The sequence below is a fragment of the Pongo abelii genome, chromosome 4 (assembly GCF_028885655.2).
Source record: "Pongo abelii isolate AG06213 chromosome 4, NHGRI_mPonAbe1-v2.0_pri, whole genome shotgun sequence".
Taxonomy (NCBI): domain Eukaryota; kingdom Metazoa; phylum Chordata; class Mammalia; order Primates; family Hominidae; genus Pongo; species Pongo abelii.
The window spans coordinates 95,163,394-95,307,572 of NC_071989.2; the positions used below are offsets into that span (position 1 = coordinate 95,163,394).

Sequence of the window (144,179 nt, forward strand, 5' to 3'; positions counted from 1 at the left end):
ATTCCATGCTCATGGATAGGAAGAATCAATATCATGAAAATGGCTATACTGCCCAAGGTAGTTTATAGATTCAATGCCATCCCCATGAAGCTACCAATGACTTTCTTTACAGAATTGGAAAAAACTACTTTAAAGTTCATATGGAACCAAAAAAAAGTTCATATGGCCCACATTGCCAAGACAATCCTAAGCCAAAAGAACAAAGCTGGAGGCATCACGCTACCTGACTTCAAACTATACTACAAGGCTACAGTAACCAAAACAGCATGGTACTGGTAGCAAAACAGAGATATAGACCAATGGAACAGAACAGAGCCCTCAGAAATAATACCGCACATCTACAACCATCTGATCTTTGACAAACCTGACAAAAACAAGAAATGGGGAAAGGATTCCCCATTTAACAAATGGTGCTGGGAAAACTGGCTAGCCATATGTAGAAAGCTGAAACTGGATCTCTTCCTTACACCTTATACAAAAGTTAATTCAAGATGGATTAAAGACTTAAGTGTTAGACCTAAAACCATAAAAACCCTAGAAGAAAACACAGGCAATACCATTCAGGACATAGGCATCATAGGCATGGGCAAGGACTTCATGTCTAAAACACCAAAAGCAATGGCAACAAAAGCCAAAATTGACAAATGGGATCTAATTAAACTAAAGAGCTCCTGCACAGCAAAAGAAACTACCATCAGAGTGAGCAGGCAACCTACAGAATGGGAGAAAATTTTTGCCATCTATTCATCTGACAAAGGGCTATATCCCGAATCTACAAAGAACTCAAACAAATTTACAAGAAAAAAACAAACAACCCCATCAAAAAGTGGGTGAAGGATATGAACAGACACTTCTCAAAAGAAGACATTTATGCAGCCAACAGACACATGAAAAAATGCTCATTATCACTGGCCATCAGAGAAATGCAAATCAAATCCACAATGAGATGCCATCTCACACCAGTTAGAATGGAGATCATTAAAAAGTCAGGAAACAACAGGTGCTGGAGAGGATGTGGAGAAATAAGAACACTTTTACACTGTTGGAGGTAGTGTAAACTAGTTCAACCATTGTGGAAGACAGTGTGGTGATTTCTCAAGGATCTAGAACCAGAAATACCATTTGACCCAGCCACCCCATTACTGGGTATACACCCAAAGGATTATAAATCATGCTGCTATAAAGACACATGCACACATATGTTTATTGCGGCACTATTCACAATAGCAGAGACTTGGAACCAACCCAAATGTCCATCAATGATAGACTGGATTAAGAAAATGTGGCACATATACACCATGGAATTCTATGCAGCCATAAAAAAAGGATGAGTTCATGTCCTTTGTAGGGACATGGTTGAAGTTGGAAACCATCATTCTCAGCAAACTATCATAAGGACAGAAAACCAAACACCGCATGTTCTCACTCATAGGTGGGAATTGAACAATGAGAACACTTGGACACAGGAAGGGGAACATCACACACCGGGGCCTGTTGTGGGGTGGGGGGAGTGGGGAGGGATAGCATTAGGAGATATACCTAATGTAAATGAGAAGTTAATGGGTGCAGCACACCAACATGGCACATGTATACATATGTAACAAACCTGCACATTGTACACATGTACCCTAGAATTTAAAGTATAATAATAAAAAACATAAAATAATCTGCTCCTATAATTGAGGCATACTGCTCTCAAAAACCTATTTGTAAACAAGATTGGACCCAGTTAGAAAAAATGAATGTACTTGTCTAGGAAGATTGCATTGCAGAACAGGCAGAGGTGCTGCACAACAATTCCTATGGAATCGTTATTAATTGGTCCCCTAAGGGGATGTTTAGTTTGAATTGCACCTCTCAGTCTGCATGCCACAGCCACACTATGTTCAGATGATCTGAACAAAATGGTCAGATGGTAGAAATGATAAGAAGTATGGCAAAAGTTCTTCTTATCTAGAACCATGGCAGTATAGTGGCACCTCAACCTCAAATGATATGGCCCACTCTAGGAGCTTAACATAAGGATTTAAAATTAAAAGAACAAATATTTAAAGCATCCCAGGCACACCTGGCCTTAATGCCAGGAACTGGATTATGTAAAGGAGCTGAAAATGGATAAAAACACTTGGAAGCTCTGTGATTTCAATGATGATTGTGCTTTTAATCTGTGTTGTTTGTCTTAGTATAGTCTACAGATGTGGATCCTGACTCCTGTGAGAAGTAGCTCACCATGACAAAGCTGCCTTTGCTATTATCAATTTGCAAATAAGAGAAGGGGGATATGTTGGGAGCAGGCCCCCCAAAATCTGGCCATAAACTGGCCATAAACAAAATCTCTGAAGCACTGTAACATGTTCATAATGGCCCTAACACCCAAGCTGGAAGGTTGTGGGTTTACAGGAATGAGGGCAAAGAACGCCTGGCCCCCACAGGGCAGAAAACCGCTTAAAGGCATTCTTAAGCCACGAACAATAGCATGAGTGATCTGTGCCTTAAGGACATGCTCCTGCTGCAGTTAACTAGCCCAAGCTATTCCTTTAATTCAGCCCATCCCTTTGTTTCCCATAAGGGATACTTTTAGTTAACTGAATGTCAATAGAAACAATGCTAATGACTGGCTTGCTGTTAATAAATATGTGGGTAAATCTCTGTTCAGGGCTCTGAGCTCTGAAGTCTGTGAGACCCCTGATTTCCCACTTCACACCTCTAAATTTCTGTGTGTGTGTCTTTAATTCCTCTAGCACCACTGGTTTAGGGTCTCCACAACCGAGCTGGTCTTGGTGGTAACCAAAACAGCATGGTGTTGCTATCAGAATAGATACATAGACCAATGGAACAGAATACAGAACCCAGAAATAAGACCTCACACCTACAACTCTCTGATCTTTGACAAACCTGACAAAAACAAGCAATGGGGTTAAGGATTCCCTATTCAATAAATGGTGCTGAGATCACTGGCTAGCCATATGCAGAAGATTAAAACTGAACCCCTTTCTTACATCATATACAAAATAATTAAGGTAGACTCCTACCTCACACCACATACAAAAATGAATTCAAAATAGACAAACAATCTAAATGTAGGGGTTAAAACCATAAAACTCTTAGGAAAAAACAAAGAAGTAAATCTTCATAACCTTGGATTTAGTAATGGATTCTTAGATATGTCACCAGAAGCTAAGCAACAAAAGAAAAAATAGAATAAGTTTGTCTCTACCAAAATTAAAAACTTTCATGCATCACAGGACAGTTTAAGTGAAAATACAACACACAGAATGAAAGACAATATTTGCAAACCATATATTTGATATTCATGACAGTAAAAATGTAGAAACAGTGTAAATGTCCATCAACCAATGAATGTGCAAATTTTGATATGTATTTAAAATGAGATGTCATTCAGTCATTAAAAAGAATAAAGTACTGATATATGCTGCAAGGTAGGTGAGCTTCAAAACATTAGGTTAAGTGAAAGATTCTGGCTCAAAAGATCACATATTGTATGATTCCATTTATATGAAGCATCTAGAATAGATAAATCCAGAGTTAGAATGCATTTTGGTCATTATTAGGAACTGAGGGGAGTTTTACTTTGGATTGATGGAAATGTTTTGAAACTACATAGAGGTGCTTATACAACACTGTAAATGTACTAATTGTCTATTGTTCACTATGAAATCTTTTACATGAATTTTACCTTGAAAAATTATTAAACAGACAAACATGATAAAAGCAGAGCTCTTAAGGAGATTCCAATATATCACAGTAATTTTATTTTCCCAAAATTGAAATTAAGAAAAAAGTTCAAAGATTTTTAAAATTATAAATTGGTAAATGAATTGACTGAGACAGTGGTTTCCATTAAGAGACTGATAGTGATCTTGAAGATGAAATGGAAATAATATCTCAAAACACAGAGTAGAAATTCCAAAGTACAGAAGTCATGAGGGGAAAAAAGGGGGACTATGAGGAACTATCAAGAAGACCCACTAGGAGGTCCAGAAGAAGAAAGAGAATCAATAATTAATAAATGCTAGAAAAAACTTAAACCAAAAAAGTCTAAATTTTCATTTTGAAAATTCAGTTTCCAGGCAGAACTTAAAGAAGACATATATAACTAAAATTTCCAACTCTAAAGATAAAGAGAAAATTATGCAAGTTTCCAAACAGAAATTTTATATAAGGAAAACCAAACTGATATTAAACCTCTTATTTGTGAGAGTGAATACTAGAAACATAAAGTATTACAGGGAGAAGAGAGCTGCCACCTGAGTATCCTATATACAGTCCACATATTGTTTACTTAAAGTAAATAGGTATTTGCAAATGTGCAAGGATTCAGAGAGTATGCTTTTAGTATACCCTCTCTAAAGAAAATATGCAGGTTCTAACCAACAAATGAATCAGAACAGACTTCAAAATAGGGGAAGATGAGATGAGAAAAAGTGATGAGCAAAATCTATATATGTATGTATGTGTGTGTATGTATATGTATATGGTATATACATACAACATAAATTATTATGTATAAAATTTTATATTATATATTTACATGTATGCTACATGAAATTATATTTAAGTGGTTAATGAGAGGATGACTGGCAATGTGTAATCTAAGTGTTAGAAACCAACTCTTAAAACAGAAGGCTGGGTGCAGTGGCTCACACATGTAATCCCAGCACTTTGGGAGGCTGAAATGGGTGGATCACCTGAAGTCAGGAGTTGAAGACCAGCCTGGCCAAGATGGAGAAACCCTGTCTCTACTAAAAATACAAAAATTAACTGGGCGTGGTGGTGCATGCCTGTAATCCTAGCTACTTGGGAGGGCGAGGCATGATAATGGCTTGAACTCAGGAGAGGTAGAGGTTGCAGTGAGCTGAGATTGTGCCGCTGTACTCTAGCCTGGGTGACAGAGTGAGACTCTATCTCAAAATAAAACAAAAAAAGAAAAGAAAAAGAGAAAGAAAAGAAAATATACATTGTATGAAAATAACTTTGTAATTTTTGGAAATTAAAATACTGAATTATCTCAGCAAAGTTTAACAGTTGAGATAAGGCTGGGAAAGAGGAAGAGGCTGAGAAGTAAAAGCCATCAAAGTTCTCAAAGGGAGTGAAGAGAGTGAGAAGTGAGAACACTGAATCTAAAATCATGCCATATTACACAGAAAAGGAAATAGAAACAATGGTGATGAAAATACGTTACATCTTGTTTTCTTACAATAGTAGAAAAATATGTGTTTGACTGTCAAGGAAAGACAAGTAACCACTTGTAGAGTAAGAAAATACAGTAGAACTTCCATATTAAAAGAGGGAAAAAAGGGAATGAATAGAAACTAGGGAAAAAACAGTAAAAATTAAGAACAAGAAGTAAAAAAAGTAATACAGTAATATACGTTATATGAAATATCAAGAATCTGTATAACATTATTTGAAGCAGAAACTATCAGACTGAGTTAAACATGAAATCCATTCCATACTGTTTAAAACAAACACACTTAAAATATGAAGAAAGGCTGAAAATAAAAGAATGGGTAAAAAAGACAAGGCTAACAATAATTTTCAGAAAGCATACTGGCAATATTAACATCAAAGAGGGTAGAATTTAACATTACAAGCATTAAGGAAGAGAAAGATACATAAGGAAGTGATTTTAAAAGTTCAGCTTAAGAGTCATCAAACTCTATGATTAGTCAATATAGCTATCATGTATAGTAAGGAAAAACTAAATTTAAAAAAGAGATAAATCAAAAGTGATAATTTGATTAAAATACCATTGTTGAGGAAAATAATGCACTTCAACATTTCTAAATAATAAGGTTCTAGTAGATATAGTAATTAAGATTACAGTGGAATGTATCAATATACTCAATAACTTGATTTTATGTGTGCATATAAATTTGTACTACTTGAATAGAGAATACACTGTTTTGTATGTCTCCTAAACATTCACAGAATTTGATCATGTTCTTGATCAGAAAGCAATACTTAAAGATGGTAGGAATATTATATATAGGTCTCAGTTGCTGATCAAAATAAAATAAAATTAGAAATCAATACACTTTAAAATGACCAAAAATCTTAACTACATGGAAAGTAGTTAATACTCTTACATAAAATCTTTGGATCCAAAAGGAAATCAAAAGTGATATTATAAATTATCTTGAAATTAAGAAGAGAAGAAGCCATATCAAAATCAATACAACCCAGTGAAAGGTGAACTTAAAGAAAACTTTTTAGCCTTAAATAGCTTAATTATTAAAGCACACATAATAAAATAATGGAAACTACTACTTATCATAAGGCATTAGGCAAAAAAGCAAAGTTTTCTAGGGGAAACTAATAAAAGCAAAAGTTGACTTTAAAGAATAGAAAACAACTATGAAATTAAAGCAAGGATGAATAAAAAATATTGTAAGATATAATACATATTTACAAGATATTAAAATGGTAAAAAAGTGTGCAATTCTATTGTAAAACATTTGAAATTCTAGTATGTATGTATGTATGTGTCTCTCTCTTTTTCTCTAAGACAGATCCAAACAGAAGTAACTAATAAATCAGTAACTGCAGAAGATCCTGGAAAAGTGATTAAGACCTGCCACTACAAAACATACCGGTACTAAATGCTCCACTGTTAGCAGTGGCAAATCCATATGGGTCTGCACAATCTCAATTCTTGCTTCCTCATGAGAAAGAATTTGACTGAGGAGCATAAGGCAGAAGGAGCCACCGAGGCAAGTTTTAGAGCAGGAGTGAAATTTATTACGTCAGCAAACTTCTGGGGTATTGCGTCACTTCTCTCTTGATTCTTGCCTTGGGGTGGGCTGTCGACACTCACATGGTTGAGCCCACTTACCCAGCTTTTGAGATCTTATCAGGAAGCTGCTGATCACCACTTTCAGGTGTTTTGTATCTATCAGGAGACAGCCTTTCTCTGGCACCAGCTGTGACCAATGATTCTTTTAGAGAGACAGTTAATAACCGTCTGACCATCACCTGATGGTCACCTGACATTCCTGATGTGTGTGTATGTAAAGCCCTCTTCTGCCCTGCTCATGCCTAACTAGCTACCCACTGTAACACTACCACTAAATCCTATCTTACCTTTAAATAATAGGTATCAAAATACTCTTTAAACTTTCTATTTCATTTTATAAATAAAGCATTAAATTTAATAATAAAACCTGAAAATGATGGTAAAGAAAAACTACAGAAAAAAAAATCATATCAGGAAAGTGTAACAAAATAAATTAATGCATGAAGAAATTAAAGGAAAAGGAATTAAGGGAAAAAATTTTCATAAGAGATGCTGGAAAGGCATTTGATAAAATTCAGCAGCTATACCTAATTTTAAAAAGCCCTAAGAAAAATAAAAATCTAAGTGTGAGAAATTGTGGTAAAACAAAGATTTGTTTTTGTGTTTAGATTCAGAAAAGCGACTGCATACTTTTAGTACTGGTTTGATATCAGCAGCTGCAGGGACACAAGCTAACATAAATGTTTTTATCTCAGCTCAGTTAAGGAATCACGAAAGGAAAAAAGGAAAAATTCCTCCAAAGTAAGGATGGCATGTACAATTCAAGTGACTATTTATATAATATGTTTCATGAACTAATGATACTCCTGAATAGCAGGTTTTAGGATTACATGGCATTCTTTAAAACACTTTTTTTCAAGTTTCAGATTTCATAAAAGACTTGATGTTAAGGTGATGATATTCTCTGTTGTAAAATAATTTGGTATCTCCGTGATCATGATATATCATTTTTTGTTTTTGAGATGGAGTCTGACTCTGCACCCAGGTTGGAGTGCAATGGTGCAATCTTGGCTCACTGCAGCTTCTACCTCCCAGACTCTAGTGATCCCTTCACCTTAGCCTCCGGAGTAACTGGAACCACTGGTACATGCCATCACACCAGGCTAATTTTTTGTTTTTTGCTTTTTTTTGGTAGAGATGGAGTTTCACCATGTTGCCCGGACTGGTCTCAAACTCCTGAACTCAGGCAACCCACCTGCCTCAGCCTCCCAGAGTGCTAGGATTTCAGGTGTGAGCCACCATGCCCAGTGGATATATCTATATCTATCTCTTTATATTTAGTGTTAAGGGCCATGCAGGGCCAGCTTCACGGGCAGAAGACTAGTTTAGTTATACAGGGTCCTGTGCTCAGAAGGGCCCCAAGCTTGAGGTTGAATGGTCTGCAGTCACTGTCTTGACAATCATAATAATTTTTCTTTGAATTTCTATTTTAAAAGTGAAGTCCAATGGGATAATGGAGTATGCATGGTGGTGAGAGGAAGAGGAGAACTTGGAGCCTGGAGTCACATGTAGTCCCTGCCTCCTGCCACCTCTCTGCCTCCTTGGATGGATTCTCAGCTGCCTGCCCTCTGACTCCCAGCTCTCCGACTCCCAGCTCTCCAGACCCTGCCTGTTTTCCAGCTCTCTGTTCTCCGTCAGAGACTGCTACAACCCTCTCCTTGGCATGGGTTTAGGAACCGGACAAGAAGGGCTGGGTCTGGATACCTGAGCCCCATGGCATCTTGGGGCAGGGCTTGGCAGCTGGTTGGCAATATCATAGTGCTTTGGGGCACATGACTCCTGGAAGAAAGCTTTTTTCCACCCCATCCAGTTTTGAGTTAGATCTGTTAGAGGCAAGCGTTGCAATCCTCAGGTTCATTCATCTGTGATTGATTAGAGCAGCAGCCTTATGGTAAAGGGAAATTCCTAGCTTTCCTTCCCTTCTCCTAAGGAAGGAGGATATGAAGCCTCTGTCTGGCTGCTGGCCAGCTGTTGGACTTGGCAGCCAGTGGGCTCCAAACAGGCCAAATCACAGTCCAGTTCCTGAGTGCCTGGTGAATGTCTATACTTGCTCAAGAACATTGCCATGCTCCAGAGAGTGTGAAATTAAAGAGCAAATTAAAAACTACAACAGGCCAAGAAAGAGAAAGTTGTAGAAGGAGAATGTTTTTATTTTAGTACCATTAATGGTACATTTTTCTCGCATTTTGAACAAAGGACCCCACATTTCCATTTTGCACTTGGCCCTACAAATTATGTGGCTGACGCTAGTGTTAGGAAACACAATATAGAAGATCTGTAATTTACAATTATGAACAGAGCATGGTCAATTTCTTTTCTCTTTTTTGTCTTTTTGGGACAGAGTCTCACTCTGTCATGCAGGTTGGGGTGCAGTGGCACGATCTCAGCTCACTGCAACCTCTGCCTCCTGGGTTCATGTGATTCTCATGCCTCATCCTCCCTCTCAGTTGGGATGGCACACACCACCACACCTGGCTAATTTTTTTTGTATTTTTTGTAGAGATGGGCTTTCACCATATTGGCCAGGCTGGTCTTGAACTCCTGGCCTCAAGTGATCTGCCTGCCTCAGCCTCCCAAAATGCTGGGATTACATGCATGAGCCACTATGCCAAGCCAGAGCATGGTCGAATCTCATCTTATTTGTTTTAGCGTGATTAGTCAGATGGTAAGGCTTTATTTTCAAGTTCACAGACTTGTAAAAAATTTATATCTGCCTTTTCAGGATAGAGAAAGACTATGGCAAAGCTTCTGAATAAACAAAAGTATCCTCAGGTTCATGAGATTGTTTCTTCCTTGTGCAAGGAATCCATATCAGATTGTGATTTATAGTTCTCTACTAATTGAGGCTGCACAAAAGTTTCAAAGGAGACTTTTTGAATCAGAAAACCAAAGGAACTATACCTAATATGGTAAAAATTATTTCACAAAATCAATAACCATCGCAGTCAAAATGCAGTCAAAACTTTGCAACATGCACAAAATTATTAAAAATATTGCATTAAATTACCTTCAGGTAATATGTATAAGGCATATGTAAAACATAAATGAATGTTATGTTTAGACTTGGTTTCATACCCAAGATATCTCATTATGTATATGCAAATATTCTAAAATAAAAAAAATTCTAAATCTGAAACACTTCTAACCCCAAGCATTTCAGATAAGGGAAACTCAGTCTGTACAATATATATACACACACATTATTTAATTATATGGACATATATTTACTGAGAAGCCAATTTTTAATAATATAATCCATTCTAAAAATTATAAATGTAACTATGAAATCTTATGAAATTTAGAAAAATACAAGATGTATATGTTAAAATGTGGAAGTTGTTTCTTCCCCATGTCACTGTTAAGAGCTTGATGTGTATTCTTCCCAAACTTTTTTCTGCACACACACACACACACACACTCACACACACAGTTTGTTTTTTCTTAAAGATAGGCTAGTATCCTATTCTTTGTAATTGACATTTAACTTTCTTGCTCTACCTTCCAACGTATACCTTAACAGTTCCCCATTATAATACTCAAGCATCTGCCTTACTTTTTTTTGGGTTGTTTCATAAAGTAAATGAGCCATAACAAATTTAATCATTTTCATATTTCTGAGCAAATTGGTGTCTCCAGTTTTTGTGATTATGAATATTGTTGTAAAAAAATTCTGCCTCTAATAACTGTTCTTGCCCTCTTGCCAAAGACCACCAGAAAGCAAGTTGAGCTTATTGCTTGTTGCAGTAATGGAGACCACACACATCATGAGGAGCCACAGGGCCATCTCACCTAAGAGTGTGTTAGGAAGGACTTATAAAATTTGCATTGTGGCTAGGTAATTCTGGATAAGGTTCAAAGAAGTGGTCTTTGTTTGCTAGTGTTGTTTTGCTTTGCTTTGATCTCATTTCTTCACAGTCACAAAGTGACCCTGTCTGATGTTGGTGTTCTAGGAGACCGTTATGTCCAACAGAACATCTCTATGGGCATCAGACAAGCAAGATCAAGGCCTAACTGTAAGTGTCAGGCCAGTTCTTGGATGTCAGGAGCTGATTTCTCTTTCTCAAAATCAATCCTACAGAAATATTAATACAAGTGTCAGGATCAAGGAGTATGTGTATTTTAAATTTTAAAGATATTCCCAAAAGGCTGTACCAAACGTGTATCCCACTACCAAGGGAGGGGTGATGAAAGGATAGCTGGGAAGCCCCAGTGGGAAATTTCTTTTAATGAATAACTTCGCTCAGAGCTGATACATATAGCCATAATCCTTTCATTTCTCTCAGTAAGGAGAAAGTAAGTAGGAGGAAAACAGGAGAGGTCTTTATTACCTAGAACCTTAATCAAAGCTTTTTATCTCTGTCTTTGGACTCAGGTCAGCATGTCACTAAAACATGCAAAAACAAGAGGAAAGTCTCATGATTTTTTCATATGTTTGTCTTTTATATTCTACAAAATGGGGAAGTAAATCTTCTGTTAAAAATAATCCTTTAGAAACATAGCATTCTATTCAAAGTGGAGCCTCTGCCATTTTTCTGAGGAAAGAGACTTGCTGCTTTTATAACTGACAGTTGGAAGTTTCTTACCATTTATCAGTTTTTAATTGATGATTTCTTCCTTGATATTTGGCAGAGATCAAGCAAGCAAGTGGAAAATTGTGTTGTTTTTTTCTGGCAAAGAACAATCAATGGAAAAAGAGCATGAGAATGGCACTTCACAGTAGCATAGAAAAGTATCACATGGCCATTAAAAATCCATGAATGTTAATTTAGCTGAATTAATTCCTATTTCATAATGTTTTTTGGTAGACAAATTTAACATATTGGCTTGCAATATATAAAGGGATACCTGGATTCTCAAAGCCCTGGATAGTCAATCAAAAGGAAAAAAAGGCTGGGGGCGGTGGCTTACGCCTGTAATCCTAACACTTTGGGAGGCTAAGGCAGGCAAATCATCTGAGGTCAGGAGTTCGTGACCAGCCTGGCCAACATGGTGAAATCCTGTCTCTACTAAAAATACAAAAATTAGCTGGGCTTGGTGGTGCATGCCTGTAATCCTAGCTACTCTGGAGGCTTAGGCCTCCAGAGGCCTGGAGGAGAATTGCTTGAACCCAGGAAGTGGAGGCTGCAGGGAGGTAAGATCGCACCAGACTCCATCTCAAAAAAAAAAAAAAAAAAAGAAAAAAGAAAAAGAAAAGAATATTTTATTAAATATCGTCCTGATGCTCTCTTGTCTCTTGAAAAATGCCATTTTCTTTAGAGGTGAGGAGATTTTAGTATGAAATTCATCCTAACCCTGCTTTTAATAATAGAAGCAGAGATTATTTTGCTTCATGTTTTGGTATGCCAACGATTTTTCTTTTCCTTTTCTTCTTTCTTTCTCTTTCCTTCTTTTTCTCTTTCTTTCTTTCTCTCTTTCTTTTCTTCCTTCCTTCCTTCTTTTCTTTCTCCTTCCTTCCTTCCTCCCTCCCTCCGTCCATCCGTCCCTCTTTCTTTCTTTCTTTTTCTTTTTCTTCCTTTCTTTCTTTACTTTTAAACTAATGAATAGTTCTCATATCTCTGCAGTCATAGCAAAGCAATCACTACACTCAAGTATTTCTGAATGTTTAAGAATTATTTTTTTCTGCTCTTAATTACCACCTGTCTACTCTTCTTTTTACTTGGTCATTTGTTTTATCTCTCTCTGTAATGGTAATAAAGACCTCAAAAAATAAATATGTGTTGAACCAAACTTGTTTGAATTAAAATGCCTTTCTAATATAATGTTAATGGACTCTCAAGGCCTCCTTTATGCTTGCCTTATCCTGCCTATTGGTTTTAGAACTAATTAGTTTTAGTTATTAGTTTTAGCTCAGAGGTTCTTCTTTTTCCATTCAGTCTTATGAGGGGCTATAAAAATGTCTCTCATCATAAACAAACTGTGAGAAAATAATCTGTTGACCATTTTCAAAGAGGGTGAGGGGACAGGATTCCCTCTCTTATGAATGTGAGGACTGAAAATGAGGCTATCAAACACAACTATTCTTACTTAAGGTACTGAGAAGTGGTTTTGATATCTAATAGAGATATTATCAAGTTGAAAGTATGCATACTTTCTACAGACAGACAGCGTGACTTGCAGAATATTTTATGCTTCTATCTGCTCCCATTATTATGTCTTGTGTACATTATCTTGTAGGAAAGGCCAAGGCCTTGTCGTCTCCTATTCTAAACTTAGTGAAAGTTTTAAAATCAGGTATAGAGAAGATTTTTTAAATGATAAATAGTACAAAATCCAGATTTTCCAAGTTTCTTGGCATAGTATTTAACCTATTTCCCATTAATTTCAATGCATAACCTCTACTGTGTACTCAAGACGATCTTTCTGTTCCACACTATACTTACTCATACATTTAATTTTTCACGTTTTCCCCCTCAAATTGATCTTTATTTCATTGAAAAAGCAAAAAAGATACTTGTAAGGTATATTAATTGAAGGGAGTTGGTGGTTAGAGTAGATGCCTGGGGCTGGAACAAGGGCTGAACCTGGAAAGATGATCTGAAAACACATCTAAGGACAGATCAGTCTCTTGGACTTATGTCAAATCTTCTCTTCCCTCTGTATATCTATTAATACATCATTTTCCACTCCCCACCAACTAGAATCATTTGTCTAAAAATTGATGCTTTTTCACGACCTTACTTGGTCCCTAGCCTAACTCATGGCATCCTTTTATGGACTGTAGGCTGCCAAATAGTTCGGTCTTTAATTTCAGCTTCTCAAGAACGAGTTACTTATTGGACTTGTTTATCTTTTCGCAAAAGACTATGTCACAGGTTGTTGACAGTGCTAAGAATCAGTAGCCCTTGAGTCAGATGCCAACTCCTAGTTGACACTGTTGTGGCTAGAAAGAAGTAAATCACCTGGTGGAAGGGCCTGATTATGACCTTTAGGAGTACAAAGAATCAGAAACTATAGTGTGAAATGATAAGCTTACGTGTGTGCTCTAATTAAAATAGATTGATTCAATAACTTCAAATCTTAAAACTCTGGATAGATTCATTAGAGTGAAATCTCTCTCCCTCCCTCTTACTCCCTCCCTTCCTCCTTCCTTCTCTCTTTTGTGTACCCACACTTTTTTGGTCACTTGAGCTGAGCAATTGTTTGGTCTGAGTACTGGGAATATGGCACTGTCTGGTAGAAAACACCACTATGTGGTCAACAATGGCTGTGTAAAGATTAACTCCTCCAGAAGAGGATATGGATGGCAGCAATATTAACCTCACCAATATGTTCAAATTGTCCTTTTCTCGTCCTATCAAAATGTGTTCTTCATAACAGGACCTGCTCAGGTACAACTTCTTCAATGAGGCTTTGCTTAGCAACCTTGGCCTTTATTGATCCCTTTTTCCCTCTGAACTCCTGGAACCCATATAATTAGAACCAAAAAATTTCAGCTTTTTATTTATATTTACTTTGTATTTTCTGTTTTTATTCACATTGTTAGTGTTTAGACTCGTTTTAATTTAAAGATGCATGAAGACAGGATGCATATTATATATTTGTTCTACATTCCTCCCAACTCCAGGTTTAGTGCTTTATACAGAGTATGGGCTTAAGATATTTTACTAATTAGCTAAAAACACATAAAATGTTCACATTTTATCTTTTCCCCTCTAAACTTCGGTCTGTTTATTTATAAGTACATTATGAGATTGTATACATGTAAACGTTTCTCATGCTACTCTCACATCTTCTAGGTCCACTTTTTGTTTTTGTCTGAATGTATCCTGCCAGAACCTCACCCCTTGCCTCTTGTTTTCTGTGTGATCCTTCTCTGCTACTGCCTTGTAGTATGCCTACAGCACTAATTCAGTTATTTTGGGGGCATGCAAAAGCCTGGAAATATGAGAGGGCTAACACCTGTTGGGGCAACTCTTGACCAATGGGAGGTGGTGGATAAATAAGTTTCTCTGTCACATCTTGGTCAGACAATCCCGAGGTTCACTCTATATACCTCTTCAGAATATTCTCAGTGAGATTGAGTCCTCATGACCTGCAACTGTAACCACAACTTTTTCAAGGTCTTTTCATTGGGCCCAAGGTCTTTTCTTTATTTCTTCCAGTTTTCCCCATTTTTTTTCCTTGGATCACTTCCCAAAATTAACTACCTGCATCAAACCTTTGTCTCAGGCTGTGCTTCTAGGGGGAAACCAGACTAAGAGAGCCTGTATCTTAAGTTTTCACAAGAATAATCTTAAAATGTTGAATAATTTAAAAGATTTCTTTACTCCCTCCCTAACTCTATTGTACATTCAAAATAATCATTAGACTAACAGTATCTTCTCATAATGTTCTCTCTCATTCAAGATCACTTTCTGCGACAATCCATGGTCTGTGTTGGTGCTGCTTTGAGTTTATAGTCAAATGTGTCTTGTGTCAAGGGGTTCCCAATTGAATATTCATCATGGTCAACAGAGGTGTGTGCAAAGTCACAAGTAAAGAAAGAAAATCATTATTTTTACTTTGACACATAGCCTGAGAGGTGATGTATCTTCTCAAATTTTCTGGGAACAAATCTACATATCCAGATCCAAAAGGTATAATTATTCATTCAGCAACATTTAGTAAATAATTCCTAGATGTCAGGCATTATGCTTTAGTAAAATGGTGATAGTAATAGTACCTGTCTTATAGGATTGTTGTGAAGATTAAATGTTGTAAAGTTACTATATGAGAAGTTTGGTACATATCAAGTACTCAATAAATGCAATGAATTATAACTGGGGCTAGAAAGAAACAAGTCACCTGTTATTGAGACTCCAGGGTGGGAATACAAAATTTATAAATAAATAATTCCTGCATTCAAGGAAATTAAATTCTTTTGGGAGGGTAGACATAAATAAATATTTTCTGTACAGAGTGATGCGTACCAAAAATGTGGTATGTCTAATGTTAAATGACGAGTTAATGGGTGCAACACACCAACATGGCACATGTATGCATATGTAACTAACCTGCACGTTGTGCACATGTACCCTAAAACTTAAAGTATAATTTAAAGAAATGTGGTATGTACCCATTATAGAAGTAGCACAAAATGTGGAATGATTAATTCTTTTTGAGAGTGCTTAGGGACAATGTAAACATTTTCAAGGCATTGGGAAAGGTAAAAATTCATGCATTCGTTAAAAATATTACAAATATTTGCTGAGAGTCTACTATGTAACAGTCATTGTTCTGTGGCACTAGGTATACAAGGATGTGACTGATAATCTTAGAGATGCAATGCTTTGTTCAAAAGATGACTGTCCAAGCATTCTGACATTTGAATCCCAAGCTATTCTCCTGATACATGAGCTATTTGACAGAGAAGAAATATGGGCTCCCCCGGTTGGGCATGAATGACCCAAAATATCTTTGTCTTACACAATTGATTTGATAGCCTTATTCTAGCTTTTCTCTGTGTGAGCTAATATGACCATTTTAATTTCTCAATCAGAATAGCCAGAAGTTATAATTTGGCACCACATGGCAAGTTCTGGCAATACTTGGCCCTGCATTTCTACATGGCAAAATAGCTGAGCTGGGTTAGCAGCTTCTTTCTACTTGGGCTTAACTGTTTATATAATGACTATATAAATATTATTTACAGTTATGCAGTATAATGAACTTTTGATCACTCTTTTTAAACTTTTAGAGTATAATTAAAAGGTGTACAACAAAAAAGTGTGATCAAGTTTATTTTCTTAGTTGTTTTCCATGTTCCTAGAATTAATTTGTCTCCAGACTCTGTGACCAAAGTGTAAATTTCCTTTCAGTTCCATTCATACAAATGAATGGAAGTCTACCAGTTTTCACTTGGTAGACTACTAAATGAAAGTCTACCAGTTTCATTTGGTTCTAAGATAACCCTTCTGTAGTCCTCCAGCCTTCTGGATTTCATCTGTACAGTTGTTCTCTGAGTCTCCTGTGCAATTATCTGCTAGGAATTCCCTTAACCTTTTTAATGCTATATTCCCATTTCCTTACTTTCATGCATTTCTCTTTCTTGGTAACTCTCTTTTCCTTGATGGTTCACATCCTCCAGTGGGTTCTTGAGAAAGAGTGTATAGAACCTAATTTTTGAGTTTTTGTATGCCTGAAGATTGATTTACCAAAACAATTGAATGTTAGTTTGGCTGGGTAAAACATTCAGTATTGGAGATGTTTTGTCCACAATGTTTTAAAGGTGTCAATCCATTGCTTCTCCAGATTCAGTTTCCTTTTAGGAAGTCTGATACCATTCTGAATGTTAAGCCTATTAATAAAACCTGTTACTTTTCTCTGGAGAAATTTTTGAATGTTTCTATTTTTGCCATGGGGGTGAAATTTCATGACTATGTATGTTAGTGTGGTCCATTTGTATTCATTGTGCTAGGTATTTGAAGAGGTCTTTCAATTTGAAGGTATTTGTTCTTCTTCTGTAAGCACTTTTTGTATCACTTCTTGATAATTTTCTTTCCTTTACTTTCTCTGTTATCGCTCTGAAACTCTTGTTTTATAATGTTGACCCTTTACCTGGTCTTCATTTTTTTTTCTATTAGTCATCTTCAGTAGCCTTTTTATTTCTCCATGATATTTGTATAGTCATAGTTGCTGCTGCTGCTGCTGTTTTAGTTCCTCTTTCTCCCCTTCCATTCTCTCTTTTCCTACTCCTCCTTCTTCATAGATCCAATATCTTCTCTTATTTTATGAGTTTTCTGAAGAAAGCATTTTAAAGTTTCTTTCAGTGCCTGGGTTTTCTCTGAATCCTTCCTTTCTCTGTCTCTCTCTTCCTCCTCTCTCTTCCCTTTCCTTCCTTCCTTCCTCCTTTTTCTTTTTCTTTCTTTCTTTCTTTCTTCTTTCTTTCTTTTCTTTCTCTTTCTTTCTTTTTCTCTTTCTTTCTCTCTTTCTTTCTTTCTTTCTTTCTCTGTCTTCTTTTATTTCTTCTCCCTTTTCTTTATTTATTTGAGCTGTTATGCTAGAGTCTTCAAATTTCTAGTGATCATTGATTGTCTGTTTATATTTAAAAGAACCACTAAATGACTGACTGAAAATTCTGATGAATAAGCAGGAATAGTAAATTATAAGCTTCATTATAGGGTGATTAGGCAGGGACTTGGCTGGCTGTTTCATGACTCCCAGCTGTCTTTATCTGTGGGTCTTTTCTATTGCACTGGTCAGCTTCCCTGAAGTGGGATCCTATGGCCTCCTGTCTGCCACTTAATTACTGACTGCCAGAGTATTTGGAGATTAGAAAGGGAAAGATTTTTTGGTGTTTCCAAGATATTGGTATCTTCAAGAGCTGAGTTACTCTTCCTTAACCTCTTCAGATGTTAAAACATTATTTTCATTTGCTTTAATGCATAATTTTTACAACCCTGTTTGTGTGTGTGTGTGTGTGTATGAGTAATACCAGCTTTGTCCCTGGCTGGTTCCATCATTTACCCTCATCGATCTGCTTTTAGAATAAAGACTGCTGAGATAATCAATGAAAAGGGATACTTTAGATAAAGCATCAGGAAAAGCCTTTCTGAGAAGTGACATTTAAACAGAGATGAAGAGGATAAAGAAGCAACCATTGTGAAGCACAGGGGAAAGTGCCTTCCAGTCTGAGGGAAGAGTGTGTACAGAAACATTCCTTGGGAAAGAGTTAGGCATATTTGAAAACTGACCTAAGGCCTATATAGCTAGAGTAGATATTGAAGGTCAGAGTAGTACGGGATGATTGAAGAGTTAGGCAGAGTCAGGTCAGGCAGGTCCTCATTGTCATGACAAAGGCTGGCCTCATCACCTGTTACAACTGGAAGCCACTAATAGTGTTTAGCCACGGAAGCGATGTGAAGTCTGGGAAATGACACTTCAAGGTGTGATACTGGGAGTGGGCTGTGAGGAGGGATGCAGGTTGAGAGCAGTAATTCCCTACCAAACAGGTACCAAACAGATGTGGCTGCTCCTTAAGGTCATCATTAGCTTTGGTACAACACAAACTCTCCACAGAGTCTTAATAGAAGTTCTTACATTTATGGATGATCATATCAATGTGAACAGAGAGATCGAGTTATTAGTCAATAACCACACAGAGAGCTAGAAGGAAGTAAATATTAGAACCATAATACATATCCTCCCATTGGAAAGTAGACGAGAAGATATTTCATTAAAATGCACATTGTTTTTTAAGAGAAATATGTTCACAGTCTATGAGCATTATTGATATGCTTTGAATAACCCTAAGATAATTTCTTCTGGGGATAAGACTATAATTGAGGTAAATCTATACTTCAATTTTAGCAGTTTAAATTTTTCTTCCAGAAGCTTGTTTGGGGTTAGGACTAACTTTAGAATTGCTTTCAATGATTTAGGTCCTTCTGCAACCCTGCCAGATAGTAGGAAACTCACTTGATTCCAGAGGTTTTCTTCCCTACTGACTTGTTCCAGAAGGTTCAACAGTCTCAGTATTAATGGTTTTAAGAGAGTTAATAAACAGTTTTGTTATTTTAAACAGTTTAAAAATTGTTAAAATGTGTTAACAGTCTTCAGAACAAGATATTTTCTTCTTTATATGTAAAAAAATCACAAGAAATTGGCTTTACTAAATAAGAGGAGGAAGGCTTTAAGTGGTGTGGTCTGACAGTAATTTGTATTAGAGTCTAGAGGAGCACATTTGTAATGTCTTGTGGTAGTACATTTATCTCTTGGTGACAGAAGGAATAATTGCTTTAGAGAGCATATCAGTGGCTGTTTAAAAATTTAACTCTTTATTTCCTCAAACCTAAGGTTACAAAAGTGAGAGGAGAAAAACATGAGAAATATAATTCAGGCAAAACCGGAAATATTTGTTAACTAAAAAAATATGCATTATCCATTGTCAAGGACTGGTGAAAGCCTGGAAGAGTAATGAAAATACTTTTCATTATACACAAGTAAATATCATTCATGTATTGCTATTACTGTTATGCACTATTATTATTTCTGGCTGTTATTTGCAATAGCTTGTGGAACATGGTTTTCAAATTAAAAACTCCTAGATAAAGTGGTTTTTCTTCAAAAATAAACTGTGTTTAATAAGTTGTTAATTATTAGGCTTGGCTGTCTTATGTTCTCAAATTTGACAGCCTTAATGGCTTCTCGAATACTATCCTTTTTTTAACCTATACTTTTGTATGAAGTTTGTTCTTCTTCAAGTCCTTGATTTCCCTTGAAAAGAGCTGTTGATATTTATGTCTCCCTCGGTTTCCAGTCAGCTCCCTGAGGGCTAGAATGGCATCTTGTTTGACCCCATCAAAAGGTGCAGTGCTTGGGTATAGTTGAAGTGGCACCTCAAGACACAGGGGTCACATAATTTATTGTTTAAATTGATCATTTCTGAAAGTGAAAGACAGATTAATAATTGTGCTGAGACAGCAGATGTAAACTGTTCAAATCAAACCAGGATGCATGATTACTCTTCTTTAAGGCAGCCAGGATGGAAACACAGGTAAGACTCTAGCAGAATCAGATTTTTAAAGATATCCTGATTATTCTTCAATTTAACATGGAAAGATTGAGCCATAAAAATATTTTAAATTACTTTTATTATAACCCTATAGAAACCCACAATTAAACACTACATATGACTTATTTTGTCCCCCCAAAGTGACTCACCTTTAAAAAAGAACGAGGAGACGTGTGTGTATCTATCTATAAATGTGTGTGTGTATGTGTGTGTATATATATATATAAAGTATATATATCTATATATGGTGTGATGTCATACTTTTTGACCTATTTGTATTTTTTCTCTTAAATCTATTGATTTTGAATAATGTGGGAGCACACAATTTTGAAAGGAACTGATTTCCTGAAAGGGTCCAGCCATGCATTGAAGGCAGGGGTAGATTGCCAAACTAAAAATGCATTTGTGTTAAACAATATTCAGCTTGTAGCTGGCACATAGTAGGCATTCAATTAATATTTTATGAATGAATGAAAAAATAAATAAATGATGAATACTACGTTAGATTTTTTTTCCCTGTAGGGCCTGTGGCTAGCCAGGTTCATGCTGTTTCTTCAGTTTATCGAGGTCACTTTGAATTCTGATCTTTTCTTCCGAGGTGTTAGCAATCCCTTCTAACTTGGTGTCATCTGAAAAATACTACCTGTATGAAATGTGTGACTGAGTTAAGCTAGGAGTGTCATGTTGGACATTTTCTTAAACTAGAACACAGCTGGAAATTATTACACAACCAAAAGCATACTTCATTTCGGTCTTATCAGGCCAGCCTTGTCCACATTTGACTGATTTTTCACTTATCATTCATAATCAATCACTCAATTTCTTCACTAAATAGAAAATAAGGTGCACAATGAAGCCTCATGAAAATTAGAGGACAGAAAATGTAATAGATTAGGGCACTATGGAAATACCTTGTAAATGTACTTTGTAAATTATACTCCAGTGCATACCTATTGCATATGCCTCAATAGGCAAATCTTGACACATAATGTATAGAAACAATCTATTATCGATTTTCCCATAAGGCAGATGTAAAATCTCGAATGCACTCATATTCCTCTTTCAAAAATTTTGTTAGAAAAATCTCTTACTGCTGAGAGCTTAATTCTCTTCAAGTTTCATAACCAATTCACTATTTAGTTATCAAGAAAGCTTTTTTAACATCAAGAAATAATAATAATCTTGTGTTAAATTAAAAATACTTAGTCTTCTAAAATGCACACAGCAAATTTTTAGATTTTTTAAAATACAAAGATGAATAGTAGGAGATAAGTCAATCAGTGATATGTATGCAACATGAAGGAAATAACTGAGATAATTATCCATGTAATTTAAAATAAAATTCTCTTTTGCATTTTTTTCTGATAAATGAAGTAAAAGTTGCCTCACTTGAATTTATATTTGTAGATTCATGTCACCATGGAAACTACTAAGCCATTGCTCAAAGATTAGTAGATTGTATCTACATTTTGTTCTTTTTCTTTCCTATTCTAAAATTTAAAGAAGACTTTATTGTGTTTCTATTATTTAAAAAATACGAAGTTCTGTTTTACTAACATAAAATAATTAAACATTTTTAATTTTTGTGCTATATGCCTTTTTCCTTTGGGGAAAATATGACAATGTAGGTAAAACATAAATATTTCCATGGAGTAAGTTTACATGACAAAGGGAAAAATAGCCTTCTAATGATAAAGTCCCCTCTTCTAAAACACCTTTAAAGTTCTGTAACATGTTTTAATAGCTCAGGACCACAGTCGCAACACTCCTTTTGATCCATAAGTGGCAGTATCTATTTGTATGAGGAGGTACAATTGGCAGTGTGCATTCCCAATGTTGATGATACTCTGTATGTCGCAGGCTTCATTTCCAACAATGCTATATGTAAATTAATTATACCTTCATGCCAGGATAGAACACCATTCACAGAGTAATTGCCAACATTTTTCCTGGCCGTTCTATAGATGGGATGAAAATAGCCATTTAGAGATCTATTTCTATGAATTAACAGGAAAAAAATACTATGTTGTACACATTCTTTACATTATTTTTATAACAGTTATGTTCCTTTTTGGTTACATATTTAATATTATATAAAATGGAATTTGAATGCTCCTTCAGTATTTAACCTACTCTCAACATTTTTTAAACACCTAGTGATTTTATATTGTTTAGAGTGTAAGAATTATATAAAAATAAATTATGTTGCAAATTATTTGAAAGTCTTTAAATGCCATGAACGAAATATATGTTGATTAGATATGTGAGAAATTACGCTCAGTTATTGTGGTAGTATGTAAAGCACAAATGTTTAAGTTAAATTTTTTGTTTTACTAAAAAGTGTTTGCTGTTTCTGAGGTTTTCTTTTGATTTCTAAGAGGAGCAGCACACATGGACCTAAGCACAAATAATGGCAAAGATAATTGTTTCAAATGACAAGGGCTTAAAATTCTTAGGGAGGGAAATTTAGCAAGCAGACTTTGAAAATCTATGAAGTGAGAAAAAGGTACTAATAGGTGAATTAGGAACATAGACAATTTTTATTATAGCATCTGTGGGCTTTTCTCATTCCATTTAAATTTTCTCTCATTTTAGAAATGTAGTGATATATACTCCTACTTTTCAGTTTCACAGCAAAAGTGAAACAACTGCTTTCCCCCCCACACAAAATGATTTGTAAATGTATTCTGTGAATAAAACACATTAAACGCCATTTGCATATAGTACGTTAACACATGAGAAAAATGGTTCACACGGTACATTAGGAAGGAAATAAACAGAAATGACTTTAAAATGCCTGCTATATTCATAACAGTTTAAAAGATAACAGAGCAATGTATTTCAGGTGCATTGGACTTAATTCAGTGACAATGTTTTCTTTGGAAGCCCTTATTTACTAATTTTTTTTTAAAAAAACACTCCTTTGCCAATTGCAGTGCTAAGCTGCCAAGATTTTCAGAGCTGACCAGGACGTGGAGATCTCATGCAAATGAACTCTTCCCCTTGGCTGGCAGCCCACAATGACTGATTCAAAAGAACACTTTAACCCAGAAGATGAGTCTGAGCTGATTATTGCTGGCCAGAAACCACTCCAGTGTTCCATGCTAGGTGGGAGGTTGCCTTCCAAATACTATATTGCCTTCCAAAATTTACTGGGTCTATTTCCGAAAAAGGAAGGGTTCAAGTTTTTTCTCTTTTTTAAAAGCAGAAATCCCCATATATTAAAAACCTTCCTATCTTTAAATTAAATTTCTAAGCTCCATTTTCTATGTCCCTCAACTTGTGTAACAACCGCTTACGGGAGTGTATGTGTACATCTTTATTCCTAGGCTGTCTGAATTTTACATGGCTAAGTTTCACTGTTTAATAATATATTGAATCTGAAAGAAATGTTGAAAAATATATAATATGTGTAAGTCTCAAAGTTTTATTAGTTTTTCTAGTGTGAACTGGCATATGATGTAATTTTGAAGAATAGTATAATGAAGGTACGTTGAATTGGCGAGATGCAAGTCCAGCACTATATTATAACATCGTCATTTTACTTCAGATTCTGGTTTCATATACACTTCCGCCTTTGGTAATTTACATAAACATGCATAGTCTATGAATAATGCATAAACCTTATTTTAAATGCAGAGCTTTCAACTCTCGCAGTGCACTAGTATACACACCCATTTGATTGGCTCTGCCCTGTTTTCATTACTTGCAATTTCTTGGAACACAAAAGAGGTTGAAAAGGCTGACAGGAATGGACAGTATTTTTTCTTGTGTGTGTGGGAAATATTTGTTTCCTTTTCAAAGCAATTGGTGTTGCAAAGTTTTGTCTGTGATTATTGTTCCTAGTTGTTGTTATTTTTTTCCAAGAAAGAATGCATTAAAATGTCTGAACCTACAAAACAGCAATCACAATCAGATACTTTATTTATTTTTTTATTTTTAAAGGATACTGCAGAAATTGTTTTCTATTTGCATAAATCTGAACACCAGGCTATAATAAGGAAGCAACCATTAGACTTTTGGGGCAATATCCCAATTACACTTGACCTAAGTGGGTAATCTTAAAGCATTGATTGAATAGTTATGCATCCAGAAAATATAAAAAGTTTAGCATTAAATTGTGTTTATTCAAGTAGAATTGAATATTCTGATTAATGTACACACGTAATGAGTCCTCTGCATTTGAGACATTGTGTGATTACTTTGTTTTCATATGAGCTTATCTATATGAAATAAACCATCATATAAGAGGATATAGATATTTTTATTAAAATGGCAGTAATCAATTAAATAAAAAGCAATACAGTGGTATGTAACAACTTTAAAAAATATTTTGTATTTGTTTACTAATCACCCTATGATTTAACATTTTTGATATTATTACTAAAATAATAATGGTTTGCTTTACAATAGTAAGACATTTCCAATCTCTTTAAAAAATTTACTTCTTATTGTCATTTTTTATTCCTTTTTTCAGTTTCTCCTTATATATCTTCAAGATTTTGTTCCTTTTTCTCTTCTCTGCTTTTTTCCCTTTTTGCATAAGTTTCCTTTCACTCTCTATTTTAACACATTGTTGGACATTAATCACCAAATTATACCTGATATTATCTTCCCTTTTATTAATTCTGTCTTTTACTTATTTCTTTTTAACATCAGATTAAGCTGTTACGAGAATTTATTTCATTTGATGAATTCTCTATTAGGCTACAGAAAATGGATATTTGGTTTAAGTGAAAAAGGAGGAGCTTTTGCTGCTAGATTTACTTTAGGGAGTACTCTCCCTTTGAGGATCATAAAGTCTTGATTTAATTATTTTGCAGGGAGTTACCAAATTCTTCCTTTGTAGGTTTACATTAGAGACACTTGGAGATTAATGAGCAAAAGAAGTCTTATGGGTCACTATGTTTGGATGTTATGCAGAGCTTTAAGACAATGAGCATCCATTGACAGTAAGACAGATTTAAATACTAGGAAAAGAGGTGTGAAGCTGAAAACTTAGGTTCACACTTAGTGACTGAAATTTAAAGGGGCTAGCAGCAAATTCAAAGTAGTGCACTTCGCCTACAAGAAGGTGAAGCAATTTTCTTCAGCATTCACTGTGAGAAAATGAAATTCCACCTAGCAGATGTTGTTCTAGTGATTTAGAAACAAAAGATACAAAAAGTTGGGGAAGCATATGCATAACTAGTCAACTATGTTACCTTGCTTCAAGAGAGATAGTCAACTGAAGTTAAAAATAAAACTAAGGTGGATTATCTATTTATCAATCCTATGATTATATTTGGTTGTAAGCAATATGTTTCCATTTAAATAATATATTTTTGCTTCCTTTTATCTAATTTTCTTTGGTTTTACATAATGAGTGTGAATGCTTCTAACCCAGACTATTAGTAGAAAAAAGCACATGGCACTTAGAGGACTAAGCACAGCCAAAACTTCTTTCATGATGTCCGGACTCCCTGGAACTTCATGTAAGTTTGAGTAAAATGCTCATATCCAGTCTGAAATAAGCCTCACTTCACAATGAGGATTCTGTAAGCTGGGGGCAGCTTTTGTACATTGGGCTCCTGAATCTTGCCAATAGTGGTCAGATGGCACACACTAGAACAGATATCTCTAGCAAAAACACCTGGAAGAAACTTAGGATTTTATGACAGCAATAAAAAAAGTTAAATGAGAATGATCAGATCTATATCATGAAATGAAACTATCTTCAGCCTAAGATACATCAAAGTCATCAACTTTTAATTTAATTATTGTGTTCCACATCATTACATTCAATTATACTTCATATTACAAATTGTAAACACAAAAATCTCATTCTCTAACAATTTTTCTTGTCCTCAATTTTAACCTCTTTCCTAGGAAATCTGCTCTTCACACTCTTAGACACACATCGTATCTTAATTCCTACATTTCCTAATTACTTATCCGTCTTTTGAATTTATTTACTTCTTCCTGCACAGAAACATATGGCTGACTATCTTATCTGTTCTCTCATCAATATCTTGGTTATCTGATATTCCTATTATTTATTGTACCTGCTCAGGAAAACCACAACTGAATCAATTCGTCAATCAGGTTTCTATGCTACTACTGGCATAGAAGTACTTCTAAGTGACATACACAACCATATATATGTCAGTTCAAATTTAGTTCAGTCCAAATTTATGATGTTTAAGCACATCTGGAGCCTTAGTGGAGCTCATCAGTCTTCACATTTTGTGCTTGTTTGTTTCTTTTCATGCTTTTCTGACCAGCTCTTTCTTGGATTCCATGAGTTCATCCCTCTCCTTCCATCTCTTACAAATTAGCCTCAGTAGGCTTCCATCATTGTCCTTGTTTTATTGTTCTTTCCACATGCTTTTTTGGAAGTTTCCATTAACCTTCATGGTTTTAACTTCTGTGTCTATTCTTAGGCCTGTTATTTCTACATCTTCTACCCTACATCCACCTACTCAGAGCTTCAGATTTATTTACTCTCAACACAAAGCAAGAATTATTCCATTAAACACAACTCAAATCATGACACAATTCTGTCAATATTCCCAAAGGCTCCCCATCTTTCTAAAAATTAAATTTAGAATTGTTGTCTGTGTCTACAAGGACCTGCACCTTCTGTATCATATCTCCTTGCCCCTATTACCTCTCTGAATTCACCTCTTACTGCTCTCTGCTCACTCTGCTCCAGGTACAGATGCCAGGAGGAGTCTGTCTCTGGGAATTTGCATTCTCTTTCTCCCCTTAGGAGTCCTCTTTTCAAGATATGCCAGTGACTCACTCTCTTATTTTGTGCAACGTTTAACATACTTATCAGTGAGAATTTTCCGGACCACTGTATTTAAAACTACACTCTTTCTTTAGTCTCCACAAATACACTCTCTACTCACATCTCCTGCTTTGTTTTTTCCATTGCATTTATAATCATCTCTATATTTACTTTTTTATCTTGTTTGTTATCTGCCTTCTTTCCCATTCCTCTCTTCCTCTGGTAGAGAACAAGCCCCTTGGAAGTAGGGATTCATGCCTATTTTTATCACTGTTGTATCTCCAGAGCCTATCTTGATGCCTGTGATATAGGTGGTTGTTCACTAAATAGTTGAATAAATGGAAAGATCATGGGCCTGGAATTGCAGAGTTTGCTAGTGGTAATCAGGAAATTAGACTCATAGAAAGGGAAAATTGGATTTCTTAAACCTCATAGGTACTTGTAAGAAGGTAATTGGGTAAAGGGAAGCTTATATGAACATTTCTCCTTTGGTGATTGCTGGCATAGAAGGAGGAATAAAAAGGAAAACATTGGAATTCACTTTATATGAAAGACTATGCATTAAGAAACATTAGTATCAAGGAAAAAAAGTAAAGTTTTTCGTATTTCATTAGCAAAACTTGATTTCTCTTCTCTGTTTGGGTCTTTTTCTTATTTCTCTCCTCTAGCTCTCATTCCCTCCCTCTTTTCTTTTTCTATTTTTTCTCTTCTTTCCTTTCTTTTCCATTCATACTCACATACGAATATATTTCTGTTACTATAAAAATTACTGCTTTTGCACATGATCCAGTTTTTTTGAGGTGATTAATTGTGCTAATGGTCTACTGATATAACCAATTCAAAGATAGCCAAGAAAAGATTATGGCTACATCCATAACCCCAGTGTTATTTGAAATAAGCCCAGCAGTCAAATAAAAGAACTAAGTAAATGAAGACTCCAAATTTAGAGATATTTTTATGTTAGCACATTTCCTAATTGTCAAGGAAATTTTACTAATCTAGAAAGTTGTTGCAGTCTCTTTTGACTCAAAAACAAAGCTTCTAAATTGATAGTCCATGTAGTGTTAACAGCCACAAATATTTTGTCCTTAAGCTATGAATGTATAATTCTTTCTTGAAAGCTGTTGGGTATTTGGCTCACTAAAATCCTGTGGAAATGAGTGCTGTAGATTTATTAGGCACTCTATAGAAATGCATTTCTTTTGTGTTTTAAATTAGTTGCATTTTAATGTCATTGAACATGCCCTTGTTCTTGTTTCCATTTGTGGTCTTGTATCCAGTGGGAATTTATAGGGCTCAGATTTATTTAAATTATGCTGATGTATTTGATCTTTCAACATAGAGTGCGTGGTAAAAATGGGTGGCTGTCCATATCCATAAATGAAATATGAGGGAAAAGGCATACTGATAAATTCTCTACTAAATCAGGTTTAATTAGATATCAAAAAGGGATAAAGCTGGGCAAAGTTTCCACTCTAAGTGTTACAGAGATCTAAGATCAGAAAAAGAACATAGATATTCAATGGTATATTATAAAACATTTCCTGAATATTATAGATGACAATGCTACAAAATACTTCTAATTCAGCCAATCCACTTGTTGAGCAAAAACTTACGCTTTATTAATTTGTGTAATTTCACTTTACAAATAGCTTAGGAAAATCTTTATACCCATGATAATTAGGCCTATAGAACTATGATCATTCTTGTCTACCTTAGACCCTTAGAACTGTAGATATATCACTATTGATCCATATTTGGCATAGTTATGTTTCTGCTTTTGGAATTGGGGCAGTATTTGATACATTTTAAAGCATTATGTGTAAATTGAATTTTATGTTTAGTGCCCTGGGATTGCTTTTTAATTAAAAGAAATTAGTGAATAATAATTTTCAGTATTAAATATTATTATATGGAGTTTACTTAAAATGAGGTAGTCTTACTAGTTTCAAGGATTCATGTACGTATGCATAAAAATATGTTTCCTTGTCAAAAAGGCATATATTATTACTTTTCACTTTCTCCATGTGCCTGTCCACTTTCTTCATCTGTCTTCTTCCAACACACTTGCCAAATAAGAAGTAGGTACCACTAGAATAATTTTAGGCGTGTGAAAGACAGGTCAGGACACGTGGAGGAATAAATGTCTTATGTCTCTCCCATTCCATTTGTTCCCCATGCTCACTCTTCACCCTGGCCTCGCCTTTCCTTATATGGCATTATCTTTTGACAAGGGATTTAAAACATGGTAAACATGAGTAATGTTAGCTGTAACTAAGGTTGCTGAAATTATGCTTTTGGGTTCTTCTCCATATCGATTTTCTAATTATAAAAACAAACTAGACTCTGAAAATTAGCAGTCAACAAATACATGTTTTAAGTTTATTTAAAAACAGTAGCAAATGCAGAGTGTTATGACTGAATATATTTAAATATGTTAAATACATGGTATTTAAAATGCTAGCAAAATGCTAAAAGAAATGATAGTACTAAAAAAATTGTGTCTCCATCCTTTAGAGATTTATGTAGCTAGTTCGTTTCACAAATTTCATTATTTCCTGTGCTAGAGAACAGTTTGAAAATTTTACTAAAACTTCAGAATTTTGTGAAACTGACTGATTTAGCAAACTCTTTAAGTTTCCACACATAGATTTAACTTTCTTTCATAAACCCACAAGTCCCTTAAACTTTTATCAATGGTTTTGAGCCTCTGCTCTTTGCTCCTGTCCTTCCAATGCCTAGTTAGTCATTCAGTATGATAGCCACAGTCATCTCTTTTTTTTTTTTTATTATACTTTAAGTTCTAGGGTACATATGCACAACATGCAGGTTTGTTACATATGTATACATATGCCATGTTGGTGTGCTGCACTCATTAACCCATCATTTACATTAGGTATATCTCCTAATGCTATCCCTCCCCACTCCCCCCACCCCATGTCACACCCCAGTATGTGATGTTCCCATTCGTGTGTCCAAGTGTTCTCATTGTTCAATTCCCACCTATGAGTGAGAACATGCGGTGTTTGGTTTTTTGTCCTTGCGATAGTTTGCTGAGAATGATGGTTTCCAGCTTCATCCATGTCCCTACAAAGGACATGAACTCATCCTTTTTTATGGCTGCACAGTATTCCATGGTGTATATGTGCCACATTTTCTTAATCCAGTCTATCATTGATGGATATTTGGGTTGGTTCCAAGTCTTTGCTATTGTGAATAGTGCTGCAAAAAACATACGTGTGCATGTGTCTTTATAGCAGCATGATTTATAATCCTTTGGGTATATACCCAGTAATGAGATGGCTGGGTCAAATGGTATTTCTAGTTCTAGATCCTTGAGAAATCACCACACTGTCTTCCACAATGGTTGAACTAGTTTACACTACCTCCAACAGTGTAAAAGTGTTCTTATTTCTCCACATCCTCTCCAGCACCTGTTGTTTCCTGACTTTTTAATGATCTCCATTCTAACTGGTGTGAGATGGCATCTCATTGTGGATTTGATTTGCATTTCTCTGATGGCCAGTGATAATGAGTATTTTTTCATGTGTCTGTTGGCTGCATAAATGTCTTCTTTTGAGAAGTGTCTGTTCATATCCTTCACCCACTTTTTGATGGGGTTGTTTGTTTTTTTCTTGTAAATTTGTTTGAGTTCTTTGTAGATTTGGGATATAGCCCTTTGTCAGATGAATAGATGGCAAAAATTTTCTCCCATTCTGTAGGTTGCCTGCTCACTCTGATGGTAGTTTCTTTTGCTGTGCAGAAGCTCTTTAGTTTAATTAGATCCCATTTGTCAATTTTGGTTTTTGTTGCCATTGCTTTTGGTGTTTTAGACATGAAGTCCTTGCCCATGCCTATGATGCCTATGTCCTGAATGGTATTGCCTAGGTTTTCTTCTAGGGTTTTTATGGTTTTAGGTCTCACACTTAAGTCTTTAATCCATCTTGAATTAATTTTTGTATAAGGTGTAAGGAAGGGATCCAGTTTCAGCTTTCTGCATATGGTTAGCCAGTGTTCCCAGCACCATTTATTAAATAGGGAATCCTTTCCCCATTTCTTGTTTTTGTCAGGTTTGTCAAAGATCAGATGGTTGTAGACGTGTGGTATTATTTCTGAGGGCTCTGTTCTGTTCCATTTGTCTATATCTCTGTTTTGGTACCAGTACCGTGCTGTTTTGGTTACTGTAGCCTTGTAGTATAGTTTGAAGTCAGGTAGCATGATGCCTCCAGGTTTGTTGTTTTGGCTTAGGATTTTCTTGGCAATGTGGGCTCTTTTTTGGTTCCACATGAACTTTAAAGTAGTTTTTTCCAATTCTGTGAAGAAAGTCATTGATAGCTTGATGGGGATGGCATTGAATCTATAAATTACCTTGGGCAGTATGGCCATTTTCATGATATTGACTCTTCCTATCCGTGAGCATGGAATGTTCTTCCATTTGTTTGTGTCCTCTTTTATTTTGTTGAGCAGTGGTTTGTAGTTCTCCATGAGGAGGTCCTTCACATCCCTTGTAAGTTGGATTCCTAGGTATTTTATTCTCTTTGAAGCAATTGTGAAAGGGAGTTCACTCATGATTTGGCTCTCTGTTTGTCTGTTATTGGTATATAAGAATGCTTGTGATTTTTGCATATTGATTTTGTATCCTGAGACTTAGCTGAAGTTGCTTATCAGCTTAAGGAGATTTTGGGCTGAGACAATGGGGTTTTCTAAATATACAATCATGTCATCTGCAAACAGGAACAATTTGACTTCCTCTTTTCCTAATTGAATACCATTTATTTCTTTCTCCTACCTGATTTCCCTGGCCAGAACTTCCAACACTATGTTGAATAGGAGTGATGAGAGAGGGCATCCCTGTGTTGTGCCAGTTTTCAAAGGGAATGCTTCCAGTTTTTGCCCATTTAGTATGATATTGGCTGTGGGTTTGTCATAAATAGCTCTTATTATTTTGAGATACGTCCCATCAATACCTAATTTATTGAGAATTTTTAGCATGAAGGATAGCCACAGTTATCTCTAAGCTGCCATGGCACCACTCCCTTCTTTCATATTGGCTATGTAAGTATTCTCAATATATCAAACTCTAGCGTTATAATTCTATGTTAGCTTTACTGTTTCAGAATGTCGGATCCATGTGTCTGTTCCTATTTGGAAATAACAATTCCTTGTCACCTTCTGCCATGCTACTAATTCCATCTCCCTCTATCCCCTCTAGGATCGTTTTCCATCAGTCACCTTCAGCCCTCGATACCCTTTCAGGCTTTTTTCCATGGACCATGGACTCATTTTTCCATTGTTACATACGTACTGAATTTTTTTTTTTCTGAAACAGAGTCTTGCTCTGTCACCCAAGCTGGGGTACAGTGGCATGGTCACAGCTCACTGCAGTCTCAGCTTCCTGGGCTCAGGTGATTCTCCCCCCTCAGCTTCCTGAGTAACTGGGACTACAGGCATGTGCCACCAAGACCGGCTAATTTTCATTTCTTTTGAGGAGATGAGGTTTCACCATATTGGCCAGACTGGTCTCAAACTTCTGAGCTCTAGTGATCCACACAACCTGGCCTCCCAAAGTGCTTGGATTATAGGTGTGAGCCACCATGCCCTGCCCATCCCAAACATTTTTATTCTAAAAACGTTTTTTTCAAGTTTGCTCCCACAAATTAATCAATAGTATAATCACTTCTTTCTTTTCTTGTGTATTTATTTAAGGCATTAGTACTTTGGTGCCCCAAGTTTTCATTTCTTACTCACTGAAGGACTCAACAGTCAACTATTCTTTTAATTTTTAGTCTTACCAAATGTGAAAATAACATCTCAGTTATTTCCCTTCATTTCTCATCCATTCCTAATGTTTCAGGACTTTTTCTTAGTTCAGCTAAAGACAGGGTCCTTTTCTTTCCCACAGCCATGAAAATTTAGGCTCGCATATGGTTCAAAGGGTGAGTGAAGCAGGGTTTTATTGGGTGAAAAGGAAAAAAGGTGAGAAACAGGGACTCTTGCTAGGTCAGGCTCCCTGCTAGAGTGCTTCCTGCCCACAGCTTGAATCTCAGGTTCCAAACAGGAAGTGGAAGGGCCAGGTTCCCCCTGCTGCAAATGTCATGAACTTCCTGAGGCTCCATCTCAGTGGGCAGGCTGGTTGGAGTTTCTTCTGGGAACTCTTCCTACCTGGCTGTCTCATTTCCCCCTGTAAAGAAATACAGCTAACTGCTGTTAGATTAAGGATAAGGAGAAAGACCGATCTTAACTGCTTCCTGCTGACAGGGGGCACTGTTTTGGAGAAACAGCTGTCAGAGCTTCCCTAGAGGCCTAAGGGTTCCCAGCAGAAGGTGCCATTGTCAGAGGCTCCAGTTGCATGACTGTTTGGAGTTTAATGGCCTGAAGGCAAGAACAGACAAACAAGGTTATTAGAAAACATGTATCATAACAAAACAAGGGGAGGGGTAAAGACAGCTCAAAATTCCAAGGCCCTTTACCAGTTTGTATGGGGAGAGGGAGGCCAAAAATCCAACTGGCAGAAAAACTTTACCCTTTTGCCAGCATGTTGGGCTTCTGGGTTCGTTTCCTCTGAGCCCAATCCTAAGCCGACCAGTTTAAGGTTTGAGAAATTAACTCTTTCCAGTTTGGAGGATGCATCTGAGGGGAGCATCCTGTAGTAAAGAGACAGAATTACCTATTAGTGAAGACAGAAATGAGGAGAAGAAAGGAAAAAGAAGACCTTTTTCCAAAGGAGTCCCAGGGTTTCAGGATGCATTTGAAAGGGCTACAGACTGCAGATGAATGGCTACCCATCTAGAAAGAGGAGAACAGGAATCCCTGGTTCTCTTCTCTTCCTGCAGATACTCAGGCATGTGAGGGAGAGAGGGAAGAGTGTCCTCTTTCCCTTCTTCCATCCTTGCATCCCTGAGTCCCAGTGACCTTGGCAGGCCCTGCCATGAGTGTCAAAGCAGCTTGCACCCATGAAGCAGGGAGGGCCTAGAGAATAGAAGTTATCTGCTCTCACCTATGCCTCTATCCCCGCTGCTGTCAGTAGTCTTGGAATTCCCTAGACTTTATTTATGCCATGGGTTTTAATGTGGCCTTCATCAATGAAACAGTAAGCTTGGGATTGGCTTAATCAGCAGGAATCAGCCATGCTTACCTGCACTGTGCCTTTTAATCTCTGTTGTTATTTGCCTCTGGATCCCTCGGATCCAGTTTTCTTTCCTAGAGCTTTGACCTGAAGCTTGGAATTGAGTGTGGGACAAACATGTGTCTCAGGGGGCATTGCATGAACTCCTTATCATAGGCCAAATGTTAAGGTAAAGCTGTGGAATTGAGTCCTGCTCCAAAAAAGGAGATAAAAGGATGTCTCATGACACACCCAGATAACTGGTGGCTATAGTTAAGCTTGCTAGGATTTAAGTGCATGATGCTTGGCTTTGGTTGGTTCCCTTGGTCTTACTTTCCCAAAAAGGAAACCTTCATGTGATAGGCATCCTATTTATTCCATTACCTGGCAGGATTTGCAGGATAATTGCTTAGAACTAGAATATTCATCCAGATATTTACATTACCCATCCCTCTTGTTCTTTCTGAGCTGCAGCCAGAGATTGCCAGTTGGTTCACAGGACCAAGCAGGGTTAGTCTAAAATGTCAGCAAAACTTAAAAACAAATAATGAGTTTAAAATTTAATGACAAATGTATGATAAGTTTTGGAACATAATTTCTCTCTCTCCAGTCCTCATTTTTGTTAAAAAAACAAATCATCATAGGACTGAGTGGTTTGCAAAATAAATTTTAGTCTTATACTTGGCCTGATTATTTGCATAATGTGCACCAAGAATAACTATTTCTGCTTAGGCCTTTTGGATTGGCTTTGATGGAACTCTGTTCCACAAGGAATCTCAGATAAGGCCTTTTAAAGCTGAGCCCAGCCACGGGTTTATCCTCAAATACCTGTGAGTTGGGTGATCCTCTCTTAAGGTCACAAGATAAACAGCTCCTGGACCTGTTAGAAAGTGACATTCTTTACTGACTACCAATCAGGAACCCTTTACAGGGACTGCATAGGCAAGGGTATGAGACCAGTTTCTCCCATGGGGCTTTTATCGGCTCTGCAAGTCAAGATTGAGTCCTTAAGGGAAGCGTACACTCCCAGTAAAACCCTTAGTAAAATAACAAATTTTTTCCAATTGTGTCCTGTTGCAAAAGAAACAATGGATTCTTATTGCACTGATGCAAACAACTGTATTGCCATAAGTTAAGAACACTCACAGATAGTTTCCAAATTCTAGAGGAATCAGGCAGAGAGAAACAAATATGCTCCAAATTTTGTTCATAGGAGTGTATATCTTAATTATTAAATACCATAAATAGTTCAAAATAAGTGTCTGACTCTGAAAAACAAAATGAGGATCAGCAATATTCCAAGCAAAAGTCAAGAAGATTTTTTTCAGCTTCCCGAGTTCAGTCCATTTAATTAACTCTTATTTTGCTTGATATTTGTGAACATTTCAGGTCTTTATGAGTCCTGTACATTTTCCTTTATTCCAATGTTACAGTCTCTAAAGTTATCAAGAGCCTGCATTTGAGAGCACCTGTTAAAGTTCTATAGCTCATTAGAAACCATTTTTGAAAAGGATTAAAACAAGACAACAATTACTTGTGAATAGCAAAATGTCCAGGGTAGTTACAGTTAGAAAAACAATTGAAAAAGAAGTTTGGTTATCTCTGTGGTTTACAATAACTTAATATAAAAACCATAGTTATGATTTGTAACATATACTCAGACATGAGAATATTAGAAATCCCATACAATTTTGGGATATATATGTATTAGTCCGTTTTTCCACTGCTGATAAAGACATACCTGAGACTGGGAAGAAAAAGGGGTTTAATTGGACTTCCAGTTCCACTTGGCTGGGGAGGCCTCAGAATCATGGCAGAAGGTAAAAGGCATTTCTTACATGGTGGTGTCAAGAGAAAATGAAGAAGATGCAAAAGTGAAAACCCCTGATAAAACCATCAGATCTTGTGAGACTACCAGTAGAACAGTATGGGAAAAACTTCCCCCGTGATTCAAATTATCTCCCACCGAGTTCCTTCCACAACATGTGGGAATTATAGCAGTATAATTCAAGATGAGATTTGGGTGGGCACAGAAAGCCAAACCATATCATTCCACCCCTGGCCCCTCCCAAATCTCATGTCCTCACATTTCAAAACCAATCATGCCTTTGCAACAGTCCCCCAAAGTCTTAACTCATTTCAGCATTAACCCAAAAGTCCACAGTCCAAAGTCTCATCTGAGAGAAGGCAAGTCCCATTCACCTTGGAGCATGTAAAATCAAAAGCAAACTAGTTACTGCCTAGATACAAGGGGGGTACAGGTATTAGGTAAATACAGCCATTCCAGATGGGAGAAATTGGCTAAAACAAAGTGGTTACAGGGCCCATGAAAGCCTGAAATCCATTGGGACAGTCAAATTTTAAAGCTCCAAAATGACGTCCTTTGACTCCATGTCTCACATCCAGGTCACGCTGATGCAAGAGGTGGGTTCCCATGGTCTTGCGCAGCTCTGCTCCTGTGGCTTTGCAGGGTACAGCCTCCTTCCCAGCTGCTTTCATGGGCTGGTGTTGAGTGTCTATAGCTTTTCCAGGTGAATGGTGCAAGCTGTCAGTGGATCTACCATTCTGGGATCTGGAGGATGGTGGCCCTCTTCTCACAGCTCCACTAGGCTGTGCCCCAGTAGGGACTCTGTGTGGGGGCTCTGACCCCACATTTCCCTTCTGAACTGCCCTAGAAGAGGTTCTCCATGAGCATCCCACACCTGCAGGAAACTTCTGCCTGGGCATCCAGGCATTTCTATACATCTTCTGAAATCTAGATGGAGGTTTCCAAACTCCAATTCTTGACTTCTGTGTACTCAACAGGCTCAACATCATGTGGAAGGTGCCAAGGCCTGGAGCTTGCCACCTTTGATGCCACAGCCTGACCTCTACATTGGCCCCTTTCAGCCATGGCTGGAGCTGCTGAGATGCAGAGCATGAAGTCCCTAGGATGCACACAGCACAGGGACCCTGAGTGAGGCCCACAAAACCATTTCTCCTAGGCCTCTGGGTCTGTGATGGGAGGGGCTGCCATAAAGACCTCTGACATGCCCTGGAGTTATTTTCTCCATTGTCTTGGGGACTAACATTCAGCTGTTTGTTACTTATGCAAGTTTCTGTAGCAGGCTTGAATTTCTCCTCAGAAAATGTTTTTCTTTTCTATCACATTGTTAGGCGCAAAATTTCCCAACTTTTATGCTCTGCTTCTCTTATAAAACTGAATGCCTTTAACAGCACCTAAGTCACATCTTAGAAATTTCTTCTGCCGGATACCCTAAATCATCTCTCTCAAGTTTAAAATGCCACAAATCTCTACAGCAGGTGCAAAATGCCACCAGTCTCTTTGCTAAAACATAACAGGAGTCACCTTTGCTCCAGTTCTCAACCAGTTCCTCATCTCCATCTGAGACCACCTCAGCCTAGACCTTATTGTCCATATTGCTGTTACCAGGGGGTCCTTGCTCCCAGAGCTCCCAAGATAGTGGTGGGCCACTTCCAAAATGGTGGTGGGCCACTTCCAAGATGGTGGCAAGCTTCGTGTTCTCTTACCTGAGGTTCTTGGCCTCATGGATTCCAAGGAATGGAATCTTGGGCCATGCGGTGAGTGTTATAGCTCTATTAGAAGCCATGGGCTATGGAAGAGAACCATGGAACCCAGTGATTAGCGTTCAGCTCAATTAGGATGAACCTAGGCACTTAGCCATGCAGGAACAATGGCAAGCCTTTAGCCTGATCAGGAGTGGCAATGGTTGCCTTGCTGGATCAGGAGCACAGTGGACACCCTGCCAGATCTGGAGGGATGGAAGTCAGTGGCAGGTCTGTGATGGCAGCAAACAGCAGAGGGGGATGGTGAGCAAAAGCTCAGCTTGAGCCATAACAAACATGGACCAGAAGAGTGCAGGTGCAAGATTTAATAGAGTGAAATAGAGTGAAAACAGAGCTCCCATACAAAGGGAGGGGACCCAAAAGGGGTTGCCATTGCCAGCTCGAATGCCTGGGTTTATATGCTGATCCTTGTCCCTTCCACTGTGCTTTCAGGCAATAGATGATTGGCTATTTCTTTACCTCCTGTTTTTGCCTAATTAGCATTTTAGTGAGCTCTCTGATTGGTCAGGTGTGAGCTAAGTTGTAAGCCCTTTGTTTAAAGGTGGATGCAGTCACCTTCCCAGCTAGGCTTAGGGATTTTTAATCAGCCTAGGAAATCCAGCTAGTCCTGTCTCTTATCACTATCAGGCTTTTGGTCAAAGCCATTCAACAAGTCTTTAGGCAGTTTCGAACTTTCCCACATTTTTCTGTCTTCTTCTGAGCCCCCCAAATGATTCCAACCTCTGCCTGTTACCCAGTTCCAAAGTTGCTTCCACATTTTTGGGTATCTTTTCAGCAATGCCGCACTCTACTGGTACCAATTTATTGTGTTAGTCCATTTTCACACTGCTGATAAAGAAATACCTGAGACTTGGAAGAAAAAGAGGTTTAATTGGACTTACAATTCCACATGGCTAGGGTGGCTTCAGAATCATGGCACGAGGCAAAAGGCACTTCTTATGTGGCAGCAGCAAGAGAAAATGAGGAAGATGTAAAAGCAGAAACCCCTGATAAAACTGATATAGGAGTTATTAAGAAACAATTTTTAGGCAGCTAGTGAGGGTAAAAGTTCTTGGTGGAAATTTTCTTGTAATAAGAAACAACCCCTGATCCATGTCTTTTATAACAGAAAAGGTGGCTTGAAGGGCTAGGCTAGCAAACTTTGATATGCAAATTCCAACCATTAGAAACTGGGTTCACTCAATATGACAATTCCCACCATTTCCTCCTTATCACCTGGTGTACCAAGTGTCAAGGCCACCTTCAGATAACACCATGTGTTCGGAACATCATGGTGACCCGCATTTGCATATTAAAGGGCTAAGGTGAGAGGGCCAGGTTTTTTTGCGGGCTATGTAAATGACACACCTGGTCAAATCAATCCCTGGACCCTATGGAAATCAGACACTGCCTCCTCCAGCCTCCCAGTATAAGCAGCCACTTTCTGCTGCACATGAGGCTTTTCTCTTTGTTCAAATCCTCCCTCCCTCTGTCTCTGTACAGGGGAGCTGTTTTCTTCTTCCTTACCTCTTTCTTGCCTATCAAACTTTTTGCTCCTAAAAACCACTCCACATGTGTCTGTGTCATTTTATCTAAACTAGTGAGAGACCAAGAACCCTGGTGTTCTTCCAGTCATCAGAGCCATATCAAAGCCATCAGATCTTGTGAGACTACCATGAGAACAGTATGGGGAAAACCACTCCTATGATTCAAATTTTCTTCCACTGGGTCCCTCCCACAACACTTGGGAATTATGGGAGTACAATTTAAGATGAGATTTGGGGTGGGTATACAGAGCCAAACCATATCAATATATTAGCATTACTTACCAAGATATAACCTAAAGAAGATTGAGCATCATTTTAGCAATCCCATGTACCTAAATATGTCAAATACAGGCCCTTTGAAGTATCTGATGTTGTAACCAAGCGAGTGATAGAGAGAACGCCACACTCTGAGACTAATTCAGGAGTCCTCTATTGCCAGTGACTGAGAGACAGCTAGAGCTCAAAATTCTCTCAGCCCCCAAGAAAGGGCTAGATTTCTTTTTATACCTTGGTCTAGATAGGGGAGGGGGAGCCTAGCTGGAGCAATTATTTTACAGAAGCAGAACAGGCAAAAAGTTAAAAAGATAAATGTTTACAGAGACAGTTACAGGAAAATAAACAGTTCCAGGTGCAGGGGCTTAAACTATCCAAAGTGATAAACGCAGGGGCTTTGGGTACCATCAACTGAGCCCATTCCCAGGAGCGGCTGGTACATCTGCCTCAGTATCTTATCAGTAAGCGCATTCCTGGGTATGCTTGGAGTCAGCTTGCACCGGTTATGTCCTTAAGGGAGGGAGGACAAGGGGCTGAAAATGAAGAAACTAAAATGGAGTCTGTCTGGCTGTCTCAGCTAAGAGAGAGTCAATCAGGATAAAACAAAGTAGAGTATCACATTTCCCACTCGCATTTTTGGGGAATCAAATCATTGATTCCTCAGTTATAACAAGGGGGTTATATTGGGTTTTAAGATACATAAGTTTGACAGAAGCTATGTTTTGCTTTACAAAGTTAAGAAACCAATTTAATATGCAAGGCTCAAGGACTAACCCTAACAAGAGGAGGAGAAGGGGTCTCGTCAACACAGTAATTAGAGTAGTTAGCCAGGGATTCCAGTTAAACATGCTTTGGTACCGGGGGTGTTACTTTCCCTTTCCTGCTGGCATCTATCTAGATTTTCTCAAACTCTTTGAAGAGTATTTTTTATGACTCCAGACTGATTGACACAGAAACAACAACTTTCTCCCAGAGCTGCGCATAAACCTCCTTGGGAGAGAAATAGCAGATCTAAGCCTCAGCGGTTTTAAAGAACTACTTCAACTAGAGACTCTACCTGGGTATGCAGTATATTTATGGCTGATTGGAGATTGCTTAAATAAGCATCTACTTGTTGAGATAGGGATATTAGTCCAGTTTCTCCTTGAATTAGGGCAGTCATGCCAATGGCTGCTGACCCAGCTATGCTAAGGCTAGCCAGAAGGGGTACAAGGAGTGGGGCAGCTCAGTGAAACCTGGAATGCAATTCAGGGGGAGCGATGAGAAGTTGTCTTCTGGCCCATTGTACACATAAACTTGTGGGAGTACATGAACCAACATGCATAGGAGAGGTCCAGGTTCAGTTCCATTGATGCAGCAAGTGAGGCCTGAATTGCAGGCAAACCAGGTATTGTTGGGTGCCTGGTAGGAGACTGGGGTGTTTAAGGAAGTAAGTAGAGACTGATTACAGGTAGCCTGAAAGGGAGAAGCAGGTAAGTAATACCCTGCACTAATTAGACAGGAGGCATTCCCTGACACGTCTCCTAGCGTAAGGGCATGGGGGTGTGTATGACAAGAAAGAGAGTCAATTTTGAGCATGGCTTCTACTCCCAATCCAACATAATATGAGGGTTTGGCCTTTAGGCACAACCAGCAATCTTGGGCTAGTTTAGGCTGGGTGAGATTACGGAGGTGATGTACCCTGTCCAGAATGGACATCAGGCTGGGTTGGAGGTGTTGTCCTTGGAGCTGAGGTCTAGGAACCAGGAATGGTGGCAGGACAGTTAAATCGACCATGTCTGGGTGTTTTTGGAACATAGGGTCACCTAAATCAGTTAAAGGTCCAATTGGCTTAGGAGGGCTCCATGGGACTAGGGTTTTTTTCTGGATGGTGAACATAGTTCCAACATCAAATCCCGAAATATAAAGCCTTAATCCCCATGACATGCCATAATACCATCGAGTTAAACTAGGGTTATGGACAGTTATAGTAAGAGGATTACAATTTCCCATAGTACACAGTTTAGGATGGAAAGCTTGAGCTATGGAAAGAGTTGAGGATTGGGTTGATCCTCCAGAGTAAGTGGCCAAGGTTACACACGTCCAGTAAGGGCAGAAAAACTGGTAAGAATCTTGACAACTAGAGTCAGGGTGATTTCCAGGACAAAGGTAAAAGTCAACACTCTGGAGTCCTTTTTCTGCATCCTTAGAGCTTCCACATCCAGTCTGGCTTCCTGTGTGTCCGAATCCTGCAGCCAGGTCAATGTTTCCTTCTCCTATGGCTGGCAGATGGCATTGTTCTTTGAGGGTATGGGCAGGTTGTGGGAACAAAGCACATAAATCAACTACAAAAGATACTTCCTTAGAGGTTTCCACCTTCCAGGTGGTGTTTGCAAACACATGTCCTGTCATGAAGGAAGTGAGGAGAAAAGAGTAGGAAGGAGCAGAGGACATAACAGGCAGAAACAGACAAAAGAGGTAAATAAAACGAATTAATTTGATGGCTTCACTTGACTTAGGCAAATTTTTAAGGGGCCTGGCCCCAAGGCACATTTTTAAGGGGCCTGGCCCAGGCTTGGGAACCCACGTTTCTTGCTGGGCTTTGTTGGCCTTCTTGATGTGAGAGTGATGATTCCAAGCAGGAATGCCATCCCCCTTCAGAGCCGTCAGCATGGTGAGGATGACAGTATGAGGTCCTTTCTAGGCAGGAGTGAGTCCTTCCTTCTGGAACTTTTTAACATATACCAGGTCACCTGGCTGGAAAGAGGGGCAGGGCCCAGTCTGGTCAGGAACTGGGTTGGGGTGTGCTCCCTGGACAAGTGGCTGAATGATGTCTCATACCTGTTGGAGAGACTGCAGGTACTGTAACAAGTTAGCTTGTGAGATTTCCGCTAAATAGGTATCCCTTAGCTTAGGCAAGATAGGCAGAGCCCTTCCATACATGATGTCAAAAGGTGAAAACCCAGCCTGGTAAGGGGCGCATCTTACTCTAAGAAGCGCTAAAGGAAGGAGCTTTACCCAATTTTCACCGGTTTGTGGGATTAATTTTGTAAGAGTACTTTTTAGGGTGCAGTTCATGCATTCTACTTGTCCAGAGCTCTGTGGTCAATAGACACAATGGAGTTTCCATTGAATGTTTAATGCCTTGCCGACTGACTGAGCTATGGACGAGGTGAAGGCTGGTCTATTATCAGACCCTATGGCAACAGGCAGTCCATGCCAAGGGATGATTTCATTGAGTAAAAGCTTAACTACCATGGTGGCAGTTTCCTTTTTGGTGGCAAATGCCTCAGTCCATCTGGAAAAGGTGTCTACTAGCACCAGGAGGTATATATACCCTGCCCAGTGTGGTTTTACCTCTGTAAAGTCAATTTCCCACCTCTCTCCTGGTAAGCCTCCCCAGAGGCGGTGGCCTGGGCTGGGCTTAGGACCTTGCTTGGCATTTACCTGAGCACAAGCCATGCACTGGAGAGTTGCTTGGTTAGTTAAGTCCTGAAGGTGGGGGATCTTGAAATGACTCCTTAGAAGCTGGGCCAGTTTTACTCCTCCCAAATGGGTGGTGGAATGCAGATGATTGATTAAAGTTTCCCCAAGGGCTCAGGGCATGAAGATTCTGGAATCAAGAAGAATCCACCAACCTCCCCGATTTTTACTGGCCTGAAGATCCGAAGCTTGTTTTTCTTCCTCTGGGGAGTATTCTGGGTGGTCTGGAAAGTCAGGTTGTGGAAAGGACACAAAAGACAGCAGGGTTAAAAGTGTGACCAGGAGCCGAGCTGCCTCTCGAGCTGCAGTCTGCTCTTTGGTTACCATGAGCAACAGCCATCTTCTCTTTGATGTCCTTTGCAGTGAATTACAGCTACCTGTTGAGGGAGCCAAACAGCTTCAAGCAGGACCAAAATTTCTTCTTTGTTTTTGACAGTCTTTCCTGCTGAGGTTAGTAGTCCTCGCTGTTGATAGATGGCTCTGTGTACATGTACAGTATCAAAAGCATACCTGCTGTCAGTGTAGATGTTAATAAGTTTGTCCTTACTTCATTGGAGGGCCTGAGTGAGGGCAGCTAATTCAGCCCTCTGTGTTGAGGTACCTGCCGGCAGTGCCTGGGCCCACAGTACATCTGTCTCCATAGTAATGGCCACACCAGCCTTTCATACTCCCTGTTCAAGGAAGCTGCTACCATTTGTAAACATAAGTGGTGTCTGCCCCCTTTAAAGGCACATCCTGGAGATCAGGTTGGCCAGTTTCAGTAGTTTCTAACAGTTCTTGGCAGTCATGGACGGGTGTGGTAAGGTCTGGATTAGGGAGCAAGGTAGCTGGGTTTAAACACCTTGTAGGAGAGAAAGTTAAACGAGGCTGATTTAACAGTAAACTCTGATACTGCAGGATGTGAGCATTTGACATCCATTTGCCAGAAGCACTTTGTAGCAAAGTCTCTATGGCATGAGGAGCTATAAGGGTTAAATTCTGGGCCAGGGTCAGTTTATCAGCCTCCTGGACCAGGCTTGCTGTTGACACTATGGCTTGCAGACAACTTGGCCACCTGGAGGCCACAGGGTCCAGTCTCTTAGACAAATAGGCCACTGGGCATCACCATGGCCCCAAAGTCTGAGTGAGCAGCCCTTTAGCAATTCCCTGGCTTTCATGTACAAAAAGGTGAAATTGTTTTGAGATATTTGGGAGGGCAAGAGCAGGGGCCTCAGTTAATGCCTTCTTCAGATTTTGAAAAGCCTGTTCTTGTCAGTCTAAACTGGCAGGCCATTCCCTCCAGTAGCAGTGTATAGGGGCTTGGTGATTTCTTCAAACGCCAATATCCATAGATGACAGTATCTCATGGCCCCCAGGAATTCACATACCTGTCTCTTAGTAGTGGGAGTGGAGATTTGCAGGATGGCTTCCTTTCGAGCATTGGTGAGTACCATTTTTCCCTAGTTTGTCTCATACCCCAGGTATGAAACACTGGGAAGACAAAGCTGTGCCTTCTTGGCTGAGACCTGATACCTGAATTCCTGAAGGAGGTAAAGTAGGTCCCTAGTATGTTGCAGGCAGCTGTCAGTAGTTTTAGTAGCCAATAACAGGTCATCTATGTACTGGAGAAGAGTGCAGTTAGGGTAACTGGCTTGAAATAGTATAAGATCCCTTTGGAGAACTTCCCCAAAAAGGGTGGAGAAATTTTTAAAACTCTGGGGTAACTGAGTCCAGGTTAATTGGGTGGTGTCTCCTGAGCTAGGATCTGTCCATTCAAAAGCAAAGATAGGTTGGCTTTTGGGGGCCAGAGGAATAGCAAAAAAAGCATCCTGTAAGTCAAGGACAGTGTACACCATATGTTCTGGCAGGAGCAGGATGAGTAAAGTATAAGGGTTAGGGACAGTTGGATGGATAGTGACTGTCCACTTGTTAACTTCCTGCAAGTCCTGTACAGGCCAGTAATCATTTGTTCCAGGTTTCTGGACCAGCAAAAATGTAGTATTCCAGGTGGACTGACATGGTGTGAGTATACCAGCTCATAAGAGTCACTGAATATGGGGATTGATTCCTTCTTTAGCCTGCTGACTCATAGGACATTGTTTTACCAGGACTGGCAGGGTGGTGGCCAGGAGTTCTACAACAACTGGCAGATGGTGCTTTGCCAGTCATGGGGGGTTTGGATTGGCCCAGACTTGAGGAAAGAGAGTCTGTAAACCCAGTAGGAGAGGATTAGTTTTATTCTCCAGTGGTTGTGAGGGTGCAACTAAGAGATATTCCTCTGACAGAGGGGTGGTTAGCTGGAGCTGAGCAGTAGGGGGTGTTGTGTCCCCTAACATGAGGTGAGCTTGTTGGGCCGAGAAGGAGATGGACGCCTGTAGCTTATGAAGCAGGTCTTGTCTGAGGAGGGGGAAAGGGCACTCTGGGACCACGAGGAACTAGTGGGTTACTCCTTTTTGTCCCAAACTCACCTCTCGTGAGTGGGTGACAAGGTATTCCTGAATAGCTCTGGTAACCCCTTGTACAGCCACCTTTTTATTAGCAACACTGCCCAAGGGTGTTTGCAGTACTGAGTATTCCACCCTGGTGTCAATTAGGAAGCATACAGGCTGGCCCCCCACTGTGGTAGTCACCATGGGCTCCCAGGGGCCAAGTGAGAAGGAGCCCTGGCCCCATCAATCATCAGATTCCTCCACTATGGGGAGGGTGAGGACTTTTTTCTTTTCTGGTTTCTCTTCTGGCTTTAGTGGGCATTCCTTTTTCCTTTGTCCAATCTGCTTGCAATTAATGCATTGGTTTTTTTGTAGGGGAGCCTGCTCACCTTTCTGGCATTTCTGGCAGGGGCTTGGGGTCCCCTGTCCAGTGATCTGTGATGTGGGCCCTTCCTTTTTGGCTCCTTGGATGGCAGCCGCTAAGATTTTTGCCTGTCTTTTTGATGCTTTGTCTGTGGCCTTTTCAGCTGCCTGAGCTGCCCTGTTTTTGCTTTTCAAATTCTCGATTGTTGAAAACTCTCTGGGCTATCTCTAAAAGCTGGCTAATGTTCATTCCAGCAAATCCCTCCAAATTTGTAATTTTTTCCTGATATCAGGGGCTGCCTGAGCCACAATGCCAAATTAATAGCACGGCTATTTTCGGGAACTGCCAGGATAAAAGTGGTGTAAGTCTGATGGGGCTCTTGGAGGCATTCTAAAAATGCTCCTGGTGACTCAGTAGGCCCCTGGACAATTTCAGTTGTCTTAGACAGATTCATGGGCTTTTGAGTGGCTCTCTTGATACCTGCAAGGAGATACCAGTGAAAATTATCCAAAGCTTTGTTCCCACCCAAAGAGTTTGGATCCCAATCAGGATGGGAAGAGGGAAAAACCTCCTCAAGGAAGTCTTGGGCTTCCTCCTCTGGTTTACTGGCTGATGTAAGGAAATACTTTCTGGCTTCTCTTCGGATATGGTCTCTCTCTTTAGAGGTGAAAAGGGTTAAAAGGAGTTGCTGACAGTCATCCCAGGGGGCCAGTGAGTCCAGAGCATGGACTCCATCAGTGAGGTTAAGACCTGGGGCTTTTCAGAAAAATGGGGATTATGAGCTTTCCAGTTGTACAAGTCAGAAGTAGAGAAGGGGACATAAACTAAAAATGGAGCAGAGTGCTTACTGCCCAGAGGGATTTGGGCCTCTCTCAGCGGGAGGAGGGGGGCCACCTCCTCCACCTGAGGCTGTAATCAGGAAGATATAGGCGGAGAGGCCACAGGGGATGTAGTTGAGGAGACAAGGGAAGATTCTGGGGGAGCAGGAGTGTTATAGGGTGGTGGAAATGGGTGAAGAAAACTTTCCACTTCTTCAGAAGGAGGCAGTACAGGAGGAGCCAAGGCAGCTGAGGGTCAGGGGCAAAGTGAGGTCTGGCTTAAAAGGACCTTGGAGGTAGGATCATGAATGTCATGGAGGAGAGCTTCGGACTAAATCTAGCCATTGATTAATGTAGGGAAACTGATCAGGGTGACCGGGATTTCCAGCAATGACCTGCCACACAGCCTGGACAGCTGTGAGGTTTAGTGACCCTTCTGGGGGCCACCCAGTTCTGAACTTTGGACATTCTACTTCACAGGGTGTCTGGAGTTTGCCTTTTTAAAGGTGGACTCCATAATCATCTGAGAAGCCTAGAGAGAAATTCTGCAACATACATTGGAGAGGGCTCCAATCTCTACAGGGCCAGGAAGAAGAGTTTCCCATTCTGGAGGCAATTAACAAGGTTTGAGTAAAAATATTAAATCCAGCATGGACAGAGATATTTACAGCCTGAGGGGCTATAGTGTCAGAAGAACAGAAGTATTATAGCTAGAAGAAGTAGGAAAACAACTATAGTCAACACTACTTGCCACATAAGTTCTGTCTCCCCAAGCTTCGAGATCTAGGGAGAGGACAAGAGGTGGGTCCAAGGGATCCTTAGCTAGTGGGACCTAGGTGATCCCCCACTCCTTCTTGACTTATAGCCCAAATATTTTTGGTGTCTCCACAACTCGAAGGCAAAAAGTTCAAACTCGGCCCTTTCCTTCAAGGGTTTAAGGAGGGAAACAGAGCCAATTCTTGGATGTGCTGGACTTGCTGTGACACAGGAAAGTGAGATGTGCAGGATAAGGGATGGGGATGAGGAAGAAAGGGGCCACTTAGATCTTCCCAAAGGTTGGAAAGTAGCCACAGAGGGGTAAAATAAGAGTCTAGATGGGGTAGAGCAGTATGGGTGTAGGTTTCTCTGCACAGTGCCTTATTTAAGGGCAAGGGGATAGTTACAGGATGACAGAAAAGGTGAGCAAGGAGGTCAGCAGGGTGGCTATTTTGGATTCACCACTGGTCTAAGGAGAAGGTGGACCAGTCATTGGGGTGTGGGGTATGGCCATCCAAATGCCAGCAATCTTTATGGTGCCAGAAATCCCAAATGGGTGAATTTCTTCCACACCCTTCCCCATTAACAACACCTGATTTGTTTCTGACAGAAAAGGCAGGACTGGGATGTCCAGCCTAACTGACTAATGGGGAATTTGACCTCCTGGGATAGAAAACCTGTACTGAGGACCTTGAAGAAATCCTTGCCCAGTTGTCTTGGGCAGTATTGATGACCCGACCTACGAAATTTAGACAGATACCAAGAAGGAAAACAGACATTAGGGTATATAAACAAGTATGGCAATTTTTATAGACAGACAAGGGGATGGGGTCCCATGATGGGATCAGTCAGATGCCCACCTGGCCACTCCCCTCATGGGGACTTAGGCTCATCTTGGCATGGGCAGGCTGGTATAAACCCCGGCTCGGATCGAGCTATGCCTGATGCTGCCCTAAGCCTTATGAGGTCGCCGTGGAACCACAGGTGAGAGCCCTCTTGAACTCCATAGCTTTCACCGTGGAGTTACAAACTGGAAATTTGAGCACAAGCCCTTGAACTCCACATTCACTCACTCACTCACACAGAGTTTATTATAATTTTTTATACCCGTTCTAAAACAAAGGTCTCCTGGGGACCTGAAAGAGAGAGAGAAGAGATAGAGAGAGGGAGAGACCAGACTTAACAGAGAAGCCTGACAGAAACCAGGACTCTGTCCTCCAGTGTCCTGGAGTGTGGACAGAGTCTGAGGGAGGACCCTCATCGGGGCCGTTTCCCTTCCAGAGAGACAGAGTCAGATCTGACTTACCTTCCTGGGACCAGAGACTGAGGACTCAGGAGTTGAATTTGGTGGGCACACTGGCAGTCGATCCACTCCCCTAGGGAAAATGGTGGCCTATGGGGCCCTGGAACATCTTCAGGTGGCACCTCCCCTATAAGCCCACCGTCTGTCCTGGGAAGCCTGGAACGAGTCTGGTCCTCAACCAGTGGTGAATCTCGCTGGGGCCTCCAAAATGTTGTAACCGAGTGAGTTATAGAGACAACGCTACACTCTGAAACTAATTCAGGAGTCCTTTATTGCTGGTGACCAAGAGACAGCTAGAGCTTGAAATTCTCTCAGCCCTGAAGAAGGGGCTAGATTTCTTTTTATACCTTGGTCTAAATAGGGGAGGGGAAGTCTAGCTGAAGCAATTTTTTTACAGAAGCAGAACAGGCAAAAAGTTAAAAAGATAAATGATTACAGAGACAGTTACAGGAAAATAAACAGTTCCAGGTGCAGGGGCTTAAACTATTACAAAGTGATAAATGCAGGGGCTTTGGGTACCATCAACTGAGTGCATTCCCAGGAGCAGCTGGTACAGCTTGCCTCAGTATCTTAACAGTAAGCGCATTCCTGGGTATGCTTGGAGTCAGCTTGCACCAGTTATGTCCTTAAGGGAGGGAGGACAAGGGGCTGCAAATGAAGAAACCAAAATGGAGTCTGTCTGGCTCTCTCAGCTAAGAGAGTCAATCAGTTTAAAACAAGGTAGGGTATCACACTGAAAAGCCAGGTGTCAGGAAAGACAATTTTGAAACTTAAGTTTGATTTTGGGAAGGCTATTAAATATGTTAAGTTTGAAACACTTGGTATTATGAAATAGAGTTCCAGATTACCATAAATTATTTATTTTGCCAAAATAATGACTCAGACATTTTAAAGAAGCAAAAACCTTTTATGACCTTTTACAAATTTTGTCAAAGAGCAGATTAGCACTTTAAGAAAACCTTGTTATAACATTTTACAAAAACCCCCCCTACATTTTACTGTTCTAATATGCCTTGCATATAAATCTATTTTCAGTAGTCTCAATTACATGTTATAGTGGTAACTCCTGGCAATTTTTAACTTTAAGGTAAAACTTGGTAAGTTGCTTTAATTGTGTGCTAACTGCAGTCAATGTTTGCCTTCTTAATTAAGGGTGAGATTAGTTCTTTTTTATTTTATTATTATTATACTTTAAGTTTTAGGGTACATGTGCACAATGTGCAGGTTTGTTACATATGTATACAGGTGCCATGTTGGTGTGCTGCACCCATTAACTCATCATTTAGCACTAGGTATATCTCCAAATGCTATCCCTCCCCACTACCCCCACCCCACAACAGTCCCCAGTGTGTGATGTTCCCCTTCCTGTGTCCATGTGTTCTCATTGTTCAATTCCCACCTATGAGTGAGAACATGTGGTGTTTGGTTTTTTGTCCTTGCGATAGTTTGCTGAGAATGATGGTTTCCAGTTTCATCCATGTCCCTACAAAGGACATGAACTCATCATTTTTCATGGCTGCATAGTATTCAATGGTGTATATGTGCTACATTTTCTTAATCCAGTCTATCATTGATGGACATTTGGGTTGGTTCCAAGTCTTTGCTATTGTGAATAGTGACACAATAAACATACGTGTGCATGTGTCTTTACAGTAGCATGATTTATAATCCTTTGGGTATATACCCAGTAATGGGAAGGCTGGGTCAAATGGTATTTCTAGTTCTAGATCCCTGAGGAATCACCACACTGACTTCTACAATGGTTTAACTGGTTTACAGTCCTACCAACAGTGTAAAAGTGTTGCTATTTATCCACATCCTCTACAGCACCTGTTGCTTCCTGACTTTTTAATGATTGCCATTCTAACTGGTGTTAGATGGTATCTCATAGTGGTTTTGATTTGCAGTTCTCTGATGGACAGTGATGACGAAAATTTTTTCATGTGTTTTTTGTCTGCATAAATGTCTTCTTTTGAGAAGTGTCTGTTCATATCCTTCACCAACTTTTTGATGGGGTTGTTTGTTTTTTTCTTGTCAATTTGTTTGAGTTCTTTGTAGATTCTGGATATTAGCCATTTGTCAGATGAGTAGGTTGTGAAAATTTTCTCCCATTCTGTAGGTTGCCTGTTCACTCTGATGGTAGTTTCTTTTGTTGTGCAGAAGCACTTTAGTTTAATTAGATCTCATTTGTCAATTTTGGTTTTTGTGGCCATTGCTTCTGGTGTTTTAGACATGAAGTCCTTGCCCATGCCTATGTCCTGAATGGTATTGCCTAGGTTTTCTTCTAGGGTTTTTATGGTTTTAGGTCTAACATTTAAGTCTTTAATCCATCTTGAATTAATTTTTGTATAAGGTGTAAAGAAAGGATCCAGTTTTGGCTTTCTACATATTGCTACCAGTTTTCCCAGCACCATTTATTAAATAGGGAATCCTTTCCCCATTTCTTGTTTTTGTCAGGTTTGTCAAAGATCAGATGGTTGTAGATAAGTGGCATTATTTCTGAGGGCTCTGTTTTGTTCTATTGATCTATATCTCTGTTTTGGTACCAGTACCATGCTGTTTTGGTACCAGTACCATGCTGTTTTGGTTACTGTAGCCTTGTAGTATAGTTTGAAGTCAGGTAGCATGATGCCTCCAGCTTTGTTCTTTTGGCTTAGGATTGACTTGGTGATGCGGGCTCTTTTTTGGTTCCATATGAACTTTAAAGTAGCTTTTTCCAATTCTGTGAAGAAAGTCATTGGTAGCTTGATGGGTATGGCATTGAATCTATAAATTACCTTCGGCAGTATGGCCATTTTCACGATATTGATTCTTCCTATCCGTGAGCATGGAATGTTCTTCCATTTGTTTGTATCCTCTTTTATTTCCTTGAGCAGTGGTTTGTAGTTCTCCATGAGGAGGTCCTTCACATCCCTTGTAAGTTGGATTCCTAGGTATTTTATTCTCTTTGAAGCAATTGTGAATGGGAGTTCACTCATGATTTGGCTGTCTGTCTGTTATTGATGTATAAGAATGCTTGTGATTTTTGCACATTGATTTTGTATCCTGAGACTTTGCTGAAGTTGCTTATCAGCTTAAGGAGATTTTGGGCTGAGACAATGGGGTTTTCTAGATATACAATCATGTCATCTGCAAACAGGGACAATTAGGCTTCCTCTTTTCCAATTGAAAACCATTTATTTCCTTCTCCTGCCTAATTGCCCCGGCCAGCACTTCCAACACTTCCTATTCATCACTCCTATGTTGAATAGGAGTGGTGAGAGAGGGAATCCCTGTCTTGTGCCAGTTTTCAAAGGAAATGCTTCCAGTTTTTGCCCATTCAGTATGATATCAGCTGTGGGTTTGTCACAGAAAGCTCTTACTATTTTGAGATACGTCCCATCAATACTTCATTTATTGAGAGTTTTTAGCATGATGGGTTGTGGAATTTTGTCAAAGGCCTTTTCTGCATCTACTAAGATAATCATGTGGTTTTTGTCTTTGGTTCTGTTTATATGCTGGATTACATTTATTGATTTGTACATGTTGAACCAGCCTTGCATCCCAGGGATGAAGCCAACTTGATCATGGTGGATAAGCTTTTTGATGTGCTGCTGGATTCTGTTTGCCAGTATTTTATTGAGGATTTTTGCGTCAATGTTAATCAAGGATATTTGTCTAAAATTCTCTTTTTTTGTTGTGTCTGTGCCAGGCTTTGATATCAGGATGATGCTGGCCTCATAAAGGGAGTTAGGGAGGATTCCCTCTTTTTCTATTGATTGGAATAGTTTCAGAAGGAATGGTACCATCTCCTGCTTGTACCTCTGGTAGAATTTGGCTGTGAATCCATCTGGTCCTGGACTTTTTTTGGTTGGTAAGCTATTGATTATTTCCACAATTTCAGAGCCTGTTATTGGTCTATTCAGAGATGCAAGTTCTTCCTGGTTTAGTCTTGGGATGCTGTATGTGTCGAGGAATTTATCCATTTCTTCTAGATTTTTTAGTTTATTTGCATAGAGGTGTTTGTAGTATTCTCTGATGGTAGTTTGTATTTCTGTGGGATCAGTGGTGGTATCCCCTTTATCATTTTTTATTGCATCTATTTGATTCTTCTCTCTTTTCTTCTTTACTACTCTTGCTAGCGGTCTATCAATTTTGTTGATCTTTTCAGAAAACCAGCTCCTGGATTCATTAATTTTTTGAAGGGTTTTTTATGTCCCTATTTCCTTCAGTTCTGCTCTGATTTTAGTTATTTCTTGCCTTCTGCTAGCTTTTGAATGTGTTTGCTCTTGCTTTTCTAGTTCTTTTAATTGTGATGTTAGGGTGTCAATTTTGGATCTTTCCTGCTTTCTCTTGTGGGCATTTAGTGCTATAAATTTCCCTCTACACACTGCTTTGAATGTGTCCCAGAGATTCTGGTATGTTGTGTCTTTATTCTCATTGGTTTCAAAGAACATCTTTATTTCTGCCCTCATTTCTTTATGTACCCAGTAGTCAGTCAGGAGCAGGTTGTTCAGTTTCCATATAGTTGAGTGGTTTTGAGTGAGTTTCTTCATCCTGAGTTCTAGTTTGATTGCACTGTGGTCTGATAGACAGTTTGTTATAATTTCTGTTCTTTTACATTTGCTGAGGAGAGCTTTACTTCCAACTATGTGGCCAATTTTGGAATAGGTGTGATGTGGTGCTGAAAAAAATATATATTCTGTTGATTTGGGGTGGAGTGTTCTGTAAATGTCTATGATGTCTGCTTGGTGCAGAGCTGAGTTCAATTTCTGGGTATCCTTGTTAACTTTCTGTCTCGTTGATCTGTCTAATGTTGACAGTGGGGTGTTAAAGTCTCCCATTATTATTGTGTGGGAGTCTAAGTCTCTTTGCAGGTCACTAAGGACTTGCTTTATGAGTATGGGTGCTCCTGTATTGGGTGTATATATATTTAGGATAGTTAGCTCTTCTTTTTGAATTGATCCCTTTACCATTATGTAATGGCCTTCTTTGTCTCTTTTGATCTTTGTTGGTTTAAAATCTGTTTTATGAGAGACTAGGATTGCAACCCCTGCCTTTTTTTGTTTTCCATTTGCTTTGTAGATCTTCCTCCAACCCTTTATTTTGAGCCTATGTGTGTCTCTGCACGTCAGATGGGTTTCCTGAATACAGCACACTGATGGTTCTTGACTCTTTATCCAATTTGCCAGTCTGTGTCTTTTAATTGGAACATTTAGCCCATTTACATTTAAATTTAATATTGTTATGTGTGAATTTGGTCCTGTCATTATGATGCTAGCTGGTTATTTTGCTCACCAGTTGATGCAGTTTCTTCCTAACCTTGATGGTCTTTACATTTTGGCATGTTTTTGCAGTGGCTGGTACTGGTTGTTCCTTTCCATGTTTAGTGCTTCCTTCAGAAGCTCTTTTAGGGCAGGCCTGGTGATGACAAAATCTCTCAGCATTTGCTTGTCTGTAAAGGATTTTATTTCTCCTTCACTTATGAAGCTTAGTTTGGCTGGATATGAAATTCTGGACTGAAAATTCTTTTCTTTAAGCATGTTGAATATTGGCCCCCACTCTCTTCTGGCTTGTAGAGTTTCTGCTGAGAGACCCGCTGTTAGTCTGATGGGCTTCCCTTTGTGGGTAACCCTACCTTTTTCTCTGGCTGCCCTTAACATTTTTTCCTTCATTTCAACTTTGGTGAATCTGACAATTATGTTTCTTGGAGTTGCTCTTCTTGAGGAGTATCTTTGCAGCATTCTCTGTATTTCCTGAATCTGAATGTTGTCCTGCTTTGCTAGATTGGAGAAGTTCTCCTGGATAATGTCCTGCAGAGTCTTTTCCAACTTGGTTCCATTCTCCCCATCACTTTCAGGTACACCAATCAGACATAGATTTGGTCTTTTCACATAGTCCCATATTTCTTGGAGGCTTTGTTCATTTCTTTTTATTCTTTTTTCTCTAAACTTCCCTTCTTGCTTCATTTCATTCATTTCATCTTCCATCACTGATACCCTTTCTTCCAGTTGATTGCATCAGCTCCTGAGGCTTCTGCATTCTTCACATAGTTCTCAAGCCTTGGCTTTCAATTCCATCAGCTCCTTTAAGGACTTCTCTGCATTGGTTATTCTAGGTATCCATTCTTCTAATTTTTTTTCCAGGTTTTTAACTTCTTTGCCATTGGTTTGAATTTCCTCCTGGAGCTCAGAGTAGTTTGATCATCTGCAGCCTTCTCTCAACTCAAAGTCATTCTCTGTCCAACTTTGTTCTGTTGCTGGTGAGGAGCTGCATTCCTTTGGAGGAGGAGAGGCACTCTGATTTTTAGATTTTCCAGTTTTTCTCCTCTGTTTTTTCCCCATCTTTTTGGTTGTATCTACTTTTGGTCTTTGATGATGGTGACATACAGATGGATTTTTGGTGTGGATGTCCTTTCTGTTTGTTAGTTTTCTATCTAACAGATAGGACCCTCAGCTGCAGGTCTGTTGGAGTTTGCTAGAGGTCCACTCCAGACCCTGTTTGCCTGGGTATCAGCAGCAGTGGCTGCAGAACAGTGGTGTCTGTAGAACAGCAGATATTGGTGAACTGCAAATGCTGCTGCCTGATCGTTCCTCTGGAAGTTTTGTCTCAGAGGCGTACCCGGCCATGTGAGGTGTCAATTGCCCCTCCTGGGGGGTGTCTCCCAGTTAGGCTGCTTGGGAGTCAGGGACCCACTTGAGGAGGCAGTCTGCCAGTTCTCAGATCTCCAGCTGCATGCTGGGAGAACCACTACTCTCTTCAAAGCTGTCAGACAGGGACTTTTAAGTCTGCAGAGGTTACTGCTGTCTTTTTGTTTGTCTGTGCCCTGCCCCCAGAGGTGGAGCCTACAGAGGCAGGAAGGCCTCCTTGAGCTGTGGTGGGCTCCACCCAGTTGGAGCTTCCCAGCTGCTTTGTTTACCTAATCAAGCCTAGGCAATGGCAGGCGCCCCTCCCCCAGCCTCACTGCCACCTTGCAGTTTGATCTCAGACTGCTGTGCTTGCAATCAGTGAGTCTCCGTGGGCATAGGACCCTCTAAGCCAGGTGTGGGATATAATTCCTGGTGTGCCATTTTTTAAGCCCATTGGAAAAGCACAGTATTAGGGTGAGAGTGACCCGATTTTCCAGGCGCCGTCTGTCACCCTTTTCTTTGACTAGGAAAGAGAACTCCCTGACCCCTTGTGCTTCCCGAGTGAGACAATGCCTCACCCTGCTTCAGCTCATCCCCGGTGTGCTGCACCCACTCTCCTGCACCCACTGTCTGGCACTCCCTAGTGAGATGAACCCGGTACCTCAGATGGAAATGCAGAAATCACCCGTCTTCTGCATCACTCATGCTGGGAGCTGTAGACCGGAGCTGTTCCTATTCAGCCATCTTTGGGTGTGATTAGTTCTGTATGTCCCCAGGCCTTACCAATTGTGAAGCTGCAAGTCAAATAGTGCTCAAAACCCAAGAAGCAGTTTATAACCTTAAAACACAGCAAACCTTGTATCAGACCTGCAGTTTATCAATAATCTTTAAGGCTGTTTTTATTTCTCAAAAGGTACCACTACTTTTATCTTCCCTTTAAAAAATATTAGATCCAAGTGCTTGTCTTTCTTTAGGCCAAATTAATTAGAGCTCTTTTTACAGACATCACACATAGGACACACACAGACCAACAGAAGAAAACCCAGTCCCTGTGTGTGGTTCTTCAACAGACAGGGCTAGGAGAGCATCCAGATATCAAACCAGAAAGAAACTTATTCCCTAAAGCAAGATTGCTAAACAAAGCCTTGCCAAGCCATTACCAGCCATGCCCAAGGGTGTAAAGCAAGATGGTGGCTTGCAGCTTAAACCATACAGATAGGCGAAGCACAACAGATTGGCCACAGCCCAAGACTAGCCCCACAAATCCTTTTTCACAATTAAAGCTTTACAGAAAATGTAAACAGTAATAGTTGGGGTCCTGGCCTAGTAAAGGGGGGGAAAAAACTTTAGGGTTTACTGCTGATATGATGAGGAGAGGAAAGAAAAAAAGCAACAGTTTAAAAATACCTGGGGAAGAACCTCTTATTCTTGTGCAAGAGGTCCCTCCACCAGGGAGATTAGTTCAATTACTGTCTGATGGAGTAAAATTCCTTGGCTAGGAAAGGGGAAGGTTCCAGCAGCAGAGTGTGGCAGGGACCATGTTGGAACCTCGGGCCATGCATTCTAGCCCTAGCATGGAGGGGAGGTTGAAGGGGAGCTGCCGCTCACTGGCCCCTTCCAAAAAAGGAAGGAAAAGGCCTTTCCCCTGACCCCTGGGAGCAATGGTGTTTGGGGGCATGTTCCCCCACCCTTGCAAGCCTTTTCCTTAGTTCACCTAAAGATGGGGTCCTTGTCCATCCCACAGCCATGAAAATTTAGGCTTACAGATGGTTTGAAGAGTGAGTGAAGCAGGGTTTTATGGGGTGAAAAGGAAGAAAAAGGGGAAACAGGGACTCTTGCTAGGCCAGACTCCCTGCTAGAGTGCTTCCAGCCTGCAGCTTGAATCTCAGGTTCCACACAGGAAAAGGAGGGGCCAGGCTCCTCCCTGCTGCAAATGCGTGAACTTCGTGAGGCTCCACCTCAGCGGGCAGGCTGATTGGAGTTTCTCCAGAGACACCCTCCCACCTGGCTGTCTCACTAATTTTAGAATATCAAACATTTCTTCTTGAAAAATGTTGATCCCTTGACTTTAATGAGAATACCTAACACTATTTTTATATATGCATTGAGTGCTTTATATGTGCTAGACACTGGTCTAAGGATTTTACATATATTACTTCAGATAATGCTTATAACAATCCCGTGAGATAGACACCATACCTACCCCTATTTCACGGATGAGGAAGCAGAAACAAAGAGGCTGATTACCTCCTCAAGATAACACAGTGGTAGAAGGACTAGAACTGTGGCATGCTGATTCCAGAAATGACTCTACTACTATCTTGTCTTTGATATTAGTTTTGGGGCTGTCTTCCACCGACCACTTTTATGCTATAGATATATATGTTTTAAAATTACAAAGTTATTCACCAATACTTTCTGGTAAGAATTACAGATAATACAGATAATATATGAGATGATAAATGAAAGTACTCTATTATCCCCATATCCTAACTCCAATGTCATTCCAAAAAGAAACTGTTGTGTTTTCTTCCAGATTGCATTCCATGCATTTACTTATCAAGATTGGTATCGAGAGATGTACACATTTACTTGAGTTTTAAACGCTTGATTTCAAAAATGTGATCATACTATACCTTTTTTATGATTTTACTTTCTTTACTTAATAATCTGCTTAGGCACTTAGAGAGATTTGGATTTGGATTTTACTGTATACAGATCCGCATCATTCTATCAATGGTAGCATACCATTCATAAGACAGAAATGGCTAACTTTTAGATTGTTTTCTATTTTTCGTTACTATAAAGAATGATGCAATTAGTATTCTTGTGGACAGGTAAGCAAGACTTTCTGTAAAACAAATTATTATAGATTGAATTGTCAGGTCAAAAAGTTATGGTCACTTGTAGTGTTGATAAGAGGACTGACAAATTTTCTTCCAAAAAGACTGCACCAGGCTGGGTGCGGTGGCTCATGCCTGTAATCTCAGAACTTTGGGAGGCTGAGGCAGGAGGATCACCTGAGGTCAGGAGTTCAACAGCAGCCTGGCTGACATGGTGAAACCCCATCTCTACTAAAAGTACAATAATTAGCCAGACCTTGCTTGTAGTCTCAGCTATTCAGGCAGTGGAGGTGGGAGAATGGCTTGAACCTGGGAGAGGGTGGTTGCAGTGAAGTGAGATTGCACCATTGCACTCCAGCCTGGGTGACAGAGTGAGACTCTATCTCAAAAAAAAAGAAAAACAAAAGGACTGCATAAACTCAGACTTCATCTACAGTGTATCAGAAATCTCATTTTATTACAGCTTTTCTGTCACTGGATGACATCAGCAATAAATTTTGCCCATAAGATGGAAAAAATTTTATCTTTTTATTTTAGTTTATAATTCTTTGATTTCAAATGAGTTTAATTAAGTAGGTTTCTATATTTCTTGCCTTTTTACATTATTGGTCCATTTAAGTAATTAGTTCTTATGTTATTTCATTATTAACTTACAAGAGATAGTTATAAATTGTTATTAATTCTTAGTATGTTTTTTCTTATGTATGTTTATTATATTTATTCTACTTCACTAATTTTTACTCTTTTCTTTTTCTCTCTTTTTAAAACATGGTTAATATTTCTGATAGCTTCTTGAATTAAAGTTTTAATTCATTTATGACCCATATGCTTTTTTTTCTGATAAAGACATTTAAGCTTCTGAAATTTTCTTTCACTTCTATCATGTCCACAAATTTGGCATGTAGCCCCTTTTCATTGCTACTTATTTCTAACTATTATATACTTTCAGTTTTAATTTTCTCTCACTGATGAGTTATTTAGAGGGGTTTTAAAATTTTTTTCCAAGAAAAAATATAAAATAATATGTATATGAATATGTCTTTGTGTCTTACATATATGTACATGTTTGTTTATTTAGAAATAATTTACTTACTATTTGATTATAATTCTGTTTTGGTGGGCATTCTGAAATTAATTTCATGTTAGGTAAGTTAAATGTTAATTGGATGCTTTATTTCAGTAACAATAATAAGATTCTATATATGTGTCTCCTCAGGATAGATCATAACCATGTCAGAGCTATGTTACACATGCTGATTGAGAGAGGCTTAGCATGGAAGAGAGTAAAAATGGGCAGTGGAGTAACTAATTATTTGACCCCAGAGTAGATAATCTTATAAAGTCTTCCTCCTTCTACCAAACAAATGGAAAACAAACAAACAAACAAACAAAACAGGGGTTGCAATCCTAGTCTCTGATAAAACATATTTTAAACCAACAAAGACCAAAAGAGACAAAGAAGGCCATCACATAATGGTAAAGGGATCAATTCAACAAGAAGAGCTAACTATCCTAAATATATGTGCACCCAATACAGGAGCACCCAGCCAGATTCATAAAGCAAGTCCTTAGGGACTTACAAAGAGACTTAGACTCCCACACAATAATAATGGGAGACTTTAGCACTCCACTGTCAACATTAGACAGATCAACGAGACAGAAAGTTAACAAGGATATCCAGGAATTGAACTCAGCTCTACACCAAGCGGACCTAATAGACATCTACAGAACTCTCCACCCCAAATCAACAGAATATACATTCTTCATAGCACCACATCACACCTATTCCAAAATTGACCACATAGTTGGAAGTAAAGCTCTCCTCAGCAAATGTAAAAGAACAGAAATTATAACAAACTATCAGACCACAGAGCAATCAAATTAGAACTCAGGATTAAGAAACTCACTCAAAACTGCACAACTACATGGAAACTGAACAACCTGCTCCTGAATGACTACTGGGTACATAACAAAATGAAGGCAGAAATAAAGATGTCCTTTGAAACCAATGAGAACAAAGACACAACATACCAGAACCTCTGGGACACATTTAAAGCACTGTGTAGAGGGAAATTTATAGCACTAAATGCCTACAAGAGAAAGCAGGAAAGATCTAAAATTGGCACTCTAAAATCACAATTAAAATAACTAGAGAAGCAAAAGCAAACACATTGAAAAGCTAGCAGAAGGCAAGAAATAACTAAGATCAGAGCAGAACTGAAGGAGATAGAGACAAAAAAACCCTTCAAAAAATCAATGAATCCAGGAGCTGGTTTTTTGAAAAGATCAACAAAATTGACAGACTGCTAACAAGACTAATAAAGAAGAAAAGAGAGAAGAATCAAATAGATGCAATAAAAATGATAAAGGGGATATCACCACTGATCCCACAGAAATATAAACTATCAAGAGAATACTATAAAAACCTCTATGCAAATAAACTAGAAAATCTAGAAGAAATGGATAAATTCCGGGACACAAACCCCCTACCAAGACTAAACGAGGAAGAAGTTGAATCCCTGAATAGACCAGTAACAGGCTCTGAAATTTAGGCAATAATTAATAGCTTACCAACCAAAAATGTCCAGGACCAGATGGATTCACAGCCGAATTCTACCAGAGGTACAAAGAGGAGCTGATACCATTCCTTCTGAAACTATTCCAATCAATAGAAAAATAGGGAATCCTCCCTAACTCATTTTATGAGGTCAGCATCATCCAGATATCAAAGCCTGGCAGAGACACAACAAAAAAAGAGAACTTTAGACCAATACCCCTGATGAACATTGATGCAAAAATCCTCAATAAAATACTGGAAAACTGAATCCAGCAGCACATCAAAAAGCTTATCCACCAAGATCAAGTGGGCTTCATCCCTGGGATGCAAGGCTGGTTCAACATATGAAAATCAATAAACATAATCCATCATATAAACAGAATCAAAGACAATCACCACATGATTATCTCAATAGATGCAGAAAAGGCCTTCCACAAAATTCAACAGCCTTTCATGCTACAAACTCTCAATAAACTCAGTATTGATGGGACATATCTCAAAATAATAAGAGCTATTTATGACAAACCCACAGCCAATATCATACTGAATGTGCAAAAACTGGAAGCATTCTCTTTGAAACCAGCACAAGACAAGGATGCCCTCTCTCACCACTCCTATTCAACATAGTATTGGAAGTTCTGGCCAGGTCAATCAGGACAGAGAAAGAAATAAAGGGTATTCTAATAGGAAGAGAGGAAGTCACATTGTCCCTGTTTGCAGATGACATGATTGTTTATTTAGAAAACCCCATCCTCTCAGCCCAAAATTTCCTTAAGCTGATAAGCAACTTCAGCAAAGTCTCAGGAAACAAAATCAATGTGAAAAAATCACAAGCATTCTTACACACCAATAACAGACAAACAGAGAGCCACATCATGAGTGAACTCCCATTCACAATTGCTTCAAAGAGAATAAAATACCTAGGAATCCAACTTACAAGGGATGTGAATGACCTCTTCAAGGAGAACTACAAACCACTGCTCAACAAAATAAAAGAGGACACAAACAAATGGAAGAACATTCCATGCTCCTGGATAGGAAGAATCAATATCGTGAAAATGGCTATACTGCCCAAGGTATTTTATAGATTCAATGCCATCCCCATCAAGGTACCAATGACCTTCTTCACAGAATTGGAAAAAACTACTCTAAAGTTCATGTGGAACCAAAAAAGAGACTGCATTGCCAAGACAATCCTAAGCCAAAAGAACAAAGCTGGAGGCATCATGCTACCTGACTTCAAACTATACTACAAGGCTACAGTAACCAAAATAGCATGGTACTGGTACCAAAACAGGATATAGACCAATGGAACAGAACAGAGCCCTCAGAAATAATACCACACATCTACAACCATCTGATCTTTGACAAACCTGAGAAAAACAAGAAACAGGGAAAGGATTTCCTATTTAATAAATGGTACCAGGAAATCTGGCTAGCCATATGTAGAAAGCTGAAACTGGATCCCTTCCTTACACCTTATACAAAAATTAATTCAAGATGGATTAAAGACTTACATGTTAGACCTAAAACCATAAAAACCCGAGAAGAAAACCTAGGCAATACCATTCAGGACATAGGCATGGGCAAGGACTTCATGTCTAAAACACCAAAAGCAATGGCACCAAAAGCCTAAATTGACAAATGGGATTTAATTAAACTAAAGTGCTTCTGCACAGCAAAAGAAACTACCATCAGAGTGAACAAACCACCTACAGAATGGGAGAAAACGTTTGCAATCTACCCATCTGACAAAGGACTAATTTCCAGAATCTACAAAAACTTAAAGAAATTTATAAGAAAAAATCAAACAACTCCATCAAAAAGTGGACAAAGGATATGAACAGACACTTCTCAAAAGAAGCCATTTATGCAGCCAACACACACATGAAAAAATTCTCATCATCACTGGTCATCAGAGATATGCAAATCAAAACCACAATGGGATACCATCTCACACCAGTTAGAATGTTGATCATTAAAAAGTCAGGAAGCAACAGGTGCTGGAGAGGATGTGGAGAAATAGGAATGCTTTTACACTGTTCGTGGGACTGTAAACTAGTTCAACCATTGTGGAAGACAGTGTGGTGATTCCTCAAGGATCTAGAACTAGAAATACCATTTGATCCAGTGATCCCATTACTGGATATATACCCAAAGGATTATAAATCATGCTACTATAAAGACACATGCACAGGTATGTTTATTGTGTCACTATTCACAATAGCAAAGACTTGGAATCAACCCAGATGTCCATCAATGATAGACTGGATTAAGAAAATGTGGCACATATACACCATGGCATACTATGCAACCATAAAAAAGATGAATTCATGTTCTTTGTAGGGACATGGATGAAGCTGGAAACCATCTTCTGAGAAAACTATCACAAGGACACAAAAACAAACACTGCAATTCTCACTCATAGGTGGGAATTAACAATGAGAACACTTGGACACAGGGCAGGGAACATCACACACAGGGCCCTGTCATGGGGTGGGGGGAGGAGGGAGGGATGGCATTAAGAGAAATACCTAATGTAAATGAAAGTTAATTGGTGCAGCACACCAACATGGCACATGTATTCATATGTAACAAATCTGCACGTTGTGCACATGTACTCTAGAATTTAAAGTATAATAAAACAAAAGAAAAAAATAAAGTCTTCCTCCTTTATTTAAATAAATTTTAAAATAATAATCATAAAATGAAATGAATATATCTTAGGCATATTCATGTCTATTTTTCACATTTATACAACTTGCATTTACTGAACAAAAATATTACACCTTGTTATTTGCACAGTTTCAGTTTTAAACATTTGAAGAACAAATAAAAACTCTATGTGGCCACATAGGATGACAGAATTGAGGTGGATTACGTTCCATTTTGTTGTCTTTACAATCATTCTATTATTTTGAGTCTACTTTTTGAAGGCAGGAATATGTGTTACCTTAGAGGACGCAGACCACAGGAAGCAAGTCAAAGGATCTGTAATGATAGGAAATGACTCTCCAAACAAATGCATGTAATGAATCCGCACATGTATGGGAGCAATTTTATAACTGGGAGTTCTCTGAATTAACTTCTAGGGAGAGTACAATATTTATTTACAGGATAAGTATAAATCATGCTAATTTAAAGCTTACATATACATTATGAAAACTCAGCCATAACTACAATATTTATTTAGAACATACCCAAAATATTTTGGGGCAGAAGTAAATTTATCATCAACATTGTTTAAAATTGCTGGAGCATGATGATAATACAAAGCAGATTAATTCTGAATAGTTTTCTGACTGTTTTGATATTCTCTACACATAGTATACTCCTTCTTTCCTACTACTCCCACAACCAGCCCTTGGTATACTACTGAGGGGAAAGGGAAAATCTGTAAACAGACAACAAAATAATAAGAATTGCCAAGAGAGTAGATTTTAAATGTTCTCTCTACAAAGAAATGATAAGTATGTAATGGATATATTTATTCGCCCGGTTTAATCATTCTACATACCATAACTTTAGATTGTATCCCATAAATACATACAATATTATTGTCCATTTAAAATAAAAACAATAAGGGACTGAAGAGTGTTGCAAGCTTGTCAATATAGACTTCAATACAAATCCGCTTTGAAAGAAGGTAAAAGAGACGAAATTCTGTGCCCAGGTTCTTTAGTGACATCTTGGCATATTTCAGAAAAATTTGGCAGCATAGCTATTATAAAAATACAAGAAATTGTATCAACTGGAAGGTTCAAGTTAAACACCATTTAATTGGAAACATCAATATAGAATTCAGTTTAAGACCTTATATTAAAAAACAAAGTTTTCCTTTTTCTTTTCCAAGATAATAGATTAGAGACGTTTAGTATGCCTCCACCACTTGAAAATAGCAAGATGGTGCATACAGATCAACTCTGAGAGCCTTAATTCAAGAAAAAAACAGAAATCCACCAGACTCATGAAGGACACCAGAGAACATAGGGAGGAGAATGTGGACAAACAGTTCCCATGATTGCATTCAGCTGATAAAGGTGAGTGAAGCCCAGTATGTGAGAAAGGCAGTGAGCCTCCCTCTGTTACTCATCTTTCCACTGGGGATTGGAGCAACCCAGGGCAAGGTGGAGCACTTTGTTTCTCCCAAGCCCTGGAGGTAACTTGAGAGGGAGAGGTTTAGAGATACTGTGCAGAAACACACCAGGGAAAGCTACAAGGATTTTCCCAGACCCAGGATCAAGATCAGGATTCTATTTTTAATCTGGGTATGTAGCCATTTTTAGGTTACTTAGCAGCATGGCTGCGCAGGCATTGGAAGTAGGGTACGGACCCCCATAGCGAGAACTGTGAAAAGTGCCTCAGCAGTAAGTGCTAGAATTGTGCTCTCCCTTGTCACAGGCCTGGGGTAAAAGGAGAACTACTTAGGTGTAGTTTCTCATGATGGGCAGCTTGGTGACCTGGAACCTGTCAGTGTGTGCAATTGTTAGGTGCCTCAGCCTGCTCTCCCAAGACTGTGATGCAGCAGGGCCCTCTCTGCTCCACTCCCAGTTCGATATCCAGGTACTCAAAGCACCCACTTGTCTGGACCAGCAGCCTGACCCCACCCCACACTTCATGGACTATAGATTGTGGGGCAGTCAGGTCTTCTCCATTCCATGCCTAGGCAGACCTCCAGGCATTTGGAGCACTTGCTCACATGGTTCAGCAGCCAGAGCTTCCCCACCGTCCCTGTGCAGAGATTGTAGTGCAGCAGGACCCTCCTCATTAAACACCCAAGCAGATCTCCAGCCATTTGGAGCATCCACTCTCCTGAATTAGAAGGTTAAGCCACTCATCCCCATACAGAGAACTTAGGACCAAGGCTGTTTCCTAGCTTCATGGCTACATACATCCTTGGGGAAGTAGTGGTCACCCACTGGATTTTCCTTTGGCATTGGTGATTGTGCCTGCCATTGGGGAACCTGTAGCAGACCTGCTTGGTCCAGCACTGCACAGCTTGCTCCCTAATCCCTTGGGACTGAAATGGGAACTCGGACCACTGTTCACTCCATAAATCAGCCTATTGTGTGAAGCAACAGAGAGGTTCTCCCAGTAAACAAGGATCAAGTATGTACCCAACCATATTGGCTGAAGCTGGCTGTTATCCATATGCACCATCTACTGGCTTGTGGTTCAAACTGCACAGCCCAATGTAAAAACTGCCAGCCAGAAATGCATAGGGCTATAGAAGCAAAGCCAAAAACTCTAGGTAGCATTATGTATGGTCACACTCCCTAGGGAAGTGAGGAAAGGGAAATCTAAAAAAAAGTTAAACATTAAGAAATAAAAAGAAAAAAATACTACCTGCTCAAAAAATTACAAAAATTGAAAGTGGTAATGTCACCAGATAAGAAGGAATCATCAGAGAATTCTTGAACTATAAAAAAAAAAGAATATAGTGTCATCACTTGATATGGTTTGGTTGTGTCCCCATCCAAATCTCATCTTGAATTCCCACGTGTGGTGGGAAGGAATGATGGAAAGTAATTGAATCATGGGGGCAGGTCTTTCTCCTGCTGTTCTCATTATAGTGAATAAGTCTCACAAGAACTGATGGTTTTATAAGAGGGAGTTTCCATGCACAAGCTCTCTCTCTTTGCCTGCTGCCTTCCATGTAAGATGTGACTTGTTCTTCCTTGCCTTCTGCCATGATTGTGAGACTTCTCAAGCAACTGTAATTCCATTAAACCTCTTTCTTTTGTAAATTGTCCAGTCTCAGGTATGTCTTCATCAGCTGTGTGAAAATGGACTAATACAGTAAATTGGTACTGGGAGTGGGGTGCTGCTGAAAAGATACCCAATGAAGTGGAAGTGACTTTGGAACTGGGTAACAGTCAGAGGTTGGAAAAATTTGGAGGGCTCAGGAGAAAACAGAAAAATGTGGGAAAGTTTGGGATTTCCTAGAGACTCATTGAATGGCTTTGCCCAAAATGCTGATAGCGATATGGACAATAAAGTCCAGGTTGAGGTGGTCTCAGGTGGAAATGAGGAACTTGTTGAGAACTGGAGCAAACATGACTCTTGTTATGTTTTAGCAAAGATATGGGCAGCATTTGCCCTTGCCCTAGAGATTTGTGGAACTTTGAACTTGAGAAAGATGATTTAGGGTATATGGCAGAAGAAATTTCTAAGTAGCATAGCATTCAAGATGGGACTTGGGTGCTGTCAAAGGTGTTCCATTTTAAAAGGAAAACAGGGCATAAAAGTTTGGAGAATTTGCAGCCTGACAAAGCAACAGAAAGAAAAATCCCATTTTCTGAGCAGAAATTCAAACTGGCTGTAGAAATTTGCCTAAGTAATCAGAAGCCTAATGTTAATCCCCAAGCCAATGGGGGAAATGTCTCCAGGGCATGTCAGAGACATTTGTGACAGCCCCTCCCATTACAGCCCTGGAGATTTAGGAGGAAAAACATGGTTTGATGGGCTGGGCCCAGGGTCCCTATGCTGTGTACAGTCTAGTAACTTGGTACCCTGTGTCCCAACTACTCCAGCCATGACTAAAAGGGGCCAAGGTATAGCTCAGGATGTTGCTCAGAAGGTACAAGCCCCAAGCCTTGGCAGCTTCCACGTGGTGTTGAACCTGCATGTACACAGAAGTCAAGAATTGAGATTTGGGAACATTTGCCTAGATTTCAGAGGGTGTTTGGAAATGCCTGGATGCCCAGGGAGAAGCTTGCTGCAGGGGTGGGGCTATCATGGATAACCTCTGCTAGGGCAGTGAAGAAAGGAAATGTGGGCTTGGAGCCCTCACACAGAGTTTTTACTAGGACACTACCTAGTGGAGCTGTGTGAAGAGGACCATTGTCCTCCAGACCCCAGAATGGTAGATTAACTGATAGCTTGTACCATGTGCCTGGAAAAGCCACAGACACTCAATAGCAGCCTGTGAAAGCAACCAGGAAAAAGGGGCTATACCTTGCAAAGCCAAAGGGGCAGAGCTGCCCAAGGCTGTGAGAGCTCACCTCTTGCATCAGTGTGACCTGGATATGAGACATGGAGACAAAGGATATGATTTTGGAGCTTTAAGATTTGACTGCCCCACTGGATTTTGGATTTGCATGGCCTGCAGCCCTTTGTTTTGGCCAATTTCTCACTTTTGGAATGGCTATATTTACCAAATGCCTGTACCTCCATTGTATCTAGGAAGTAACTAATTTGCTTTTGATTTTACAGGTTCATAGACAGAAGGGATTTGCCTTGTCTTGGATGAGACTTTGGACTGTGGACTTTTGAGTCAATGCTGAAATGAGTTAAGACTTTGGGGGACTGTTGTGAAGCCATGATTGGTTTTGAAATGACAGAACACAAAATTTGGGAGGGGCCAGGGGTGGAATAATATGGTTTGGCTGTGTTCCCACCCAAATATCATCTTGAATTTCCATATGTTGTGGAAGGGACCCAGTGGGAGGTAATTGAATCATAAGGGCAGGTCTTTCCTGTGCTTTTCTCCCAATAGTGATAGTTTCATGAGAGCTAATGGTTTTATAAGGGGGAGTTTCCCTGTGCAAGCTCTCTCTCTTTGCCTGCCACCATCCACATAAGATGTGACTTGCTCCTCCTTGTTTTCTGCCATGATTGTGAGGCCTCCCCAGTCATGTGGAACTGTAAGTCCTAAACCTCTTTCTTTTGTATATTGCCCAGTCTCAGGTATGTCTTTATCAGCAGTGTGAAAATGAACTAATGCATCATCAGAGGGTCAGACTACCTCTCCATTTGGTCCTTAACCAAAATGGAAACTCAGAAATGACAGATAAGGAATTCAAACATGGGTTAAAATGAAGCACAATGAGATCCAAGACAAGGTTAAAAATCAACACAAAAAAACTTCTAAAGCTACCCATGAGAGATGAACATCTTAAAAAGAAATCCATCAGGGCTTTGGAATTGAACATTTCATTTAAGGATTTGGAAAATACAATGGAAAACTTTATCAATAGACTATATCAAGCAGAAGAAAGAATTTAAGAGCTTTAAGACTGGTCTTTTGAACTAAAACAGACAGACAAAAATAAAGCAAAAAGAAATTTAACAAATAAACAGTCTTTAAGAAATATAGTATTAGAAAAATGACCAAACCTATGGTTATTGACATTCTTGAGAGAGAAGGAGAAAAAGTAAATAACTTGGAAAACATACTTGAAGGATTGATTCAAGATAATTTCCCTTATCTTGTTAGAGAGATAGACACCCAGATACAAGAAATCCAGCGAACACTTTTGAGATACTATACAAAATGGGGCATGGTGGCTCACACCTGTAATCCCAGGACTTTCAGAGGCCAAAGCAGGTGGATCACTTGAGGTCAGGAGTTCAAGTCCATCCTGGCCAATATGGTGAAACCTCATCTGTACCAAAAAACACAAAAATTAGCTGGGCATGGTGGCAGGCACCTGTATTTCCAGCTACTCAGGAGGCTGAGGCAGGAGAATCACCTGAACCTGGAAAGCAGAATTTGCAGTGAGCCAAGACCATGCTACTGCACTCCAGCTTGGGCAACAGAGTGAGACTTCATCTTAAAAAAGAAGAAAAAAAATCTAACCTGGGGCACAGTGGTTCATGCTAGTAATCACAACACTTTGGGAGGCTGAGGTGGGCGGATCACCTGAGGTCAAAATGAACATTACCAAGGCACACAGTCATGAGACTGTTAAAGATCACCAGTGAAGAAAAAATATTAAAGGCAGCTACAGAAAAAGGTCAGATCATTTGCAAAGGGAACCCTATCAGGCTAAGAGCAGGCTTCTCAGAAACCTTACAAACAAGAAGAAATTAGTAGCCTATTTTCATCATTCTTAAAAGGAATTTCAACCAAGAATTTTAGATCCCATGAAACTAAGCTTCAAAAGTGAAGGAGAAATAAAATCTTTTCCAGACAAGCAAGTGCTAAGAGAATTTTTTACCAGTAGATTAGCCTTACAAGAGGTCCTTAAGGGAGTTAAAAACATGAAAACAAAAGAATGATACCTGCTACCACAGAAACACACTTAAAAACATAACCTACAGACCCTGTAAAGCAACCCCACAATAGAGATTACACAGAAACCAGCTAATAACTTCATAATAGGACCAAAATATTGCATAACAATATTAACGTTGAATGTAATTGGCCTAAACACCTCACTTAAATGGCTGAGTGGCAAGTTGGATAAAAAAATAAGACCCACCTGTCTGCTGTTTTCTTGAGACCTATCTTACCCATCACAACATCCATAGGCTCAAAGTAAAGGGTTAGAAAAACGTTTATCATATAAATGGAAAAAAAGAGCAGGGGTCACTATTCTTGTAGCAGATAAAACAGACTTTAAACCAACAACAATAAGAAAGGACAAAGAAGAGCATTATGTGATGATAAAGTTTCAATTTAACAAGAAGACTTGACTGTCCTAAATATCTATGCACTCAACATTGAAGCACCCAGATTCATAAAATAAATTCTTCTAGGCCTACAAAAAGACTTAGCCACACAATAATACTAGGCGACACACTGACAGCATTAGACAGATCATTGAGACACAAAAACTAACAGAAATTCTGTATTTAAATTCAACTCTTGACGAATTGGACCTAATAGACATCTACAGAGTAGATGTCATTAACCACACTAACCACACTCATTAACCACAGAATATACATTCGTATCATCTTCACACAGAATATACTCCAAGGCCAACCACATTCTCAGCCATAAAGCAAGTGACAATAAGTTCAAAAGAATCAAAATCATACCAACCACACTGTCGGACCACAGTGGGATAAAAATGAAAATCAATGCCAAGAAGATCCCTCAAAACCACACAATTACATGGAAATTAAACAACTTGTTCCTGAATGACTTTTCAGTAAGCAATAAAATTAAGGCAGAAATTAAAACATTATTTGAAGTAAATGAAAAGAGACACAACGTATCAAAATCTCTGAGATGCAGCAAAAACAATGTTAACAGGAAAGTTTATAATGCTAAATGCTTACTTCAAAAAGTTAGAAAAATTCTAAATTAACAATTTAACATCACACTAGGGGAACTAGAAAAACAAGAAAAAAGAGCAGAACTGAATGAATTTGAGACTCCAAAATTTATACAAAGAATCAACAAAACCAAAAGTTGGATCTTTGTTTAGACAATATCGATAGACTGCTAGCTAGATTAACAAAGAAAAAAAAGAGAGAAGATCCAAATAAGCACAATCAGAAGTGACAAAAGTGACATTATAACCAAACTCATGAAATATAAAAGATTCTTTGAGACTATTATGAACACCTCTATGCACAAAAACTAGAAACTCTAGAGAAAATGCATAGATTCCTGGAAATACACAATGTCCCAAGATTGAATCAGGAAGAAATTGAAACACTGATGAGATAAATATCAATGTTCAAAATTGAATCAGTAATAAAAAACATGCCTACCATAAAAGCCAGATGAGATGGATTGTCAGCCAAATTCTATCAGACATGCAAGGAAGAGTTGGTGCCAATTCTATGGAAACTATTCCAAAAAACTGAAGAGAAGGGACTCTCTGTAACTCATTCTATGAAACAAGCATCACCCTGATAGCAAAACCTGGCAATGACACAATGAAAAAAGAAAACTACAGGCCAATATCCCTGCTTAACATGAACACAAAAATCCTCAACATAATACTAGCAAACTGAATCCAGAAGGAAATCAAAAAGCTAATTCACTATGATCAAGTAGACTTCATCCCTGGGATGCAAGGTGGGAATACACAGATCAATAAATATGATTTACCACATATAAATAAGTAGAAACAAAAATGATATGATCATCTCAATAGATGCCAAAAAAGCTTTTGATAAAATCCAACATCTCTTTATGATAAAAATTTTCAAGAAGCTGAGCATCAATGGAATATACCTCAAAATAATAAGAGCCATCAGTGGCAAACCCACAGCCAACATTATCTGAACAGGCAAGAACTGGTGCAAGACAAGGATGCCCATTTACATCACTCCTAATAAACAAAGTACTGGAAGTCCTATCCAGAACAATCTAGGCAAGAGAAAGAAACAAAAGACATACAAAAGGAAGAAGTCAAATGATCTTTCTGCACTGAAAATACAATTCTATACCTAAAAAAATTCCCATGGTCAGATTCGCCAGGCTCCTAGAACTGATAAAGAACTTCAGTAAAATTTCAGGATACAAAATCAATGTACAGAAATTAGTAGCATTTCTATACACCCATAATGTTCAAGCTGATAGCTAAATCAAGAATGCAACTCCGTTTACAATTCACACACACACACACACACACACACACACACACCCCTAGGAATACATCTAACCAAGGATGTGAAAGAGCTCTACAGGGAAAACTAAAAAACATCACAGAAAGAAATCATAGATGACAAAAACAAATGGAAAATACATTCCATGCTCATGGATTGGAAGAGTGAATATCATTAAAATGACCATACTGCCTAAACTAATCTACAGATTCAATAATATTCCTATCAAGCTATGAGTGTCATTTTTCACAGAACTAGAAAAAACTATTCTAAAATTCATGTGGAACCAAAAAAAGTCCACATAGTCAAAGCAATCCTAGACAAAAAGAACAAAGCTGGAAGCATCACATTACCCAACTTCGAACTATGCTATAGGTCTACAGTAGTGAAAACAGCATGGGATTGGTACAAAAACAGACACATAGACCAATGGAACAGAATAGAGAACCTAGAAATAAAGCTTCACACCTACAGCCATCTGATCTTTGACAAAGTTGACAAAAATCAGCAATGAGAACAGGACTTCCTATTCAATAAATAGAGATGAGATAGCTGGCTAGCCATATACAGAAGAATGAAACTAGACTCTTATCAATCACCATAGACAAAAATTAATTCAAGATGGATTAAAGATTTAAATGTAAGACCTTGAACTATAAGAATTCTAGAAGGAAATCTAGGAAATACCATTCTGGATATCAGCCTTAGGAAATAATTTATGACTAAGTCCTCAAAAACAAATGTGACAAAAATGAAAATTAAGTGGGGCCTAATTCAATTAAAGAGCTTCTGTACAGCAAAAGAAATTACTAACAGAGTAAACAGCCTACAGAAAGGGAGAAAATATTTGCAAACTTTGCCTGTGATAAAGTTCTAAAGTCCAGATTTACAAGGAACTCAAACAATAAGAAAGGAAAAAAAAAACAATCCCATTAAAAATGGACAAAAGACATGAACAGACACCTCTCAAAAGAAGACATACAAGCAGAGAACAATCCTCTGAAAATGTGCTCAACTAAGTATCAGAGAAATATAAATTAAAACCACAATGAGATACCATCTCAAATCAGTCAGAATGGGACTCAAATCAGTCTTCTGTATATGGTTAGCCGGCTATCCAAAAGTCAAAAACTAAACTAAACAAAACAAAACAAACAAACAAAAAAAAAACGGATGCTGTCCAGGCTGCAAATTAAAGGTAAAGCTTATCCACTGCTGGTGAGAATGTAAATTAGTTCAACCACTGTGGAAAACAGTTTGGAGATTTCTCAAAGAACTTAGAACTACCATTTGACCTAGCAATCCCATTATTGGGTATATAATCAAAGGAAAATAAATCATTCTACCAAAAAGACACATGCTCTTGTATGTTCATCATAGCACTATTCCCAATAGCAAAGTCATAGAATCAACCTAGGTGCCCATCAACAGTGGAATGAGTAAATAAAATGTGGTACATATATGCCATGGAATACTTTCACAACCATAAAAAAATAAGGAAATCATATCCTTTGCAGGAACATGGATACAGCTGAAGGCCATTATCCTAAGCAAACTCATTCAGAAACAGAAAATCCAACACATATTCTCACTTACAAGTGAGAGCTAAACTTTGGGTACTAATGAACATGAAAATGGCAACATTAAACACTGGGGACTACTGGAAGGGGGAGGGAAGGTGTGGGGCAAGGGTTGAAAATCTAACTATTGGGTACTATGGTCACTACCTGGGTGACAGGATCAACCATAATCCAAACCTCAGCATGATGCAATATACTCATATAACAAATAAGCACATGTATTCCCTGAACCTAAAATAAAAGTTGAAATTTTAAAGATAACTAAAATGAAATTAAATAAAATAGCTATATAAATAACAAAATATGTTACCATGTATTCTTTACATGGTAAGGAATAAATCTTTCTTCTGGCCTGTTATATTACTAGGAGCATGTTTGATTTTTTTTAAAAAACAGAATATCTATTTCTTATATTTTTCACTGGTGAGGAGATAATATTGAAATCTTGAAGAAGCCTGTGTCTCAATGTCTCAATGAATATTAAAACAAGGATTAGCAAAATCCACCAAAATTTATTCTCGGCATTCAAGACCTTTGAAAACTTTTATAAAAACAAATGAGAGGAAAAATCCACAGGACAGAGCTTACATTCTATACTTCAAAGTGAAAATAAGAGTTGGTTATCCTTAGTGACTGTAGGGGATTTTGGAAGGGCAGGATGATCAGGAGTAGGGTAGTCAGAGTGAATCCTCCTTTGGCTTTGATGACTCACTGGTTTCCATCTTCCACATCCTAGAGTACTTACTTATTCTGTTTTTCATAGTCACTGTGGCTGGCTGAAGTCCGTAATGAGTTTTTCATGTAACAATTGCATGATAATTGTGGAGTTGTTATACTATTCTCTAATCATTATTCCCACTTTTGTAACTGCATAGTCTAAAGGTCCTTTTTAAGTCTGCAGCTTCCATTAGGGTAATTGAGTAGTTTTTTACAGTAAAATGTGGAAAAATTATGAGACCTAAGCTTAATGGGTTACACTAAGAATATTTCTGCCATTGCACTATCATAGAACTTTATAAAGCACGATGAATTCTGTAAAATCACCATCTTGTCTTCTTGTGGCAAATTTAATTATATGATTCCCTCCATTGTATAGCAGAAAGACTTACTTCTCCAGTGTTAGCTTGCTAAAATAAGACATTCGCCCATGTGTCCAGGATGTCATAACCAATAATAGATTAATTTTATTTGGTCTTAGCTATTTGACATTTTCCAAAATCATTCCCAGTTATTCTTATGATCTTCTGATTTTTTTCTTTCTTTTCAGTGTATTTGCAGATAACTCTCAAGATCCAAGCATATATTTGTATTGACCTGAAAATAGGCATCTTGCTGCCAACTCTATATTGATTTTTGTTCTTTTTTTTTCATTTTACGATCATGTTTTGTATCACTAAACCTGTTGTGTCTACTTCACCTGCTATGCCTGATACTTCTAATTGTCCACTGTAGCCACAGTTGTGACAAAATCTTTATGGCTTAATACTTGGCTACTTTTTACAAGTGATCTGTGCTACAAAAGAATATGTATTCTTTGCTTGTTTATAGTAATACAAAAATCATATTCATCAAATCTAAGATGTTATTAATTGTATAAAACATTATTTTATATTGCAGTAAGAAAGAAAATCAACCAATTCTGATAAAAAGGATATCATTGGTTATAAAATGCATTAGGTTTCTAAGATGTTGAAAATGTTAAAAAATACAAACAACACCCCAAAAAAACCTTATCTTGATTTTAAAAGTACATTATTTGACATGCTTATTAATTTAGTTACTTAAATCCTCCAAATGCTTTCAGTTTTCCTTTTTGGTTTATTTTCATTTGTATATACAAATGCATTTAAACATTTCCAGTTATGTTAACAGGCCTTATAACAAAAAAGTGTATTTCCTTGCCATATACCACCCTATGTCTCAGTCCACCTCCTCAGGAAAAACTATGTTGAGTCATTTTAGCTGATTATATTGCTCAATGACATAACTATAGTATTTCTTTCCTTATCAATTTCAAATGTTACCTATGAACCTATTTTGACAGTTGAGGATTTAGCTTTTATGTGACTTCAATACTATCTTCTCTTTCTTCTATCCTCCTATTATAATTTATGTTATATTTTTAAAAACTGATACTAAATGTTTCCATCATAAATATGAAAATATTGCTTATTGCTGAACCAATTTGTGTACTGTGATTATGTATTTTTCTAGAACATTTCTCCTTTGTAGGAGGGGTATGCTAATAATTACTTCATTTTACTTTTGCTTTGTTCCTTGTTTATACCTATCAACCAGTATTTACTAACTAGTTTTTCCAACAGATTTTTCAAACATCTATCAGATTTTTTTCAAAAGCACATAAAAGTCAAATAATCCAGCAGCTGTATTTATTTTTTCTATATTATTCCTTTCTTCATACACATGCTCCTTGACTTGGTTTCCCAACAGGTTTGGCACTGTCATGTGAACATTTCTCTTCACTACTTTCTTGGGCAGGAATCTTTGTTTCTTCTTTCTTGGTTTACTACTTCATTTTTCTTGTGACATAATATAATGGAGTGACTTCTTAAGAAAGGATGCATGAAAATTAATGTTTTAAAGAATAGCACTATGAAAATGTTCATGTTATCCTTTTATTTGCTTAATGATTTACCTATATGTAAAATTTTATGTTAAAGTGTATTCACCATTAGAATTTTGAATCCAATCTTCCACCATGCTAACTTTCAATATAACCCTAAAATCTTATGCCACTTTGATCTCTGGAATTTTTGTGTCATATGTTTATTTTCTTTGGAAGAATTTAGGATTGTATCTTTTAATATCATGAGAAAATGCCTTAGGATGGGTGTTTTAAAACTCTCTTTTTTGGACTCTTGATGGGCCCACCTGATTTGGAGACTTATGGTTTTTTGTTCTGGGAAATTTGCTTTTATTATTTCTTTAATTACTTCTTTACCACTTTTTTTCTTTCTAGAACTGTTATATCTTAGATAGTTCTGGATTAATTTTATTTTTTATCTCTTATCTTTCTTTTTATCTTATATTATAGCTCTGCAGCTCTACTTTCTGGAACTTTTTTTTTTTACTTTATCTCCCAACACTTTTGTTGATTGTTTTCTACATTTTAATCAACAAAGTTTTAATTTTTAAAATTCTATTTTTATTCTCTGATGGTTTATCTTCAGAAAAACCTAAATTTGTTTTAAGAATGCAGTAGCACTTCTTACTGATCTGTGTGCAATATAGCATATATTAAATACTTTTAATGCAGAGGTAGCCCAGTGTAACATTATTTATGTAATAGCTTTTAACCAACACAAATGAGAGAATATTCAAATAAGTACTATCAGAAATGAGAAAGAGAACATTACAACCGATACCACAGAAATAGAAAAAAATCATCAGAGACTACTATGAATATCTCTATGCACAAAAATTAGAAGACCTAGAGGAAATGTATGAACACCTAGAAACATACAACTCCTCAAAATTGAACCAGGAAGAAATAGAAATCCTGAACATACCAATAATAAATAATGAAGTCAAATCAGTAATGAAGAATCTTCCCATGAATAAAAGCCCACAACCAGATGGATTCACAGTTGAATTATGCCAGAAGTACAAAGAAAAGCTGGTACCAATCTTACTGAAGCTATTCCAAAGAATCCAAGAGGAGGGACTCTTCCCTAACTCATTCTACAAAATCAATATCACCCTGACACCAAAATTGGCAAGGGCACAACAAAAAGGGAAAACAATAGGCTGATATCCTGATAAACGTAGATGCAAATATCCTCAACAAAGTACTAGCAAAGCAAATCCAACAGCACATGAAAAATACAGCCCACCCCTGGAATAAAACCCACTTCACTCAGGGATGCAAGGGTGGTTCAACACTCACAAATCAATAACTGTGATTCATCACCTAAACAGAACTAAAGACAAAAAACATAGATGCAGAAAAGGCATTTGATAAAATCCAACATCCCTTCAAATAAAAATCCTCAGCCAAGTAGACATTGAAGGAGCATACCTCAAAATAATAAGAGCCATCTAAGACAAACCCACAGGCAAAATTATCCTGCATGGAGAAAAGTTGAAAGAACTGGAAGAAGACAAGGATGTCCATTCTCACCACTCCTATTCAACACAGTACTGAAAATATTAGCCAGAGCAATCAGGCAAGAGAAAGAAATAAAAGGCATCCAAATTGGACAAGAGGAAATCATATTATCTCTGTTCACTGATGATATGATCCTATACCTAGAAAACCCTAAAGACTCATCCAAAAGGCTCCTAGACTTGATAAACAAATTCAGTAAAGTTTCAGGATACAAAACCAACATACAAAAAGCAGCCACATTCCTACACACCAATAATGTTCAAGCTGAGAACCAAACAAACGGCTCTCCAATTTCAATAGCCACAAAAAAATAAAACACCTAGGAATACATTGAACCAAGGAGGAGAAAGACCTTTACAATGAGAACTCCAAAACACTGATGAAAGAAATTACAGATTATGCAAAACAATGGAAAAACAGTCCATGCTCATGGATTGGAAGAGTGAATATCACCAAAATGACCATACTTCACATTAATCTACAGATTTAACACAATCTCTATGAAATTACCAATGCCATTTTTCAAAGAATTAGAAAAACAACTTAAAGTTCATGTGGAACCCCCAAAGAGCCCAAATTGCCAAATGATACTAAACAAAAAGAACAGATCCAGATACATTACATTGTCTGACTTCAAATAATTCAAGTGTATAGTAACAAAAACAGCACAGTACTGGTACAAAAACACATAGACGAATGGAACAGAAAAGAGAACCCAGATATAAAGCCACAAACCTACAACCACCTGATCTTCAACAAAGCTGACACAAATAAACAATGGGGAAAATCACCATATTTAATAAATGATGCTGGGAAAATTGGCTAGCCACATGCAGAGGAATGAAAGTAGACCTCTGTCTCTCCCCATATATAAAAATTAACTCGAGATAGACTAAAGACTTAAATATAATGAAAGTAGACCTGAAACAATAAAAATCCTAGAAGAAAACCTGGGAAAAACTCTTCTGGACATTGGCCTAGGCAAAAAAATTTCCAATGAAGATTATGAAAGTAAGTGTAACAAAGCCAAAAGTAGGCAAATGACTTAATTAAACTGAAAAACTTCTTCACAGCAAAAGAAATAATCAACAGAGTAATCAGACAACTTACAGAATGGAGAAAATATTTGTAAATGCCTCTGAAAAATGTCTAATACCCAGAATCTACAAGGAACTCAAATAAGAAAAAAGCAACTCTATTAAAAACTGGGCAGTGGATACAAATAGATATTTCTCAAAAAAAGAAATGCAAGCAGCCAACAAACACATAAAAAAAATCCTCAACATCACTAATCAGAACAAACCAAATCAAACTATAAGATACCATCTCACACCAATCAGAATGGCTATTCTTAAAAAGTCAAAAAACAACAGACATTGGTGTGGATGTAGAGAAAAGGGAAGGCCTAAACCTTGTTGTTGGGAATGTAAATTGGTTCAACCTCCATGGAAAGCAGTATGGAGATTGCTTAGAGAACTCAGAATAAACCTACTATTTGATCCAGCAATTCCCCTGGTGGTTATCTACCCAAAGAGAAAGAGATCCTTTTAACAAAAAGACACCTGTGGCCAGGCACGGTGGCTCATGCCTGTAGTCCAAGCACTTTGGGAGTCTGAGGTAGGTGGATCATGAGGTCAGAAGTTCAAGATCTGCCTGACCAATGTGGTGAAACCCCGTCTCTACTAAAAATACCAAAATTAGCCTGGTGAGGTGGTGTGCACCTGTAGTCCCAGTTACTTGGGGGGCTGAGGCAAGAGAATCACTTGAACCCAGGAGGCGGAGGTTGCGGTGAGCCAAGATCATGTCACTGCACTCCAGCCTGGGTGACAGAGCAAGACTCTGTCTCAAAAAAAAAAAAAAAAAAAAAAAGAAAGAAAAGAAAAAGAAGCTATTTGGTAATGTGGTAGTTGGCTAAAATAATGTTATCTCAGGCTTTCTTTTGCACTTATGTTTTATTATAAGTGAAATTAAATTTCTCACATATTTTAGTGTGAACATTTTTTAAATTTTACTTTTTAAAATTGACAAAAATTGTATATATTTATTCATGTCCCCCAGATTCATCTATATTGTGCTAAATGGCAGGATTACCTTCTTTTTAGGGATGAATAGTATTCTATTGTGCATTGTATTATTAGTCCTTCTCACACTGTTATAAAGACATACCCTAGACTAGGTAATTTATAAAAGAAAGAGGTTTAATTGACTCACAGTTCAGCATGGCTGGAGATGCCTCAGAAAACTCACAATCATGGCAGAAGGCAAAGGAGAAACAAAGGCATGTCTTACATGGCAGCAGGTGAGAGTAAGCAAAGGGGGAAAAGCCCTTTATAAAACCATCAGATCTTGTGAGAACTCACTCACTATCATTCAAACAGCATGGGAGAAACTGCCCCTATGATCCAATCACCTATCACCAGGTCCTGCTCTTGACATGTGGGGATTGTGGAGATTACAATTTGAGATGAGATTTGGGTGGGGACATAGAGACAAAACATATCATGCATATATATACCACATTTTCTTTATCCATTCATCTATTGATGGATGCCTAGGTTGTTTCTGTATCTTGACTCTTGTGAGCAATGCTCTAATAAATATGGGCATGCAGATATCTCTCCAACATAGTGATTTTTTATCCTTTGGATATATACCTAGGAGTGGAATTGCTGGATTATATGGTAGTTTTATTTTTAATTTTTGGAGGAATCTCCATCTGTTTTCCATAATGGTTGCACTAATTTACATTTCCCACTAACATTGTGCAATGTTGCTTTTTTCTCCACATCTTTGCCAACACTTGTTATCTTTTGTCTTTTTGATAATTGGCATTCTAACAGGGGTTAGGTGGTATCTCATTGCAGTTTTAGTTTGCATTTCCCTAGTTATTAGTGATATTAAGCATTTTTCATTTTCCCATTGGCCATTTGTATGTCTTCTTTGTATGTTTATTCAGGTCCTTTGCCTAGCTTTTTAATTGGGTCATTTTATTTTCTTGCTATTGAGTTGTTTTATTTTCTTATATATTTTGGATATTAACCCATTATGAGATGAACAGTTTAGTTTGAAATATTTTCTCCAATTCTGGAGGTTGTATCTTTCCTATGTTGATTGTTTCCTATGCTCTGCAAAAGCTTTGTAGTTTGATGTAAACCCATTTGTCTTATTTTTGCTTTCATTGCCTGAGCTTTTTGGATCATATCCAAAATATTGCCCAGACCAATGTCATGGAGGTTTTCCCCAATGTATTCTTTCAGGAACTTCATAGTTTCAAGTTTTAATTTAAAGCCTTTAGTACATTTTGAGTTTACATTTGTATATCATGTGACATAATGGTTTAGTTTCATTGCATTGCATGTGGATATCCAGTTTTCCTAAAATAATTTATTTAAGAGATTGTCCTTTCCCCATTGTGTGTTTTGGCACCTTTGTTGAAAAATAGTTGGGTATAAATGTGTGGATTTTCTTCTGGCTTCTCTATTCTGTTCCATTGGTCTATGTGTCTTTTTAAATGCTAATTCCATGCTGATTTTGTCACAATAGCTTTGTAGTATATTTTGAAGTCAGGTAGTGTGATGTCTCCAGCTTTATTTTTGCTTATGATTGGCTATTCAGGGTCTTTGGCTATTCAGCATCTTTTGTGGCTCTCTATAAATTTTAGGATTGTTTTCTTTGTTTCTGTAAAGGATGTCTTTGATATTTAGATAAGGATGTCTTTGATATTTAGATAAGGATTGCATTACATCTGCAGTTTGGGGTTGTATGGACATTTTAACAATATTAAATTATTATTAAATATTAATTATTCTAATCCATGAATATGGATTGTCTTTCCATTTATTTATGTCTTCTTCAATTTCTTTTATCAATATTTTATAGTTTTCAGTATACAGGATTTTCACCTTCTTGGTTAAATTTATTCATATGTATTTTATTTTCTTGGTAGCTCCTGTGAATGAGATTTTTTTTTTGATAGTTCACCGTTAGTGTCAAAAAGCACTATGGATTTTTGTATGTTGTTTTTGTATCCTGATGCTATACTGAGTTTATTTATTATTATTATTTTTTGATTTTTATATATATGTATTTTCATTATACTTTAAGATCTAGGGTACGTGGTCACAATGTGCATGTTTGTTACATATGTATACATGTGCCATGTTGGTCTGCTGCACCCATTAACTCATCATTTACATTAGTTATATCTCCTAATGCTATCCCTTCCCCCTTCCCCCACCCCACAACAGGCCCCGGTGTGTGATGTTCCCCTTCCTGTGTCCAAGTGTTCTCATTGTTCAATTCCCACCTATAAGTGAGAACATGCAGTATTTGGTTTTTTGTCCTTGCGATAGTTTGCTGAGAATGATGGTTTCCAGCTTCATCCATGTCCCTACAAAGGACATGAACTCATCCTTTTTTATGGCTGCATAGTATTCCATGGTGTATGTGTGCCACATTTTCTTCATCCAGTCTATCATTTTTGGAAATTTGGGTTGGTTCCAAGTGTTTGCTATTGTGAGTAGTGCTGCAATAAACATACATGTGCATGTGTCTTTATAACAGCATGATTTATAATCCTTTGGGTATATACCCAGTAATGGGATGGCTGGGTCAAATGGTTCCATGCTTATGGATATTTATTATTTTTAACAATTTTCTGGTGAAGTCTTTAGGAGTTTCTATGTATAAGATTATGTTATTCTGAAAACAGGGGCAATTTAAATTTTTCCTTTCCATTTAGCATGTCTTTTATTTCTTTCTCTTGTGTAATTGTTCTGGCTAGGGTTTCTAATATTATGTTGAATAGAAGTGGTGAGAGTGGACATCCTTGTCTTGTTCCTAATCTTAGAGAAAATGCTTTCAACTTTTAACCGTTAAGTATGATGTTAGTTGTGGATTCGTCACATATGCACTTGTGTTGAGGTACATTTATTATTTCAATTTTTAAATATTGTATTTATTCTTTGTCTAGTTATCTATAATAATTTTATTGCTTTTTAAGTGTATATGTTAAGGATTTTTAACTTTGTAATAGCTTTTTAACTGGTCTTCCTCCTTCTATCCTTGTCACTTAGTGACCTATTTTTAACTCAGCAATGAGGTAGATGATATTAAAATGTAGCTTATTCTATGTTATTCCATTGCTTAAAACTTTCCATGGGTTTGCCACTTTACTCAGAGAAAAGCTCTTAAAGTGGCTGACATGCTCTGATCCCATTTTCTCTCTAATATATTTTTTATTAACCTCTTATTATGATTTTATTCCCAATTCACTTTATTCCAATATGCCGTTCCTTCCACCTCTCAGGGCTTTTGCATGTCTCAGGCCTCTGTTTCCTGTGCCTGGAATAATCCCACCTAGTTGTCTTCATGGTTGCCTATTTACCCCCTTCAGACCTTGTCTTTTTTTTTTTAATTTTATCATTATTATACTTTAAGTTTTAGGGTACATGTGCACAACGTGCAGGTTTGTTACATATGTATACATGTGCCATATTGGTCTGCTGCACCCATTAACTCATCATTTAGCATTAGGCATATCTCCTAATGCTATCCCTCCCCCCTCCTCCCACCCCACAACAGTCCCCAGTGTGTGATGTTCCCCTTCCTGTGTCCATGTGTTCTCATTGTTCAATTCCCACCTATGAGTAAGAACATGCAGTGTTTGGTTTTTGGCCCTTGTGACAATTTGCTGAGAATGATGGTTTCCCATTTCATCCACGTCCCTACAAGGGACATGAACTCATCTTTTTTTATGGCTGCATAGTATTCCATGGTGTATATGTGCCAAATTTTCTTAATCCAGTCTATTGTTGTTGGACATTTGGGTTGGTTCCAAGTCTTTGCTATTGTGAATAGTGCCACTATAAACATACATGTGCATGTGTCTTTATAGCAGCATGATTTATAATCATTTGGGTATATACCCAGTAATGGGATGGCTGGGTCAAATGGTATTTCTAGTTCTAGATCCCTGAGGAATCGCCACACTGTCTTCCACAATGGTTGAACTAGTTTACAGTCCCACTAACAGTGTAAAAGTGTTCCTGTTTCTCCACATCCTCTCCAGCTCCTGGGAAAACTGGCTAGCCATATGTAGAAAGCTGAAACTGGACCATTCCTTACACCTTATACAAAAATTAATTCAAGATGGATTAAAAACTTAAATGTTAGACCTAAAACCATAAAAACCCTAGAAGAAAACCTAGGCAATACCATTCAGGACATAGGCATGGGCAAGGACTTCATGTCTAAAACACCAAAAGCAATGGCAACAAAAGCCACAATTGACAAATGGGATCCAATTAAACTAAAGAGCTTCTGCACAGCAAAAGAAACTACCATCAGGGTGAACAGGCAACCTGCTGCATGGGAGAAAATTTTTGCAACCTACTCATCTGACAAAGGGCTAATATCCAGAATCTACAATGAACTCAAACAAATTTAAAAGAAAAAAACAAACAACCACATCAAAAAGTGGGTGAAAGATATGAACAGACACTTCTCAAAAGAAGACATTTATGCAGCCAAAAAACACATGAAAAAATGCTCATCATCACTGGCCATCAGAGAAATGCAAATCAAAACCACAATGAGATACCATCTCACACCAGTTAGAATGGCTATCATTAAAAAGTCAGACCTTGTCTTAAATATCACTCTCAATGAGATTTATGTTGGCCTCCTCATCAGAAATTACAAGTAACCTCAATTTTGATTGAAATTGAATTATTCTATAAAACAGTTCTCAAAAAATGGGATTTTGAAAACAATGTTTAGTTTTTCTAGTGAAAAGATATACTTTTTCATTTATTCACATAATTAACATTATTTGTAAAGTATTTTTTAAGACCTTACTCATTTTTTAAGTTTATCCTTTAATATTTGTTTCTTGTCATAGGTGTTATTATTGACAAGTGTTTACTCTGTTCAGTCTCTTCCATGTTAATTACATGGGAAAATTATTATTATTATTTATTTGTTTTGAGACAGAGTTTTGCTCGTTTCTCAGGCTGTAGTGCAATGGCATGATCTCGGCTCACTGCAAACTCTGCCTCCCGGTTCAAGTTATTCTCCCATCTCAGCTTCCTGAGTAGCTGGGATTACAGGCATGCACCACATGGCTGGCTAATTTTTGTATTTTTAGTAGAGACAGGGTTTCATCATGTTCACCAGGCTGGTCTCAATCTCCTGATCTCAGGTGATCCACACATCTCAGCCTCCTGTAGTGCAGGGAGTACAGGCATGAGCCAGTGCACCTGGCTGGGAAAATTATTTTTAGATATTTATCTTGCATTCCAAGTACTTTTGAATTCATTTTTCTAGTTTCAAGTGATTCTTTTAAGTGTTCTGATATGCATTCAGTTGATATGCAAATCTTTATTTCTCAATTTCTTACTATGTTTTGCACCATATTATATCGAAAGAACTTTCATAACAATGTTGGAAATAATTAGAGGTAGGGTTGGGGTACTAATGCTTATTAGAAAGTAGAAAGACATAAAGGTTTTTACTTTTGTTATAACAACAAAAACCTGCCAGATAAACTTAATACTTACACTTTTCTTTAAAATAACCAAAGAACTAGAGATACAAAATACCCTGACAGAATTAAACACCAGTGGAAATATCCCTTGCATATTAGTCAAGAGATGGAGGATGCCTTTATGTTAGGAGACAGCTGCTGAGATTTGGATTGGACAGGCAGAGAAATGAAACTTCTATGAACTGCCAGTCTCTGGTGGGATGAGGAGAAATCAATCAAGCTTTTGACAAAACTGGGCTGGCATGTGGAATTTAAATCCAGTGGAGCCCCAAATACAATCTTCTGCTCAATATTTTCACTTGATATTTTTGCTGAGGTTGTAGGGGCTAGGGAGCTGGTCAGGAAAGCAGAGATCTTATCTTATGCAGTCTTGTAAGATTGTGGTATTCTGGTTTGAGTCTTCAGTATCATTGCTCCATGGTTCCCAATGTCAGACATTAGAATAAAAATAAGGATGGAATCAATTGTCCCCCTCTAACCAGTCTCTCACTCTTGATATCACAAAAATGATATCACAGTTTTGGAGTTTTTTTCTCATGTAGTGGCGGATGATCATGTTCATAAGGCCTTTAATAAGTCTTTGTGGACCAGAACATGATTATGCTTGAGGACCATTTTTAAATTATCTGGTTTGCTTTTATGAGGAAATTCACAAGGCTTCAGTTGGATTTCAAAGAATAAAATAAATAGCCACGGTGTGCTGAGCAGTAAAACTAACTTTTAACCAGGACTCAGAACATATGTTTTATTTCAACTTTTGTTTTAAGTAAATTTTCTAGTAGACAATAAATTCAGCAGTGTTTTGGATCCAGTTCCTTGGAAGCAGATCCTGAGACAGAGATTCTTGTTTACATGATGTATTAGGAAGTGCTCACAGGAAAAGGAGCAAGAACAGCAGCAGGATAGAGTAGGTGTGGTCTGGACTGGAGCCTAGCTTCAGTCCGATCATACAGAATCTCTGGAGCACAAACTACACAAAATTAATCCTATCCTGAGGCAAGGAGGCAGCCTTCTGTACCTCTCTGTCAGCTTTCCATCATAGAAGGCCTTCTCCATTCTGATAGTATTGAGAATAGTACAGGTTCTTCTCATACTTCAATAGTTTTGATTTTCCTTTTAATTTTTTCTTTTTACATTAAAATTTGTGATCCAATTGGTATTTATTTTAGTGTGAGATATGGAGTAAACATGCAGTTTCCCAAACGTTGTTTATTGAATTGCAAATCTTTTCCACATTGATTTGTAATTCAATTTTTACATATATATGTTAAATTCTCATATATATATATATATGAGTCTATTTCTGGACTTTTGAAATGCATTCTTATTTTCATGAGCCAGTACTGCACTGTTTTTGCTTATATAGTTTTATAGCATAATTTGAAATTTCATTGGGAGTTGGTATAGTCCCCTTTATTACTATTTTTTCTTCACATTTTTTCTGACATTTTGCGCTACATAAAAAACTTTTGAATCTGTCAGTCTAGTTAAAAACACTTCATTTTTATTCTTATTAGGATTGTGATATGTTTACAAATTAACTTAGTAGGGGATGGGGATATTATCATATTGAATCTTCTTATCTAAGATCAGGTAATGCTGTTCTATTTGTTCATGTGTTATTTTCTTATCTGTAGCTGCCTTTTGAGATTTTCTTTCTATAGTTCTTGCTTCTTTCATATTGTAGCTTCCACCTGTAATACAGCTTTTTTTTGTATAAAGAAATGCCACTTATTTATATTTATAAGTTATCTATCTATCTGAAATTTCTTGTCTTTGTGATAGTTCACTAAGTCTATTACATTTCTCAAGATACAATTATATTATCTACAAAAAATGATACTCTATCATTTCTAATTTCTATACTAATATTTTCTCCCTCTTTTATAAGTATACTGATTAGTTTCTTTAGAGAAATATTAAGTAATTGTTATTTTATTGGGCATCTTTGCATTGTTAAGTGATAGAATTTATTCCTGTTTCTTTTTTTTTGTTCCTGGACCCATACATTTTGGCTTTTGGAGAAACATCGTCATATAATGATCATAAATTAACAGCATACACTGCATACTTGAGGACATTGCCTTAGAACTTCAAGCTGTTGCCATCCAACTGGTTCTTAACTCCCTTCTGTAAGTCACTGCATTAGTCTATCAAGCCAACTGTTTTAGAGTGGCAGTAAGACCAGTGAATACCATAAGCATGGACACATTGCTACATTTTATTTGCTATGAAATGAGTTTCTTGGTCAGAATTGATGTTGTGTATAATTCTATGATGGAGGATAAAGCATTGTGTAAGTCCAGAGATGGTAGTTTTGGCAGAAGCTTTAAGGATAGAAAAGGCAAATCTATAGTCATCAGTGTCTATTCCAGTAAGAACAAAGCACTTTCCCTTCCTTGATGGAAACAATCTGTATTACTGATATGAAGAAATACCCAAGACTGGGTAATTTATAAAGGAAAGAGGTTTAATTGACAAACAGTTCCATAGGGCTGGGGAGGCCTCAGAAAACTTACGATCGTGGTGGAAGGGGAAGCAAGTATGTCCTTCTTCACATGATGGTAGGAAGGAGAAGAATGAGAGCTGAGCAAAGGGGGAAGCCGTTTATAAAACCATCAGATTTTGTGAGAACTTAGTATCATGAGAATAAGCATGGGAGAAACTGCCCCTATGATTCAATTACCTTCTTCTAGGTCCCTCCCACCACATGTCGGGATCGTGGGAACTACAATGAAGGTGAGATTTGGGTGGGGACACAGCCAAACCATATCATTCCACCCTGGCCCCTCTCAAGTCTCATGTTCTCACAATTCAAAACCCAATCACGCCCTTCCAACAGTCTCCCAAAGTCTTAACTCATTCCAACATTAACTCAAAAGTCCAAGTCCAAAGTCTCATCGGAGACAAGGCAGGTGCCTTCTGCCTAGGAGCACATAAAATTGAAAGCATGTTAGTTACTTCCTAGATACAATGAAGGTACAGGCATTGGGTAAATATATCTTTTCCAAATGGGAGAAATTGGCCAAAATGATGGGGCTACTTGCCTCATGGAAGTCGAAAATCCAATGAGGCAGTAATTAAATGTTAAAACTCCAAAATAATGTCCTTTGACTCCATGTCTCACATCCAGGTCATGCTGATGCAAGAGGTGAGCTCCCATACCCTTGAGTAGCTCTGCCTCTGTGGCTTTGCAGGGTGCAGCCACCCTACCAGTTGCTTTCATGGGCTGGTATTGAGTGTTTTCAGTTTTTCCAGGTACATAGTGCAAGCTGTCAGTGGATCTACCTTCTGGGGTCTGGAGGATGGTGGCCTCTTCTCACAGCTCCACTAGGCAGTGCTCCACTGGGGACTCTGTATGGGGGCTCCAACCCCACATTTCCTTTCTGCACTGCCCTAGCAGTGGTTCTCCATGAGGGCCTTCCCCATTCCTTCAGCAAAATTCTGCCTGGACATCCAGGTGTTTCCATACATCCTCTGAAATTTAGGCAGAGTTTCCCAAATCTCAATTCTTGACTTCTATGCACCCACAGGCTTAACACCACAGGAAAGCTACCAAGGCCGGGGGCCTGTGCCCTCTGAAGCAACAGCCCAAGCTGTGTCTTGGCCTCTTTTAGCCATGGCTGTAGAGAGGCTGAGATGCAGTCCTGAGGCTGCACACAGACCAGAAAACCATTTTTCCCTCCTAGGCCTTTAAACGTGTGATGCGGGGAACTACTGTGAAGGTCTCTGACATACTTTGGAGACATTTTCCCTGTTGTCTTGGTAATTAACATTTGGCTCCTCGTTATTTATGCAAATTTCTTCAGCAAGCTTGAATTTCTCCCCAGAAAATGGATTTTCTTTTCTATCGCAATGTCAGGATGAAAATTTTCCAAACTTTTATGCTCTGCTTCCTTTTGAACACTTTTCCACTTAGAAAATTTCTTCCACCATATTCTCCAAATCATCTATCTCTCTCAAGTTCAAAATTCCACAGATCTCTAGGACAGGGCAAAAAGTCACCAGTCTCTGTGCTAAAGCACAGTAATAGTCACCTTTGCTCCAGTTCCTAACAAGTTCCTCATTTCCATCTGAGACCACCTCAGCCTGGACTTCATTGTCCATATCACTATTAGCATTTTGATCAGTCATTCAACAAGTCTTTAGGAAGTTCCAAATTTTCCCACATTTTTCTTCTTGTGAGTCCTCTAAACTGTTGCAACCTCTGCCTGTTATCCAGCTCCAAAGTCGCTTTCACATTTTCAGGTATCCTTATAGCAGCACCCCACTCTACTGGTAACAATTTACTGTATTAGTGTATTCTCATGCTGCTGTGAAGAAATACCCAAGACTGAGTGACTTATAAAGGAAAGAGGTTTAATTGACTCACTGTTCCATAGGGCTGGGGAGGTCTCAGAAAATTTACGATCATGGTGGAAGTGGAAGCAAACACATCTTTCTTCACATGGTGGCAGGAAGGAGAAAAATGAGAGCCAAGTGCAGGGGGAAGCCCATTATAAAATCATCAGATCTTGTGAGAACTTAATATCATGAGAACAGCATAGGGGAAACCACCCCCATGATACGATTACGTCCCACTGAGTCCCTCCCATGACATGTGGAGATTATGGGAACTATAATTCAAGATGAGATTTGTGTGGGGACACAGCCAAAGCATATCACAATCCAATTTAATCAGTCTGCTACCAAGTAGCTAGCTGATTCTTTGGCAGATGGGTTTTAGTGAGTGAAAGTCCATGCTGCTTAGTGCATAACCTCCCTATCTGCTGCCATGGTCACTTTATTCATGCTTTCATTGAACAATGACTTAGGTGGCTAGAGAAGGATGTTGACTGATGTCCTCAGATTAGGTAATCTTCCACCTGTTTATTAAAATCTTTCTTTGCTGAAGTCATCATTTGATGAGCACTCACATGGGATACAACTCCTATATTAGTGTAAATCCGTATATCTGACCACGCTTTTTTCCAGGCAAATAGAACATTGCTTACAGTTGGCCTCCTGGAAGGATTTCCCTTCTTCGGTGCCTTTCAAACCAACCCTGGGTGGGGTTGAAGTGATGCAGCTATCCACTTCTGGATGATGCCTGCATGTAATGCAGAACTATCTGTAAACCGAGATTGAGATTTTTTCTTCCTCAGTTTGAAAATTGTTTACTTCTTTAATAGCAATTTAGGTTTTCTTAACTGACTGTTCATATCATTTCTCCATTTTTCCACTGGTGATCTCTGAAAAGTGGTTGTCCTACATATTCATCTTGATCCTCATTTTTCTTGCTAATAGTTTATCTAAAAATGTTTGATACTGTGGTTTTCAGAGTGTCTATGAATGAAATAATAATTTAAGTTCTTTTTATACTTACATATGTTTTGTCTTCAGTAGTCATTACATTTTAGGAGTAGGTGAGAGGAAGGCAGGTCAACTCCTAGTTCTAGGTTACATGCAGTGTTTCCTGTGAATATGTGGAACAGGCAGTGTAGTGGTCTTCCTAACTGCAGAAGTAAATAGGACTTTATTCTGGGTGTGGGTAGCTTTAGAACGTTTGAATTATGAGTAGAACTGACTTTCATTTTTGCTTTTTTAGTATGTTATTGATGGTCTAATTTTTTTTTATTGTTTATATCCCAATGTTCATTGTGAATCTCTTTCCAGAAAGACTGTCCACTGTCTTGAGAGAACAGCTTTTAGGTCTTGTCTAATGCCTAAGCTCTACCATGGCCGCCAATTGTGATCATATTCTACACACATGAAAAATGGAAAGGGGAAAAGGTGGTTTTACTGACTCAGCAGTGCCAAAACCAGTTCTCTAATTAATTATGTTGTGATTGCTCCTGTTGTTTGCACTTGTTTACTTTGAGCAGGGAGCTTTTGTGTGGCACGTTTTGGAAGGACCCATCTTAATCCTGGACAAATTCCTATATCTGAAGCTTGATATAATAGTTTAAAAGGATCAACAGGCTTTTATTTGAATAAAGGTAGTATTAAAGAAAATCTCAGAGAAAAATTACTCTGGGCCAGTTACATTTCTATATTATTAGAGAGGCTATAAGTATTTTATATAAATATAATCTCAATGTTGACACTTACTTTTGGTCTAACTTTGGACAAGTTGTTTAACCATTATATACTGCAGATTTGCTTTTTATGACCCTCAATAGTTTTGTTGTGAAATGAAATTAGTTGACATTTACAAAAAAATGATTGGAATCATGCCTAGCATAGATATGCTCTAAATTATCTTCTATTATTTTTTATATTACACAATTTTAGGTTATACAAATATTTTTGGATTTGTCACTGTTTATGCTGATGTGTCATTGACATTTTTAACAATGTCTTTTTTTAAAAGTTGGAATAACTATGAACTTAGAGATACATTGTAAATAACAATAAAAATAGCTTTTCACTTGAACAATTTGAAAATTATTTACCATCCTGGTTCCTTGTAATCCAAAATATTCTAGTGTGTACTTCCCACAATTATGTACATTTTTCAATACAACCACAATATCAACATGAAAATTAAGTAACCAACACTGATACTTTATATACAATTCTCAAACCTCAGACTTCAGTCAAGTTTAGCCAATCACTGTCCAAATAATTTTCTTTACCAAAAGAGTACAATTCAGAATATGTGTTGCATTTAGCTGTCATGCCTCTTCTAGCTTGGACTATTTTCTCAGTCTTTTCTTAAAAAGGCTTTCATGGCCTTAACTTTTGAACGTGATAGGAGTGTTATTTTGCAGAATGTCACTCAGTTTGGTTTTATCTGATGTTTCCTCACCATTAGATTCAATTTATACAACTTTGACAAAAGTACCAAAAAACTGATGGTACAATCTTTCTTATCATTCCATTCTATAAAATGATGTAGAAGTTTTGATTTATCTCATTACTGCTGATATTCCCTTTGATCTTTTTATTAAGGTAATGTTTGTCAGGATATCCATTGTCAAATTACTCTTTTTACTTCATAATTAATAAGCATTTTGGTGGTTGACTTGTGAAGCTAGATAAATATTCTTTTTCTCAGAAGCTTTCAATTATTCATTCATCAGAATGGACTATTTCATTCAATAGGGTATAATCCATTTGAATAATTTTTTATTGGTATTTTTGCCCAAGATTTGACCATTGGGAGCTTCTTGAAGCTGACTCCTGTGTCCCTTTTTGACATGGCACCCTCCCTCTTGGAGGATTTCCTTGCTTTCCAGCACAGCAAAATCTTTCAAGCATATCTTAACTTTTCCTTCCCTATCCCTGGAATCAGATATTTCTCTCAGGAACCCTTATTCCTTTAAGTGGAAAATGATATCCAAAACCAAATCTAATCTAATCTAATGCTTTGGAGGATTTTCACTGGTACTGATAGAGACAGGAAGCAGCCAAATGCCTAGGCAGATAGAAGCAGGTCCCCAGTGAAACCCCACTTCCAAGCCGAAGACAGTTTAAAGCCTGAAAGCCAAGCAAAGGGTTAAGTCACTGGAGTGGATTGAGAACATATCTTCCTGTTTGGCGTGCTTTCCTTGGGTTGGTCCCCACCCTTGACCTATTTTACATATACCTACCCCTTTCTAATTGGTTTTCTACACTGTTGTGCCCATCTTCAAATGATATCTTTACTTTAATCTTTTCTGTATATTCACAAACCAATCAGAATGCACTCCCTATTCTGAGTCCCTAAAAGGCCCTAGACCCAGCTATACAGGGGAACTTTCCCACCTTTGGTTAGGGGGACCAAACCCACATTTGCTCTCAGCTGAAATCCATTTTCATTGCTCAATAAAATTCTTCTCCACCCTCATCACCCTTCAATGTCCAGCATAACCTCATTCTTCTTTGGCAAGGTACAAGAGCTTGGGAACTGCCAAACATGGGTACAAGTTATAACACCTGTGAGGTGGGGCATGCCAGCATGGCTGAGTGAACCTTGGGGCATTGCTGGCCGGGGTTCCCTGGCTTGCAATGTGACAAAGAAGAAAAAAATCCTACATCAGTACCATGTCTTCTAAGTGGAGAGAACAAGGAATATGTGTACATATGCACACATATATGCATGTATACCTATATTTGATTCTATTTCTATTTTTATATGTTGAAAAACCAGTAGTGCACTGATACCTTTGATTCTAGATCAACATCACAGGGTTAAATATAATTTTATCCCTTTTTATATCTGTGATTTTGTTTTCAGACAGTGAGGAATTTGTGTGTTTATATGTATTTATTTCATCTTTCTGCCTGTATATAACCTGTCTCCCATGCACATATCCACCTCATTCTACTTGGCTCTGATGTCCTTCTATTTGGGGATGCCCTCTTTCCCCTACTCATGGTTAACCCTCTGTACTTCTCTTCTTCACTGAGCCTGTCAGCCTCTCCTGGGCCCTGAAACTCTTTCCAGGACAATTTTCCACTCCATATAGATTCCTTCCTCATTCCATCTGGGTTTTGATTCTCTACATTGGGCCTCTGGCTTCCACTCCCATCATGGGTACATCCACCTTGCTCTAAGCTACCTAAGTGCTTTAGTGCTGAATTTTTCTTGAAGAGAAAGGGATAAATGTAGAGGAAGCTCCAGAGAGGGCTTTTGCTAGAAGAAATAGATGTGAGTGTTGTCAGTATATAGAATGTTTATGGTTGAAATCATTCACTTCTTATAGTTTGTGATCATATCTCCTCCCCCATATGGTCATTAACACCCTGGTCCTCACAACCTCAGGGCCTGTAGCTGGTTAGAAACATCCATGAACTTGCAAAGTCTCAGCTGTAGTTTTATTTCTCTCTTCTCTCTAACACCTGGGGATATCTCTTTTTTCATTTTGTATTTGGATGTGTATTTACAATTTTTGGTTATATTGTATCCAGCCTGTCTATGTGTTTATAATGAGAAAAATGATGATTTGTACCAGTTTATTCCACTGTGTTGCACAGACATCCCTTTGACACAGTTTTTAAACATTTTTCTGTCAGATTTATGTGATCACTTTCTGAACTATATCAATCAAAGGAAAGTAGCAGATGATGACAGATGTTTCTACTTAGTATTTATTTATCAAAAATATTTCCAGCAGGTACTATATTTAGTGCAGTCATCAGAAAAGTAATTTAGCTTGTAGCATTTCCTCTTAAAATGTAACAACACGGTGTATTATATTAATAGTATGTGTCTCGTTATAGTTTATGAATCAGTATGAGATAAACTATGAAGTATTGAAATAACAGGAGGGCCCCACCTCCATGTTCAGGCTTTTCCCCAGGCAATGTCCCCATGGACAAGAGGAACCAGAGAGAAGAGGAACCTGAATTCTTAAGGTTTAAGTTTCAGAATCTGTGGTGTAAATTTGAGGGAGACAGAGAAGCTATTATATTCTACGATGGCTGCTAATTCCTCCTAACAGGAAGGAGTGAAATCTCTCTGTGACTGAATTTTTGAGAGGTGAGAGCCACTAAAGTGATTGTTGAGTCAGAGTAAGAGTCTATCCTCTTCATGAGCAAGCACCATCCTTCACCAGGGTGAGCAATGTGGTGACCAATCAGATCTTCCATTCATGTGACTACTGAACTAAATAGACTACTGATTAAGGAGTCTACTTAGTTCTAAGTAGTAGTTAGGAGTTCTCCACCTGGCCTTCCTGATGCTATGTTGTGACAAAAACATCAACTCCTCTTTCAATGATCCAGGACCACTAACAGACTGACTTTCACTATCCCACCAAAGAAGTGGAGCCACATCTCCTGCATACATGTTTCTTTAGTTAATAGACTACACGAGGCAGCCACATCTAAGGATGCACAGTGCACCTGGGAGATTCCTTTATTAGTTGGAATATGTTGACACTTTTGCTATAACTTTGTTGTCTCCACATATAAATTATTTGTATATTTTGTAATGATGATAGCAAAGCAGATACCATAGAGCATGTTATTCCAACAAACTCAGTGTATTATAATAATTTTCTGACAAATGAAAATAAAGTGTCTTTTTCTAACAGTGTTGTTATTTGTTTTCTTCTGAAAGAACACTCAATAAGTGAAAGACCTTTTTGATATAATATCTAAATAATGAGGTTTTCTTGCTTTTCCCACTGATGTTCTGATTGATTAGTATCTTAAAAAAATAAAAAATAGAAAACCTGTTTAGTATTAATGTCATGGCTAATTTGATATTTTATATTTTAGTTTCTATTATTGCCATTTTTTACTAAGTTCCCAATTTAAATTCATAAGTACCTTCTTTATGACATGACTCACTTTGTAATAATCTATATAAACTTACCATTAATTATCCACAAAGTAGGTACTAGACAGATAAATACACTAATAGTTTTAAAGATGATACTTAGGTAGTTATACAAATTGCTTTTTAATAAGGTGTATTTCATCATTATAAAAACTACTGTATTATAATTTAGTGGTTTGACACATTTTATTTTTAAAAGCTGCAAGTTCTAAGATAAAATGTTAACTTTTTGAAAAATTATGTTTATAATATTAAAAGAATATTATGGCCTTTCTGTGTGGTCCACAGACCAACAGCAATGGTATCCTGGGAACTTGTTAGAAATGCAGACTCTCAGGCCCTAAAACATAAACTGCATTTTAACAACATACCGTGTGATTTGCATGCACATTAATATTTGAGGAGCACAGTTCTAGATGACATATGTAATTTGGAGAATTATATTAAAATTATACATACAACTATGTAAAAATTTACATTTGACACTTGACAATGTAATAACAATAAACATAGCCATGGAGTATGATATTGAATGGACATCAACATATAAGGAACTGTAAAACTTGCAGTTGTTTTCTAAAATGTGGTATGACTTCTGTTGAAATATTGTAGCATATTCACAGTAATAATTTAAGACATATTTCTAAATACTTTTGTAGTTTTTAGTATTTGTTTCTTTTCCAATATTGGTTCTCACTGAAGAATGTTGCATCTTAAAACTTTAAACTATTAAAAAATTAAAGTCAATAATATCTAATAAAAGGTTTCTGTCTACTCATTTTTTTTTAATACTTAAGTTCTGGGATACATGTGCAGAATGTGCAGGTTTGTTACATTGGTATACATGTGCCATGGTGATTTGCTGCACCCATCAACCTGTCATCAACATTAGGTATTTCTCCTAATGCCATCCCTCTCCTTGGCCCTCACCCCCAGACAGGACCCAGGGTGTGATGTTCCCCTCCCTGTGCCCATATGTTCTCATTGTTCAAGTCCCACTTATGAGTGAGACCATGCGGTGTTTGGTTTTCTTTTCCTGTGTTAATTTGCTGAGAATGATGGTTTCCAGCTTCATCCATGTCTCTGCAAAGGCCATGAACTCGTCTTTTTTTATGGCTGCATAGTATTCCATGTTGTATATGTGCCACATTTTCTTTATCCAGTCTATCATTGATGGGCATTTGGGTTGGCTCCAAGTCTTTGCTATTGTGAATAGTGCTGCAATAAACATATGTGTGCATGTATCTTTATAGTAGAATGATTTATAATCCTTTGGGTATATACCTAGTAATGGGACTGCTAAGTCAAATGGGATTTCTGGATCTAGATTCTTGAGAAATCACCACACTGTCTTCCACAATGGTTGAACTAATTTACACTCCCACCAACAGTGTAAAAGCATTCCTATTTCTCCACATCCTCTCCAGCATCTGTTGTTTCGTGACTTTTTAATGATCACCATTCTAACTGGTGTGAGATGATATCTCATTGTGGTTTTGGTTTGCATTTCTCTAATGACCAGCGATAATGAGCTTTTTTTCATGTTTGTTGGCCACATAAATGTCTTCTTTTGAAAGATGTCTGACCATATCTTTTGCCTACTTTTTGATGAGGTTGTTTGTTTTCTCTTGTAAGTTTGTTTAAGCTTCTTGTAGATTCTGGATATTAGCCCTTTGTCAGATGGGTAGATTGCAAAAATTTTCTCCCATTCTGTAGGTTGTCTGTTCACTCTGATGATAGTTTCTTTTGCTTTGCAGAAGCCCTTTAGTTTCATTAGATCCCATTTGTCAATTTTTACTTTTGTTGCCATTGCTTTTGGTGTTTTAGTCATGAAGTCTTTGCCCATGCCTGTGTCCTGAATGGTATTGCCTAGATTTTCTCCTAAGGTTTTTATGGTTTTAGGTCTTATGTTTAAATCTTTAATCCATCTTGAGTTTTGTATAAGGTGTAAGGATGGGATCTAGTTTCAGTTTTCTGCATATGGCTATCCAGTTTTCCAAACACCATTTATTAAATAGGGAATGTTTTCCCCATTGCTTGTTTTAGTCAGGATTTTGTCAAAAATTAGATGGTTGTAGATGTGTGGCATTATTTCTGAGGCCCCTGTTCTGAACTTTTGGTCTATATATCTGTTTTGGTACCAGTACCAACCTGTTGTGGTTACTGTAGGCTTGTAGTATAGTTTGAAGTCAGGTAGCCTGATGACTCCAGCTTTGTTCTTTTGCTTAGGATTATGTTGGCTATATGGGCTCTTTTTGGTTCTGCATGAAATTTAAAGTAGTTTTCTCTAATTCTGCGAAGAAAGTCAATGGTAGCTTGATGGGGATAGCATTGAATCTATAGATTACTTTGGGCAGTTTGGCCATTTTCACAATATTGATTCTTCCTATCCATTAGCATGAAATATTTTTCCATTTGTTTGTGTCCACTCTTATTTCCTTGAGCAGCGGTTTGTAGTTCTCCTTGAAGAGGTCCTTCCCATCCCTTGAAAGTTGTATTCCTAGGTATTTTATTCTCTTTGTAGCAATTGTGAATGGGAGTTCACTCATGATGTGGCTCTTCCTTTGTCTATTATTGGTGTATAGGTATGCTTGTGATTTTTGCACATCGATTTTGTATGCTGAGACTTTGCTGTTATTGCTTGTCAGCTCAAGGAGTTTTTGGACTGAGACGATGGGGTTTTCTAAATATACAATCATGTCATCTGCAAACAGAGATAATTTGACTTCCTCTCTTCCTATTTGAATATGGTTTATTTCTTTCTCTTACCTGATTGCCCGGCCAGAGCTTCCAACACTATGTTGAATAGGAGTGGTGAGAGAGGGCATCCTTGTCATGTGCTGGTTTTCAAAGGGATTGCTTCCAGCTTTTGCTCATTCAGTATGATATTGGCTGTGTGTTTGTCATAAATAGCTGTTATTATTTTGAGATACGTTCCATCAATACCTAGTTTATTGAGTGTTTTTAGCATGAAGGTGTGTTGAATTTTATCAAAGGCCTTTTCTGCATTTATTGAGATAATCAAGTGGCTTTTGTCGTTGGTTCAGTTTATGTGATGGATTACATTTATTGATTTGCATATGTTGAAACAGCCTTGCATTCCAGGGATGAAGCCAACCTGATCATAGTGGATAAACATTTTAACGTGCTGGGGGATTTGGTTTGCCCGTATTTTATTGAGGATTTTCACATCGATGTTCATCAGGGTTATTGACCTGAAATTTTCTTTTGTTGTTGTTGTGTCTCTGCCAGGTTTTGGTATCAGAATGATGCTGGCCTGATAAAATGAGTGAGGGAGGAGTCCCTCTTTTTCTATTGCTTGGAATAATTTCAGAAGGAATGGTACCAGCTCCTCTTTGTACCTCTGGTAGAATTTGGCTGTGAATCTGTCTGGTCCTGGGCTTTTTTTGGTTATTTTAGATTTTCTAATTTATTTGAGTAAATGTGTTTATAGTATTATCTGATGTAGTTTGTCCTTCTGTGGGATCAGTGGAGATACCCCCTTTATCATCTTTTATTGTGTCTATTTGATTCTTCTCTATTTTCTCCTTTATTAGTCTGGCTAGCAGTCTATCTATTTTGTTAACCTTTTCCAAAAACCAGCTTCTGGATTCATTGACTTTTTTGAAGGGTTTTTCCTTCAGTTCTGCTCTGATCTTAGTTATTTCTTATCTTCTGCTAGCTTTTGAATTTGTTTGCTGTTGCTTCTCTAGTTCTTACAATTGTGATGCTAGGGTGTCAATTTTAGATCTTTCCCACTTTCTCCTGTGGGCATTTAGTGCTATATATTTCCTGGTAAACATTGCTTTAGCTGTGTCCCAGAGACTCTGGTACATTGTGTCTTTGTTCTCATTGGTTTCAAAGAACTTATTTATTTCTCCCTTAATTTCATTATTTACTCAGTAGTCATTCAGGAGCAGATTGGTCAGTTTCCATGTAGTTGTGTGGTTTTGAGTGAGTTTCTTAATCCTCCTTTGTAATTTGATTACACTGTGATCTGAGGACTGTTTTTTATGATTTCTGCTCTTTTGTATTTGCTGAGGAGTGTTTTACTTCCAATTATGTGGTCAATTTTAGAATAAGTGTGATGTGGTGCTGAGAAGAATGTATATTATGTTGATTTGGGGTGAAGAGTTCTGTAGATGTCTATTAGGTCCACTTGGTCTAGAGCTGAGTGCAAGTCCTGAATATCCCCATTAATCTTCTGTCTTGTTGATTTGTCTAATATTGACAGTAGGGTGTTAAAGTCTCTCACTATTATTGTGTCAGAGTCTAAGTCTCCCTGTAGGTCTCTAAAAACTTTCCTCTGCTTGATCAATTCAGCAATTGATACTTATGTATGCTTCACAAAGTTCTCGTGCTGGGTTTTTCAGTTCCATCAGGTCATTTATGTTCTTCTCTAAACTTGTTATTCTAGTTGGCAATTCCTGTAACCTTTTATCAAGGTTCTTAGCTTCCTTGCATTGGATTAGAATATGCTCCCTTAGCTCAGGGGAGTTTGTTATTATCCACCTTCTGAAGTCTACTTCTGTCAATTCATCAAACTTATTCTCTGTCCAGTTTTGTTTCTTTGTTGGTGAGGAGTTGTGGTCCTTTGGAGAAGAGGCATTCTGGTTTTTGGAATTTTCACCATTTTGCGCTAGTTTTTCCTGACCCTTGTTGATTTGTCTACCTTTGGTCTTTGATGTTGGTGACCTTTGGATGGGATTTTTGAGTGGTTTTTTTTTTTGTTGATGTTGATGCTATTGCTTCCTGCTTGTTAGTTTTCCTTCTAACAGTCAGGCTCCTCTTCTGCAGGTCAGCTGGAGTTTGCTGAGGGTCTACTCCAGATCCTGTTTTCCTGGGTCCTGTTTTCCTGCAGCTGAGGCTGCAGAACAGCAAAGATTGCTGACTGCTTCTCCCTCTGGAAGCCTCATTCCAGAGGTGCACCTGTCAGATGCCAGCTGGAGCTCTCCTCTATGAGGTGTTTGTCGACCCCTGCTGGGAGGTGTCTCCCTGTCAGGAGACTTGGGGCTCAGGAACCCACTTAGGGAGGCAGTCTGTCCTTTAGCAGAGCTTGAGCACTGTGTTGGGAGGTTTGCTGTTCTCTTCAGAGCCAGCAGGCAGGAACGTTTAAGTCTGCTGAAGCTGTGTCCACAACTGCCCCTTCCCCCAGGTGCTCTGTCCCAGGGAGATGGGAGTTTGATGTATAAGCCCCTGACTGGGCCAGCTGCCTTTCTTTCAGAGATGCCCTGCCCATAGAGGAGGAATCTAGAGAGGCAGTCTGGCTACAGAGGCTTTGTGGCCCTGAGGTGGGCTCTGCCCAGTTTGAACTTCCCAGTGGCTTTATTTACACTGTGAGGGGAAAACTGTCTACTCAAGCCTCAGTAATGGTGGATGCCTCTCCCCTGACCAACTTTGAGTGTCCCAGGTCAACTTCAGACTGCTGTGCTGGCAGTGAGAATTTCAAGCCAGTGGATCATAGCTTGTTGGGCTCCATGGGGGTGGGATCCACTGGGCAGGACCACTCGGCTCCCTGGCTTCAGCCCCCTTTCCAGGGGAGCGAATGGTTCTGTCTCACTGACTTTCAAGGCACCACTGGGGTATGAAAAAAATATCCTGCAGCTAGCTCAGTGTCTGCCCAAATGGCCATCCAGTTTTGTGCTTGAAACCCAGGGCCCTGGTGGTGTAGGCACCTGAGGGAATCTCCTGGTCTGCGGGTTGCAAAGACAGGTGGAAAAGTATAGTATCTGGGCTGGATAGCTTTGTCCCTCATGGCACATTCCCTCATGGCTTCCCTTGGCTGGGGGAGGGAATTCCCTGACCCTTTGCACTTCTCGGGTGAGGCGATGCCCCGTCTTGCTTCTGCTTGCCCTCAGTGGGCTGCACCCACTGTCTAACCACTCCAAATGAGAAGAGCCAGGTACCTCAGTTGGAAATGCAGAAATCACTCACCTTCTGCGTTGGTCTCGCTGGGAGTTGCAGACTAGAGCTCTTCTTATTCGGCCATCTTGCCCAGGAATCTCTAGTCATCTTTTCTATAAAAATGGAGATACTGGAACAAGCAAACATCAAAACAACCACAGAGAATTTTGTTTCCATGAAAACAAAAGAAATAAGTATTTTATAACAAACTATTATATCCTAATGACTTTATTCTTAATTCTCAATTTTCTTTTACCTTAAGTTCATTATCTGATTTGTGTAATTTATATAAAATAAATTTGTTATTTTTATTAATGTGAAAACAATAATACACTCTTCTAAAATCTCTTTACCTGAGGAAGGAATACTTTATTTTATATTTACCTGCAGATGCCATAAGCATTAACAATGGCCCTAGAAAAACAGTTAGTCATAGTTATGAAAAAAAAAAAAATCCCTGACATGGCTATGGCCAGATTAGACTCAGCTTGCAATCTCCTATTGGTCTTACATGTCATTTAATAACATTAATTTCATTCACTCGTTAACATGATGATAATGCTGTTTTAGTGCTTTGGGGCTGTTAATACAATTATTTCTAAGACAGTTATTACTCTGCCTTTTTGTGATGTCTTACCTTTCTGTGATTCACACTTACAAAAATCAGTTTTTCTGAAATCAATTACATAAAACAAGATACTAATTAATTTCTGCAATGACTTAGGTCTTTTTAATGCAGTATTTGTGTATGGGTTTTTGCTTTGTTTTTTGGTTTTATTTCAGAAACTTCGCTTCTGAGGTATTGGGTCTTTTTTTCTCCTGGTGCTTTTGAAAATCATGCTGAGTATTTTAATGTCAAGCTACACATTTTATAAAGGAGTGTGCATACAGCTTTTCTTACGCTCACTAAGGAATATGAGTAAAATGAGAAAAGGCTTTTTAAAAACCTTAATAAGTGGAGTGCAGATTTATCACAGGGGGAACCTGCTTCACTGGAATACAGCGATATATGTCCATTGGTCAGTTTCATTCACATGAGGCAAACTCCATTACTTGCTGTGAGCAAGAAAAAGGTTACCTGACCCAATTGAAGAGTATTAGCTTTTTTGTTCAGCTATGAAAAAATTGCTTTGCCACTTAGGTCAGCATCATGATGTAAATCTTAATGAAAGTTTCTGAGATGTGAGAGTAAATCAAGCTGTTTGGCCACCTTGATGCTCTCTTAATCTGCCTCTTTCTTGCTTTATTTCCTTCAGTCAGGTTTAGAGACCACAGAACTCAAGGCAGACCCATTTACAGAACAATCACCACTCCAGCCAGCCATCCTGGCCCTTCCAGCACCCAAGGCTGAGGATAACTGACATCCATGGATTAGTACTGTCTTTAATGGAGTAAAAGAAAAGAAATTCAAATTGTCCTTTCATTTCATTTGAGGAATTAAAAAAACATGTCATTTATTTGGGAGCCTATGTCTCTATTGCACAATGAATAACTGAGTGAGATTGTTATTATAAGACAAAAGTTATCTGAATTATTTTAATGCATTAGTATGGAACACAAAGCTACTAAACAAACTAATTTGATTATTTTCCCAATTTCTGTGATCTATATGGGCATAGTTATTGAATTAGACTGTGCTTTCTATTATAAAAATGAATTATTTTAAAATGCAATAAAGCACTCAAATAATCTAAGTGAAATTCAAATAATTTTGGAAAGAATACACTGTAATTGTTTGAAGTCATGTGTTCATTCACTCAATAATATATTTGACAACTACTTACTAAATGCCCATTCAATTGGTATAAATGTGTGAAGTCTTTATTTTGGGCCCAGGGACATTGTGATGAACAAGACATACAAGATTCTTACTCTCACAATAGTATGTGACAATGGGAGGAGAGAAATAAGAAATAAACAAGACAATTTTACATAGTGGTAAATGCCATGAAAAAAAATAAAACCAGATTATATGAAGGAATGACTTGTTGGGGGAGATTTAAAAATTTAATTGGATGGTCAGAGAAAGCCTCATTGGTTAAAGCATTCTTTCCAAAAAGTATCAACTTTAGGACTATATAGGGTAGAGAATTCTGGGCAGAGGACTTATCAAGTGCAAAGGCTTTAAGGTAAGAATTAACTTCAAGGAAGAATAATGGGATTGGTGTTCAGAAGAGAAGAGAGAAAGTTCTAGGAGATGAAGTTGGAGAGTATATTATGTAGAAGCATTAGAAATGACCTGGCTCCATACTATGAAATCAGTGCAAATTACTCCTAAGGCTGCTCTAGATAAAAAGCACAAGTGGTCAAAGTGAGGTGGAGAATGCTGCATAGACTGAAGTTAAGTACAGATGGTATTTGCTATGGACTGAATTGTACCCCTCTCAAATTCATCTGTAAAAGCTCTAACATCCCATGTGACTATATTGGAGACAGGACCTTTAGGGAGGTGACTATGGTTAAATGAAATCACAACAGTGGAGCTCTGATTCAATGGAACTGGTGCCCTTATAGGAACAAGAAGAGACATCAAATATCTTCACCCTCCCACCCCTGAGTGAGGACACAGCAAGAAGGTGGTCATCACTAAGCCAGAAAGAGAGCCCTCACCAGAACATAACCATGTAGATTTCAAACTCTAGTCTGAAGAACTGTGAAAAGGTAAACTTCTGTTGTGACTCAGTCTATGGTATTTTGTTATAGCAGCCCAAGCTGACTAATACTAATATTGAAAGCAGTGGACTAGGTAAAAGGGCTTGTGTAAATAGAGAGGAATTTGTGTAAACAGAGAAAATAAAAAGGCTGAATCCCAGAGTAATCAATATTTAGATGTATGGAGAGAATTTGGGGCCAGAAAAAAATTGTAGAAGATTTAAAAATCTAGAGAGTGTGATGTTGTAAAACTCAAGAAAGTTACAAGTAAGAGGGAGTAGTTGATTATGTGTAAGGCAGCTGAAGGATAACCTGAGGTAAGAACTTGGAGACTATTTATAATGTGGCAATAGTAGAATCAATGGAAGAGTGGCAACATTCCCAAATGGGGCATGTTAAAGAAAGAACAATATATTAGGAAGAACAGCAATGACCACTGATAAATCTTTTCAGAATTGTTATGAAGGGAAGTAGAGAATAGGAAGACATCAGGAGAGGAGTAGGAGGGCAAACAAATTTTTTTCAAAGATGAGGAAAAATTAAAAAATATTCATATGCTGATGGTAGAAGTTGATGATTAGAAGAAGGATGAGATAATTGCTAAGTGACTTCCTCTAGAAGGTGAAAGGAGATGGAGTCCACAACACAAGGGAAAGCCCAAACCTTGGGTAAAAGATAGGTCATAATTCCATCTATTTCATGAGGAGGGACAGCAGACAATATTAAACAGATGCAGAAAGCCTAGTAGATTTGGTAGTGAGAAGATAAGACAGTTCCAATGTGAGTCTATTCTTAATGAAATATGAGGAAAGATAATATGTTGCAAGTCAAGAGGCAGAGTAGGTGGGGGAAAGTTGAATATTTAAGGAGAGAGGAAAAGCATGAAAGTCATTTTAGGAAGGGAGGGAGTACATTTACTAGGGAAGTTTGATGTTTAAGCATACTTGATGTCTTTTTGTAGGGTGTGGTTACACATTTATAGTAAGGGAAGTCACTATTGTGGTGTATTTTTCTCTAACGCTAATTAATTGCATGGGTACTTGTAAGAAGTGGACAGATAATAATATAGAGTTCCATTTTACATTGTAAACACAACAGGGAGAGTGCATCAAGGGAGTTGAGGGTGTTCTAAGGGAGTGTTGGATTATGGTCCACAAAATAGGTAAGGAAGGAAATCCAGGCATCAGGAAGATGTAAGGTAAATGACTTGGGGATCTCAAGTATAGTTCAAGAAAGCCTTTCTGACATATAAATGTCTTAGTATTTGGCTAGAAAAATAATCATATATACAGGTATTTGACATAGCATTTTAAAAATAGAAAACTTCATCTTCGATCTTAATACTACACACAAAGAGTTAAGAAGAGGAATGGCAATATAAAACGAGTGGGTCTAAATTAATTTATATTTAATTTTGGAATATCATCAGATAAATGCAATCTTTTACAAGTATAGAGATATGTTTGGACATCAGCTAAATCCTCATTATAAAGATGAAGAAATTGAAATACATAGAAATCATATGCTGTTCTTAAGTTCATGCAGCAGATTTAAGACATCAGAACTATGATGAATTTTGTGCATCCTAACATATTATAAGACTATTTTTATATCTATTTCTCTAATAGAAGTTTACTTTCTGCCCTAGGTGGGTGTTCTGATCAGCAGAGCAGCTCTTCCTCATACAGTAATTCAGGTCCTCAGGCTCCTTCCATCTGTGCCTTCACCATCTCCTATGACCTCATTGTCATCTCCATTTAGCATGCAGGGGCACCACTGGAGGTTTTTATCTGACAAGCCTGCTAAATAGCACGTATCACTTCTGCTCACATTCACTGAATAGAACTTGGTTACATGAATCCACTTATATACAGGATAGGCTAGAAAATATAGCCTTGCTATATGCACAAAAGAGCAGAAGAAAGTTTTATATACAGCTAGCTGTCTCTCTTATAGCCCCTGGCTACCAAATACTTGTGCAGTCTTTCTCCTCACACAGTGAACATATGATACACTCTCCAAAGGGAAAAACCCAAGGTTTGTCCAGTTACATCATTATGCCAAAAGTTAGGATCTCTGGGTATTTGTTCGCCATAAGATCCAGATATACTTCTTCATGGTACAACAACAAGTGAACTAAAAAATAGGTTTGTTACCTTTCCCAAACATACCCCCAATGCACAATGATGGAACAGGGATAATCTAACTGCAATGAGGACTCAGACGCAGGAGGACTAGGAAACAATGTCGGTGGCTGGCACATACCTAGGATGGAATCCTGCTCACCAGGCATGCTATCTCCCCTGGCAGTGGAGACACTTTCTTATTTATTTATTTATTTATTTATTTTGAGATGGAGACTCACTCTGTCACCCAGGTTGGAGTGGAGAGGCATGATCTCCGCTCACTGCAAGCTTCACACCCAACACCCCCCCAGCCGGGTTCACGCCATTCTCCTGCCTCAGCCTCCCGAGTAGCTGGGACTACAGGCACTGGCCATCACGCTTGGCTAATTTTTTGTATTTTTAGTAGAGACGGGGTTTCACCGTGTTAGCTGGGATGGTTTCGATCTCCTGACCTCGTGATCCACCCGCATGGGCCTCCCAAAGTGCTGGGATTACAGGCATGAGCCACCACACCTGGCCTGAGACTTTCTTAAGTAGACACTGACTCTGCTTTCTGAAAGGGACTCTTCTGTCTGGTGTTCTCCTTGCCTCTTGGCTCTACATCTGAAAGACACTATTTTGATCATTGTTTTCCATGGCCATAATGGAGGTGGGTTTTGGAGAGTCTGACTCCAGTACAGGCTTGGAGGCTATTCAGCTTTCACAGCCTCCTTCCTGCCCATGAAATGTTGAGAACATAAGGGTTGTTTTAAGACTTAGACATTCAAAGCCTTCCCATCTGTTTTTTTAGGTTCACAATATAATTCTGTCAAAAACTCACTAGACTTATAATCTATTTTCTTTCTTTGCTTATAACTATAACCTACTTATATTCTCAAATCCACTTACTTATTTGCTTTCCTGCTCCTAGGTCTCTCTTTCTCTTAACCAGTGGAGGCTATCTTGAGGTCATATGAAATAATACATGATAATAATACTTAACAAAGAACTGAATCTTTTTGTACAAACAAGAAGAGTTAACCAGCTTCTAGTAGCCTAAAACAAAACCATTTCCCCAAATTTATCAATTATACTTGGGCTCCAGAAGTTGAATTATTCAACCCTATAATTTTAATCTCTGCCTTCTCTCTATCCACTTTAATTTCTGCTTGAAACCATCCAATTTTGACCTAATCTCATCTCTTTCTGGTAATCTTGCTAAATATGATCATTACTAACACACACTAAATAGTCTAATTTTTTCCAGTCTCTTCTAGGTTTTACTGCATACTGATTGACGTTTGTTCTGCTGTCCGACTTTTTGTAGGCAATGGTTTTACCAAATGTGTTGGTATGGCAAAATCTCTAGGCAATGGGTTTACCAAATGTGTTGGCATGGCATGATCTCTATTCTTCTAGTTTGCTGTATCTATTTTCTTGCTGCTTGGCCCCTGCTGTAATTTTTGTCACATTTCAAAGCTCTTAGCTGTGGCAGTACTTAACGTGGTGCCAATTTTTATATTAGCCAGAATAGATTAGGCCATGATAAAAACAGTTTAGTAATTTAGCTACTAGCAATAAGTTTATTTCTTGTGAGTATTCTAGGCAGATAGTTGTTGGGGTGGCTCTCCCACATGAGGTCATTCAGGGACACAGCTACTTTAATCACATGGCCGTCCCACCTCCTGTCACTTCCATCTACCTGGCCAAGAGAAGAGAACCTAAGGGAGTGCATCTGGTAGGCTTTTATGAGCCAGGCCTGGAAATAACAGGCATCATGCCTGCTTATATTCTATTGGAAAAAGATAATCATTTTGCTACACCTAACTACAAGAAGGCTGGAAAGTACAATCTTGGATTTTTTTTTTTAAAGAAAAAGAAGAGTAGATTTTGGTGGGCAGCTAAGAATTACTGCTACTTTACATACTTACTGAATCCAAATTATGATATTGAAGTTTAGGATTCAGGTTTTTGACAATGTTTTTAAGTGATAAAATTTTCAATTTAAAAATTAGGGTTGAAGATGAATATATATTTAGAATTAGGAAAAGTAACAAATTATCAATTATAAAATGGTGACAACTACCAAAAAAAGTCACAAAACATAGCTAACATATATATCTTCTGTTTATGTATTACATATAAAATCTTCTGCTTATGATTTTACATCCCTGATTATATATGCATAATTAATTGCCTAATACAGCTATGGTAGGCTGCAATATGGTCCCCCCAAAATGTCCACATTCTAATCCTGGAACCTGTGAATGTTACTTTATACAATAAAAGGGTCTTTGCAGTTGTGATTAAATTAAGGATCTTGAGACATGTTGTTTATCCTGGATTATCTGATTGGCCCAGTGTAATTACAAGGTTTTTATAGGAGGAAGGCATGAGGGTTAGAGATAAAAAGGAGAGATGTGAGGGTGGAAGCAGGGTTGAAGAGGAGATGAGCTGCTACTGCTGATTTTGAAGATGGAGGAAGGGGACACAAACCAAGGAATAAATGCCTCTAGTAGCTGAAAAGGTCAAGAAAATACATTCTTCTCTAGCTTTTCCAGAGGAAGGCAGCCCTGAAGACCTATTTTAAACTTTTGACGTTCAGAACTCTAAGATAATAAATTTGTGTTGTTGTAAGCCACTCAATTTTTAGTAATTTGGTAATAGCAGGAACAGGAAACTAATATGACACTTCTATAAAGATTTTTTGTACATTTTTTGACTACATACACTTTGGTAACATCTTGTAACAATGTTTTAACAATATTTATAAATATTTCATGTTTTAAAATATATTTATAAGTATTTAATGTTTTAAAAAATATTTATAAATATTTCATAATATTTTAATAGAAAAACTACTCAGTTTTTCTTTTAGCCAAAAACATTAAAATTTGTTTTTTATTGGTAGTTGAGGTGCATACAATATGTGACTTCTCATAGATGTGCTATTTTTAATACTGCTATAATTTTGAGCTCTACAAAGATAAAGTTTCTGATAAATTTTACTTTGCATAAGTCCCACATTAAAAAGAGCTGCATGTATAATTAAATATTCTGTCTAATCAAGTGTAGTTCTAACAATACATAAATTCCATTTTGGCGAGGCATCAGTGAGACTCAGGTATTTTGCTTATAATTTTATATCTCTGATCATATGCATTTTACCAGAATAATTTCTGACTCTATACATTTTAAATCTTGTTTTCTTTCCATTACCCACACTTTTGATGATGAGTGCCGTAGGACTTGCTTATTTGCTGCACGGCCTCTGGTCCTGCACCTCTGTGCCATAATATTGGGTACATTAGGCTAAGTGACAGTGGTACTGTTCCAGGGATTATTTCTCTAATGGAAAAAATTAGGATATCCAACCATATGCAGACTAAAGGTTCTCCAACTCAACTTCTGTTGCGGGAAGTCAGGGATCCCGAACGGAGGGACCTGCTGAAGCCATGACAGAAGAACATAAATTATGGAGATTTCATGAACATTTATCACTTCCCCAATCAATACTCTTATAATTTCCTATGCCTGTCTTTACTTTAATCTCTTAATCCATCATCTTTGTAAGCTGAGGATGTATGTCGCCTCAGGATCCTGTGATGATTGTGTTAACTGCACAAATTTTTTGTAAAGCATGTGTGTTTGAACAATATGAAATCTGGGCACCTTAAGAACAGGATAACAGTGATTTTCAGGGAACAAGGGAGATAACCTTAAAGTCTGGCTGCCTGTGGGCCAGGCAGAACAGAGCCATATTTCTCTTGTTATTGAAAACAGGTAAGAGAAATATCGCTGAATTTCTTCCCCAGTAAGGAATATTAATAATTAACAGCCCTGGGAAAATAATGCATTCCCAGGGGGGGCCTCTAAAATGGCCTCTCTGGGGGTGTCTGCCATATGCAGTTGCAGATAAGGGATGAAACATGCCCTGGCCTCCTGCAGTGCCCCCAGGCTTGCTAGGATTAGGAAATTCCAGCCTGGCAAATTCTAGTCAGACTGGTTCTCTGCTCTTGAACCCTGTTAAGATGTTTATCAATGACAATGCATGCAGAGTAGGACATGGAAGTTCATTAGTGATTCTAGTTTTGCCCTGACCTTGTGATCTCACCCTGACCTTCTGCCTTGTGATCTTTTGTTTCCCTTGAAGCAAGTGATCTCTGTGACCCACACCCTATTCATACACTCCCTCCCCTTTGAAAATTGCTAATAAAAAATTGCTGGTTTTGCAGCTCAGGGGGCATCATGGAACCTGCCGACATATGATGTCTCCCCCGGACACCCAGCTTTAAAATTTCTCTCTTTTGTACTCTTTCCCTTTATTTCTCAGACCAGCTGACACTTAGGGAAAATAGAATAGAACCTACATTGAAATATCGGGGGTGGGTTCCCCTGATAAACTTCTCTGTAACTAGATCCTACAATCACCCATAGTTAGTAAATCTAATGTTAACTGACACTGGATAATATGAGAGAAGAGGACTTGGAGAGACAAGAGTCAGTAGAAGGATTATGATTAAAATAGCTTATTTAGCAATTTTTATAAATATTAATACTAATGACTATGTGAACCCATTGCTGGGTACACTCCAAAAACCTCAAAGGGGGTCATGCAGGTGATGTGACCTTTATTAAGATCATGACCCTGATTCTTTTTGTTTGAATTTGTCTAGAATATATTCTTTTATTTCCACAATTTCTGAAATATATTGTTTTCTATGGTTTCAGATATGACACTTTTATGTAGCACAGAATTGGATTTGCTTTATGATCCAATGTAAAAGTTATTTTCTCTTAATGAAAACCTAGGCCTGTTTGCATTTATTTATATAAAATGTATGATTGGCTATAATTCAAGAATTTTATGAGTCTCAGTCTGTTTTTGTTTGAAGATAACTACATGGTTATTTCTATTCATTTTTAGTTTTTTTCTTCAGAGATTTTAATAATATGTATATTTTAGTCCATTTGCTATATCTCTAATCCTTTTAAATTATGTTTTTGTTTCAACATCGTTCCTTTCAATTTTCTTATTTTTGTTTTCTATTTATCTTTCTGTGCTTTCATCAGAATCTCTTTTCTGTGCACTTTCCATTTGGCCTTCATTTTGGGGTTGGTTTCCTTTGTATCTTCTACTTATTTTCTGAGTTCTGACAGCTCACATGTCATCTGCCTTTATTGATCCACAGTCTTTTCCTGAGCTCATGTAACTTTTATGTTCTTGTTTTATAGATAGTCATTCTAACTCATTAAAAATATTTGGTCAAGATTTTTATCTGCTCTGTGGCAATATATCTGTAGTAGAGTGTTTTCATCATTTCTCTATCTCCAGTTATTTTTTTTCTAATATCATTCTATAGAGCCAACCAGTGCTGTTTTTCTTTTTTATTAACAACTTACTTTTGAATGAATAAAGTAAACTTTCCTTAATTAGCCATGTACATAAAGTTTGTATGTCCTCAGGACCATGTTATAAAATAGCAGAAAATCTCCTTCAAGCCCATGGTTTGGGGTGCAAGATTTTTTTATCCTTTACCTTTTAAAAATCCATTAGAAACAAATTGTTTTCACTAAAGTCCTTGTTATTACTCTCCCCCAGCATTTGGTTAGATCATTCATGCAAATATAGCTTGTCTGCAGGATTACTTTTATAACACTTCTTTCTATATTTATCAAGACAGAACTGGGTTCAGAGATGCTTCCACATCTTCAGCTAAGCCCATTCATTTTGGAACTGATGTTGTGAACAGGAATTTAGGGTTTGACTATCTGAGTGTGCCCCTTATGCAGCCATTCTTAGCCCACATTTTTTGAGTATTGCAATCATAGATCTAGACCTGACCCACCTTCCCCAACAAAAATATTAATTTCTCTAGGGTACAACTTCTACCTGTTTTGTGGTTTGTAGTTTCAATAGTCTTCTAGATTTTCTACAGAGATTTAATTTCTGTTTCTTGATCTTGTTAGTCTCCTTGTTGCCTTTCTTGATGAGATAGGATCTTCTCATATTGCCTAGGCAGGTATCTAACTCCTGGGCTCAAGTGATCCTCTCACCTCAGCCTTCCAAGTAGGTGGGACTGTAGGTGTACACCACCATGCTCAGCTTTCTCCCTGTTGCTTTTGTGTAATTTTGAAATAAGTGGAAACAACCAACTCTCCAGCAAAGTTTTTAGTAAGCCAGCCAGCATTTTAAAATTGGTTTTGTTTTACTGTCTTTTGATGAGTGCTCAGATTATATAACCACAAAATTCAAAAGCTATAATTTATAAGAAATCTGAAAGTGAATGTGATCAATCAAATCTATAAAATCCATATATAAGCGTTCTTGAGAAAACTTAGCTTGGCTTATATGTACGTGTGTGTTTTAACAGCAACATTCACAAAATTCAATAAAACATTAAAAGAATTTGAATGCATACTTTTGTGTGGAAATCAAAGCTTTATGTCACACTTACTGACATCAAATTAACAATTTTAAAGAGTAGACAAGCATGACTATCCAAAATATCTGAAAAGTATTACATGAGTAGCACAAAATATGTGTTATTGGAGCACAGAGAAAGGGAGAGTGTAGTTGTTGAGATGAAATTGTGACATATGCTAATATTAGATAGTTTTTTATTCTGATAAGATAAATGCAAGAAGACTGATGGAGTTAATGAAGGTGATACTCATTTTATTCTCTCTATATACAAATGACAAGAAATTAAAGAATTAAATGCATATTCTGTAGTCTCTTCAATAAATCTTGACAAGCACATAGTACATTAGTTGCATAATAAAGAATTTGACTGATTTTTGTCCCTGGTTCCTGAAAGAAAGACTAAATCCTTGGAATTTCCTCAATAATAGAAGTGTCTTTGTTATGTATGAACACCTTGGATCACACCTGAATTTATACTAGGGAGATGAATCAGAATAGGGACTGGTCACCAGAAAGACCAACTTAGTGATGAGAGGGTTTGGCCGTTGAGCCAGTCCAACTTTCATGGAGGAGAGGGAGCCTAAAGATTAAGTTCAATCACATGGACAATGATTCATTCAATCATGCCTAAGTAGTGGATTAACCAAATTAAATATCTGGACACTGGAACTCAGTGAAGCTTCCTGGTTGGTGAACACATGGATAGACTTGAAGGGTGATATGTTCTGATTTCATGGGGATGGGACATGGAAGCACTGCATCTGGGAGTCTCCCAGGCCTTACCTTGTATGTCTCTTCCTTTGGCTGGTATCCTTTTAAATAAAGCTGTACTCATATGTATAGCAGTTTTGTGAGTTCTTTCAGTTCTTCTAGTGAACTGTGAATCCTGAAAGGGTTATGTAGCTAGTTGGTGAGAAGTGTGGGTGGTCTGGGGACCTCCAAAGTGTAGCCAATGTCTTAAGTAAGGGCAGTCTCATTGGGAACCATGCTCTTTAACTTGTGGTGTTTGCGCTAACTCTAGGTGGTTAGCATCAGAATTGTGTTGCAGTATATCTACTGGTGTTGTAATAATATCCCAAGTTCCAAAACATGTCTAGGGAAACAAAGATAAATAAGATTCCCTATCTCCAAGGGCCTCACCATTTAGGATGGAGAATTACACCCTTAAATTTTCATAAAAGAAATGTTTGTGACTCTGTATGTTTTAAGGCTATGATATATGTAATAGATTTTACAAAGAGTTCAAAAAATTGTAATAATTTAATAAAATCTAATAAAGGTTATTAGCATCTAAAGTGATACCATGGCTGTGTAACTGAGGTGTTACTTTAATTTTGGTCAAGGTGGAGCTTTATACTTTATTTTGTGAGCATCTTTTAAGATATTACATTATTCCATAAAATATGATTATGGAACATTAACTTTCATGCCTTTGGAAAGGAGAGCACTTGCTTTTTATTAGGATTGGGCTATACCAAAGAAATTGCCATTTTGTAGGTCAAATATGGTCAAGTATTGGCTATTACACTATTTTACATCAATCAACATAATAATTTTAAATACCTTTGCAATGCCCAGCATTGAGCATATAATAGTGTTCAAAAATACTTGCTGATGAGTTTTATAAACATTAAAATTTGTTTTAGATCTGTACAATATCAATTAACTTTTAGTTATAAACTGCCACAAAGAGAACATTAAACAATTTTAAAGAAGTGTTTTTAATAAATTGATTTTGTAGTGATATGGCCTTGAAACAGCAATGTTATTTTTCAAAAATATCTCTAGTAAAATGTGAAAAAATAAAAAATTACATACAAGTTTACATCACACACAATAAATACACTTTTGAAAATGAAAGTAAACCAAACACCTTGTTGTGTATCAATATAGTTTCTAAAGGAAAGTGTGTTTATTCAATGATAGTAAACATTTTAGGGTTACTGTAAGTGTGGCATACAATTTTATTGTATTTTATTTTATTGACTATTACTGTAAATTGACTATTTACAGTATAGATCTGATTAGTTCTCAAACCAGAATTAGAATCAAATTCAGCTATTCTTTAAATTTCTTAAGGTAATTCAGTTTTTGATGGTAGAATTGCTATGGTACAGCTAAGGTGAGGTTCTGGAGTGGGAAGTGTTTTAGAACCATCTGGAGGGCATTGGGTTATACATGCCAGTGCACATGACCTGTGGCTTCTACATGTCTAAACAGCTTTACCTGCAATCTCTAACCCCTAATCAGCTATGTGGGAACATCAACATGTGTGCCAATACCAAAACAACAACAACAAAAAACCACCAAAAAAACCCCAGCATTTTGCTGTTGTCCAGAAAATCCTCATGATGGTCTTTTGATAAGGTACAAGTATGTATGCAGAAGATAATGGAATATTAATCATTGAGAAAAGAAATATTCTGATGGAAAGAAGGAAAAAATGGCAAAGTGGGAAAAAATAGAAAAATAAGTATTTTTTTATGGCTGGTGTACGCATTAATTGAAGAACTATTTATACAGAAATAAAATCATTTTGAAATAATCATATAACAACAAAAACTGCAGCTAAATATGGGGTATATTCATATACTCTGAGGATAGGAATTCAAATCCTCTTACCCCCACTCATAATAGTAAACCTCCCCCATTTTCTCCCTTGGGTACTAGAGAGGTGTGCTTACTCTTTCTCAGTGAAAATATTCAGTGTTAACAGTACATATTAGTTTGCTAGGGCAGCCATAACAAAACATAACAAACTTTGTGGCTTAAACAATAGAAGTATTTTCTTGTAGTTCTGGACTCCAGAAGTCCAAGATCAAGGTATTGATAGGCTTGATTTCTTCAGAGGCCTCTCTGCTTGGCTTGCTATGTCCTCGCATGACCTTTCCTCTGTGTATGTACATCCCTGGTATATCTTTCTGTGCCAAAATTTCCTCTTCTTATGAGGACACTAGTCAGATTGGATTAGGACCCACCCCAGTGACTCCATTTTAACTAAATCACCTGTTAAAATATTTTATCTCCAAGTACAGTTACATTCTGCAATACTGTGAATTAAGGCTTTAATATATGAAGTTCAAGGGGACACAATTCGATCCATAACACAGTGAAACAAGTATACTTCATAGCATGCTAAAATTTATTTTGATTTATTAAATTCTAGTATGTGAGATAATTTGCTGTCAAAAGACAACATTGTTTACTAAGTTGATTCTAGAAAAGAAAAAATTGATTTTGTTGGAGAATTATAACTAACAAAACTGAGAGATTTTCAGTTCCTCTTAAACGTAATGGTATGGTTGTTAATCATCTCATTTTTTCCTTCTTGAAATCTCATAGAGCAAACAAACAAACAAAATCAACAACCTATGTGTTTTATGAATCAAGATGACCAAACTCAAAACTATTTGCAAAGGTATCAAAAACAATGTTGCTGACCTTAGGCCCACATAGGAGGTTGTGACACGGCTCTGGACAAGAAAAATGAACACAGGGGAGACTCAGCTGTAGCAGATCTCATACATTTACAGCAAATATTTAATTCCAGAAAGATAATGCCCTACCTGAGCATTATCTGAGATTGCGCAGGTCTGAGATCGCACGGGTCATGATGTCTTGGGTTCATGGAGAAAGAGTATAGAAAGTTCCAGTAAGGGGGAAATAAAAAAGCCCTTTAAAAGAAAAACTATTTGCTTAAGACTACAACCTAGAAAGAAACCAAAAAGAGCTGAGGGTTGGCAGTAGAAGTTTTCCAGAGCTAAGTTAGAGTCTAAGAGGCAGTGAAAACATGTCTTTACAGAAGCACCATATAATGAAGAAACAGCCGTTTGCTCCAGAGATTCTTAACAGGTGTAACTTGGAAAGTTATCCTGGCCCTTTTTAATATTTTCCTAACTCAAGGAAATTTTAGCTTATTCAAGTAACAAGAAAGAAATATTTATGGTATTCATACAAAAATATTAAAATATGAAAAATATGTAGCACATTTTTTCAGCTAATTATAAAAATGTATCAGAAAATTGTTGAGTAAAGCAGATGAAAACTGTAGCCAACATAACAACATGAATCCAAAAAAGAAAATAATGGAGCCATTAAGAAAAATTCACATAACAGAAGTACAAGATCTCAGGGAGGTGATGATAAGACAAAAGGAAGGTCTGAAACTATAACCGGAAGAACTTGGCAGGGGAATTGAAGAAAAAGATAAAATTTTCAGAAATAGAGGCTAATTACTAAGAACATAGGGGAAACAGAAACACACAAAGAGAAGATATAAATACAAAAAGAAAGAACAAAATGAAGTTAAAATAAAGAGATAAAAATGAATTATAGAAAAAATCATAGATACATAAATCAGCCAAAGGAGACCCAAAAACTGTATAATTTAAGTCCCAGAAAAAGAAAACCAAAACAATAGAATAGAACAGCTATTTAAAACTATACCAAATACTTTCTTTAGACAAGCAAAATGACTTACATTTCAAATTGAAGGACTGAATAAAAACTGGCCCAGAATGATCCACATAGAGACATAACTTAGAATTACAAGACTTCAAAGATAAAGATTGGCTAGAAACATGCTACAACTGTCCAATGAAAGAATATGAAAAGCTTATGGTTTTATATCCAATCAAGTTCACTTCAAGTATAAAGGCTACTGTAAAACAGTTTTGAATATGCAAAAACTTAAGAAATATTGTCCAAATAAATTGTTTTTGAAGAAAGCATTAGAGGGCAAACTTCAAGTAATCAACAGATAAAACTTGAGCAAAGGGACTCATGGGATCTTCAGATGTCTGAAAACATAGTAAATGTTCTGGTATATGAACATAGGTATATATTCTGGTTAAAACTTTTGGGTAGAGAGAATGCCCATCAATGATAGACTGGATAAAGAAAGTGTGGTACATATACACCATGGAATATTATGCAGCCATAAAAAAGGAATGAGATATGTCCTTTGCAAGGACATGAATTAAGCTGGAAGCCATCATCCTCAGCAAACTAACACAGGAACAGAAAACCAAACCCCATATGTTCTCACTCATAAGTGGGAGCTGAACATGGGGAACAGATGGACACAGGGAGGGGAACAACACACACCAGGGCCTGTTGGAGGGGCAGGTGAGGGGAGGGAACTTAGAATATTGGTCAATAGGTGCAGCAAGCCACCATGGCACATGTATACCTATGTAACAAACCTGCACATTCTGCATATATATCCCAGAACTTAATGTAAAGAAAAAATGAAAAAAAATTAACCTGCAAAAAAAAAAAAAAAACTTTTGGGTAAAGAGGTAGAATATGAAGATTAATAGATGGTAACTGTGGATGTATACTTAAAAGCTCTATTACTATCTAAAAAATTTTTGCTAATATACTTGAGCCCCTCTTGGCTTCAGAATATATTTGATAACCAAAGAATTCAGAAATGGATATGCTAATCACATCAAATAATCAGATCAATTTCCTAACTCTGACTATGTAGTCAGTATATGTAGGGAACCATTAATGCAGAGGAGCCATAGGGAGAGAGATCTTGTTTCAGCTGTGTGACTCTATGATCATATACAAGTCACCTAATTACCTTTGACTTGTTTCCTTATCTGTAAAAATACTATGAATTGGTTTTACTTATTGTGCTTTTCCTCAATATGCCTGTGTGGGGGCCATGTAGGAAGGAAGAGAGAGGGAGAGAAAAGGAGAGAGAAATGGAGAGGAAGAGATAGAGAGATGTTTGTTTTTATATTTATGGGAAAAAAGTAAACCCCACTTAATAAAGAATGGGAAATTTTTAATCTTTTGTAATCATCTGCAGCAGTTTTTAAAGCATGGAAATCATTTGCTCCATATTCCTTTATTTTTATTTTTATTTTAGCTTTGGGGTACATGTGAAGGTTTGCTACACAAACACAAGGTCACAAGGGTTTGTTTTACATATTATCAAGCTCAGTACCCAATAGTTACTGTCTCTGCTCCTCTCCTTCCTTCCATCCACCTCCCTCAAGTATGTCCCAGTGTCTGTTTTTTCCTTCTTTGTGTTCATAAATTCTTATCATTTGGCTCCTACTTATGAGGGAGAACAAGCAGTATTTGTTTTTCTGTTCCTGCATTAGTTTGCTAAGAATGATAGCCTCCAGCTCCATCCATGTTTCTGCAAAAGATGTGATCTCATTCTTTTTTATGGATGAATAATATTCCATGGTGTATATGTACCACATTTCCTTCAGCCAGTCTGTCATTGATAGGCATTGAAGTTGAATCCATGTCTTTGCTATCGTGAACAGCGCTGCAATGAACATTCATGTGCATTTGTCTTTATGGTAGAATGCTTTATATTCCTCTGGGTATACAACCAATAATGAAATTGCTGGGATGAATGGTAGTTCTGCTTTTAGCTCTTTGAAGGATTACCATACATCTTAATTAAAATAGTTATTGCTTTATTTAGATTCTCTCTCTCCAACATTTAGCCCTTATGTTAATAAAATACATTTTTTACAAAGCATTCTAATATATTAATTATACTTTAATTTTAATTTTGATTTTAATTACTTCCTTTTTCCTTCTTTCCTTAAGCTGGTTTTGCTGCTTATTTCTTAACTTTTTGCACTTAAAGAAATTGTTCTTTATTTTCTTACTTTCCTGTCCAGTAATAAATAGAAGTTTTTAAGACTCTGAATTTGCCCCTGAGTAAAGCTTTGGTTTAAGCTTTTGACCTTTGATACATAATTATTTAATTATTATGGAATTGCATTTTTGATCTATTCACTCAAAAACCTTTTAAGAAAGTGATTTTAAGTTGTAAAAATGTATTTTAGTCTTTTAACTTCAATTATTAGTGGCCAGCAACTATGGCTTAGATTACCTTTTAACTTCACCCAGTATATAGTCAGAACATTCAACTTTTTTCTGCTTTCCTCCTTTTTTACACTTTGTTTAATTGAGGTGGAATATACATATAAAATTTATCTTCAACATTTCTAAGTGTATAGTTCAGTGGTAATAAGTACATTTATATTCTTTTTTCCCCCCTACATCCCTCCTTTCCTTGTACCATTTCTGGCCTCTGGCACCCTACTCCCATTCTACTTTCTTTTTATGAGATCCTTTATTTTATTTTATCTATTTATTTTTTGAGACGGAGTCTCGCTCTGTCACCCAGGCTGGAGTGCAGTGGCACGATCTTGGCTCACTGCAACCTCTGCCTCCCAGGTTCAAGCGATTCTCCTGCCTTAGCCTCCTGAGTAGCTGGGACTACAGGCACGTGCCACCATGCCCGGCTAATTTTTGTATTTTTAGTAGAGACGGGTTTCACCATGTTGGCCAGAATGGTCTCCACTCTTGACCTTGTGATCACCCTGCCTCGGCCTCCCAAAGTGCTGGGATTACAGGCATGAGTCATTGCGCCCAGCCATGAGATCCATTTTTTAAGCTCCCATATATGAGTGAGAACATGCAATATTTGTCTCTCTGGGCACGGCTTATTTCACCTAATATAATGGCCTCTGGATTAATTCATGTTGCTACAAATGACAGCATTTTGTTCTTTTTATGATTGAATAATATTCCATCATGTAGATGTACTAAATTTTCCTTATTCATCCATTGATGAGTGCTTAGGTTGATTCTACATCTTGGCTCTTGTGAAAAGTGCTGCAACAAACATGACAGTGCAGATATCCCTTTGATATATTGATTTCCTTTCTTTTGGATATATAACCACTATTGGAATTGCTGGATCATATAATAGTGCAATATTTAGTTTTTTGAGGAATCCTCATACTATGAGATTCTCCATAGTTGCTGTACAAATTTATATTCTCACCAACAGTGTATGAGTTCTTTTTTCTCCACATCCTCACTAGCATCTGTTTTGTTTTGTCATTTTAATAATAGGTATTCTAACAGGGATGAGATGATATCTCATTGTGGCTTTGATTTGCATTTCTCTGATTAGTGATGTTGAGCAGTTTTTCCTTTATCTATTGTTGTTTGTATGTCTTCTTTAGAGAAATGTTTGTTCAGATCTTTCATCTATTTAGAAAATCAGATTATTTGGTTTTAATTCTTTTTTTTTTTTGGATGTTGAATTTTTTTGAGCACTTTTTCTGCATTTATTGAGCTTATCATGTGTTTTTCCCCTTTACTCTGTTAGTATGGTAAAGAATATTGATTTTATAATGCTAAACCAATCTTGAATTCTTTGGATAAACACAATTTTGTCATAATCCACTATCTTTTTATATATTTCAAGATTTGGTTTGCTAATTTTTTTTCTTTTTATTATTATTATTATTATTATTATACTTTAGGCTCTATGGTACATGTGCGCAACATGCAGGTAAGTTACATATGTATACATGTGCCATGCTGGTGCGCTGCACCCACCAACTCATCATCTAGCATTAGGTATATCTCCCAATGCTATCCCTCCCCCCACCCCACAACAGTCCCTGAAGTGTGATGTTCCCCTTCCTGTGTCCATGTGTTCTCATTGTTCAATTCCCACCTATGAGTGAGAATATGCGGTGTTTGGTTTTTTGTTCTTGCGATAGTTTACTGAGAATGATGATTTCCAATTTCATCCATGTCCCTACAAAGGACGTGAACTCATCATTTTTTATGGCTGCATAGTATTCCATGGTGTATATGTGCCACATTTTCTTAATCCAGTCTATCATTGTTGGACATTTGGGTTGGTTCCAAGTATTTGCTATTGTGAATAATGCCACAATAAACATACATGTGCATGTATCTTTATAGCAGCATGATTTATAGTCCTTTGGGTATATAACCAGTAATGGGATGGCTGGGTCAAATGGAATTTCTAGTTCTAGATCCCTGAGGAATCACCACACTGACTTCCACAAGGGTTGGACTAGTTTACAGTCCCACCAACAGTGTAAAAGCATTCCTATTTCTCCACATCCTCTCCAGCACCTGTTGTTTCCTGACTTTAATGATTGCCATTCTAACTGGTGTGAGATGGTATCTCATTGTGGTTTTGATTTGCATTTCTCTGATGGCCAGTGATGGTGAGCATTTTTTCATGTGTTTTTTGGCTGCATAAATGTCTTCTTTTGAGAAGTGTCTTTCATGTCCTTCGCCCACTTTTTGATGGGGTTGTTTGTTTTTTTCTTGTAAATTTGTTGGTGTTCATTGTAGATTCTGGATACTAGCCCTTTGTAAGATGAGTAGGTTGCGAAAATTTTCTCCCGTTCTGTAGGTTGCCTGTTCACTCTGATGGTATTTTCCTTTGCTGTGCAGAAGCTCTTGAGTTTAATTAGATCCCATTTGTCAATTTTGGCTTTTGTTGCCATTGCTTTTGGTGTTTTAGACATGAAGTCCTTGCCCATGCCTATGTCCTGAACGGTAATGCCTAGGTTTTCTTCTAGGGTTTTTATGGTTTTAGGTCTGACATTTAAGTCTTTAATCCATCTTGAATTGATTTTTGTATAAGGTGTAAGGAAGGGATCCAGTTTCAGCTTTCTACATATGGCTAGCCAGTTTTCCCAGCACCATTTATTAAATAGGGAATCCTTTCCCCATTTCTTGTTTTTGTCAGGTTTGTCAAAGATCAGATAGTTGTAGATATGTGGCATTATTTCTGAGGGTTCTGTTCTGTTCCATTGATCTATATCTCTGTTTTGGTACCAGTACCATGCTGTTTTGGTTACTGTAGCCTTGTAGTATAGTTTGAAGTCAGGTAGCGTGATGCCTCCAGCTTTGTTCTTTTGGCTTAGGATTGACTTGGCAATGCAGGCTCTTTTTTGGTTCCATATGAACTTTAAAGTAGTTTTTTCCAATTCTGTGAAGAAAGTCATTGGTAGCTTGATGGGGATGGCATTGAATCTGTAAATTACCTTTGGAAGGATGGCCATTTTCATGATATTGATTCTTCCTATCCATGAGCATGGAATGTTCTTCCATTTGTTTGTATCCTCTTTTATTTCCTTGAGCAGTGGTTTGTAGTTCTCCTTGAAGAGGTCCTTCACATCCCTTGTAAGTTGGATTCCTACGTATTTTATTCTCTTTGAAGCAATTGTGAATGGGAGTTCACTCATGATTTGGCTCTCTGTTTGTCTGTTATTGATGCATAAGAATGCTTGTGATTTTTGTACATTGATTTTGTATCCTGAGACTTTGCTGAAGTTGCTTATCAGCTTAAGGAGATTTTGGGCTGAGACAATGGGGTTTTCTAGATATACTATCATGTCATCTGCAAACAGGGACAATTTGACTTCCTCTTTTCCTAATTGAATACCCTTGATTTCCTTCTCTTGCCTAATTGCCCTGGTCAGAACTTCCAACACTCTGTTGAATAAAAGTGGTGAGAGAGGGCATCCTTGTCTTGTGCCAGTTTTCAAAGGGAATGCTTCCAGTTTTTGCCCATTCAGTATGATATTGGCTGTGGGTTTGTCATAAATAGCTCTTATTATTTTGAGATATGTCCCATCAATTCCTAATTTATTGAGAGTTTTTAGCATGAAGGGTTGTTGAATTTTGTCAAAGGCCTTTTCTGCATCTATTGAGATAATCATGTGGTTTTTGTCTTTGGTTCTGTTTATATGCTGGATTACATTTATTGATTTGCGTATATTGAACCAGCCTTGCATCCCAGGGATGAAGCCCACTTGATCATGGTGGATAAGCTTTTTGATGTGCTGCTGGATTCTGTTTGCCAGTATTTTATTGAGGATTTTTGCATCAATGTTCATCAAGGATATTGGTCTAAAATTCTCTTTTTTTGTTGTGTCTCTGCCAGGCTTTGGTATCAGGATGATGCTGGCCTCATAAAATGAGTTAGGGAGGATTCCCTCTTTTTCTATTGATTGGAATAGTTTCAGAAGGAATGGTACCAGCTCCTCCTTGTACCTCTGGTAGAATTCGGCTGTGAACCCATCTGGTCCTGGACTTTTTTTGGTTGGTAAGCTATTGATTATTGCCACAATTTCAGCTCCTGTTATTGGTCTATTCAGAGATTCAACTTCTTCCTGGTTTAGTCTTCAGAGGGTGTATGTGTTGAGGAATTTATGCATTTCTTCTAGATTTTCTAGTTTATTTGCGTAGAGGTGTTTGTAATATTCTCTGATGGTAGTTTGTATTTCTGTGGGATCGGTGGTGATATCCCCTTTATCATTTTTTATTGCATCTATTTGATTCTTCTCTCTTTTTTTCTTTATTAATCTTGCTAGCGGTCTATCAATTTTGTTGATCCTTTCAAAAAACCAGCTCCTGGATTCATTAATTTTTTGAAGGGTTTTTTGTGTCTCTATTTCCTTCAGTTCTGCTCTGATTTTAGTTATTTCTTGCCTTCTGCTAGCTTTTCAATGTGTTTGCTCTTGCTTTTCTAGTTCTTTTAATTGTGATGTTAGGGTGTCAATTTTGGATCTTTCCTGCTTTCTCTTGTGGGCATTTAGTGCTATAAATTTCCCTCTACACACTGCTTTGAATGCATCCCAGAGATTCTGGTATGTTGTGTCTTGGTTCTCGTTGGTTTCAAAGAACATCTTTATTTCTACCTTCATTTGATTATGTACCCAGTAGTCATTCAGGAGCAGGTTGTTCAGTTTCCACATAGTTGAGCGGTTTTGAGTGAGATTCTTAATCCTGAGTTCTAGCTTGGTTGCACTGTGATCTGAGAGATAGTTTGTTATAATTTCTGTTCTTTTACATTTATTGAGGAGAGCTTTACTTCCAAGTATATGGTCAATTTTGGAATAGGTGTGGTGTGGTGCTGAAAAAAATGTATATTCTGTTGATTTAGGGTGGAGAGTTCTGTAGATGTCTATTAGGTCCGCTTGGTGCAGAGCTCAGTTCAATTCCTGGGTATCCTTGTTGATTTTCTGTTTTGTTGATCTGTCTAATGTTGACAGTGGGGTGTTAAAGTCTCCCATTATTAATGTGTGGGAGTCTAAGTCTCTTTGTAGGTCACTCAGGACTTGCTTTATGAATCTGGGTGCTCCTGTATTGGGTGCATATATATTTAGTTTAGTTAGCTCTTCTTGTTGAATTAATCCCTTTACCATTATGTAATGGCCTTCTTTGTCTCTTTTGATCTTTGTTGGTTTAAAGTCTGTTTTATCAGAGACTAGGATTGCAACCCCTGCCTTTTGTTGTTTTCCATTTGCTTGGTAGATCTTCCTCCATCCTTTTATTTTGAGCCTATGTGTGTCTCTGCACGTGAGATGGGTTTCCTGAGTACAGCACACTGATGGGTCTTGAGTCTTTATCCAATTTGCCAGTCTGTGTCTTTTAATTGGAGCATTTAGTCCATTTACATTTAAAGTTAATATTGTTATGTGTGAATCTGATCCTGTCATTATGATGTTAGCTGGTTATTTTGCTCATTAGTTGATGCAGTTTCTTCCTAGTCTCAATGGTCTTTACATTTCAGTATGATTTTGCAGTGGCTGGTACCGGTTGTGCCTTTCCATGTTTAGCACTTACTTCAGGAGCTCTTTTAGGGCAGGCCTGGTGGTGACAAAATCTCTCAGCATTTGCTTGTCTGTAAAGTATTTTATTTCTCCTTCACTTATGAAGCTTAGTTTGGCTGGATATGAAATACTGGGTTGAAAATTCTTTTCTTTAAGAATGTTGAATATTGGCCCCCCCTCTCTTCTGGCTTGTAGAGTTTCTGCCAAGAGATCTGCTGTTAGTCTGATGGGCTTCCCTTTGATGGTAACCCGGCCTTTCTCTCTGGCTGCCCTTAACATTTTTTCCTTCATTTCAACTTTGGTGAATCTGACAATTATGTGTCTTGGAGTTGCTCTTCTCGAGGAGTATCTTTGTGGCATTCTCTGTATTTCCTGAATCTGAATGTTGGCCTGCCTTGCTAGATTGGGGAAGTTCTCCTGAATAGTATCCTGCAGAGTGTTTTCCAACTTGTTTCCATTCTCCCCGTCACTTTCAGGTGCACCAATTAGACGTAGATTTGGTCTTTTCACATAGTCCCACATTTCTTGGAGGCTTTGCTCATTTCTTTTTATTCTTTTTTCTGTAAACTTCCCTTCTCGCTTCATTTCATTCATTTCATCTTCCAGGGCTGATACCCTTTCTTCCATTTGATCGCATCGGCTCCTGAGGCTTCTGCACTCTTCACGTAGTTCTCGAGCCTTGGTTTTCAGCTCCATCAGCTCCTTTAAGCACTTCTCTGTATTGGTTATTCTAGTTATACATTCTTCTAAATTTTTTTCAAAGTTTTCAACTTCTTTGCCTTTGGTTTGAATATCTTCCCGTAGCTGAGAGTAATTTGATCGTCTGAAGCCTTCTTCTCTCAGCTCGTCAAAGTCATTCTCCATCCAGCTTTGTTCCGTTGCTGGTGAGGAACTGCGTTCCTTTGGAGGAGGAGAGGTACTCTGCTTTTTAGAGTTTCCAGTTTTTCTGCTCTGTTTTTTCCCCACCTTTGTGGTTTTATCTACTTTTGGTCTTTGATGATGGTGATGTACAGATGGGTTTTTTGTGTGGATGTCTTTTCTGTTAGTTTTCCTTGTAACAGACAGGACCCTCAGCTGCAGGTCTGTTGGAGTACCCGGCTGGCCGTGTGAGGTGTCAGTCTGCCCCTGCTGGGGGGTGCCTCCCAGTTAGGCTGCTCGGGGGTCAGGGGTCAGGGACCCACTTGAGGAGGCAGTCAGCCCATTCTCAGATCTCCAGTTGCATGCTGGGAGAACCACTGCTCTCCTCAAAGCTGTCAGACAGGGACATTTAAGTCTGCAGAGGTTACTGCTGTCTTTTTGTTTGTCTGTGCCCTGCCCCCAGAGGTGGAGCCTACAGAGGCAGGCAGGCCTCCTTGAGCTGTGGTGGGTTCCACCCAGTTCAAGCTTTCTGGCTGCTTTGTTTACCTAAGCGAGCCTGGGCAATGGCGGGCGCCCCTCCCCCAGCCTCACTGCCGACTTGCTGTTTGATCTCAGACTGCTGTGCTAGCAATCAGTGAGACTCCGTGGGCGTAGGACCCTCTGAGCCAGGTGCAGGCTATACTCTCCTGGGGCACCATTTCCTAAGCCCGTCGGAAAAGCACAGTATTTGGGTGGGAGTGGCCCGATTTTCCAGGTGCCGTCTGTCACCCCTGGAAAGGGAACTCTCTGACCCCTTGCGCTTCCTGAGTGAGGCAATGCCTCGCCCCTGCTGCACGGTGCACTCACCCATTGACCTGCGCCCACTGTCTGGCACTCCCTAGTGAGATGAACACGGTACCTCAGATGGAAATGCAGAAATCACCCATCTTCTGCGTTGCTGGCGCTGGGAGCTGTAGACCGGAGCTGTTCCTGTTTGGCCATCTTGGCTCCTCCCCTCCTCTCTGTTTTTTTTTTTGAAATTTTTTGCTACTGAGTTGTTTGAGCTCTTCTCTATATATATTCTGGCTATTAATCCCTTATCAGATGGATAGTTATACTTTCAATTCTGTGAATACTTTCTTCCATTCTGTGGGTTTTCTTTTCACTTTGTTGATTGTTTTCTTTGTGGTATAGAAGCTGTTTAGCTTGATGTAATCCTATTTGTCTATTTTTGCTTTGGTTACTCGTGCTTTTGAGGTTTGATTTTTTGTTGTTGTTGTTGTTTTGAGACAGAATTTCACTCTTGTTGCCCAGGCTGGAGTGCAATGGCACGATCTTGGCTCACTGCAACCTCTGCCCCCTGGGTTCAAGTGATTCTCCTGCCTCAGCCTCCCAAGTAGCTGGGATTACAGTCATGCACCACCACACCCAGCTAATTTTGTATTTTTTTAGTAGAGACAGGGTTCCTTCATGTCGGTCAGGCTAGTTCCAAACTCCTGACCTCAGGTGATCTGCCCACCTTGGCCTCCCAAGTGCTGGGATTACAGATGTGAGCCATGGCGCCCGGCCTGAGGTCTTACACAAAAAGTCTTTGCCTGGATTAATGTCCTAGATCATTTCTCCAATGTTTTCTACCAGTTTCATAGTTTGAGGTTTTAGATTTAAGTCTTTAATCAAATGTGATTTTATTTTTGTGTAGAATGAGAAAGGGGGTCTAGTTTCATTCCTCTGCATGTGTTTTCTCAACACCATTTATTGAAAAGACTGTTTGTTCCCATTCTTGGTACTCTTATTAAAGATGAGTCAGCTATAAATGCATGATTTTATATCTGGAGTCTCAATTTTGTTTCATTGGTGTATTTGTCTGCTTTTGTGCCAGTACTCTCTTGTTTTGGTATTTTGGTTACTATAGCTTTGTAGTAAATTTTGAAGTGAGGTAGTATGATGCCTTCAGCTTTATCTTTTTTGTTCAGAATTTCTTTGGCTATTTGAGGTCTTTGGTCATTCCATATAAATTTTAGGATTTTTCTTTCTATTTTTGTGAAGAATGTCATTTATATTTTGAAAGAGATTTCATTGAATCTGTAAACTGCTTTGGGTAGTATTATCATTTTAAAATATCAATTTCTGCAATCCATGAGCTTGGAATATCTTTTCATATTTTTGTTTCCTCTTCAATTTCTTTCATCAGTGTTTTATAGCTTTCCTTGCGTAGATCTTTTACTTCTTTAGTTATATTGACTCCTAAGTATTTTACATTTTTTGTAGCTGTTGTAAATGAAATTGCCTTCTTGATTTCTTTTTCAGATTCTTTGCTGTTGGCATATATCAATGCTACTGATTTTTTTATGTTGATTTTTTCATCCTACAAGTTTATTAGATTCATTTATCAGCTTTACCAGTTTTTTGGTGGCATTTTTATATTTTTCTAGGTTCTATGTTGTCTGTGAAGAAAGCTAATTTGACTTCTTCCTTTCCAATTTCAATGCCCTTTGTTGTTTTTTTATTGCCTAATTGCTCTGGCTGGGACTTCCAGTATTATGTTGAATAACAATGGTGGGAGTGGGACTCCTTGTTTTGTTTCAGTCCTTACAAAAAAAGGCTTTCAATTTCTGCATCTTTAGTATGATGTTAGCTGTGGGTTTGTCATATATAGCCTTTATTATTTTGAGAAATATCAATTTTTTACCCATTTTGATGAAGGTTTTTATCATAAAGAGATGCCAAATTTTATCAAATGCATTTCTAGCATCTATTGAAATAAATAGATTTTATATTTATGTATGTTGAAATGTCTTTGTATCCCTAGATGAAACAATATGATGTCTTTGCATCATATTTGTTCATTGTGAGTAATCTTTTTCACATGTTGTTGAATTAGATTTACTAGTATTTTGTTGAGGATTTTTGCATATATGTTCATCAGTGATTTTGGCCTGTAGTTTTCTTTTCTTTATTGTGTCTTTGTCTGGTTTGAGTATCATTATAATGCTGGCTGTGTTAGTTGTATTAGGGTTCCTTAGAAGGACAGAACTAATAGAAGATGTATACGTGTGTGTAGATATATGTATATATGTGTGTGTATATATATATACACAAATGAGTTTATTAAGTATTAACTTACATGATCACAAGTTCCCACCATAGGCTGTCTGCAAGCTTAAAGAGCAAAGAGAGCCAGTCTGTGTCTCAGAACTGAAGAACTTGTAGTTGGATATTTAAGGGTAGGAAGCATCCAGCCTGGCAGAAAGATGTAGGCTGGGAGGCTACGCCAGTCCATCCTTTCACATTTTTCTGCCTGCTTTATATTTGCTGGCCACTGATTAGATTGTGCCCACAAGATTAAGGGTGGGTCTGTTTTCCCCAGCCTACTGACTCAAATGTTAGTCTCCTTTGGCAACACCCTCACAGACACACCCAGAATCAATACTTTGCATCCTTCAATCCAATCAAGTTGACATTCAGTATTAACCGTCAGAAGTCCACCCCTTGTCAACTTGAACCCATACACATCTCCTGAGATCATATATAATCTTCAAATAAAGACAATAATAAAGTCATAATTACACCTAACATAATACAACTATCCTTAGTACAACCAGAAACACACCAATCCCCAACCCAAATACTATTACATAAAGTTAACAATGCTTAAATGCTGATATAAAGTCAATAAATTTTATGTCACATGATAAAAGAAAAGGAAATAAAATGAAGACATTTTCTTACACAAGTGTACACATGCAAACATGTTTTTAACAAAAGAAGGAAGAAATACTCGTGACAGTTACGGTCCTCTCGTCTGCAGCTGGTCACGTGGTATTAGCTGGTATTGATGACTACCTTCCTCTACTACTCATTCTGTATTCTCTTTGCCTTCAGCAAGCACCTCAGCAGGTTGTGTTTTTTTTTTTTTTCTTTTCCTGGTGGACTGACCCAAACCTTCATTCCTGAGGGGTCTGGACCATTTGTAGTTCTGCCTGGATTGGGCTGTTGTTGCTTCCCACTGAACTTAATCACAAGGCATGGTAATACTAAGAGACTCCCTAATGGATCTTCTGTATCCCATGCATACTTTTCCTTACCTCTGTTATAGAGTAGTAGACTGATTTCACCTTGAAAGTCTGGGTCAGCCACCCCCAGCCAACATTGTGACACCCTTCTTAGACTGTTGACTTTAAGGTAGGAGAAGCCAAAATTGTCCAGGTGGCAATCTTAACTTCCAGTTTAATGGAATCATTGTTGTGTCTCCTGGTGGCAGTGTTCCTCCCTCTGGAACTAAGACCTCTAAGCCAGCTGAACTTAATGTTGTGGGACCAGGAAGCAAAAATTTTGCTAGTGGATCACTAGGGATGATGGTGAGTGTTGCCACTTCCACTTCCACCCGTTGATTTCTGGACCCATGAATCCTGGCTATGGGAGAAAGAGTACCATGTATTGGATGCTGATTCAGAGCATACATGGCCTTCTGGAGAACTTTGCCCCAGCCCTGCAAGGTATTATCACCTAGTTAGCATTGTAATTGTGACTTCAAAAGGCCATTCCATCCTTCTATCAATCTAGCTGCTTCCAGATGATGGGAAACATGGTAAAACCAGTAAATTCTGTGAGCATAAACCCACTGCTGCACTGCTTTAGCCACAAAGTGAGTGCCTTGGTTAGAGGCAATGCTGTGTGGAAGACCATGACAATGGATAAAGCATTCTGTGACTCCACAGATGGTAATCTTGGCAGAAGCACTGTGTGTAGGATAGGCAAACCCAGATCCAGAGTAAGTGTCTATTCCAGTGAGAGCAAACTTCTGCCCTTTCCATGATGGAAGGGGCCCAATATAATCAACCTGCCACCAGGTAGCTGGTTGATTACCCCAAGGAATGATGCCATATTGAGAGCTCAGTGTTGGTCTTTGCTGCTGGCAAATTGGGCACTAAGCAGTGGCCGTAGCCAGGTCAGCCTTGTGAGTGGAAGTCCCTATTGCTGAGCCCATGCATAACTTCCATCCCTGCCACCATGGCCACTTTGTTCATAGGTCTACAGGGGGATGTCAGGGCTGTCTGGGGAAGAGGCTGAGTGGTGTCCACAGAATGAGTCATCCTATCCAATTGATTATTAAAATCCTCTGCTGGGGTCACTTGATGGTGAACACTCACACTGGATACAAATATCTCCACAGTTTTTGACCCCTCAGAGAAGTCTATCCACATACCTTTTTCCAAATTTCTTTGTCACCAATTTCCAATCATGCTTCTTCCAAGTCCCTGACATCTAGCCAAACCATTGGCAATGGCCCATGAATCAATATGTAATCACACATCTGGCCATTTCTCCTTCCATGCAATGTGCACAACCAGATGCACTGCTCAAAGTTCTGCCCACTGGGAAGATTTCCCTTCACTGCTGTTCAGGGATGTCCTAGACAGGGGCTGTAGTGCTGCAGCAGTCCATTTTCGGGTGCCTGCGTATCATGTAGAACAATCTGTGAACCAGGCCCTAGTCTTCTCTTCCTCTGTCAACTGATCATAGGGAACTCCCATGAGGCCACTGATTCAGGCTGGGTGAGAGAAGGCAGGGTGGGAGGAATGGAGACCATGGGCATTTGACCAAGCCACTTCCTCATGTAACTTACTTTTGCCTTCAGGACCTGCTTGAGCCTGATCACATATATACCACTTCCATTTGATGATGGAATGCTGCTGTGCATGACCCACTTTATGGCTAGATGGGTCAGAGAGCACCCAGTTCATGATAGGCAGTTCAAGTGGGATGGTAACTTGATGACCCATAGTCAAGCGTTCAGTTTCCACCAAAACACAGTGACAGGCCAAGAGCTTCCTCTCAAAAAGAGAGTAGTTATCTGCAGAAGATGGTAGGGCCTTGCTCCAAAATCCTAGAGGCCTCCATTGTGATTCACCTATGGGGGCCTGCCAAAGGCTCCAAACAGCATCCCTATCTGCGACTGACACCTCAAGCACCATTGGATCTGCTGGATCATATGGCCTAAGAGGCAGAGCAGCTTACACAGCAGCCTGGACCTGTTGCAGAGCCTTCTCCTGTTCTGGACCCCACTAAAAACTGGCAGCCTTTTGGGTAACTCGATAAATGGGCTGGAATAACACATCCAGATGAGGAATGTGTTGCCTCCAAAATCCAAATAGGCCCATTAGGCATTCTGCGTACTTCTTATTGTATGAGGGACCAAATGCAGCAACTTATCCTTCACTGTAGAAGGAATATCTTGACAGGAGCCACACAATTGGACCCCTAGAAATTTTACTGAGGTAGAAGGTCCCTGAATTTTAGTCAGATTTATTTCCCATCCTCTGGCATGCAAATACCTCAGCAATAAGTCATGTGTTTGCTACTTCTTGCTCACTGGATCCAATCAGCATAATGTCATCAATGTAATTGACTAGTGTGATATTTTATAGAAGTGAAATGCAATCAAGTTCTCTCCAAATAAGACTGTGACACAAAGCCAGACAGTTGACATGCCCCTGAGGTAGGACAGTAAAGGTAGATTCCTGGCCTTGCCAGCTGAAGGCAAATTCCTTCTGATGGGCCTTATGGACAGGAATGGAGAGAAAAAGCATTTGCCAAGTTGATGGCTGCCTACCAGGTACCGGGAGATGGGTTAATTTGCTCAAGCAATGAAACCGCATCTGGTACAACATTTGCAATTACAGTCACCCCTTGGTTAACCTTATGATAATCCATGTCATTCTCCAAGATCTGTCTGTCTTTTGCACTGGCCAAATAGGAGAGTTGAACAGGGATGTGTTGGGAATCACCACCCCTGCATCATTCAAGTCCTTGATGGTGGCATTAATCTCCGCAATCCCTCCAGGGATGCGATTTTTTTAATTTACTATTTGTCTAGGTAGAGGCAGCTCTAATGGTTTCCATTTGGCCTTTCCCACCATAATAGCCCTCACCCTACTATTCAGGGAGCCAATGTGTGGGTTCTGCCAGCTGCTAAGTATATCTATGCCAATTATGCATTCTGGTAATGTGGAAATGACCACAGGATGAGTCCAGGTACCTGCTGGACCCACTGTAAGTTGGACCTGAGCTAAAACTTCATTAATTACCTGACCTCCATAAGCCCCTAATTTAACTGGAGGACCACAATGATGTTTTGGGTTCCCTGGAATCAAAGTCAGCTCAGAGTTAGAGTCTAGCAGTCCCCAAAATGTCTGATCATTTCCCTTTCTCCAATGCACAGTTACCCTGGTAAAAGGCCGGAGGTCTCCTTAGGGAAGAATGGGAGAAAGATTCACTGCATAAATTGTCAGTAATCTAGTGGGGTTCTTCCTCAAGGGGAGCCAGCTTCCCCTTCATTCAATGGTTCTGGGTCTATAAACTGGCTCAAGTCTGGAAATTGATTGAGGGGCCATGATTCTCTATTTTTATAACTCAAATTAGTCTTTTGTCCATTCAACCTAGAAGTTTTCTCCTTATACAAGTTAAGTAGGAATGGCAGTAGGCTTTCTATCAATTTCACTTCTAGGAATACCATGATTAATTACCCAATGCCAGAGCCCTACATGAGTCAGACTATTCTGATGGCTACTTTTTCTCTGCTGTCCATTATGGTAGTTATACTCACCTTGCCTTTGATGGTTAACTGCTGCCACTTGGCCCCTGCCACCTTGGGATCCAATTATTCCCACTGTATTTAAGTTTTGTAATTGACTGACTGTGGAGTCCACTGTTAGATCTGACATATAGAGAAGAGCAATTTCAGGGCTCTTCAGAAATGCAGGTGCTGCCCTCACAAATCTATTTTGCATGACATTGGTCAAGGGTATATCTTCTGGACACTCCCAGCTGGGATGAGTAGGTTTAAAGTGACTAATCCACTCCACCATCCCAATCTCCCTAAGCCTTTGGATCCCTTCCTGTACATTAAACCAAGGGAGATCAGGCATTTCCAGCTCCTCAGAGTGGGCCATCTTTTAATCCATATTTCAGTTAACAAAGATAATGAACAATTAGCATCTTTTTTAACTCCTCAAGCTGCAACATTAAATGCAGAGTCCCTACTTAGTAGGCCCAAATCAATAAATTCAGCCAGATCCAACTCTATGTTCCTTCCACAATTATCCCATACCTTTAATATCCATTCCCATGCCTGTTATCTAGATTTCTGTTTATATACATTAGAAAACTCAAGCAGTTCTTTTCGAGTGTAGTGCATCTTCTCACGGGTCACACTCAACCTCACGTGTATGGGCCCACCGAGACTTTAGTCTAGTTATAGTTCTAGAAGCCTACCAAGGTGTTGGAGGTGGCTCCTGAGGAGAATCAACATTATTTTGCCTGGCAACTGCCTCAGGGGAGGCCATCATTTCTGCTTCAGGCAGCACAGGGCTTATCTCCTCAGACTAAGGTGGAAAGGCTGATGGCAGCATGAGTCAGGGAGGGGATGTTGCCATTACTGAGGATGGGGAAGCTGTTTCTTTGGCCAAGAGAAGTTCATCAGAGTTTACAAACTCAGTGTCCCCAGCTTCATCAGCGTCCTCCCACATGTCCCCATTCCAAGTGGCAGTGTCCCATTCTTTTCCAACCAATGCCCTCATTTTAACAGTAGACACCTGGCAAGGCTGTGCATGCACATTTCATTGCAGGTCAGCCACTTCACATGATAAGAGCTTCTGTCTGTTTCTCCACAACTTCAGCTCTTTCTCTACAGAAAATAAGACTCTCATTCAGGGCAATCTTAGCAGATTTGAGGATCAGTATCTGCATTTCAAGTTGGGGGACAGAATCCCTGAATCATCATTTTCTTTCATCACTTTGTCCACTGAACTTAGGAACAACCAACCAGCTTCATTATTTTCCTCGATTCTCCACATATGGTCAAAGATATTACTTATATATTCACTAAACTCCTGGCCTCTCCTGAGCAGTGAATCAGGAGTGTCAAATTTATTTATTTTGCATAACTCTTTAAACAGTTCACATCAAGGACTATCAGTGTTCTCCATACTATTAGAAGTAGAGTCCTCAGCATTTTTGGGTCTAACCATATTAAGCAGCCAACTCCAGAAACCCCAAAACCAATGGAAGAACTCCATCTTTAATATTCTGTTCCTCTAGAACCACTCCTGGTACCAAAATCTGTACTAGTAAGGATTCCCTAGAGGGACAGAACTAATAGGATATATATATCAAGGTGAGCTTATTAAGTATTAGGTATTAACTTACACAATCACAGGGTTCCATAGTAGGCTGTCTGCAAGCTTGAGGAACAAGGAGAGCCAGTCTGAGTCCCCAAACTAAAGAACTTGGAGTCTGATGTTTGAGGGCAGGAAGCATCCGGCATGGGAGAAAGCTGTAGGCTGGGAGGCTAGGCCAGTCTTGCCTTTTCTCATTTTTCTGCCTGCTTTATATTCACTGGCTGCTGATTAGATCGTGTCCACCAGATTAAGGGTGCATTTGCCTTCCTCAACACACTGACTCAAATGTTGATCTCCTTTGGCAACACCCTCATAGACACACACAGGATAAATACTTTGCATCCTTCAATCCAATCAAGTTGACACTCAGTCTTAACCATCAAGTTAGACCATTATCATACTGCTATGAAGAAATACCCGATATGGGAAATTTATAAAGAAAAAGAGGTTTAATGGACTCACAGTTCCATATGGCTGGGGAGGCTACTTACAATCATGGAAGAAGGCAAATTAGGAGCAAAGGCATGTCTTACATGGCAGCAGGCAAGAATGCGAGTGTAGGGAAGCTGCCCTTTATAAAACCATCAGATCTCATGAAATTTATTCACTATCGTGGGAACAGCATGGAAAAAACCTGCCCCATAATTTAATTACCTTCCACCAGGCCTCTCCCACAACAGGTGGGGATTATGGGAGCTACATTTAATATGAGATTTGGGTGGGGACACAGCCAAACCATATTATTCTGCTCCTGGCTCCTCCCAAATCTCATGTTCTCACATTTCAAAACCAATCATGCCTTCCTAACAGTCCCCCAAAGACTTAACTTATTTCAGCATTAACTCCAAAGTCCACAGTCCAAAGTCTGATCTAGACAAGGCAAGTCCTTTCCACCTATGAAACTGTAAAATCAAAAGCAAGTATGTTATTTCCTAGAAACAATGGGGGTACAGGCACTGGGTAAATACACCCATTTCAAATGGGGGAAATTCGTCGAAACAAAGGAGCTACGGGCCCCATGCAAGTCCAAAATCCAGAGGGGCAGTCGAATCTTAAAGCTCCAAAATGATTTCCTTTGACTCATGTCTCATGACTCCAGGGTATGCTGATGCAAGAGGTGGGCTCCCATAGTCTTGGGCAGCTTTGCCCCTGTGGCTTTGCAGGGTATAGCCTATCTTCCCAGCTGCTTTCATGGGCTGGCATTCAGTGTCCATGGCTTTTCCAGGTGCAAGGTGCAAGCTGTTGGTGGATCCACCATTCTGCGATCTGGAGGATAGTGGCCCTCTTCTCACAGCTCCACTAGGCAGTGCCATGGTGGGGACTCTGTGTGGGAGCTCCAATCCTACATTTCTCTTCTGCACTGCCCTAGCAAAGATTTTCCATGAGGGCTTGCCTTGCCATTGCAGCAAACTTCTTTCTGGACATCCAAGCATTTTCATACATCCTCTGAAATCTAGGTAGAGGTTCCCAAACTTCAATTCTTGACTTCTGTGAACTCACAAGCTCAATACCATGTGTAAGCTGCCAAGGCTTGGGGCTTTCACCCTCTGAAGCCACGGCTTGAGCTGTACCTTGGCCCCTTTTAGCCACAGTTGGAGTTGAAGCAGCTGGGATGCAGGGTAACGTGTCCCAAGACTGCATAGAGCAAGGGGGCACTGGGCCTGGCAGGGGGTGCCCTGAATCCAGCCCATGAAATCATTTTTCCCTCCCAGGCCTCCAGGCCTGTGATGAGAGGGGCTGCTCTGAAGATCTCTGACATGCCCTGGAGACATTTTCCCAATTGTCTTGGTCATTATCACTCAGCTGCTTGTCACTTATGCAAATTTCTGCAGCAGGCTTGAATTTTCCCCAGAAAATGCGTTTTTCTTTTCTATCACATCTTCAGGCTGCAAATTTTCCAGTTTTATCCTCTGCTTCCTCTTGAACACTTTCCACTTAGAAATTTCTTCTTTCACATACCTTAAATTGTCTCTCTCTAGTTCAAAGTTCCACAGATTTCTAGGGCAGGGGCAATATGCTGCCAGTCTCTTTGTCAAAGCATAACAAGAGTCGCCTTTGCTCTAGTTCCCAACAAGCTTCTCATCTCCATCTGAGACCACTTCAGCTTCCAGGAAATTCCAAATTCTCCACATCTTCCATCTTCTGAGCCCTCTAAGTCTCTAGGGAGTTCCAAACTTTCCCTCATTTTCCTGTCTTCTTCTGAGCCCTCCAAATTGTTCCAACCTCTGCCTGTTACCCAGTTACAAAGTCATTTCCACATTTTCGGGTATCTTTACAGCAGCACCCCACTTTCTGTGGTACCAATTTACTGTATTAATTCATTTTCATACTGCTATGAAGAAATACCTGGGACTGGGTAATTTATTTATTTAAAAAAAGAGGTTTAATGGACTCACAGTTCCACATGGCTGGGGAGGCCTCACAATCATGGTAGAAGGCAAAGGAGGAGCAAAAGTACATCTTACATGGAGGCAGGCAAGAGAGTTTGTGCAGGGGAACTGCCCTTTATAAAACTATCAGGTCTCATGAGACTTATTCACTATCATGAAAACTGCATGGGAGAAACCCACCCCCTGATTCAATTACCTCCCACTGGGTCCCTCCCATGACACATGGGGATTATGGGAGCTACAATTCAAGATGAGATTTGGGTGGGGACACAGCCAAACCATATCACTGGAATGGTAGAATGGGTTTGGAAATATTTATTTGTCTTCATTTCTTTTTTGAAGCATTTGGGTAGAAGTAGTACTTTATTTATTTAGTTATTTATTTAGTTATTATTTTTTAAGCTTTTATTTTTAGGGGCAGGGGTACATGTGCAAGTTTTTTTAATAAGTAAACTTATGTCACAGAGTTTTGTTGTACAAATTGTTTCATCACCCAGGTGCTAAGCCTAGTACCCAATAGTTATTTTTTCTGATGCTCTCCCTCTTCCCACCCTCCACCCTCAAGTAGGTCCCAGTGTCTGTTGTTCCCCTCTTTGTGTCCATGAGTTCTCACCATTTAGCTCCCATTTATAAGTGAGAACTGTGGTATTTTGTTTTCTGTTCCTGCTTTAGTTTACTAAGGATAATAGCCTCCAGCTCTATCCATGTTCCTGTAAAAGACATGACTTCATCTAATTTTATGGCTGCCTAGTATTCCATGATGTACGTGTACCACATTTTCTTTATCCAGTCTGTCATTGATGTGCATTGAGGTTGATTCCATGTCTTCACTATTGTGAAAAGTGCTGCAATGAACATTCATCTTTATGGTAGAATGATTTATATATATATTTTTGGTATATATCCAGTAATTGAATTGCTGGGTTCAGTGATAGTTCTGTTTTCAGCTCTTTGAGGAATCACCACTCTGCTTTTCACAATGGTGGAACTAACACTTACACTCCCACCAACAATGTATAAGTGTTCCCTTTTCTCTGCAGCCTCACCAGAATTTGTTATTTTTTGACATTTTACTCATAGACTTTCTGACTGATGTGAGATGGTATTTCATTGTGGTTTTGATTTGCATTTCTCTAATGATCAGTAATGTTGAGCTTTTTTCAAAAAAAATATGCCTGTTGGTTGCATCTATGTCTTCTTTTGAAAAGTGTCCATGTCGTTTGCCCACTTTTTAACAAAATTGTTTTGGCTCATAAATTTGTTTAAGTTCCTTACAGATGCTGGATATTAGACCTTTGTCAGATGCATAGTTTGGGTGTCATTGTGTATGAGATGGGTCTCTTAAAGATATACCATTGGATCTTGCTTTTTTTATCCAGCTTACCACTCTGCCTTTTAAATGGGGCATTTAGCCCATCTACATTCAAGATGAGTATAGGTATGTGTGGATTTGATCCTGTTGTTGTGTTATTAACTAATTATGCCAGCTTGTTTGTGTGGTTGCTTTATAGTGTCACTGGTCTATGTACTTAAGTATGACTTTTTATTGGCTGGTAATGGTCTTTTCTTTCCATATTTAGTGTTTCTTTTAAGATCTTTTGTAAGGCAGGTCTGATGGTAATGAACTCCCTCAGTATTTGCTTATCTGAAAAGGATTTATCTTTTGCTTAGGAAACTTAGTTTGACCAAATAAAAGTTTTTTGGTTGAAGTTTTTTTCTTCAGGAACGTTGAATATAGGTCCTCAATCTATTTTGGCTCATAGTTTCTGCTGAGAGGTCCACTGTTAGTGTGAAGGGGTTCCCTTTGTAGGGGACCTGCCCTTTCTCTGTGGCTGCTGCCTTTAACATTCTTCCTTTCATTTAAATCTTGGAAAATCTGATGATTATGTATCTTGGAGATAATCTTGGGTAGAATCTTGCAGGGGTTCTCTGTGTCCCCTGAATTTGACTGTTGGTCTCTCCAGCTAGGTGGGGAAAGTTTTCAGGGGTGAACATGTTTTCCAAGTTGTTTGCTTTATTCTATCCCTTCCAGGGATGCCAATGATTCACAGATTTGGTCTCTTTACATAATCCCATATTTCTCAGAGATTTTGTTTGTTTCTTTTCATTCTTCTTTTCTTTATTTTTGGCTGATTGTCCAATTTCAGACAGCCAGTCTTCAAGTTCTGAGATTCTTTCCTCAGCTTAGTCTATTCTGTTGTTAATACTTGTGATTGTATTGTGAAATTATTGTAGTGTGTTTTTCAGCTTTATCAGATCAGTAGTTTCTTTTTTTATACCAGCTATTCATCTGCCAACTCCTGTATGCTTTTATTGTGATACTTAGTTTCTTTGGTTTGGGTTTTGCCATTCTCCTAAATCTCAATGATCTTCAGTCCTGTCCATATTCCGAATTCTCTTTCTGTCATTTCAGCCAACTCAGCCCGGTTAAGAACCCTTGTTGGAGAACTAGTACAGTTATTTGGAGGACAAAAGACACTCTGACTGTTTGTGTTACTAGGGTTCGTGCATTGGTTCTTTCTCATCTCTGTGCATGTGTACTCTTTTAACTGCAGCATAGATTGAATACAGTCAATAGGCTTCTTTTCTGGATGTTTTCGTAGGGCTGAGGCTTTGTCTAGGGTCTTTATTTGTAGCTGACCTGTCTTAGGTTTCACAGGGGAATGTGTTAGTGAGGTAATTTTGGTGTTGAAATTTTGAAGTGTGAATTAGTTGGCGGTACTTAGGCATATTGGTCAATTGGTAGGCTCTTGATCAGTCATATGGCTCTCCTATATTTCTTCATATTTGCAGCCATGCTACCTCTCAATGCTCTGAAATTGTGGGCTCCTCTCCCACTTGGCTGCTGGCTGTAGACTGTGGCTTGGCACCCGGGATGCCCACCACAGCTCTGGGGTGATCTCAGGGTTTATGTTGCCTCCCCAACTTAGAGGCAGCAGAGAGAAGGTCTTTATTAGTGGTTGTGGCTGAGGGTCTTTTGCTTATCTTCTGGGGGCTCCACCCCAGGGAGATGTGGGTCAGCAATTGCTCAATGCAAGCAATCATCCCAGGATGGGGAGATCTGTGCTATGGGCCTGAGCTAGGAGTTCCTTACCCAGTTATGAGCAGGGAGAGTGGGACCTGTGGGAGACAGACTAACCTCTTCTCCTTTGGTTGACTGCAGCTTGTTGAAGGTATGGATAAGGCACTTAGGGTCTTTACTCCTTCATTAGCCCAAGGGTAGCAGCGGTAGTACCACTGCAGAGCAAGTGGCAGAGAAACTTTTGGTTGCCCTGGGATCTCCACCTCTGAGAAATGTGGAGTTGCTGTTACTGGGTGGGTTCAGTCAGTGGGGTAGGGTGGCTGCACTGCTGAAATGAGCTTGAGGCTCCACTCGTTGGCGGGCAGGGGATTGAAGGCTCACTAGAAGGAGAGACTGGTTTTCTCTCTGTAGGGTGATGGTGGCATGCTGTAAGCTTGGATATAACCCTCAGGCTCTTTGTTTCTTCCCCAGACTAAGGGAAGCAGGAATAGAACCGCCATCATGGCAGTGGCAGAGGGGCGGTTATATGCCTCTGAGGAAACTCTGGGAACCAGGGAATCTCTGGGCCACTCCCAGTGGGTATGCTGAGCCATGGGTAGGGCGACTTTTCTGTGGTCTGAGCTTGGGGTCCTTCCTGGTGAAGATGTGGGTGTGGGGGTTCCCAGGGAAGAGGGTCTGAACTCCTCTCCATATGGAAGCTATGGTGTGCTGGAGGTGCCAGTGTAATGAGTAGGCCCTTTGTTTTTTCCCCAGCCCAAGGGATGTTAGTGTGATACCTCTGTAACTGTGGTGGCAGAGGGGTTGTGGGTTCACTCTGGGATTTCCTCCTCAGAGGAATGCTGGGCTGCCTCTGATTTCAGTGAGATAGTTTCTCTGTGCTGGGGGTCTGGACCAGCCCCTGGTCCCTACATACTCTCCCAGGCCTGGAGACAGCAAGGGTAAGGGCTGTAAGGCAGCAAATATGGCAACCCATCCCTCCCAATGGGAGCTCTGTCATGAGAAGTTACAGAGCTGCTACTGGCTGAATAGCCCTGGCAGGGGGTGGCTGAAGACCCAGGCCTGCAGGACCTGCACAGTGAGGAGCTTCCAGAAGGAGGAGTAGGCTGCCATCTTTGCTCTCTGACAGCCTGAATCGTTTTTGCCTTCTGGCTTTGAAGAGTCTGATGGGACTCCGGACTAGAGCGTACCGCTACCACAGCTGAGCTGCTCTATGAAAAAGAGGCCAAACTTGTGTTTTAAAACAGGTCCCTGAGGCTGCTCCTCCTCACAAGGCGGGATCTCCTGACGGGGGTTTCCAGCCACCTCTTGTAGGTGTGTTCAGGCTGGCAACAGGTCTTAAACTGCTGTTGGCAAGAAAACACCAGTAGGGGTGACTGGAGATCCTGGTCAGGAGATTCTGCCCAGTAAAGCAAGCGGGATCTGGGATCCACATGAATAAGCAGTTTGACTGCTTCTTTGTAGAGCTGCTGGGCTGTGCCAGGGGACAAATTTCCTAGTCACATCAGACTCCCTAGAGCTCAAGGGCAACCATGGCTAAGGCTGTGAAAGAGCAAAGATGGTGGCCCAAACTTCCCCCCGAAACTCCTTCTCAGGGAGGTGTAGCGTTACTGTTGGTGGCTGGCTGGATTCCCAAGCCAATGGGTATCATCCTGTGAGGTGCCGTGGAAGTAGGGCCTGCAGGCTGTAGCTGCTCAGCTCCCTGGATTTAGCCCTTTTCCCAAGGTTATGTATGGCAGCCTAACCTGATTTCCCAGAATTGCAGCTTTTGCCAGGAACCCCAGGTACCTAAGGCTCCTAGGGCTCTGCATGTAGGTTGGTGTGTTCGACATAAGGCCCTGGTGGAGTGGATTCACAAAGGGGTCTCTTGATGCAAGGGTTGCAAAGATCCTGTGGGAAAAGGGTGGGTCCCAGGAGTTACTCACTCATTCACCGCTTCCCTGGGCGGGGGAGGCCCCCTGGCTCCTTGTTGTTCCTGGGTGGGCAGTCATCCTGCCTTGCCTTTTCTCCTTTCTTTATGGGTCGAATTGTTTCCTTGATGAGTCCCGATGCGTGTACCTAGATGTTTCAGTTGAAGGTGCTGTATTTACGCTCCCCTTCCATTTCTCTCTGTGAGAGTGGTGCACACTAGCTGTTTCTAGTAGGCCATCTTGCAAAACTCCGGTATCTTCTTTAAATGTTTGTCAGGATTCAGCAGTAAGGCCGTCAGGTCCTGGGCTTTTCTTTGATGGAAGACTTTTTATTAAAACTTCAGTTTTATTATTTCTTTTTGGTTTGCTGAGATTTTCTATTTCTTCATAGTTCTATCTTGGTAGGTTATATGTGTCCAGGAATTTATCAATTTCTTCTAGGTTTTCCAATTTGTTGGTGTATTGTTGTTCATAATATTGCTTCATAATTATTTGTATTTATGATACCTCAGTTTTTATGTCTCTCAGAAGTTTGTCAATTTTATCTTTATAAAAATGACTTTTTGTTTCATTGATCTCTTTTTAGTTTCAATTTTATTCATTTATGCTCTAATCTTTATTACTTCTTGTGTTCTGCTAATTTGGGGTTTGTTTTGTTCTTGCTTTTCTAGTTCATTGAGGTACATTGTTAGGTTGTTAATTTGAATTCTTTCTACTTTTTGGATATAATTGTTTACAGCTATATACTTCCCTCTTAGTACTTCTTTTGTTGTATCCCACAGAATGTGGTATGCTCTATTTTCATTTTCATTTGTTTCAATAAATTTTTAAATTTTCTTCTTAATTTATTGATTGACTCATTGGTCATTCAGAAGCATATTATTTAATTTCTGCATGCTTGTGTATTTTCTGAAGTTCCTATTTTTCTTGATTTTTAGCTTTATTCCACTGTGGTCAGAAAGGATCCTTGATATAATTTCCATTTTTATGAATTTGTTGAGACTTATTTCGTGGTATAAGATACAGTTTATTCTGGAGAATGCTCCATGTGCTGATGATGAATATAATGTATATTCTGCAACAGTTGGGTGAAATGTTATGTAAATGTCAGTTAGGCATATTAGATCTAGTGTGTAGTTTAACTACTGTTTGTTGATTTTCTGTCAGGATGATCTGTTCATTACTGAAAGTTGGGTGTTAAAGTCTCTTATTAGTATTGTATTGAAGTCTATTTCTCCTTTTACATCTCTTAATGTTTTCTTTATATACTTAGGAACTCTGGTGTTGGGTGCATAGATATTTATAATTGTTATATCCTCTTGCTGAATTGACCCCTGTCTCATTATATGGTGAGAATCTTTGTCTCTTTTTACACTCTTCGACTGATATTCTATTTTATCTGATATAAATATAGCTACTCCTTCTCTTTATTGGTTTCCTGTTGCATGGAATATCTTTTTCTACCACTTCACTTTCAGTACATGTATGACATATATGCCTTTATAGGTGAAGTAGGCTTTTGAAGGCAGCATACAACTGGGTCTTATTTCTATTTATTTAGCCACTCCATGTCTTTTAATTGCAGATATTAGTCCATTTACATTTAGAGTTAGTATTGATAAGTAAGGAATTACTAATGTGATTTTATGTCTTGTTTTCTGGTTGCTTTGAGATTTCTTTCTTCCTTTATTGCTGTCTTCTTTTGTGGTTGAGTAATTCTCTCTGGTAGTATGTTTTAATTTGTTGCTTTTTAAATTTTTAGTGAGTGCATCACAGGTTTTTGTGCTGTGATTCTGTCATGAGGCTTACAATAAACAACTTATAG

General features: G+C 38.5%; 1 long non-coding RNA gene across 1 annotated transcript; it reads left to right on the plus strand.

The window, feature by feature from the left end:
* Positions 1 to 10,786: 10,786 nt before the first annotated feature.
* LOC134761408 (uncharacterized) lies at positions 10,787 to 102,848 on the plus strand. The gene is made up of 3 exons (XR_010139989.1): positions 10,787 to 10,830; positions 64,546 to 64,732; positions 102,649 to 102,848. It is a non-coding gene; the product is annotated as an uncharacterized LOC134761408 (long non-coding RNA).
* The last annotated feature ends 41,331 nt before the right edge of the window (positions 102,849 to 144,179 follow it).